Source organism: Phaseolus vulgaris, chromosome 9 (genome assembly GCF_000499845.2).
Source record: "Phaseolus vulgaris cultivar G19833 chromosome 9, P. vulgaris v2.0, whole genome shotgun sequence".
NCBI classification, from domain to species: Eukaryota; Viridiplantae; Streptophyta; class Magnoliopsida; order Fabales; family Fabaceae; genus Phaseolus; species Phaseolus vulgaris.
In genome coordinates, this window is record NC_023751.2 from 21,047,894 (window position 1) to 21,169,373 (window position 121,480).

General features: G+C 32.8%; 10 protein-coding genes and 1 long non-coding RNA gene across 14 annotated transcripts; 4 read left to right on the forward strand and 7 right to left on the reverse strand.

The window, feature by feature from the left end:
• Positions 1-1,568: 1,568 nt before the first annotated feature.
• LOC137821424 (F-box/kelch-repeat protein SKIP6) lies at positions 1,569-3,539 on the reverse strand. Its single transcript, XM_068626011.1, has one exon. It carries the CDS (start codon positions 2,989-2,991, stop codon positions 1,897-1,899), a length of 1,095 nt encoding a protein of 364 aa, XP_068482112.1. The 5' UTR covers positions 2,992-3,539; the 3' UTR covers positions 1,569-1,896.
• A 2,186-nt stretch (positions 3,540-5,725) lies between these two features.
• Positions 5,726-11,210, reverse strand: LOC137820673 (4-alpha-glucanotransferase, chloroplastic/amyloplastic). Its single transcript, XM_068624857.1, has 15 exons — positions 10,490-11,210; positions 10,316-10,404; positions 10,184-10,244; positions 9,948-10,026; positions 9,174-9,310; positions 8,904-9,062; positions 8,723-8,799; positions 8,108-8,247; positions 7,996-8,027; positions 7,844-7,918; positions 7,281-7,353; positions 7,094-7,182; positions 6,508-6,552; positions 6,265-6,417; positions 5,726-6,086 (listed from the first exon to the last, which is right to left on the reverse strand). Exons 1-15 carry the CDS (start codon positions 10,862-10,864, stop codon positions 5,982-5,984), a joined length of 1,689 nt encoding a protein of 562 aa, XP_068480958.1. The 5' UTR covers positions 10,865-11,210; the 3' UTR covers positions 5,726-5,981.
• A 2,282-nt stretch (positions 11,211-13,492) lies between these two features.
• On the reverse strand, positions 13,493-14,430 carry LOC137822996 (uncharacterized). The gene is made up of 3 exons (XR_011083042.1): positions 14,375-14,430; positions 13,619-13,643; positions 13,493-13,525 (listed from the first exon to the last, which is right to left on the reverse strand). It is a non-coding gene; the product is annotated as an uncharacterized lncRNA (long non-coding RNA).
• A 2,411-nt stretch (positions 14,431-16,841) lies between these two features.
• Positions 16,842-17,884, reverse strand: LOC137821412 (protein MIZU-KUSSEI 1). The gene has a single exon (XM_068625995.1). It carries the CDS (start codon positions 17,698-17,700, stop codon positions 16,963-16,965), a length of 738 nt encoding a protein of 245 aa, XP_068482096.1. The 5' UTR covers positions 17,701-17,884; the 3' UTR covers positions 16,842-16,962.
• Positions 17,885-27,494: 9,610 nt separating this feature from the next.
• LOC137821821 (uncharacterized) lies at positions 27,495-29,411 on the forward strand. Its single transcript, XM_068626586.1, has 2 exons — positions 27,495-27,894; positions 29,129-29,411. The coding sequence occupies exons 1-2, from the start codon at positions 27,610-27,612 to the stop codon at positions 29,342-29,344; spliced, it is 501 nt and encodes a 166-aa protein (XP_068482687.1). The 5' UTR covers positions 27,495-27,609; the 3' UTR covers positions 29,345-29,411.
• Positions 29,412-34,733: 5,322 nt separating this feature from the next.
• LOC137820064 (uncharacterized) lies at positions 34,734-36,532 on the reverse strand. Of its 2 annotated transcripts, none has more exons than XM_068623844.1 (5): positions 36,281-36,532; positions 36,145-36,195; positions 35,936-36,069; positions 35,226-35,317; positions 34,734-35,112 (listed from the first exon to the last, which is right to left on the reverse strand). In XM_068623844.1, the coding sequence occupies exons 1-5, from the start codon at positions 36,527-36,529 to the stop codon at positions 35,090-35,092; spliced, it is 549 nt and encodes a 182-aa protein (XP_068479945.1). In that variant the 5' UTR covers positions 36,530-36,532; the 3' UTR covers positions 34,734-35,089. The 2 variants fall into 2 exon arrangements, with proteins under 2 accessions (XP_068479945.1, XP_068479944.1); XM_068623843.1 differs by having other exon boundaries at positions 34,734-35,123.
• On the reverse strand, positions 36,526-48,016 carry LOC137820063 (E3 ubiquitin-protein ligase RKP). Of its 2 annotated transcripts, XR_011082536.1 has the most exons (12): positions 47,568-48,016; positions 45,493-47,077; positions 43,756-44,571; positions 42,214-42,374; positions 41,151-41,289; positions 40,742-40,825; positions 38,956-39,237; positions 38,728-38,859; positions 38,262-38,461; positions 37,868-38,072; positions 37,278-37,621; positions 36,526-36,702 (listed from the first exon to the last, which is right to left on the reverse strand). XR_011082536.1 is itself a non-coding variant. In XM_068623842.1 (11 exons), the coding sequence occupies exons 2-11, from the start codon at positions 46,996-46,998 to the stop codon at positions 37,334-37,336; spliced, it is 3,813 nt and encodes a 1,270-aa protein (XP_068479943.1). In that variant the 5' UTR covers positions 46,999-47,077; positions 47,568-48,016; the 3' UTR covers positions 36,925-37,333. The 2 variants fall into 2 exon arrangements, 1 of the variants encoding a protein (XP_068479943.1); XM_068623842.1 differs by lacking the exon at positions 36,526-36,702 and having other exon boundaries at positions 36,925-37,621.
• Positions 48,017-59,279: 11,263 nt separating this feature from the next.
• LOC137821742 (protein HEAT INTOLERANT 4-like) lies at positions 59,280-67,529 on the forward strand. Its single transcript, XM_068626480.1, has 14 exons — positions 59,280-59,610; positions 59,793-59,831; positions 59,922-59,975; positions 60,054-60,117; positions 60,218-60,276; positions 63,773-63,897; positions 63,993-64,052; positions 65,139-65,197; positions 65,347-65,426; positions 65,576-65,614; positions 66,146-66,208; positions 66,293-66,340; positions 66,413-66,541; positions 67,083-67,529. Exons 1-14 carry the CDS (start codon positions 59,491-59,493, stop codon positions 67,128-67,130), a joined length of 987 nt encoding a protein of 328 aa, XP_068482581.1. The 5' UTR covers positions 59,280-59,490; the 3' UTR covers positions 67,131-67,529.
• Positions 67,530-68,640: 1,111 nt separating this feature from the next.
• Positions 68,641-72,551, reverse strand: LOC137821520 (protein CPR-5). The gene is made up of 5 exons (XM_068626148.1): positions 72,079-72,551; positions 71,761-71,817; positions 71,096-71,131; positions 70,130-70,972; positions 68,641-69,601 (listed from the first exon to the last, which is right to left on the reverse strand). Exons 1-5 carry the CDS (start codon positions 72,322-72,324, stop codon positions 69,071-69,073), a joined length of 1,713 nt encoding a protein of 570 aa, XP_068482249.1. The 5' UTR covers positions 72,325-72,551; the 3' UTR covers positions 68,641-69,070.
• A 16,423-nt stretch (positions 72,552-88,974) lies between these two features.
• On the forward strand, positions 88,975-102,451 carry LOC137820202 (protein ACTIVITY OF BC1 COMPLEX KINASE 8, chloroplastic). 2 transcript variants are annotated; one of them, XM_068624134.1, is made up of 21 exons: positions 88,975-89,614; positions 89,692-89,827; positions 92,063-92,229; positions 93,275-93,395; positions 93,485-93,585; positions 94,364-94,462; positions 95,266-95,376; positions 95,470-95,547; positions 95,680-95,751; positions 96,026-96,099; positions 96,216-96,285; positions 96,385-96,473; positions 97,234-97,358; positions 97,895-97,975; positions 98,603-98,663; positions 98,768-98,822; positions 98,901-98,999; positions 99,113-99,202; positions 100,475-100,534; positions 100,610-100,737; positions 101,923-102,451. In XM_068624134.1, the coding sequence occupies exons 1-20, from the start codon at positions 89,147-89,149 to the stop codon at positions 100,724-100,726; spliced, it is 2,274 nt and encodes a 757-aa protein (XP_068480235.1). In that variant the 5' UTR covers positions 88,975-89,146; the 3' UTR covers positions 100,727-100,737; positions 101,923-102,451. The 2 variants fall into 2 exon arrangements, with proteins under 2 accessions (XP_068480235.1, XP_068480234.1); XM_068624133.1 differs by lacking the exon at positions 101,923-102,451 and adding an exon at positions 101,437-101,668 and having other exon boundaries at positions 88,976-89,614.
• Positions 102,452-113,288: 10,837 nt separating this feature from the next.
• LOC137820446 (probable inactive receptor kinase At5g10020) lies at positions 113,289-118,919 on the forward strand. The gene is made up of 3 exons (XM_068624547.1): positions 113,289-114,623; positions 115,572-117,176; positions 118,103-118,919. The coding sequence occupies exons 1-3, from the start codon at positions 113,675-113,677 to the stop codon at positions 118,678-118,680; spliced, it is 3,132 nt and encodes a 1,043-aa protein (XP_068480648.1). The 5' UTR covers positions 113,289-113,674; the 3' UTR covers positions 118,681-118,919.
• Positions 118,920-121,480: the final 2,561 nt, after the last annotated feature.

Sequence of the window (121,480 nt, forward strand, 5' to 3'; positions counted from 1 at the left end):
ATATACTTACGGTCAACAAATTAAGATCAGACATCTAATGATATCACCACACTTGATGTTTACCTTTTGAACTGATATAGTATATTGATGAAGCTTGATGTTTGCACTTAGTAAACTATAATATTATTCTGTTGAGGTAAACTTGGGGGGTAGGCGACAACTTCCTCGAGTACCTAGAAGTACTCGGGATCCGTGCTTTAAGGAAACCTATCTTTTTCGTTTCCCTTGGCCAAATTTGGCTCTGATGTTTCTGGCACTTCTTAGGAAGAAGCTTTTATGCTTAACGATAGATCTATTACCTTCTGGCATGGCAGACACAATCGCAACAATAGTATCAGGGAGTGGAGAACATAGTTCCTCCACTAAATTCCCTTCAACGGAGAACACAAGTCAATACAACTCAAAGATGGTTCATCTCCAATGGGAACAACCTCCTTACCTACCAGAGGGTTGCTACCATTGGAGCAAACAGAAAAGAACAAGAAGAAGCCATTATAAGCATACATAAACTAAATGAGAGAATGAAGCAAAAAAGAACAGATGAACATGCTCGCACAAGAACTTATGAAAGTGTCAATGCTAGTGGAATGAAGGATTTTTAATAGTACAAAGGGTAGGCAAAGCTTTTAAAAACGCTTAAATTTTTTTAGTGCAAAACATCGCAACTCTTAAACGTCACGTCTTAAGACAAACATGGCATGCTAAATGAACCACTCAAGTGACGTAATGTCTCAAAATAATTTAAATTCATCATTAAGTATGAAAACTCCTTATTAATGTGTATGAGGATTTGTACCATTTCAAAATAGGTCATAATGAATGAAGAAATTGGACTAACTTCAGATGCTCAGTTTTATGAATGGTCGCAAAGCTCAACCTAAAACTAGTCATAAAAAGACAACCTTAACTGATTATTCAAGTTGAACGTATATGGTTGTGAAAAGATAACCTCTGAGCTAAATGATTTTTCAACTATTAAGCTTGTTCACCTATCACATCCGATTCCAAACTCGGGAACTTGTGTTTCACCCAGTACCAAAATATTGGCAAGTAAAACCAACAACTCAGATTGAGATGAAAAATTAAATTTGTTATAACAAACAAAATGGTCTTACCTTGTAACGACTAGTCTCTAGATATTAACCTAGGTCTAAAATCCTATAAATATAGTTTTATCCTCCACAAAATACTCACTCAATCTCTTTTATTTACTCATAAACACTCCTAAATTATAGCATGGTAATGAGCTGTATCTTTTTGTTTGGAAAAAGAATGATGCATACACCATCAAGATGTACAACATATTTGGTGTTTAGGCATAATTTGTGTAAGCACATTTTGACAAGAATTATGCTAAACTCCTATTCACAAGAAGATTGAACTTCTTGAACCAAATATTGTGAATATATGAAATTAGGTTCCAACCAGGGAACAAATGTTCCTAAAGAAATGCTGCTAGACGATAAGTATTCTTGGACCTGGCAGGTTTAAATTAAACAACCTATTCTACTTACTTACACAACCTCTTGCCAAATCTGAAGTATAATTCAATTACTAAAGAAAGTGACTGTACAAAACTGAAAGGAAATATTTTATTGAGATACAATAAACAGGTATAGATATACATTTCCTGCGATTACCAAAATAAGGGGCAAATGAATGTCATGTTATGCAACAATATTGGGTTCTCAGATCCAGTATATGAAATTCAAAGTCGCGGTGATACTTGTACATCAGTAAATTTACTTGCAGCAGCACTACAACTTGAGCAAGCTCCAGTTAATTTATAGGCAACTTCACATTCAATGACACAAACACCGGAGCGATAATGCCACCAATTCAAAGTAAAGTGGCAGCAATTCAAAGTAAAGTTAAAGAATGCTTACAACAGTAAGGTCACAAGGCAACAGAAGAACAATGCACAACAGAGGAGCCTTTGGGAACAGAGAGAACCTGCCCAAACCAACCAAGTTGACCCCACAGCTCCCCATCTGGATTCTTCTTCACTCCAATCTCAGCGCACCAAATTTCCATTTCTTTCCCACTCCCTTGGCACTCCCACACCACACACAACTTCCCACCCAAATCAGCCATGGTGGCCCCGCACAGAAACCGAGGCAAACCCTTCTCCAAACCCTTCAACTCCTCCCACACCCCACGCCCCACATCGAACCCTTTGATTTTCCCCAAATAGTCGTAGCAGTACAAAATACCCTCCACCACGCACGCTCTACCTCTCCACCCGAGGTCCAATTCTCCCCCTACGCTCTCCCACGATCCGCTGTGCGGCTCATACGCGATGCCGCCACGGTCCGCCATCGCGTACACCCTGTCGCCGACGACCGCGCTGGCGTGCATCCACTTCTCCCGGACCTCGGAGGGGCTGGCCACCCTCTCCCAGCGCCCAACGTCGGGGTCCAGGACCTCCGCCCAATTGGCGGAGCGAGCCCACGTGTCGGCGACGCAGCCGCCGAGGACGTAGATCTTTCCGCCGATGACCCCGGCGGCAGCAAACTCCCGGGCTACGCGCATGGTTGGGCCCCGAAGCCAGCGGTGGAAGCGGCAGTCGAGGAGCCAGACGTGGGGGGAGGGTACGTCGTTGATGGAGCCGCCGAGGACGTAGATGGTGGAGCCAAGGACGGCGTAGGCGGAGCCCACGGCGGGGGAGGGTATAGGGGGAAGAGGCGCTAGGAGGAGGCTAGGAACTGTGCGGTGGAGCGTGAACCACTGAAGGGAGGAGGCGGGTGTGCGGAGAGTGAGGTAGAGAAGGGGTTGCGTGCAGTTGAGGAGGCAGCGCGTGGTGAAGAAGAGAGGGGTAGAGAGGAGGGTGCGGATGGGTTTGGAAACGAGGGATAGGGTTGGGTGGCGGGAGCGAGGGATGCGTGCTATGCAGTTCAGAGCGACGTCGTCTGGGAGGGACGGGATCAGGTTGTTCGGTGGTGTCGTCGTTGGTGCCTCTGCTTCCTCTTCTGAAGGACAGGGCCTCCACATGGCTTCTGTTGCTGTGGAATGCTACTTTCCCAACACAACCTCACTTCCTCTCTTTTTCTTTTTCTCTTCGCAATGGCCACCTTTCCTTACAATGACATCCTTCGTAAACAATTAATTTTTTTATTATTTTATTTATATTTATTATTATAATTATTGTATAAATATAATATTTTATTATTAAAACAAGTTATCAAATTATTGTAGAAGATAAATCCTAGAATAGGGTGAAAATTGATTTTATATATTGTGTTGTCTTCATGTGCGTCCCTCTAATCTCTCTAGATCTATAAAGCTAACCCAGCCAGCACCTCCACTTTCACTCTCTGCCTTCTCCGCATTCATTACCATCTCTGCACATCAAATTACCAACAACAAAAACAATGATTGATATTGAGAATTGAAGCAGCGAAAATAGTTTTCGGCTTGGTTTTCCGAGGACACAAGGCTCAAAAGCTATGGTTTTCTCTCCGCGAAAAACGACTCCATTTCCATCTTCTTCTCTTCCTCCCCTCCAAAACAGAGGATGCAATTGTTGCGAGCATCTCACATGTGGCTATTGGATTAGGGTTACTTTTGCACCAATTTTATCATGTTATTCAAACACAAATCACTATTTTTCACACATAATATTAATATTAATAAATATAAATATTAATAATTAATAAAAATAAATATATATAATTACTGATAATACATATTTAAATTTATATAATAATAATAATATTCATTATAAAAAATAATATAGTAATTTTATTTTATAAATATCTTTTGTATATTAAAATAAATTTAAAATATATTAACTTCTTTATAATAATTATACATAATATTATTTTATATATAATATATAAATTACTTTTATTACTATTATCATTATTAATATAATTATATATACAATATAAAATTAATATATTAAATATTACATAAATTTGTGTAATAAAAATATTTAATTATACTATTAATAATAATATATAGTTATAAATAATATAAAAAAATTATAATATAAAAAAATATATAATTATAATACAAAATTATAATATATCATTTTAATTTAATACAAAATTATTTTATATTATATTTTTAAAATTTTGAATATTTTAATTATTTATTTTTATGTAACAATTTCTATATATAACTCTAATTTTTTATTCAAAATATTGACAATTATGAATATTATACATTACAAAAAAATTAATTAACTCAAATCTTAAAAAAATATCATATTTTATTATTTAAATATTTTTTAATAACAAAATAAATTTATAAACTTACATTTCACACTTTTAAAATAGTTTCTAAATTTTTTCCCAACTACCACATCACTTACAAAATTCAATATATCATCTTCACAAATCCACTTTATCATCTCTCAATTCAAACAAACTAACATCACAGGTCCACTTTCCTCCTCCTCACAAATCCTAATATAGAATTGAAAATATATCTATTTATAATATACTTAAAAACTACTTTTAGGGGTCACTTTTGTCACATGTCACTTCCACGTTTTTAAAAATCAAAATTCAAACACTTGAAAAGATATAAAAAAAAACCATTCACCAAATGCATTATGAAGATGAGATGTGAATTCTCCCTTTCTCCTTCATTCTTCATGTCATTTTTTTTCTCTCATTCACGTTCCACTCTCGCCTATCTCCTCTCGCACTTCATGGTCTCTCTCTTCTAACCCTTTTACTAGGGTTTTACACCAAAACTTTGCCTTTTCGCTTACTCTCTTGCTTTTATCTATATTTCATTATGCATTACGTAAAATAGAAATCAATTTAAAAAAAAAATAATAATTAATTATTATAGTTACTAAATTAGAGATCATTTTAGACACTAAATTTTTTTTGTTTTTAAATTAATTTTTTTTATTATTAAATAATTTCTAAATTGGTATCTAACTAGCAACCAAAATTTTTGTTACCAAATCTATAAATATTCACTCTCCAAAAAGTACAATTTATCTTGTCTCATACTTTTAACTCTCATAGAGTTAAAAGCTTGCAATCTTTATGTTCCTACTGAATTAAGTATCGGAAATTCATTTTCAAATAGACTTTTCCCTCTCATCGAAGATAAAGTGAAAACTCCTTCTTTGAGGTGCACTATGTTTAATGTTTATGATTTGTTTAATTGATTTCTATTATGTTTAGTTTCTTTTACGTAAATATGATTTTTATTATGTTTAGGGTTTAGTTTCTTTTATGCAAATATAATTGATGTTTTTTTTTTTTCAAATTCAGACTACTTTTCCTTTTATAAAATGCTTATCTTTTTAACTATTGTTCTTCCATATAATTGATAATTCATATAATTTTGACTTCTTCTAAGTGTTTTAAATTATTAATTATTGTAGAACCCTAAACTCTAAAATCTTATTTCCTGAACAAGTGTCCCTAGTAGCAGTTGAACGACTATGATTTGAGTACTCTGATATAATTACGAGCTCACTGGCATTTGTCAAGTTCATTTGAACTTGAGCAACTTTGACAAAAAAAAAGTGAGTTTACAAGCTTTTAGGCCTCTGGTTGTCCTATGGTCTAAAGGGATTTGATCAGGATGAATGCAATTATCTATGCAACCACCACGAAACCAAGCATGCACTTCCAACACTAACGAGTGCACGAGCAAAAATATTGGTGATTGTACTCCTGCGTTACATTCACATTATGACATTCAAATCTTCTGACATTTTTTGTTAATAAACATTACTATGAAATGGTAATTGATATAATATAACATACCACTTTTTTTTTCATATTTAAACAAGCATGTTTTACATAGCATTACAATATGTAAGAGCTCGGCATTATCATTTTTACAAATTTCCATTGAAGCATAGCATCCAGCCTTCTCAAATTACTTTACCCTAAAACAAGCACCCAGTTTCATTTCTCAACTTCATCCAAACTGTAGCATTTTCCACTTAACTTATGCTTCCGTTAAAAGGAAAACTCTTCAACTTTAACACTCAAAGAAATTCATATTCAAAGCCGGCCATACATTGAAAGCATTTCTCTGAGTCTGTCTGCCTCTCTCTCCAAGCCATCAAAGCTCACCGAACTTGCAATTCTCCAACCCCAGTTTCCAAACTGCATTAATCAGGGGATCAACCAATGTCATGATTTTATTTATTTATTTTGTGAGGGGGGCTGGTGGGGTCTAAAATTGTCCAGATGTCAAGTCTTCTAACATTTTTATTTTCTTTGTTCAGGTTAAATAAACCAAAATGTTGCCAGAACAAAATGAACATCATGCATAACATTTTACCTGAGTTGCGGGAATATTCATCCTGGCAGAACTACCCAATCCAAGAACATCTTGCATAGGTATTATTGTTGTTTGAGAAACAGAACCCAATGCTCTCTGGATTAGAGCCCAAGAAATGTCATCTCCCTCATTTAATGAAAGATAACTTAGTACCTGAAATATGAAAATGAAGAGGGAGATGAACTCTCGCTCAACATGGTTCAAAAATACATTTCATAACTTCACAAACACAACCAAACCTACATTGGATTTCTCTTCTTGGCTCAAAGCCTTCCACCAGCCTCCGATCTGTAGAAGAAAGGCAATTCTTCTCAAGGTTTTTAGCATTGACAGGTAATATTTTTTAAGACATGACAGAAGTATACAAACAAAGCAACTAAGATATCTGAAGTTATACATGTCAGACGCATGCATCAATTTCAATAGGTAAAACATTCCACACAAAAAAAGTGTGGGTTCTCCATATAGAAAATCTTGTCTTATTGGCAATCTGTTAGATATTGTTGAATAATTAATGAGAGAGTTGGTCGGGGCTGAGATAATTAGAAAAATAAGGCATGTTGCATGTAAATAAGGGGTGAGAGGGAGAGACATCTCGTCAATTTGTGAGGTAATGAGCCTTTGGACATTAAAAGGTGCTGAACCTCAAAGTTCAATAGTATGTTCGTTCTATTTTGTATACTGGGAGTTCTTCCCCAGACTTTTTAATTAAGATATCAGATCCCTACCCTATCATAATCTTTGACTGATTTCTGTAGAGCATACACCCAGGTCCTTTCTATAAGACAGACATGCAACACCATAGATGTATGGCTAAAGAAATTCTTACTGTGTCATTGTCATGAGTCCCTGTATAGACAACTTGATTGCACTCATGATTATGTGGCAAATGAGGGTTATTAGCACCGCCCCCAAATCCTGGATAAAGTTAATTAGATAAGAAAATATTCAGCCACTTTGAATTACTTAGGGCAAGAAACTGAACATGGTAAACAAAATTAGAAATCCATCATTACCGAACTGGAGAACAGCCATTCCAGGTGCTCCAATGGATCGTCTTAGTTGGACTACATCCTCAGTGATAACTCCCTTTCATAAATCACAAACCCAAAACTTTACAATGGGTACCCTAAGAAAGAGTCAGGAATGAATGAATGCAATGATCTCATGGTTTAAATATGCTTTTATTCCTGCAAAGTTGGTATAAGTTTGTTTTTGGTCTCTCAAATTTAAAATTGATTTTTTTAGTCCTTGTCATTTGAAAAATGTTTGGTTTAGTCTTTTTGTCCCAAATACTGTTAAAATTTGAGCTTGTTACATAAACTAACGATTATAAATTGTTTACATGACAATCTATTCGATTTTGCGTTCTTACCATCAAATACCCTACCACATTTATTTTGACTACATTGAGATATGAACAGTTTGAACAAATGGACTAAAACAACCCTTTTTGTCAAATTACAGAGACTAAAAAGATCCATTTTAGAGTACCAAAAACAAACTTAGCTTAAATTTGAGAAACTAAAAACATATTTAACCCTAAAACAACTATTGAGTTTGTTTTAATAATGCATACCAGGTCTTCTGCTATTATATTAATCCTGCCAACAGCTCTGAAAATGGCGTCAAACAAGGACACTCCAGGTCCTACCTATCATTTAAATGATACTAAGCAGATTATAGTTTGACCAAATAAATTAAAGAAAGAACAACATGAGAGGCTCTGACCTTCCACTTTCCAAGCATAGCTACTTTTGCTTCTGCACATTTGTAGACCACACACATTTTAGAACAACGCACCAAGCAAGTGAAATAAGCTTATTGTAGAGTGTATGCTTACCAGCGGGAACAGCCCAATATCCAGCAAATCCTCTAAAGTGGTCAATCCTAAATTCATCAAATAGATTTTGTGCTCTTCGTATGCGACGTATCCACCATGAGTATCCATCTTTCTCCATGGCTTTCCAATCATATAGGGGGCTTTTTGATTAAAAGTTGACAATATAAAATATGAGAAATCAGTAATCTATACGGGACAGGAAACCTATTAAAATGTACTACAGTATAACATGATAGTAGTTATTACAATAAAGAAAAATACCAAGGAGAAAAAGGCTGAAACAGGGTCTTGAGATTGTTAAAATATCCTACATTGACTAGAAATATGGCCTAAATGTTTGATATAAGACCTAGACAATCCTCTCCCTTTGAGCTAACTTTGGGTTTGAGTCCTGTCCCTTTCTAATAGAAATATCAAGCAGGATATATTGTCTATAAGGCACAGATGGTTAAAGCTTGGAAAGTGAAAGGAACTAAATTGAGTTGGAACAAGTCAAAGAAGATGCTTTTTCACCATAATCACAGAAGAAGCAAATAAAGAATCAGGACGAGAATTAAATAAAAAAACGTGGAAAATATGTATAACAAAATATTTATCATGGGATTAACTTCAAACCTGCCCCAAAGCTGACCAGTTTCACTGAATGCATCAGGAGGAACACCACTCACTGAAAGTGGAAAGCCTTTCCGGTTCTGTCAGATAAACATAGAGATTTTATGATCAAAAGGTACAATTTGCTCCAAAAAATTAAAAAGGTCATACCAGACTTCAGAGACATTCTTTAGGTACTACTAACCAGTAAAAAATGTTTCTTATTTGCCCAAACATCTGCGCTGTGATAACCAACATATATTGGCATGTCTCCCATTATACTGATTCCCTTACTCTGTGCATAGCAGCGGACTTTCTGCCACTGCCTTTGAAACAAAAACTGTTGGGCAATAAATACATTTATCTGCATGCAAAAGTATAAATGACTCATCAAGAACCCTTCTGGCTACAAGTAGAAGAGTAGTGATAACAAGTAGACAATAATTTGAGCTATAACGATAATTTATGTCCTTACAAAATCTTGTTTCTGTTGGTAAATGTCTTCTAAAGCTACAAGATGGCGATTTCTTAAAGGTTCAGGCCAATTGTACCAGCTGAATGTGTTTAAACTGTCATCAATAGCAGCAAAATACGCTGCATCTTCAAGCCAGCCTACAGCATTGCAAAGATATTACAAGTTACAACCTTACAAAAGAAAGAAATTCCTCTAATTGATTTTGAAAGATTTTCCAAGGTAAGTCTTGCAAACTGATATGTAAGTAACATTAAGAAAGTTGCATGTATCTTCAAACCCAAAAGAAACTTCTCAGTGTTCAAATCCTCTGTCCACTCAGTATTTTACTTATTATCACCACAAATCCTAATGTTTATTTCCTTCCAACTTCTGTAACACGTAATCCTAAATTCAATAAGTTGTTTCCATGCTGCAACCATCCATAAGAAACATGCATAAGTATTCATATATTTAATTTTTTTTTCTAGCTTGAACTGATTATCTTGTTGCAATTGTTTAATTGGAATTTGCGATCACAACAAACTTCAACATTTTATTTATTTTCCCATTTCAAAAAGCTGCTTTAACAGAGGAAATAGCAACGAATAGGAGGATAAAATCCACCAAAGCTGTGGGAAGAAAAAGGGTAAAAGAACAGTCCAAATATGCACACAAACTAACTGTGCACTTACATATAATATAAAATAATCGTATGATCAAATTACTATTTCAAAGGCACTGGAACTCAAAGACATATATCCAATTACATATGAATTGTAAAAATAAGTGTCTAACTTGATACGTCGGGGTCCTTTCGGAAATTCTCGAATTGCGTTTTGAGTTCTCCTTCACTTGAAATGAGCCTCTCTGCAGCCTACATATGGAATTTCAAAAGGAGGGAAATCAATATTAAACACCTAACACACAAAGATGCCCATGAAACAAAGGAAGAGTCACAAAAAATAAAATAAACAAGGTAGATGGATGAAGTGAGGAACAATCCTAGCAATAACATGTTGTAAACACCTTACCTTGGTTATCAGAGGATCCTTAAGGTCAGCAACGAGTGAAAAATTGACGCGCTCTGCATCACTGCATTCATTTAACAAAACGTTGAAAAAAGGAAACTAGAACAAATAAAACTGAAAAACTACGCGACTCACATCGGTTGAGGAAGCTCGTGTTTCTCCAACAATCCATCGTCGACGAGGCCTTGAAGAGAGATCAAGAGCGTGTTGCCACAATTCGCATCCTGAAAATCAGAATGTGAAAGTAAGTGCATTGCACCGAAATAGTTTAGGGGAAAAAGAAACTATCTGAACCGAATCGAATCGAACCTGGCCAGAGTAAGGGGATCCTTCTTCGTTGGCTTTTCTGCCAGGCGGCACGAGAGGAAGAACCTGCCAAACGGAGCAACCGGCGCGGTGGAGCCAATCGATGAAACGGAAGGCCTCGTGACCGAGATCGCCGATGCCGTAGGGGCCTCGAAACGACGTCGGATGGAGTAGAATGCCGCATCTTCTGCGAAGGTCAGAGTTGGGAATCCAATCGCTGTAGTTGTCGGGTAAATCTTCACCTACGGAAACGGTGCGTTGAGTTAACGAAGAGAAAGCGGAAGCGACGGGGAAGGAGAGATTTGGTTTGGAGGGTTTGAAGAGAACGGGGCAACGGTGGTGTGGGAAACACACTGAGATGTTCAATGCCAGAGCCATGCCTTATCTGTCTCTATCTACGAATTTCAGTGTAATTTGGAAAAAGAAAATCAGCTGCATTCTCTTGAAGAGTAGAGTGAGCGGTGCCAGGAAACTCGTGAAGGCACAACCAGACAGAACCTGTCTGTCATCACTGTGTGATCCTAGGCAAACTCAACGGACAGAAATGTATGAAATGTGCAGACTCCTCCCTGTCATATCACTAACTATTACAGTGAATCACACTAAACTTGTGATATTTTTGTTTTCCTTTACAAGCAAATAATTGTTTACTTTCCAAGTTTTTGGAGAATTTATTATTGAAATAACTAATATTTCAAGTAAATTGGCCAAAGGAGTATGCAATAAACCCATGAACATATAACTGCTCTAATTAATCAATTCTTTTTAAAGAAAATGTTTTATTAACACCGGATACTTGATACCGCAGAGGCATTGGATAAATGTGAGAGTGAGATTTTGTTAATAATTTTGATGAAGTGGTGTGACAATAAGGTCAATTTTATAAGAGCGTAAGGATTTAGCGTTTAAATAGGGGCGAAGAAACGAGAAAATTTCAAACAAAAGAAAAAAAAAAAGCAACGATCCCATTAGAAGTGACCTCGTCAAGAAGAAAAAAGTAAAGAAAAGTACCAACCAAATACTCACAACAAAATAAAAAAAAAAATTAAGTAAGAGTGTGATATATTACAAGGTTAAATGGCTTAATCATTGTAATATACTCAACTGACAACAAAACAAATTTTTTTAAAAAAGTTTAAGTAAGAGCAGCGTTACACCGGTTAGATAACGTAGTATATTACACCATTACAAAAAGAGAGCAAAAGTGAGCAGGATTCAAATTTGACATAAAAATTTATTATTTCATAAATTCCAATCAAACTTGCCACGTCAGTCAACAAACACAATTTCATTCTGACATTTCATTGTCACGTGTGTCGCTTTAAATGTGGGTTAGTGTGCACGGTGTCGACTCTTGCTTTAGTGATACTTTCTTAAACATGGAGGTAAAAGGAAAAAACAATAGGCAAGGCAGGAGGAATGTGACAAAAGGGAAACACACCCTACGAGGAAAGAAAATCGGTGCTGACTGAAGAGAAGGACCAAGAGGTTTTTGCTTGTTTGTATAAGAGGTGAAGTGGCGTGGCTTGGTTTTTTCTCATGGTGGCAGCAGAGTTCGGAATATTCTGTATTTATCGATATGGATGAGATATATCTGAGTTCGAATCTAATTGATGTACGATGAAAATAGTTACATGGTTACAGCGTTTGTGTTCCTTTGTTTATGTGCAATGGCTAACATATGCTGAATAGGATTGATCTAACGATGTTTTGACAGCTGTTTCCTTTAGGTGAACTGATGATTTAACTAATCTAAATATTCATGTATGTATAGATTGGTTAGTATTAGTTTTATGTTTCAGCTCACATTTTTGCATCTTATAGTTCATTTTGGTAACCTGGGAGAGGACTTCTTGTAAATTAAATTGAGAGAATGCAGACATCCTTTGGTTGGTGTTTCTTTTTCGTTGAAAGGGAAAAAGAATATGGAGAAATGTATGATTATGTAACAATTCGAATAGCTGGTTGCTACTATTTTTGGTGGCTTTCAAATTCTTTAACGATGAAATCATACTACGTTGTTCCCAACCAAGTCTCACTTCCTTCCAAGAATATTCTCGATCCTCATAATACTTTTTACCCTTCTTTCGTTGTATATGACATAAATGATATGAAAAAAATAGTAAAATAATAATATTATGAGTTGTAACTTAAGTATACAAAAATTGAGTTGTTTATCCTTGTCTTCGATTTACATTATCACAATTTTTTTTATTATATTGATCATATAATATATTTACTATTGTACGAAGAGACAGTATATGCATTCATAGGTTGACAATAATATTGAATGTGTAAACACTAAATTTTGATGATACAAATGGGTTTGCTGTTCATGTTAACACCTCATTTTATGTTATCATGCAGTAAAGTGCTGCCTTCAAGATTCTCAAAACTCGCTTAAAAGCTGTGCCATCGTATTCCTTCAACGGTGGATCTCAAATCAGTGAGGATGGTGACATGGCTTTGGATCGTGGGAACTCACTCAATGGGATAATTTTTTCTGCAAGGTTACAACAGTTTCAGCAAATGCAGCACCAACATCGTGTGCATTTGAAAATACAGACGTCCAAATACTCCTCCTCCTCATCAAAGGTGGCTTACCATATTCATTCTGCATGTTACTACTCTTAGACTCTTTTCAAGTTAAAATTAACTTATGGAAGCTGTGATGTGTATACCTTATTCATTTCACTTCATTGAAGTTCTGATTATGGAAAAATTTATCTGATACCATTACATAGCTAGAACATTGCTCATTGCCCATATTGAGTCAATTACTTCGGAATGCCTACCCAGTATGGCATGTATATCATGCCTTCCTCTGCAGTGAACTCAAGAACATCACAATGAGAAACCCGTTCAGCAGCATCATTACGCGGTTCAAACAACATTGGGTAATCAATATGCAGAGATGCTGCAGATAAAAGTTGGCATTAGAATTTCACTCTTAGTATATGTTCATCTTGAAGCAAAATAAAAAACAGTTCAACAGTGACAACTAACCGACACGAACAAGGGCCGATGGAGGCATTATAACTGAGGCATGGCAAGAATTGAATTTTGACATCAGATAGGTGCGGAAAGGATACTTTAGAAAACAAAAGAACTAGTATGGACATGGAAACTTACTTTTGTCACCACTTTCAATTTGGGGCTGCCGTATTAAGAGGGAAAAAAAATAGAAATATTTGCTTTATACAATATCTTCTTATGTTCAAGGAAATATGAAGGAGGTATAATAATTTTGAACTTTAAACTAAAATGGGTTTCAATCTACATTAACAAACTTGAGTCTAATCAGAATTCCAATTTTCTACATTTAATGCAAACTTACTTTCCCTTAACAAGACAAAACCCATCATAAATTTAATTTGTTCATATGTTCCTTCTCTCTCAATCCTCTTGTCTTCCAATACAAGCACTAATAAGATAACAGAATGGAAAAGGGATGAAGTGCATAGCGGATTTGCGGGGATTAAACCTGTTCACCTCAATTTGTGTCCCGCAACTTAACCAATTGAATTCACCCAAAGGAACAACGTTTTTTTGTGTTTATGAGATAAACGACTGAACTGAATAACTGGATGAGGAGCCTAACATAAAATACCATCATATATATATATATATATATATATATATATATATATATATATATATATATATATATGTATGTATGTATGTATAGTCATATACTAGAAACAATATGTAAAAAATCATAATAATAAAGAAACTACATAAGTCATGGCTAATATTAGTATGCTGAAATCAATATTATTTAATAGTGGATTATAAATTCAAAATGGAAAGTAAAAGTCAATGAACTTTTACTCGTTCTATAATAGATACGCAGTATTACTTATGAATATGCCTGAAAAGAATGTGAACCTTTTCAATAAAAGAAGCTGAGTAGCATCGATATATATGCTCAATTGATGTCCCGTCCATATATGTCAAAAAACTGTGACAAATGTACATAAAGTAGATAAGACAACAAAATTAGGCAGATACCATCATTTGATCCCTATGTCTGCACCAGCTTTTCGTTTTAGTCCTTATACCTAACTTCTATACATTTCAGTTCCTGTACATACGAGCATCTTCTTTACGTGTTCTTAGGTCCCATGCCTCCATTTTATACTTGTTTTATATACTTCTAGAAAACTAACCATATGAACAAAAACAAAATGAATTGCTTGTCGTAGAGATTTGAGATTTTAGGTACGGGTGGTAAAACAAAAAGTTGGCACAGGTATAGGAATAAATTACTTAAACCTAACAAAAACATCATCTTCTTCTCACATTGTATTATGTTTTCAAGAGATTCGAACAGGAAAAGATAAAAACAACATCAAGAAACAGAAAATAAAAAAAAAACGAAAGCAATTTGGGAAGCAAACCAATTTCTATTGTGCTGATTGCAGCTACACCGATAATCAACCCACAAAGCTCCCTGTAAGAGTAAATAAACACATGTCTTATATTAATCGATGTACAGTGAAAATAATTATATTGTTTAGATGCAAGTGAGTATTTCATATAAAATATTCTTTTAAAGAATGTAAATGTGGATTAATGAATGAAACTGAATTTTCAAATAAATTAAGAGAAGATGGACAAAAAAAAGAGTCAAATAATTATAAAAAATAATCACAAGTGAAGCAGTTGCTAATTCCATGAAAACCTTTAAAAATTCTTAAATTCCCACAATTAGTTGTAGAATTTAGAAGTTTAATGTAGTTAACAATCTATTATTAGTTGCACAAAGTTTGATCACAATCACTACATACAAAACTAAAAAACACTATTTTTTTTTTATCTTACAAAAGCTTAATATAATAGATCCAAACATATACAAAATTAGAAGTGGTTTAAGTTCATCTCCTTCCTTGTCAATTACTTATTACAATTCATAATATTCGTTTGTTGGAGATATAAACCTTCATAATAGAAAATTGGTAAAAAAAATGTTTGGATCATATTTTTTAATTAGTCACAACAAATTTAATTAAATCTGCATACAGCAATCAGACCATGGCAGCCGCAAAAAATCCCCTTTGGTCCAAAGTTAAGGAGTATGTATGTTAACAATACTCTTACTTGTAATCTATTTCACAAGTGATAAACATGTGGTAAGATTTTATTTTATTTTACAAATTTCATTTGAGAACTGATGAGTTTGGCATGTGTCATGATTTTTTTTTACAAATGTAGGTGATGTTTTAGGAAAAAATTTGTTGATACTCATAAAAAAATAACATGCAGTTGACAAATGACTTTAATAATATAATAATTATATTAGAATTTTAAATTAAAAAATAACATAAAGATTATTAAACAATATTATTTAGGAATGTCATGCATGTCTTTTTTATTTAATGAGAATTAATGTATCATATTCCGATATTTTAATACAAATGAATGACAATTTAAAAATTTATTTTTTCGATTTCGTTCTTCTTCCTCCCGCGCATACCTCATTCCCTCTGGTGGAGGTGTTATCACTTCTTTGTTCAATTCTTCATATGTGAAATGATTGTTCGATGTGGTGCACATCACTAATGAGATTTTTGCATTTACTCTCATCTTCTCCTTCGATTCTTTCGATATGGGATTGTTTTCAAGTTCGGATTGAATCAAGAGTTAAACACTCCTTCTTCTGATAACGATTGAGTCATGAGTGAAACACTCCTTAGACTTAAATTTCACGTCTTTTATATTTCTTCAATACCTTTTTTTAATTTCAAAATCTTAATTCTTTACAAAGAAAAAAATATTCTTCCCACATAAACACCACCTCGTGTCATGTCTCACCATTATCAAGATAAAGTATTTTTTTTTGCTGTTATCAAATGGAGCAATGATATATTAATACTCCGTTTCACTCTATAATTTCTAATTAATAATATAAAAAATGATATTTTTGCTATTTCATATAAAAATTGAAAATTTAGGTTAAGAAAGAGGATTGTATATGGATGAATGTATCATTTTTCTATCAAAAGTAACATTTTTCAAAAGTTTGTACATTTATCACCCGTTACAACTCAACTTTAAGATATAATCTTAACAATATATATAAAAGAAGAAGTGAAGGTGAAATGGTTTATGGAGGAGATAAAAGGAGTTGACAGAACAGGGTGAAGAAAAAGAATGCACGAGAAAGAAATTTTGCAGGAAGAAAGTTACTTTTCAACATAAATACATTTTGCTTTGATTTATCGGAGTTGTTAAATCTTGAGTAGTATATATGTGCAAAGATGAGGTGTTGTGCGTTTGCAAGATTTAGTAATGGTGAGAAAGAAAGTTATTTGGTGAGGTGAACGTAAAAAAGAGAGAGAAAAATATAGGCATGAGTAGATAGAAGAAGCTCGATTTACGTACCCTAATCTGGATCGCAACAATCCTACAAATGAAGCCTCTGATAAAACTCACAAACAGGATCACTAACTGTACATCATTTATCCAATTGTGAATTAAACCCTCACAAAAAATATAGTAAGATCGGGCCCACTATTCCCCTGCAAGTCCGGGCTCATCATATACAGAGTCTCCGAATCCTTCGACCCCACTACGTGCTCGAACGGTGCTCGCATGTACGCCAACTCTCCTCCCTCGCCACCGCCACTGTCACCACCCTCCTCCACCTCGGATCTCGATGGAAGAACGCCCGCGCCCATCGACACCGCCTTCAGAAGCTCCATCACGTACAAGTCCTCATCCGTCGCCTCCCTCCGCACGCCGTACCCGTTCTTCTTCCCGTTGCAGTACATGCTCCACAAAGGTTCCTCCTCGATCCTCGTCTTGTCCTTCTCCGAACGCTTCTCGCACTCCAGCGCCAACCTCACCGTCCCGCTCGCCATGTTCTTCTGCAAGGTGTTCGTGTGCATCGAGAGTTCCACCACCAGGGACGGGAGGCACCGGGGGTTTTCCTGGACGGAGAGGCTGACGCGGCCCTTGCGCCGCCCGAACAGCGTGCCGGTGACTTTGATTCCATTGTTGATCGTTTTGTGGTGTTGGTGGTGGTGGTTGTTGTCGGGAGAGGGAAACTTGCAGGAGGGGGTTATTATTGGCAGGGAGCGGAAGACGGAGCGGAAGACGCGGATGACTTTGGGTTTTTGGCGCTTTTTTTGGGAGGGTCGGACGAGGGAGAGGGCCATTGGTGGTGGTGGTGGCGGAGGTGGTGTTGCTTCTGCAGATCTTGGCTCCCCCATTGGTTGGCTTTCACAAACCTAGAGGAAGAGAAGATCAGTGCCATGAAAGAGAGAGGAAGCTACGTATTTCCTTTCTTTCTTTCAACTTTGGGAAACCCCACGTTCTCTTTTCTTCTTCTTTTGCGGCTTCACATCCATCTTTCGACACTCCTCCTATTTATCTGTTCACTCGTTATTCCTTCTCCATTCTTTAAATAGCCTTTCTTATTTCCTCTTGCATAATCTTTCATACTCTAATCTCGTACAGATCAAACATACAAAACACCTAGGAATAGCACATTACCTTAATTAACACAAATCAATTAAGTTCCGAAATATGGGACTTTCGTATTTGCTTTTCACAATTTTTTTCAGTTTATTAAAGTTAAAACCTTATAATAATGGGATGGGAATTTTATTAAATAAACTGTAATTCATCAAATTTTATGATTTTTAATAAACCTAAATTAATGAGAAATTTTTGTCGGTATGACTCCAAGCTTACTGTTTCTCCTTCCTGGTACCACTCCAACGGTCAAGCAGTCAAGGTGTCGACATTCATGTGTCAGAGTAATGTAGATAATGACGTAACTGTTTTCTTGAATTTTGTGTCTATTTATATTACCTTAATGGACCTTTGTTGGTGTGCCGGATTAGAGGATTGGTTTATGTTTAGAGTTGTGTTAAACAACCCTTAATTGTGTATTAACCATGCTGACTTGGTCAACCCATAGTTTGTCTTCATGGTCGGTTAGTCACGTATCATCATATGAACTTCTCATCATGATTAAGTGGTTAGATGGTTCTGACATTATAGGATAATGTGCTGCATTTCTGAAAATTTAATATTATGAATAGTAATTAATTGGTATGATTTATCTTATCAAAATAACTTTTTGGTGAAAGATATTAAGTGATATATTCAATGCTTCAAACTATAAGTTTTCGTTCCATGAAGAAAAAAGAAGATGCTTATGATGGGAATATTAAAAAGAGCTCTTACTAAAAAACTTGTACGAAAACAAGAAGAAATTGCATTAATACTAGATAAATATAAAATATAGAAGACAAGTTTCTTTTTACAATTTGAGATGTATCAGAACTTATTTTTATATATTGTCTAAGTTATAATAGTATGATTTTTTAGGAGCTTTTGACCAGGGGTTATTTTTTTGTTTTTTTTACTAAAATAGGGACCGTTTAAAAAAAATTATAAATTTAGGCAAGTCGTGCAAATTCGGCACGACTTCATATGCACAAATCGTCCCAATTAGACACGACTCTGTCATGTCATACTGAAGTCGTGTCAACTTGGCATGACTTCTGCCACGTCATAATTTTTAATTTTTTTTAATTTTATTGTTTATGTATTGGGTAGTAAGATATGTAATGTTAAAAATTAATTTGATACATAATTTTCTAAGAGTGTTAGTTTTAAGGAACAAAAAATTGGATAATCATGTTTGAATTGAATGAATAAATACATAGAGGGTCATAGCTTGGCATGTTTGCTTTGTCAGGTTTGCTTTGTATTTTCATAACACTCTTAAAACATTCATTTTTTTATCTATGTATTTATTCATTAATTCAACCATGATCCATACACGAGTATCCAATTTTTTGTTCTTTAAAACTAATACACTTAGAAAATTATGTATCAAATTAATTTTTAACATTACATAACTTACTACCCAATATATAAACAATGAAATTAAAAATAAATAAATTATGACGTGGCAGAAGTCGTGTCAAGTTGGCACGACTTCAGTATGACGTGGCAGAGTCATGTCTAATTGGGACGATTTGTGCATATGAAGTCGTGCCGAATTTGCACGACTTGCCTCAATTTGTATTTTTTTTTAAACGAACCCCATTTTAATAAAAAACAAAAAAATAACTCCATCATGATCGAAAACCTCATTTTTAGTGTCTGACATTTTGAAAAGTATTTGTATTACGCATCTCAACTATGCACACAACAAAAACGTGTCTCTTTGCATGTTTATTTTAGATACACATTTTGTTATATTAATGTATTATTATTATTATTATTATTATTATTATTATTATTATTATTATTATTATTATTATTATTATGTTATTTCAAATTTTGTATTCAACATGAAACTTTTTTTTTATTTCTTCTACAAAATGTCGTCACGTATGATATTAAGTAGTTAAGTGGTAAGAGATTCCTCAAAAAAACTCACACAAAAGAGATAAATATAGGTACGTCATATAAAGTTGCACAAATACCTTTTAACGTTAGCTTGTAGATAAAATATGTTGTGAATTAATTCAAAAATTGAAAATAGGAAAAAAAACAATATTTTATTGCTTACTAATTAAAAAAAAATGTTATTTATATTTTACTTTATACCCTCACTCACTTACTTGAAACATGTTTATCATATCATTTCAATAAAAAAAATCCTGTAAAATTGAGATCTTACAATAATGTAATAGAGTTGGAATGTATATGGACTGTATATGGGTTTACGCGATATGATAAAAAAAGGAAAATGATTTTTTTACTTGTTCCATCCCACACTCTACTAAATATTAATATTTTAAAATTTAATTTTAAAAATTATTTTACCAATTTATATTTGGTCTATATTTTCATTAAAGATATTTTTTTATTTTTTTTATTACAAATATTAATATTTTATTGTGAGTGTAAACTGGAGCACGGTGTCAAAATACTATCACCCATAAAAAAAATAGTCTTTTGCTTCCTTCATCTTCCGTTTTTTCACTTGCACCCTTTTAATAAGGTGAAATAACTGAATTACTCTAATAGGTTTTTAATTAAAACTTACATTTTTCTCTCCTCTCCCTCCTTTTCTCCTTTCCAAATATGCTCCACCTTTGTGGTTGTTCTCTATCTTCTTCTCCTTCACTCGTGATTCTCTTTCTCCCATATCTCACCACATTTATTTTTATCATTGTAGTTGTTGCATTACCATGTTAGAGATATTGGCTTTTGTTCATATGACATTAGTTGTAACATGAAATGGATACTTTCTACTTAAGCTTATATGTTCTACCTAGTGGGTTGCATGATTTTTGCAGATAAAAGTGTGACTTTAGTCAGTTATACATTATCAAAGAAATATCTGAAAGTTTAATCATATCCATATAACATATTCATTGAATGTAGTAGTATGCTAACAACATCAAATGAAGTCATTCATAAACACAAGGAAGACCATGTGTAGATTTAAGGATACAATCACAATGGGTTTTTATCTAAGACAACATATTTAACTTGATCATTCTCTTCAACATTATGTTGTAAAGCATATTTTGACACAAAACCTGCAATTTTTTTGTACGTTATCACGTTAAAGACATGACCCACCACCACATGAAGGTTGTTCTGAAATGAAGTTTTAATTGCATTAGGTTGTAAGGTTATCATCCGTTAATATCCCAATAAAAAGTGTAAGTCTCCCATGGAGGTTTAAAACATCATCTTTAGACTCCAACGTGCAACATCAACCCTACAAGGAAAAACAATTATGAATGAACTTAACTTTCCCTTGACATGCAACAAAAATATACAGTTCAAATGGTCATACCTATTACTACTTGTGTTACCCAAGTACATAATCTTATTCGTCAATGCCTTAAAAAAGATTTATTTGTGTGGATTTAACCAAATACCATTGACATAGGCCATGGTGAACAAACAACTTTAAATGCCTCAACACAATGTTGAAATATTTCTACATCATCATAGTCCATAATAGATCCCCAAGCTTCCATGACTTGGTCACATGTCTCTCTTGGATTCACTAACATTTTACACTTTGTGTTCATATTTTTTTCAATATGAAAGTGACATAGTAGATTACAAACTTTTGGAAACACAATATTTATTACATTCATGAGAGAAATATCTTTATCACTAACTACGACCTTAAGATATGAATCAACTTTAAAAAACAATCCTTTAAATTTTTCAAGGGCCCACACAAAGTTATTTTTGTGTTCAAATGCCACTATAACAAATGCAATAGAAAAGGTCGGTACTATTCAGGTAACGCCAACAACCCCAAGTAAGGACATCCTATACATAGTAGTTTTGTAGGTATTATTCATCATCAACACAATATTAAAGGAATTCAATAGTTTCACTGAATTAGGATGTGTCCAACATATATCTATCGCCACATTCTTGCCCTCATTAAACCTACACCAATAAATATACATGTCTCTCCGAAGTAACATCATCAATTTTTGCATTTCAGTTTTATTACCAGAATACGATCTACGATATGCATACCTTGCACTATAAACTTGTTTTATGGTGGTTACATTTTTCTTACTATGCTACTTTATTATTAGAAAAACATTTATAGATTTCAGTGAACTCTTTGTCATATCAACAAACATGAACTTCTCATTATGTATTAACCTACCAACATATGGATGACCTACCAACGTATTTACGAGTCGTGATTATGAGAGACACAAAGTAAATCACTATCTTTTACCGATTTTCCTTACAATCTAAAATGACACTCACATTTCCTACTTCCATTATCATAAACTTCTAAGTCTTTTTTGTATCGTATATACTTATCTTCTCTCTCACAACCTAATAATATGTATGTCTTCCTTCCCTGTTGGTCATTCAATGTATGGATAACTATTTTACAACAAGTGTACTCCGCCAAAAGTAATAATTTGTCCCTAAAAATGAATATCAAATCCACAAGAAATAGTTGAATTATCAAGTATAAAGTTCACTAAATAGAAAACAAAATAATAAAATTTGTTGAAAGTTTAACACACATATTATTCCATATTCTTTTTTTAGAATACAAATTTTTCATTCTTTCGGGATGACATAAACACCATAACATAAATACTATGGACTTCCCATTCCAAAACCCTTGTGCATTACTTCCAGAATATGTTTTCCAGAGTGTACAAAATAAGTTTTCGAAAAAAACGAATCTAAAATAATAAGCACCACCTACACTATTCCAAAATGTGTTACCTAAAATGTTCCCCACCAATTCCAAAAACTCTTTTATAGAAGTCATAATGTTTCAAAATATTTTTTTTGACTCTGAATTTTGATAAGCTTATCTTCACCGTTTCAACCAATAATAGTAAAAAATAGCACCCTTTTGTACTTGAAACCACCTATTCTTACTTCTAAACAATATCATGAGCTCCACCACATGTTGGAATTGTCCCCTTCCTCCACCACCAGCAAACATGTCTTCCATAGAGGTCATTCCTTCCAAATAAAACTTCCAAGGATAAAATTGGTATTTTAAAACTTGTCAAGGTGTATGTAGAAATTGAGAGAGCTCATGAAGCGAAAGCCGAAAACAAAAGATAACTCTTTTGAGATGGATGAACATCCTTCTTTTGAGGTAGATGGACATCCTAACAAGGCCAATTCTTTCTGCACCTCTCTAGAGCATCCCTATAAATATTAAAAAAATCATTTTAAATTTTAAGTTACATATCCAATAATTCTCATGTTTGAAAATTTTTATAATGGGTGGATATCTATAAATACCCATTAATAATTTTTTTATTTTTTAGTCTTAAATAAAATTATTTAAAAAAAAGTTTTTAAAATATGATAACTGAAAAAAAAAATTAAAGTATAATATAAATAAAGTTACATAATAAAGTATTCGTACAAATAAATTTAATCTTTCTAAAAATAAAATAATATAAATTTTAAGAAATTAATATTTTTAAAAATAACTTCAATTTCATAAGTCTAAATAATATATATATATATATAATCTAACTCTAAAAACTATTCAATAATATTCTTTCACCAACAAAATTATTTTGATCACTTAATTTTTTTAAATATCTAAATATAATTTAATAACAATAATTACCAGATAATAGATATTTCCAAATTGCATACTATGATATACCCACTCTATTAACAAATAGGTAATTAAATATGTATACTTGTTACCCAGAAATATTCATTAAACATATTTTATCCACAAACATATTCGTTACATGTGTTTTTACCATCCCTAGATATGTCTTTTGTAAGAAAAAAAATTACAATAAAATCATAATATAATAAACATATAAAAAGAGAAAAAAATAAACTGAAAACTTTGAATAGTAGTTTTATGGTAGAAATCTCTTGGTTACAGTGTAATAAATTTCTTTTATAAATGCATACATTGTAATAAAGTAACCTGCATATGAAATATCATCTTACATATCAAGTTAATATTAAAATTATGAATTTATAAAGTAAATTCTATTTAATTAATATTTAAAATGATAAAAATGAAATAATTTATTTTTTATTTGGTTAGTTCAACTTAAATTGTCTAGCTATCTATGATGAGCTATTTTTTAAAACCTTAGGGAGTTCAAGATGTTCTATTTTGTGAAAATTATGGTTTCCTTCAATTTATTGAAATTGATGATACACAAAGGTTGGTGGAACCTTTGTTGAAAATCAATCTCGATTATTTCTCCAACCATTAAATAGTTCCTTGGCAATTAAGTTACATGTATTTTCATAAGTCTCATGTAGATAATGAGTGGAAGCAACATATAATAAACCCTAATCCAACTTCATTTGTGGTAGTACTAATTTAAACTATTATTTGTGGTGGTACTATAACATTATGGATGAGCATACCATTTCTAATATATAGACTAGTCTGTTAGTGTATTAGAAAAGTTATTGGCCTCTTTAGGTTTGTATTGTATAGTTTATAGTTTACACAAGTCATACTATTAAGGTGGATTAATCTTAATTATTATAAGTAATTCACTATAAATTAAGTTACAAATAAATTAATTTAGCTAAAGTCTATTTTTTTAGTTAGATTTTTTTTTTTAATTTAATTCTATCAATCATGTTAAGTGAGTTGGTGAGGTGGGTTAACTCATTTAAGGATATCTTAGTCTCCCAATTAAGTTTTATATTATTCAACTATAATCAATGTACTATTGATTCGACCTATAGTACAGTTATGGTGTTAGTATATTTCGCTAAACATTAACCATAATTATGACGTAATATTATAAAGATATTAAGTACAAATTAAAGTGTTAATTATGTATAATTCAAACGTAAAAAAAAAAAGTTAAAGTGTAGTTTATATTTCAGATTATACAATCCAATTTTTTTTTTTTATATTTGTAATTAGCTTCTCGATTATGTAATTTTAAAGTCTTTTTTACATAATCCAAAAGTATTTTTTTGATATGAGATTAACTTTTGGATTGTGTAATCTGAAATATATCTAGATTACATAATCCATAAGCTACTCTCAAGTCCAAAAAAGACTTATAGATTATATAATCTGGAATACCATTTTTTTTAAATATATTATGGATTACATAATCCGGGAGTTATTTCTAGATTCTATATAAGTTTCTGCATTATGTAATATGAATATATATATATATATATATTATTTTTTATTTATTTTTTTAAATTGCTTCCTGATTCTATAAATTCAGAGAACACTTTCGGATTCAAAAATATCTTATGAATTATGTAACCCAAAATATAAAGGATGTGTTATTTTAAAGTAATTTATTTTTTTACAAAATGACAAAAAATATTTTCACATTTAATTTGAAGTGCATCAAGAATGCATGGAGGTGCAGGAAGAAACAACCCTCCAATTGTTATTTTTTATGAGCAAATTCTCTCTCTACATTCATATGTTCCTCCTATACCTCCATTTTTCTTTTAATTTCAACAATACTCTTCTAAATATGATAGAGAGTGTGGTGTTTTTTCTTCATTTTCAGTGGTGGTGGTGGTTGCTTGTGGTGGCTAGTGGTTGAGGTAAGTTTTGTGATATTTTTAATGGTGATAATTCTGTTTTCTTTTGTTTTTATTTTTATTTTTTTGGAAGCCATAAAATCCAAAAATAAAAAACTAGTGATGTGCAAAAAGGGAGTACAAAACTCAAAAATTAAATATCTTCACAATGAGGAACGTTGAAAACAATTCGTCAATCCTCTCACACATGTCAAGTGATGGACTACTCTCTCAAACGTTGCAACCGGAGAAGAATGAAAATATTGCGGCTGAAAGGGAAGTATGGGGTGTGAGGGTGCAACTGAGCTTATTTAAAAATGTGACTTTATACTTCATTTAGTGTTATTTAAAATTTTTAAAAAGGTTAAAATCGATTTTTCACAATTAATGATGGTGCAGGGGAAGATATGGAGGTAGAGGGAGAATTTGTCTTTTCTATGATGTTGTTACATATACTTGTGACAAATTCTCCCTCCACCTCCATACCCCTCCCTGCACTCTCATATATTGATCGTGAAAAGTCGATTTTAATATTTTTAAAAATTTTAAATAATCCTAAATAAAGCATAATCTCACATTTTAAACTAACCTCATTTACACTCCTACACTTCATACATCCCTTCCAGTCGCAACATTTTCCTTCTTCTCTAGTCACCACAACGTTTGAGAGGACAATTTCATCATTTGAGCATGTGTAAGAGTGTTGGTGAAAAGATTTTTTGTATTCCACCTTCCCCAATGTGAGTGTAATATATATTTTTCCTTTTAAGTTTTATACTCTATTTTTTTATGAGTTTTGTGACTTCTAAAAAGATGAAAAAAATAAGCGAATGAAACATAATCACCACTAGTAAAAATACCACAAAACTTACACTATACTTAAAATGATATTGTTAAAATTAAAAAATTAATTAGGAAGATACATGGGAAAGGTATGGAAATTGGGAGAATTTTCCTTTACTTGTTAGTCTTAATTTATATCTGTTAACTTTTTAGTGAAGTTTATTTAGGAGTTAATATAGGTTTTTGTTTGGTCCAAACTTTGTTTGTCTTTCATTTAATTATATATACACACTATATTAGCAAACTAATTCAGATTATAGTCCATATATTTTATTTTTGTTAGCAGACTTTTTTTATACTCTTTAATTGTAAATTGTAAAATCATTCTTTTTTATTCCTTATTTTTAATTATAATTACGTTAAAAATAAAAATATTAGTTAAGATAAAATATGAGATTAATATTAACTTACTTTTTTAGGCCTTTTATTCAAATAAGTTATACATTTATTATTTAATATAAATAAAATAAATATTTTTTTACCTTTTTATTTAATAATTTAATTAAACATTATATTTTTATTAGAAAATTATAATTTACCGAGGCATTTATCGCTCTATATGTTACTATAGTTTTGAATCATTGTAGTATAATTCTTTTTTGTATATCACAAAGCATTATATATTTATTTTATAATTACATACTTTTCATTTTATTCATAAAAATATTATTAATAAAATATTTTGTTAGTTTTACATCACAAATACTTTTTTTATATTAACGAACACTATAGTTGTAAAATGTTTAATATAACGAAAATTAATTAAAAAAAAACCTGTTAATAAAATTTTTATCTAAATTTTTATTAACGTAATAGTTCTGTAGCATTACAAAAATAAGAATCTATTTTGATAAAACAGTGTTATATTTTTTAAATTAGAAAGCAATGTAAAGTAAAAAAACTTATTAATAGAACAAATGCATCACCTCCCCATTTCTCACCCACACGTGCATACTTTTTAAGACAAATCGTAAATTCAGTTCATTTTAAAAGCACAGCGCGTTGAAACAAAATTTCGCACTGTTTGAAGGACGCGTCGAGAAGCGCGTGATTCACGCGCCTCTCTCATCATTTATTTTATTATGTTATTTTATTTACTTTTCTTTTCCTTAGTGGAGGAGACAATGGAAGCGACAGTGCGACGTCGTTTCCTTCATTCTTAACATCTTAATTTGTTGTTTGACGTTGTTTCAGTTGCTGTTGCAACTTTTCTCTTCCGTTTCTCTCTCTCTCTCTTTCTCTCTCTCTCTCTCTCCTTATGATCATCAAAAACCCATGTTCCCAGATTTAACATGTTGGGGTTCGGTGAGGAAGAACTCACCATAGAGAGCAACGCAATTCCATGCCTGATTTTTACTCAACTAATTGTTCTTCTTCTGCTCTTTGCACTTCTCTTTTTCTTCGTCGTCTCCCCTTTGGATCCCCACGACAACCTCGTCACCGCCGACACGCCTCCTCCCTCCACCTCTTCCAATGTCTTCCTCTTCGATGCTATTCAGCAGGTTCAGTTACCTCTTCCTATTCACGATTCATCGCCCTCTCATTCAACAACCACTCGTCAACACCGTATACTGCAGGTCACCCACCTTTTCTCTCTTACCAAATTCAAGTTTTATGTTTCAATTTTCGCTATTACTCCACGGAATAATATCCATGCATTTTTGTCTTCTTTCTTTTCTTAATTTCAAACATCTTTATTGCTTAGTACAGTTCAAAACTTTACGGAATGTTTTCCAACTCTTTTTTGCTTCTTCTTTTTGTTCGTTTTCTGAGGTGGTTTTCAGAACCGTGTAACCAAGGTAAAATGTAGATCTGTGTGTTTTTCTATTTAAAAGAAAAGTTTAGATTAACTGGGTGGGTCTAGGATCCAGCAAGATCACATCTTTACTGAAAATCGAATTCGTTTATTATCAACTGGACCAATTTTGTTGACTAATTTGTGTGTGTGTTTGTGTTTGCCCCTAAATTGGACCGTGTTGCATCGTTTAACTGGGAGAGGAAAAAAAATATGAGAAAATTGCTTTGCTGCACAAACTTGTGGTCATGGTGCAGTCCAGCTTTTCTTGGATTGAATTTTAGTTATTTTATGTTTTCATTAGGTTGGTGATGTGGTGTCTGCATCAGAAAATGGATGTGGCCATAATGTCCAAGGCGTGCTGCATTTAATATTTGCTTATTTGGGCATGAGATGTTTGGTTTTTGGGGTTTATTTATTGTAAGAGATAAGAGAAGTTGTTGCCAGTCTGGAAGAAATGTTTCTAATAATAAGAAGAAACAAGGGTTGGAGAAATTGAATTTGGAAATGTTTTCTAGCAATATAATTAGTGTTCACCAATATTACACGGTATCAGAGATGAAATTCTAATTTTGGTGTCTGAAGATAAAAAGGTCATCTAAGAAATTGCACTTCAATTTTGGTGACTTCTTGTGTTTCTTATTTCAACATTGGATTTTCATGTGTGTACCTTTTGTATGTTGACCAACAACATTATATACTTTTCTTCTAGTTAAGCAAGGTTCCAATGAAGTTTATGAAATAGATAAATAGTTCACCCAACTTTCTCAACATATTAAATTTCTATATGATAAGGGATGGATATGATTTTTTATACACCTGCTGCCATGAAAATATTCATTTTTTTCTTGTTGTACTTTCTCTTATCTGTCTGTATATTTGTCTTAAAATGCAAAGTGTGAAGTGAAAATATGAACATATGGTAAAGTGTACTTGAAAAGGGTAATTTATTTATTAAAAGTTGATGCATTATAATTAAAAAAAGGTTAATTAACTTTGAGGATGTTAATTAGCAGGGTGGGGAGAATGGAGTTATAAAAGAGGAAATAAGAAGGGATGGAAGCATGAGAAGGGAAGAAGAGATTATGGAGGAAGAAGATTCATCATCACTTTATTCTCACCCATGCCATTATTTTCAATTAGCCACAGTAGCATTTCTCAAATGTTTTGGCCTGGATTCTTCATCTCATCCCCCTTCAACACCAACTCCTGGGAAAAGAAAACAGAGCTGATTCTACAAATTCTGTAATTCTCATCATTATCAACAATTTTCTTAATCAATTTTCTTCTTCTGTCGCATGCTTAATTTAACAAATTAATCCCAACAATAATTGGATAAAGAAAAAAAAACACAAGTTTTCTTAGTCACGGATAATACTATATTAACAACAGTATAGTAAAAAAAAATTTAAAAAATTTCATATCAATTCATATTTTAGTAAACAAAATATTTTAGTTTGTTTTTTTAGAATTTGTAATATAAAACAACTGGGACTCTTAATATATTTATTAAAAAAACAATACTATTACATCGTATACACATTGTGGAATATTTCAAATACTGAAATTTAGAATGATATAGCCGATCTGAATGCTTTAATGAAGAAAATAAACTTGAAAAAATTTGTCTTCCTTTTTTTTTAAATCTCATTCTTAAAAAAAAAAACAATCAAGTTTAATAATATAATAATATATTAAGATTTTAAATTAAAAATATATATAATTAAAATATTATTATTTTAACTTATTAAATAAATGTGTTTTTTCTTTTAATGACTTAAAACTATCGCCACTCTTAAATTTATTCGTAATAATGAAATTATGTTATCAAAGTGAAAGAAGCCATTGCTTAATAATTTGTAATCTAATATGGTGATTAGACAGCCTTACATTCATAAATGTCGGAATAATTAGATAGTACAAAACACGTGCTAAATCTTATTGGTGACTAAAAAGTTTTCGAATCAACCACGATTGTAGTATTCAAAATAAAATTAGTCTCTTATTCATTGAATTGAAAAATCTATGACAAAACAAAAATAGTTATTTATTTATTTTTGTTATTTCGTGTATCTTTCTTAGGCACTATAATAACTATTAAAGTGAGCAATTTAGTACTAACAGGTGATAGCCCAGCACTTAAATATGATATTATTAAGTTGGTTTGCTTGTGGATATTTTTAGAATAAATATATATTTTTTAAAAAAAATTATGAGTTTTTTTAATATGTTTATTTAAAAGAAAATCATATTTATTTTTAAAAAAAAATTGATTGTGTAGTACAGATTGTTTTATATACACTTATTTTAACTTTAAACAAATCCATTATTATTTACATTGTTCACAAAATTAAAATATAGATATTATTTACTTGTAATAAAAATAACTTTTTTTACTTCATTGAAAGTTGACGAAACTAAAATTTTAGAAAAACTTAATATTTTTTTAATCAATAACAAGTACTAAATTCACTAAGGATTTTCATGAAAAAGCTATATAACTATTTCATTAAGTCGCACTAAGTTAACAGGTACTAACCAGTACAAATAATTAGTGAAACATATATTCATATAATTGAATTCATACGAACCTAATGGAGACTTTTTGTTTCAAGATATGATATTATATTCTCGGAATTATTATAAAAAAATTAGAAAGTATGAAGTAGAGATAAATATTTATAATCATAATAAAATACAAAATTCCATTTTTTTTTAGAATGTGCAATTCTCATTTCACACTGTAAAAATTAAAAATAACAGAGAAATAAGCATTTTATATCCTTTAGAATCAATCATTTTAAAAAAAATGTTTATATGGACATTGCATTAAACGTGAAAATGTTTTCGACTCTACATTTTTAAAATATGTTTTTATAGCTCACAAAAATTACTGTAAACATTTTTGTATATTTTTGTTCTAGCAAAAAAATGTTAAGAGAGTTTAAGTAGAATCATTCAATTTATGTTATTTATATTCATAAACCTAAAACAGTTAATATTCATTCTTTTATTTAAGAGTATCAGAGTAGTGAAATTTGTTAAGCAAGATGAAACAAAATAGAATTTTTTTATGATGTCGCACCTATGGTCTCACTATATATGACTCCATTAGGGGTAGTTATTGTTTGTAGATACATTAAGATTTGAATCCTAATAAGGAATGACCAAGATCGAGTACTTGTATCCAACCAATGATCGTTCATATATTGGTAACTTGAAAATTGCATCGTATCCAATATTGAGACTCAAATATATTCAAATTTTTATACTCGACCTATGATCGAAACTCGCTATCTTGAACGGACCCCACCCTCCCAGGCATAAGCTTTCCAAGGTGAAAAGTCTAGGTATACTCAAGTTTTGGGAGAGTTAAGCCTTGAGGGTGATGGGGCTAACATTTGTTAAGTCATAAACACATCAAACAACAATTGGATTGCAACTGAGTAGTTTATTTTAAACGAGAAATAAGAAGATAAAATCATTTTAAGAGGAAAGGACGTGATGTTTCAAAACAAAGTGTTGAAAAGATCAAACATCACTTCTCTATGTAAGGAATACATTGATACATAAGCTTCTCCTAAGACATACAGGTTTATGAAGGAGTACTCTTAAACTCTAGTGCATAAATTAATGTGAGCAAAAACTCATTAATACATAGGTTAATATAGTTAAATTAAAGCATACACTCTTCAATATTTAATCTAATAACATATCGGAGACAAGATATGAGACTAATAAATTTAAATTAGAATAAAACATTAACAAAGGTAATTTATTTGGGTTGAGAACCATTAGTTATTTAGACTAATAATTAATTACAGTCAACACCTATTAAATCTTTAAGCTAATAATAAAGGAAAATTGCACCTGCATTCCCATACTTTTTTTAATTCCAACAATACCCTTCTGAGTATGTTGGATAGTATGGTATCTTCTTCTTTATTTTTAAGTAATAATGATTGCTTATGGTGGTCGGTGGTTGGATAACTTTTTGTGGTCTTTTTACTACTGGTGATTGTGTTTTAATTTGTTTATTTTTTTTATTCTTTTGGAAGTCACAAAACTCAGAAGAAAAAAAATCAGCGAAGTACAATAATGGAGTACAAAATTAAAAAATGGAGAACGTCGAATACAACAAATTTTCTTGTTAATCCTCTCACACACGTCTCAAATGATGGAATTACTCAACCAAACACATAATAGAAGTACTGTGGCGACTGGGAGGAAGGTATATGGGAGTGCGAAGGTACAACTGAGATTTTTTAAAAAGGTGGAGTTATGTTTTACTTAGAGTTATTTAAAACTTTAAAAAATATTTAAACCATTTTTCACAATTAATATGGAGGTGAAGGGAGAAAGTATGGAGATAAAGGGAGAATTTGCCATAATAAATGGAGACGATGCACATTAGCTCAAGCTAATAAGTTCGATGCCCATTAACTCTTTAGATTAATAATTAATTAGGGCCGAGGCCCATTAACTATTTAAACTAATAATAAATTAAGGTTGAGAGTCATTAGCTCTAGGATAATAATAAATCAAGGTTAAGGTTCATTAACTCTTTAGAATAACAATAAATCGGGACCAAGACCCATTAATACATAAGTTAATATCATCAAGTCGGTTATATATTACGTCCTTTAGGAGGGACATTTAAGATCCGAGTACTAACCAGAATCACCCTATTCCAAATTTATATGCTTGGTGACTTGAAAATTACATCCTGTCCTAGTACCAAAACTCTGATATATTCATCTTCCTATGCTCGGCCTATGATCCTATTTTGGACGGACCAATTTTCATATATCATGTGCCAAGCAGCTAAATGTGAAAATTTAGAATGTATAAAGCATATAAAGGTAAAGTTGAGAAGTCTCAATACCCCATTCTTGCATATACGTATTTGAGAACCTACCTCTTGGCGCACGTTCAAATCCCAATTTTTTTTGTTATAACACAAAGGTGTACTACCATTATTACACTACATGCACCTGATGCTAACCAATTAATAAATAACTTTATGTGTTTGTAACATATTTGAAAAACAAAGGGTCATGTCAAATATAAAGTTACACAATAATAAACTGGTGAAATAGTCAAAGAAAGAGCGGAGTGAGATAGGGAGTCTCACCATGGAATAGATACGTCCATGCCAATTCGTAAAACAAGGTGTGAAAACTTTCTATAAATGCCTAGATTTTGATCCAACTTTTGTCAAAGATGGAGGACTCACATCCACAATATCACAAGCAATGAGAGAGCACAAGACCACCGTTAAGCGCAAGACATGACACCAAATCAATCTACTTTCATCTTAGGAATTAAAGAAAGTGTATCGTATCGGTTTGAGAGACCAAGTACCCATCCTTAACACAAAATATTAACTTAGTCGTAGTACGAAAATCCACCTAAATCCAAAAGTTAATCCCAAAATCTACATCAATCTTGATCTAATATCAAAGACTCATCACGATCCTGTAAATTGGTCCACATACTAAAACAGAAGTATGCATTAAACCGCATTTATTACAATCAACTATCTCAAACCGAATACTAACTTAGGTGTCAGACTATTTTTGCAAACACACCACCTACACAGATAGAAGACGGCACAACATTCCCACCATAAATAAGCACTAATTCAAAGAACTTAATAAGTAATTCAAATAACTTAAGGAAGAATAAAGACATTTTCGACCTTTTTGTAATTACACAAATTGCCTTAGAGTTAATTATTATTTTGCCTGTTTTCATCTTGTTACATCATCTCAAATTTCCATGTGGAGTCGTTTTCAGCTGCATTGAATTTAAGGCATGAGAACATAGAGAAGTAACTTCACCGGGCAGGTTCACGGTTTGAGAATAGAGACAACTGAGGTTTCTTTTAAATTTATTTGTACATGGCCACTTAACTTCATAGGCATAAACAAGGTATTAGTTCTTTACTTCTCTTGACCGGGTCGCTTTGATTTTGTATATTATCTTTGTAAATCATATAATAAGATTTCTTTTGAAGTCAAATCACCTAATAAGACGATGAGATCATTTCTATAAATTATTAAAAATATTGAACTCACCCCAAAGAGATTGATGATGTATAGAGATCAACGACATTAAAGAGTGTGCTTGCCAGAAGCAATACAAGGCTTTTTTGTACGTGTCTGTTTGATTTTTCACTAGGACAAAGCCTACCAAACGCTTAGTTTTAATACAAAAACTTTTCCTTGCAAACCACCAGTTACAGCAACCACACGTCTCGTTTAGTTCAAGAATGCTGCTACCTTGACATTGTTAATGTTTATCTTTCCCATCATTTACTTTCTCGAGTTAAATACATTTCATTTTCAATTACCACATATTTTCAATGCTATCCCATCCCAGTTTGCTTCTGGTAAGTTGACTGTTTACCTTGCCTTACGACCCCAAACACTGTTTACCTTGCCTTACGACCCCAAACACGAAACAGTAATAAGCGCGATGAGCAATGATCCAGTCATATCATTTAGATTAGTTTATTTTCCGAACACACACCCCGATTTGTCGTTCGTTTATTTTAGGTGACCTCCAGTTATATCTTTTATTTAACTGATTTGGTACGAAGGTGATTTAACTATGATATGATGAAGTCAAAACTATAAATGGGTCAATACATTGTCGCATTTGGTGGTCATTTACAGTACAGGGAAACGTTTGTATTGCAATGTGTAACTAGCAAATGGCAAAAGTGCATATAACAAACTATCCATGAACAACAAGATAAAACCAAAATAGACTCAAACCAAGAGAAGTGAACAATGATGTTGGTTTCCAAGGCGAGATGCTAGTTTGACAGTTTTCTACGACCAGAGATAAAATTGAGAGCAAACCTTGAAAATCGGGTGAGGGTGAAAAACATTTGCAACATAGCACGACCCTTGACAATACCCTCTCTCACGCCCCTTGCTGCTTTGGCCACCGCAGGCTCATTACTATCCTCAGCTTTCGAATTGATCATCTCCTGCAACGAAGCTATAACAAAGTCAAAAACATGAAGTAAAATTGCTTTGTCTGCCCTACCAAAAAACTAAAATCACAGGAACCTAACTTAAACAGTCATGATTGGTACGTAACCTGAAGAAGGCATAGTAGTCAAGCCGCGAATCCTCTCCTCCGCCAAGCGAACTGCACGAGTGGAGCTTCGAACACCTTGAGTAATCCCTTGGCTATACCACCCCACACAAGTGGGAGTAATATCAACATTATAAAAAGCAACACAAAACGAGCAAAAAATTGAAAATAAATAAATAAAAGCTTAAACCATTGACTTATTTCTCACTTTTAAGTTTTAAACTACCACCAATTTAGTCCCTTAAAAATGTAAGGCGTTAAGCCTTAAAATAAATCTCTACAATGCCTAATTATTCCATTTAAATCTTGAGATTTAATTAATAATATCATGTCCAACTTTTTATTAATTTTGGCTAATGCAATTAATCAGTAATACTGTCAGAGGCTTATTTGAGAACTTTCCTAGTCTTAGAACTAACGTAACAAGCTATATATTTAAATCGGCGATTCATTTCAAGTTCCACTAACTCCTACATGAATACAGAGAAGAGGCTAACAAAAATGCTACAAAAAGTTGTTGATGTCCTCATTTGCTATCAGTTTTACATCAGTAATGAAATTTTGTAACGAATATAGGCTGTTAAAGAGTTTTTATGGCAGTGTTAATGGCAAGGAAAATTAATGACAGGGATGATTTAACTAACATCTATGAAGGGAATCAAACTAATTTTCTTAATTGCGACTAACAGTTTAATGATCAATAACAAAATTACCCTATATGACCAAGCTCGGTGGTTAAGTCACTGATTTCCATGCCGGATAATCGAATTGCGGCCATGGTGTTGGGAAGCTCTTCCCTCGTGGCATCCATCAGCTTCTCCATCGATTCCGCTGCTTTCTTGAAAGCCTTAACATAAAATCACATTCTCAGGATCAGAAACTAAGACCTCAAAAAATCAAACACAAAATCGATAACACAAACCAGGAGCGTCGGAATCGCGGAGAAAAACAGCCACGTTGTACATACCGCCGTCTGCACGAGACAACACGCAGGTTTCGTTAATTGAAGAATGATAAGAGATAATAAAAGATTTGTTTAGGGAGAGCGATGACGGTACCGCGCAGGCAAAGACGTTGAGAACGGTGACGTGGCGGCTGGTGAGGTTCCAGTGTGTGAGCTGTGGAGATCCGAGTGTGGAGGTGTAATGTGAGGGTTGTACGGTGAAGGAGCACAGAGGTAGGGGAAGGGAAGAGAGCTTCGTGAATGAGAGACTACGGTGTGAGCGAACGTTGGTGGCAAAAGTGTGCGTCGTGAGTGGAGCTAAGGTGCGTGGGTTTGAAGCTTGGAATTGCAGAGCACTCTGCATTTCTTCTGTTTGGGAGACGCACAGAGCGATACAAACACTAACATAGCATACACCACCAATGAATCGACCATAGCCAGACTGGTTCTCTCAGAAAATACTGAATTGGGCCTCCAAGAAGTAGGTGAATTGTCTGGGACAAGCCCAACTTAAAAAGTGGATTGCCAATAAAAGCCCTAAAGGAAAAAGAAAAAGACTCACGCATTACACTTTCTATTATCAGTTAACAGTTATCGAAAATTACAAAATGAAGAGTTAAATGCAGTAAACAAGGAGTGAAACCCATATAATTTTATAATTTCTAGAAAATTCAGGAAAATACTAAAGAAATATAATATTTTGCTTTCGTTCCTTAGAATTGTAATTTATTTTATAATTCCATATCATAAGCCATCACCTTTGTCAAGGAATTATTTTTCACCCACATTAACTTTACTGCTTTTTTATAAATTAATCCCCATTTTCCTTTACTAGAAAGAAACTTCGATGATCTGCCTATCATTTACATCGCATATTTACAACATAATACCCTCTAAAATAGCCTACAAAATTCTTAATTCGCCTACGGCGACTACCCTGTCCATATGAAGAAGCACTTCGCCATCTGGAACAATATTAACTCATACCCGATTACACCCTGCGCCCTCATTCTTTTTTTCTTCTTCCTTTTTCCTTTTCTGTTTTCCTTTACAGTTACGTGCCACTTTTTTATATATGTTGTTCACAAATAAACAAATAATGAGTTACTGACTGGCTGACTTCCACAAGGAACCAAGCAACCAAAAAAGAAGCTCCCTAGCCCGTCTTCTAACCAATTTTGCTAACACTTGTCACTGTTGCGTTGCAAAAGAAACATCTCTGGCAGTTCAAAAGGTGCCTGGTTATACAGCCATAACAAGACTTGTGTGAACAAGGTGCAATTTGAGCATCTGCTTCACATGCATAACATATGCAGCACAAGCTATCATCAAGATCTGTATCTCCCACACTATCCACTTTATCATGTGGTAATACGGTGCGGCAAGTAAGGAGACTAAGAAAATTCTCTAGTTGCTCATATTTTGCTACATAAGCTTCCCCTCGAAAGGATCCGTCCTGAGAAAATGAAAGAGCTTAGTAGTTTCAAAGATCAAGAGAAAACTGGAATCGTGACATGACTAGGAACTACCACTTATCATTTGAAATTGTTGAGGTTCATAGAAATGTGCCAAATGAACTTTGCCGGTTAATTTTATTAATAATTTAGCATTAGATAGCACCAAATTAGAATTTTGAAAAAATTGGATAAAAAGTGCGACAGAAACAAAAAGCCATTCTAAATACTATGGAATCACAACTAACCCAGTTATAATCCAGAAGATACTGAAACCCATACTGAACGGTATCTGGACAGTCCATGCTTGCGAAAACATCTAAAAGATCATTGTTTTCTCGATATTCTTCAGAATTTGTAGCATCCAATAAATTTAAGATGATCCCTACTAGAGGGGCCAATATCATGCCTCGGTTTATTTTTTCTGGAGATTGACTATGCCGTCTAAGGGACCTGAAAAAAAAATAAGAGGGCAGCCTCAAAAAAATCAAAATAATAAAATATATTTCAACAGAGAAGATTCCAAATTCTCAAGGAGCCTTGGACTATTGGTTTCTCACGAAACAATATCAGTGCGTGCAAGTGTGTGTGGAGGGGGTGCATTCAGTTCTTGTATATTTAAGTCATAGGATTTGAACTTACAAGTCAAAGAATTCAGCATCGGCAGCAGAAGTAATGTGATTGAGGATAAATACAACCAACTCGGTTAACCTTCTTAGGTTAGTGTCTGGTCCAGACAGGAATACTTGAGGAATCTCACGAGTGCAGAACTCCAGAATCCTTGCAAGATTACATGAAAGATCAAATATGACACAACATTTCCTTTGCTGAAACTCTATTACCTGTGTAAGTGTAGCAACAATAAATTATTGGAATGGATATATCAAACTCTGAATCAGCCAAGCAATCCATTATAATTATAGAAAGAAACCATTTCAATCTTATGCACACTATGACTTGAAATGAACCCCGAGTTAAATTAATAGAAAAATGGATCAGCTACAGAAGTACATAACAAACTGAAATCCCAGAACCTATGTAGAATATGTACTCTTACTGCTACAACAAGATTCAAATTTAGTAAAGGATGGAAAAATATAATTCATACCTGGTACTTTTCTTGCATTTCTCGAACAGAAACTGAAAATTCAGTCATGGTCCAGCTTAGTGTATTGAACAGTCGGTTTAGAAAAGATGAAAACAATCCTTCATCACTTATGCAAGCTTCCCTTAGCAACCTCTGCATTGCATCAAGAGTCAAGGGGGGGAAAACTTTATGGTAAGAAATTGATCCAAGCAAAACCTACCCCGTAACAAAAAGAGTTTGTTAACATACTTGGAAAAGAACTGATGATGAAGATGATTCTCCATTCTTTGAAAAACTAAAACCAGAACCCTTGCATAATCGTAAGAGTATGTTTGTCACTGGTATCCAAGATCTGTTATCAAATGCTGATAATAAAGCTTTCGGCATCCTTTGGGTGGCTGCCTCATTGTTCTCAAAGGTAGCCAAATATTCCCTGTACTGCACCAGGACAGATATAGACTGAAGAAGAAGGTCTCTAAGATCTGCACTTGATATTCTTGGATCATTGAAATGGGTGACTACAAAAGTGACCTAGTGAAAAAGATATGAATGATCGATTTAGAACCAATGAGAGATGCATTGATTGAAACTGATCTATTTGGGAGTAGCCGCATTAAAAACATAGGTTTGTGAATTTTTCAGATTCATGTATGCTGCTTTATCCCATCCCATGTACTTGTTCCCTTGTGTGCTTGTGTAATTTAGAATTCTCAAAACCCACCATTAGATTGAAAATTGCTTTTAGATAGATTACAAAAATAAGGATTGATCCAAAATTATTTATGTCCTGTTTATATACGTCAATTTTGACGTGATAAATAATTCTTAAGGTATATATACCAATATGAATCATTTGACCACCATCTTATTGTTAATGTTTTTTTATCAAACTTCACACACCATCAAGTATATGGTTATAATCCAATAGTTGGATTGATTAAAATTATATTTTGTAAGAAGTTATTGATAGTGTAATAGTTGGTGTAAGTTATACCGATGTCACTTGGTCCCTCTTCACACACGCATGCTTCATTGGAGCATTCAGAAATATCACATTTTCCTCCATTAGTTCTCAGGTCACTCAATACCTTACCAAATGCAAGGTTTACGGACATTGGGCATTTAAGCACATGTTTGTAAGACTCGTTATGATAGGAAGATGAATATACAAATCTTGATTATCATTCAATATCTTTTTATGTTGCTTATAACTAACTTCATTTGGTACACACAAATCTGCTAATGGCATTGTCTTGATGTTCTATGTTATTTTATATTGGCCATGTAAAAGTGCCTCCATAGGATTCTGTACTCTAAATATATTATCATATAAGGCCAAAAATTTATTCTAAAAAAATTCCATTACTCCTGTGGAATCAAATTTCATTCACTAAATATCACCTAGGGCTTGGTTTGGAAAAATTAGCAATGTTAGTTCAACAATTTGGTATGACTTGCAGTGAAGCAAATCATTCAGTTTTTTACCATCACTCAAATGTTGGGTGTATCTATCTCGTAGTATATGTTGATGACATTGTTCTTACATGTAGTGATCACCATGGCATCTCATAGGTCAAACAACACCTTGGTCAACACTTTCAAACCAAAGATATTATTAAATATTATGAGATATTATAAATATTGTTAAATATTTTTATCTATGTAATCGGCTTAGCCCGTATTTTCTGTATGTTTCTTTTTCTATATAATACACAAGGGATTTATCATATTCTTTTCTTTTATTTTAATAAAGATCTTTTTATGTTGCTTATAATTCACTTCATTTCTTACACACAAATCTGCTCATGGCATTGTCATGATGTTCTATGTTATTTTATATTGGCCACGTAAAAGTGCCTGCATAGGAGTTTGTACTTTAAATATATTATCATATAAGGCCAAAAATTTATTCTAAAAAAATTTCATTACTCCTTTAGAATCAAATTTCATTCACTAAAGATCAAGAAACAAATATCAGGTATAATTCAATTAAATATTAAATAGGAAAAACGGAGATTGAAAGGGTGAGGCATACAAATGAAGTAAGTCCTCTCTTAATGAAAATTGTGGATGGAACAAAGGGAGGATCACTTTTCCGCAACACATGAAAGCAATCAACCTGTATGGTCATGTGGGAGAAAATATTTATGTTAAGATAAGTTGATGATTATAAGAATGATAAGAGAAATTTTAACTAATAATGTTGCAAATCAACCAAGGTTAATGTGTGACTACCAACCCAAATTCGTAATTTTTTTTTTGCTTTTTCTAATAATGACCCTTCCCTCTTAGTCCCAGCACAATTTTATCCCTCTTAGACGCATAAAACAGGAAAACCCAAAAAAGGGTATTAAAGTCGATAACTAGTGAAGATGTTCTCTACTCTACAACTGAACGAATTAAAACTGCTGTTAATTCTAAATAAACGCTAAGTGCTTATTTACCAAAGCTTCCAGATAATATTCAGGGATGTATATAAACACTGAATCCATATTGCTAAGGACCAGAAGCAACTGGACAACCCACATGCACATTGCATACATTCCTCTTTGCTTCCACCGTGAAAATAAAGAGATGCGGTACCTGTAAAGAAAGAAATCACCCAAAAATAACAAGTCTGTAAGAGAAACAAAAATAATGATGTGCATGTAGGCTTTTTAATAAGGATACTAGCATTTGAGCAGCATCCAAAAAGCTAGACTGAAACAGAACACGACATATTCTAATATAAATTCCTAAATTTCAACAGTTCAACTTCATATGACACAGGGGTATCCATAAAACACTGATACCTGAAAAGTTCAATCAAAATAAAAAATATATATAATAATAACAATTAAAAACAAAATCTAAAATCTAAAACTCAACACAATTTTGAAACTAGCATATTATAATGAGTTTCTCAAAGTAAACAACAGCAAACTGACAACACAGTTTACACTGATGCAATTTATTGCAAGTCATAAAGTACAGCTTAGAACCTTAAGCGTAGCAAGAGTTTCATGAAAGATGAATGCACATATGAAACAGAATAAAGAAACACATACTTTTTGAGAGCATACTCCTGCTGTTTCCAAAATAAGAACTATATTTAAATTCTTCCAAAATTATACTCAACAACTTTCTCTTTATCAAAATTAGTTTAACTCAGTAATCTAAGTAGGGTCCAGTAACCCAAAAATGTAAATAAAGTGATAGAAAGAAAGGAAATGGATTAACAGAACCAGTGCATTTGATATCAACTTGGCAGGAATGAGTATCACCAAAATTTTAAAAAAGTAAACACTAGCACACCATTGTCATCCAATTGAAAGTTATCAAATTAGGTTAACAATTATATAATGAGAAATTGGAACATGAACTATAACCTAACCACACAACCTGAAAATTTCAACCTAATACCATTTGGAGATGTAGAATGCCAATTCAAAAGCAAAATCGATGGGAGGGAAAGAATAAACAAATGAAACAAATAAGCTTAAGTGTCATTTCTCATGGTCATCTTACCAAGCACAATGCCTAACACAATCAATAACCTCTTCTCTATATTCATTACGAGCTTCTTTCAAATGTTTCAATTGCTCACTGCAAGCTCGCTCTCTTATTTGCTTATCCGTTTCCTCCAAAAGGGAAATTGACTGTGTCTGATGGGTCATGTAGTATGATGCCTACAAAAACAGGAAGAATGAAGTTCACATCTCTTTTCATTTTTTCCCTAAAATTGAAATGATATTTAAAATCAATTAAGTGATTACAAATTTCAAAATATACCAGCTAAAATGAGGATGAACATAACAAAATTCAAGGCTGGGTACTCGAGTAAGATTACTATTGGGTTAGGATTGAATGATATCAGTGTAAAGCAAAATCAAATTCATATTACCAAAAAAACATTTTGTAGGATGCTTTCATAAAATTCATCATTAGATGAAAATTGTTTCATGCAAATCATGCTCAAAAAACTTTTCATACTTATCATAATATATGGAGGTGGTAGGTAGAAGAGGATTAAGATATTTCAGCAAGCTCATGATTTCTACTAATCTCGCCTCATGTTTCAGAAAGATCATTATAGAATGAGTTAGAAACCTAACTCAACCCTATAAAACCAACTCGTAAAATGAATATTGTTCAAGTGATATAAGCTTTATTGAGTCATATCTCTAGTCGACATGGAACTAAACCACCGCCACTGAGACTGCAATTAAGGAAACCCCAAGAGGCCACAACAAAGGCAAGCTAGAGGTGAGCAAAATCAAGGCAGCTTCCCACCCCTCCCCTATGCCCAGGGCTATAGGCCTAGAGCATGGCAAATATAGGTGACCCAACAAAACAGTGAATCTAGGATAGACTCTGATACCATATAGAGTTTGGATTTGAAGCCTAACTCAACCCCACAACCAACTTACAAGGTGAGAATTTCCAAGCTTTACATGCTCTGTTTTAGCCATATCACAAGTCAATGTGGGACTAAACCCCCATCCTTAAGGCAACAATTAAGTGGCCCCCAAAGAAGCCATAACTAAGGCAGGCTAGGAGTGACAGCAATTAAGGCAACTTTCCAACAATCATTAACTGACTTCTGGTATGAATTATCATCAAACAGGTATCCATTCAAATTCTTTCGAGATATATCATTCCATACAGGTGAAATCAAAGACAAAGAAGGTGTATGTGAGTGTAATTCAGGTAAGAAAAGGTAGGTTTAAGAATTTAAATACATATTCAGTTTTGATTAATTTGGGGAGAAAAATTGCTTCTGCTTTTGAAAAGCTCATTCAGTAGGATTTTAATTATAAGCTACTTTGTACTCAAAATAAACTAATACAAATACAAACCAAGTAATAAAATAAGGTTTAGACACATTTTGAATAGTATTGAGGGTCAGTAGTCATTGCTGATTTGGAAGCAAGTCTTATTTGCCCTCACAACTCCTTTTATATTTATCTTTCTCAATCTTTAGGAAAAGTTCAGGCATTATAGAGAAAATCAAGCTGGTCACTGTCAAATCTTAAGAGATTACAATAAAATTTGCAAACATGGTATTACCTGCTTAAAATTTGGAGCAAGACCAACATGATACAACCATAGCAAAGTATCAAGTAGCTCCTCTTCTCGTAGTGTAGTTGAAGAGATATTAATATCCTTTGGTACAGACTTCATATGGTGCACTTGGCGGTAACCATACTCAGGTTCAGATTGATCACTGGGGCTAGGTTTATCAGTTATCTCATTATTCAAACTCCCATCACTGCATTCAGCAGTGACATGAGCAGGTCTCTCTGGAATAGAGCTACAATGACCACGAGAACCTTTGGCCAGGTATTTAGCAGGAACCTTGAAGTTCCTTGTGAAATCAGAATCATAACTAGAACAACAGCATGGCTTCTGCCTGGTTGAATGAGTGACCCTGGTTTCTTCACTATCCATGCAACCTTCATCCCATTGAATCACTTCCATTTCATGATCAAATGTTGGGTGTAGCTTTGATAAATGGCTATAGGATCCCCCAAGCCTGGAAATATCAGCTCTATGGGGATCACTTTTAAGAAATAAATGAACAGGGAAACTTTGCTCACCACCTCTGTGAAGGAAACCAACATCTGTTTTGCAGCTCTTTAACCAGCCACAGATGTCACCCAAGGCAAATCCTTCAGATAGAAAATGGAGTACAACTGTGTAAATTGAAACAAGAACCGAGTTGCTAGAAACTCCAGGGGGTGGAATATTACGTTCTGCTCCTCTGTTCTTCAGTAGAAGGCTCCGTAAAAATGTCCTAAATACTGCTCCAGGTAGCTGGGGAGGATTCGTAGGTGGTATAAATTGTATCACTAGGCGACAAAGGTCCCTATGCTTCTCCTCAATCTACATTTGAACTAGGCATACTCAGAATGTAGGAAACTATGAAAGGAGTATCCAATAGCACAGTAGTTCACAGAATTTTACCCTCAAATAAGAAAGAATTATTCACAAAATTCATAGAAACAACCTTATCTTTTGCATTCTATGACAACGAAGAGTAGATAAATGAAAATTTTCTATTTTATACAAAATTCAGATAGCCTAAGCTTACCATAACCCCTTATCACCAGTCCCAATGCCATGTCCGACCGAAATATGATGGAGAAGAATATTGTTAAATGAAATTGAAAACACTTCCATAATCAATAAGAATAATTGCCATAAATAAAAAGTAAAAAATTATTTTGCTCAACCTTGTATCTTGAGAAGTAACATAAAAAACTCATAATCACCAATCACATGATAATTTATAAATTAGAGGGGAATGTTATCAGCTTGATAAGATTTGGCACCAGTAAACATAGAAAAGTTTCTCTCGTTTTCATTCAGCTTCATGCACAAATGAAAGATCACAGCATTTTTACTGTCATCTCAGAACACTGATGGACATTCCCCTACATCCATTGACCCATATAGGACTTAGGATTGAGAGAGAAAATGTTACTAAAGGAAGAAAAACCTTCATCTAGGCACAAAAAGGTGCAATAAACCATATGCAACCTTGCTATTCACTTCTAACACTCTCCTCTTACTTTTTCTTACTATCCTATACATTACAATGAAGCAATAGATAATTTTATTTAACAGGTTAAGTAATTTCAATGGCTTGTTGCAAAATAAACATAATTATTGTATACAAAAGCTTGTTAGTTTTATTGTTTGCTAGTTGCTTCTTCAAAATTCAGGAGAAACAGTGAGGTATTCATTCTCATTTCAGACATAATAACTAAAATCGAAGTTAGGTCAAAGAGAGAAAGAATTTACCTTGCTGACTGATTCAGACAAAGCTGTGGTTGTCAACATCATGTTACCTTCATAAGATGCATCTTCGCATGAACCAGGCCACCAAACAGTTGGTATCATGAAGTCAAGATCATGTTTGTTTGGACTCTTTTGTGAAAGAAAACCTTCAAACACGAATTCGAAATCTGGTGACTTCCACCAAAGCACCATAAGCTCCTCTCGTCTTAATAGATGACATGCCAATGCAAGGTGAGAATATGATCCAGAGTAAGGACATTCAGTTAAAATTAATAAGGCTATTTTACAACCACATGAAAGAGCATTTAGGATGTGTTCAAATAGCACATGGGATCCTTGAAATTGTAGCATAACCTCAACTACTTTATCCAAGCTTGAGTAATCATGGGGAGCATGCAAACCAAAAACTTCAAACATGAAAGACAACAGTGGACCCCAAACCATATACTCTGTGATCCCAACATCCGCTTCAAGTATAGAGAATAATTCCTCACATATAGCATACGAAGCTGGATGGAAAATTTCTTCCAGTGAATCAAACCTCTTCACTCTTCTCAATTTCTGAACTAGGGAATGATCAGCTCGTTCCACTGAATGCATGTCCAACAGTCTTGACCAGCATTGCAGCAATTGGGTGACAAAGTAGTTCTTAGAGGGAGGAGCCTGAAGAGGAAGGTAGCCCTCGATGGGATACTTAAAGGGTCGAGCTCCAAAGTTTAACTCACATCTTTCACCCTGGGAGAGAGAAACTGCTGGATAATAACCGAAACCAGGACCCATCTTTCGAATTCCTTGGAATGCAACCCCAAGTGAATTACCATTCCTGTAGAATAATATTTCATCTTGATCTAAATCTATACAACATCCAATAATATCACCAACAACCCATGACTGGCCATATGTCTCAGCATCCTTGTTCCACTTGCTAACTCGCCTCCCATCATAAGCATATGAATCATCAGCATCACCAACACCTTTATGGTCAGTGAAAGGGCAAGAAAGAGTGGCCCAGCCAAGTTGCTGTATGCCAGATGTTTCCAACATGACTTCATACATCCATTTTCCCTTCCAAACACAAGCACTAGCCCTGGCACTACTGAACATTGCCATGCTCTCTATAAGAAAAGGTGACTTGATTACTTTAATATCACCACAGATGCTTGATTCTTCTAGGCCTATAATATCAGGCCCGTTGCCATTTTTACCATTAATATAACAAACCCCGTCTCTTTCACTGTACGAATCCCTCAATTTCACATTATATCTTGAGAAATCATTTCTAATGACAGAGTGAATACAACCACGATCAACCGGACCAGTCAATGAATTGAGTGATCTGTTTGGGAGGCCAAACACATACTCAAGGGTTCGCTCCACCGATTGCTGACCCAAATCGTCACAGCAAGAAAGTAACCGAGTTTTTGGCAAATTTTTCTTACCGTCCTCACCGTTCAATAACACAGCCAGACCAGCTGAAAACCCACCAACTCGCGGGCTATCTTCACCCATCTGTGACACACAGAAAGCACTATCCCTCAACTAGCCCGAAGCCAGCTGAAAGCTTTTCCAAATTCAAATCCCCGTTCAACTGTCACAAAGTCAATTAAGCTCGTTAAGTATTCGTGATCCATGCCCAAAAAAAAAACTAATATTACAAACATTTTGGGGCCCGAATTCACAACACGCAATAACAGGAGAGAAATCTGCATAGTAGCTTACTGGTACAATATGCCCACAATTTAACATGAACGACCACCAATTCTAAAACAAACAAAAAAACAAATTCACTTTTTGCTCATATCCCACAATAACAACAAATCCCAACAAGTTCAGAAAATTCCAAAAAAAAAACTAACACCAGTTTTCCCGGTAAATAAACAGACACACACGCACAGAGAGAGAGAGAGAGAGAGAGTTAGAGGGAAGGTGGAAGACTTCGTTATAAATTTTAAAAATGTTGAAAAGTGTAAGGCGCCCCTCAAATTGAACCAAAAAAGCGTTACCTCCAAATAACATGAAAAGGCTTCGAAGTTGGTACTATCAATTAAAGAAATAATTAATTTAAAACGGAAACTTACAGAAAAAGTTCATGCTGTGGCGAGAGAAATGGCGGCGGAAGGTTGCTAGGGTTTTGCAGGCTCCATTGCTTCGAGATTCGGTGACAGCACTAGAAGAGTGATGCGAGAGAAAGGGAACGTGGAATTTTCCGAGGGATAAACCGTATTTGATGTTGTTATTTTATAATTGATTATGATTCTGTTTTTTGGTAATAATGATTTCGGCCAAAAAGTTTGGGGCTAAAGGCAAAGAACGAAGGAAGCAGAAGCTGAAGCGAAGCCGTGCGCGCTGAGTCGAACCGAACTGAACTGCAGCGAATGGAGTTGCGACTGACACGTGTCGAGGAAAAGAGCGGTTGGTTGGTGAGTTGGCTGGTGAGTTGACGGTAACGATACTGGCAACTGGAAGAATAGGGACCACCCGTTGTAGGAATGGGAGTGGTGGACAACATTGTTGATGAGTCAATTATACGTTTCACTACACTTCGACTCAGGGCACATATTCGGTTTCCACATTACAAGATACCCCTATACATTTCTACCAATAATTCGTTTTTTAATATTCTTAATATTTACTATAATTAACATTTCATTATTATATATTATAATTTATTATTTATGATCATATATATAATTGGTTGATGGTGTAAGTTTTATTACATTAATTCATGTTTTAGTTTTTTTTATTTAATCAATACTACAAATGTTCAGAAAATGAGTGAAGTTATTAATCATAAAACGCATTTATGGTTTTTATTAAAACAACTGCAAGAGGCAATGTCCTTAAAACTTGTTTAAAAATATTTTGTTACTATAAATTAACATTGAGAAGAAACTGTAGGAAAAATATGACATGTAATTTTTTACACTTTCGGTTGACATTAATTAATCACTGCGAAGAAATATATATCATGAAAAAAATGTATACGTATGAGTCAATTAATTACCAGAATGACCAAGAGACTCATTAAATTGACATTTTTACCTTGTCTGTTCTCATGGTCAATCTTCTCAGATTTTTTTCCACGTGTCCAGTTGTTGAAACTTTGTGCTTTTTCTTTTTCTTCTCACAAGTACCGTGTTGGCTTCAAATATTTCTTTTTATCATTTGTTTCCCTGAAATATTATAAAAAAATAAAATATTTTATTTTATTCATACAGCATTTTTAAATAAATTATAATAATTAGAATATCTTTCCACCTTAAGTTTATTCAGAAACAAGTCTTGGGTAGAAGATTAAGAAAAAGAGGATTTGTCTTTAGAAAATAAAAATCTTTCATATGATATTAAATATATTAATTTTAAATTTATTCAGATAATATTATTAAATTCAATTATTACCTCCTAAGTTATTTTTATTTTAGAGTTTAAAATTTTTATAATTTTAATTTTAGAAGTGACATAATAAAAATATATGTATTTAAATTATTGTTCTTATATTCCTTCAAGAGTGGTTTTTTTTTAGTTTTTAGGTTTTTCCCCTTCTAGATTCTTCAATCTATAGTTTTTCCGTTTTTCCGTTTTCATATTAAAGATTATTTGTGTCTCTTAAGTAACTCTTCTATTTATATTTTTTAAAAAGGAACTTAATTACGTTTAATCATATTATACAAAATAATATGACATATTAGTTACTAATAACGTTTTAGAATCTCTTATAATTTATTTAAGTTATATTAAAAAATAAATAACATTATCGACACACTATCGACTTCTCGTAAATCTCGTAATACAACTTTCACTCGTAAACGATCAATATAAAACTATTAGTATATTACAACCAAATTTGAACTATAGTAGTTTAAAAGTTGAATAAAAACATACTACTCAGAAAATAATAAAACACACTGCCAAATATAAAATATAGAATGTCTAAGATAGCGAAGAAAATAAAAGGTCACTCTCCTAATTATTTATTATAGTTTATAATATAACTTATTTAAAAATAAGATAAATAAAACTAACTTAACAAATATTATATTGTTTTACCTCAATTTGATTTACGTATGATCTTATCATCTTAGTTTTAATTACTTATATCTGGTCTTTATAATTCAACGGTTGATTAAACTATGATCCTATTTAATAATTTTAAAAAATAAACCAAGGCATACAAATAATTTTATATAGATCGAAAGAAAAATTATACAAAATATTTAAATAAAAATTCATATTATTTCTATATGATGATGTAATAAAAATCAACATGTGTCCAGCTACTCCAACAGTTACATTATGATTATTAATTATTGATATTGATATGATATAACCTTGAAAGAAGAAGAGTAATGTAAAACAACTCCGTGCATGTTAGGAAACTCTACTTTTACTTGCAACTTGACAAACTTTCCTTCAGCGCTATAAAAATGTGGTACCTACGAGTTTTTGTTTAAAAGGTTTGTTTTAGGTTTAAAATTAATTTTTAGTTTAGGGTATTTCAAATCATTTTTATGTTTTTGCACCGAGTTTTTCTATTATCTTTTAAATTAAACCATATGGGCATAATTTACTTGCTATATAATTAGTTGTAATTGAAATTAGTTTTATGAAGTTGTAGTTATAAGTAAAAAAATACACTTACGACAAAAAGGGACGCAAGTCTAAACATGTGACCCATGCTATAAAAAGTGGAAGCTAGTGGCGGCTACTTGAATTGTTGTTGAACGAGTTATATGAAGTTGACTGCGGGGCCAAAGACAACTTCAAGAAACAAACGTCAATAATTCGAAGTTTTCATAGATAAACACATAACTAAATATTAGCTACAACCTTTTTATTCCACGCTGGATTCTAATATTAAAACAGGAGTCTTATAAATTTTGTATATTATAATTCTACATATTTTTAATTACTATCGTATCAATAACCTTTCATTTATAGTAAATTTAAAATGCATAAATGAGCATACAGATTATTATTATAAAATTTATTTATATCTAATTATTTGTTATTTTTTTAATAGTTGAGTCTAATATCAGATTATAATTAATTAGGTGACATGTATTTTTTTAAGTTAGAATAGAATACTAGTTTCATTTTCAAAACAAATATCATGATATCTGTATTTTATATTTATGGATAATTCTTTGTAAACCGATTAATTTTTAAAAACGTCTATTCTATTTTAGATATATTCTTAATATTTGGATTTGTTCTAAATATTTAAATTACAGATTTTCTTTGTTTGTTTAGTTTAGAAAATAAAAAAGGGATACATTAAATTCTAAACTTTATTTTATACCGTTACTCTTAGTTATCTGGTTAAGAATCTATCATCACCTTTGTGCTTCTATTGACTTAAGCATCGGAGAGTCTTTTGCAGGTAGACTTCCTCCCTTATCAAAGAGTTCATTTTCTGAGGAACACGCAGTCTTTGCATTTCCCGAATTCATTTTCGGTAGAAACAATAATATATAACATAAAAAATAAGACTTCAAAATTTAGTTTAAATTATGGGTTAAGAAAAAATAAATAAAAAAATATTTTAAAACTATATATTTCAATAAACAACTTTAAAGAATCCAATATGTTAAGTTATTTTAAGATTTAAAAAAAAAAACATTTGAATACAAAAGATTTATAAAATGATTCTCTTAATAATATGAAAAAGAAAACTACGTTGAGATAATATTGTTATGGTCAATCATTGTATTTTATATATTGTTTGTGTTTAGAGATTGGAACTCCATTAACATTTTGTCCTTAAAGGATATCTCAGAGTTATGAAAATAATGTATATTTGATTTGTCTTTAACCTCGATTTTTAAGTAATGTAAAACTATTAAACGTATCAAAAAAAAACTCGCAGTCCAGGTTTAAGGAGAATGAAGATTAACTTTTGGAACCACTTTTTTCATTCCTCCAATTTAGAGGGTTAAGGAAACAAAGTGGACAATACATTGGATGTGATAAAAACGTTATTACCTCAATGAACTTGAGGTCTGAATATTGACACGTCAAAATGTTAAGGGAGAAATGTATATTTATATTGTCATTGTCATTGACCTTGACTCATAAGTGATAGAGTATTATGAAGGTGGGCAATACTCGAATGTGATGATTGATTTTAACAATGTTATCTAAACGGGCTTAAGGTTGGAACATTGTGGGGATGAAACAATGGTTTAAAAAACGAATACTTGTTTTCTTAGCCCTCGATTGGTGGAATAGAAAAATGATTCAAAAAATGAACTATCATTTCTTGAATGGAGGCTTGTTCCGGTACATCTAATATCTAGTATCACTTAGTTGAGTTAAAAATAATTTAAATATATTTTGCTCCCTTAATCTTCCATTATGTTTCTTAAGAACAAAATTGTGACGAAGTCTAACTTTGCAGACAATACTTCAAATAACAATATTATCTTAACTAACCTAAAGTTGAACACAATATACTCAAATATTTTAACATTTCATATTAAAAATAATATTAGTTTTTATTTCAAGCTGTACTCACATTTTTAAATTTTCATCTTAATCTTACATTTTATTAAATTGAATCCAAATTCCATTCTTATATAAATCTAACCAATACAAAATGTACTCTCAGTAAAAATTCTAAAAAATAGTTATACTATGGATTTATCAAAATTTAGCAACATTGTCTCTTATAATGTTAGTTTCAAAACAATAATCACATATTAAAATCTGTCCATAAGCATTGGCTGTTCAGAAACAATGTTTACATCATCACAGGACAATTACAAAGTAATGCAAGACAAAGGCACCAAAAAGAATGGAGGCATGTCAAAAGGATGATGCTCCATTGAAAATGACTGTAACTCTCAGTAACATTCAATTTATTTAAGAAATGAATGAGGGAAAGGTGAGCCATACAAATTCCATAACGATTATGTAATAAAAAAAAACAAAGTAATATAAATAATTATGCAATTTAGTTACATAAAAAGAATTGGTTGAATAAGTTACACAACATAAATTAATCGAAAGAAAAATATCTATTAAATTTTTCAAAGCATAGCAATATAAAAAATCAATATAATTTTACGGAGATGATACAATTTTCTTTCCGATCATAATTAAAAAAAGGTGTAGATAAAAATTAAATAGTATCTACGCTTACATTGGAAATATAGAAACTTCAGCAATGAGTTTTGAAGTCACACATGAGAAAAATGTAACCTCAAGTAATTAACTTCATTGGTTACAATCTCTACCTATGTGGTCTCTCCCTAGTAATAATAGCCACATCCATTTTAGATTTATACTTAAAGGTAACTAGACTTTTATCTCCATTATTTAGTTTTTTTTTTTCAAATATTGGATATATATATATATATATATATATATATAATAAACGAAGTTATCAACACAAACAATTTTTATAATAAAATGAAGTAATACTTGATGAAAATTATTAATAGAAAAAGGTATATTTACACATAAAAGTAACAATTACAATAGGATTAATTTTTTAAAAAAAATACACTAATATTTCAAAAAATTCCGAAGAATTTTAAAAAAAAGATAAATAATTTTTTTCTAGAATATATTATTTTCAAAACAAAATATTGCCCCTCAACATAAGAAACCTTCTAGGTTTGAATCTTATGCCTAGATCATATAAACTTCCATTGAGAAAATGTGGAGATTTAATGTCTTGAGGTACATCCCTTTTAATTGAGTTTTAGTAAATAACACATATAATACAAGTGTTCATTTTAAATTTTATTTTGTGGTTGCACGTTACGACCTTGTATATGTATCTTGTTTCATAAGTGTCACTTAGAGACTTAACTATATCTCACAATGACAACCTCACCATCACACTCACTAATTAAATCTTCAAAGGGTGGTTTGTGACTCACACCCCTACAACAATTTTCGTTGGATTTATTAAGAAGTGTATTAAAAACTATGCACAATAATACACATATCTTAACCTTATTATTTTCATAATTTATAGTATATCTCACCATAGAAATGGTACATAACATTTATTCAAATCATTTAGTGTACTTTAATCAACAACAACTTCATTATTACACATTAAACTCCATTCTATGGGATTGCCATTTATCCGGAGATGAGTGTCTATTATTGTAAATATATTATGAGTTTTAGTCTAATTTCCCTCAACGACTCAAGTACTTGTTGACATGTCAACCCTTTGGTAAACGAATTTGCAATGTTTCTTTCTAACCTCACAAAGTCAAGAGAAATAATACCACGAGTAATCAAATTTCTATAGATTTGTGTGTCACTTTCAATGTCTCTTTTTTCATTAAAAAATTAGCCAAAAACTTTAGATATAAAAACTTGACTATCAAGATGTATTAAAATACAATGTACATGTTTATTTAACAATGGTAAATCATATAGAAATTATTTAGGAAATTTTGTAGTGGTATCTAAAGCAATAATATATGCTTCAATTATATTTACCTAATGTAAAAACATAACCAGTAGTTGATTTTGTTTCATCAAAAATCAGAAATCCAATTTGTATCATTGTATCCTTCAATAACAACAAGAAAATGTGTATAATGAATGTCATAATTAATGGTTCCTTTCAAGTATTTAAACACTCTTTCTAATGCAATTCAATGAGAATGATCAAGATTATGTATATATTTTCCTAATCTACAAATTTCATATGTTGGTCTAGAGAATTTTGTTAAATGTAAGAATGAACCAATTATTGAAATTATTGACGTTGTATTATTTGATGAATCCATTCTTAAAGAAGTTTTGTCTTGAAGATTAAAGACTTGGTTTTATATAGAGTGAGTGTTATGTCTTTTTTATTTGTATGACTTTCTTCTGTATGATTAGTTTGGTTTTTTTAAGTGCTTAAGAAAGATGATTTATATATTGGTTAGAACTATATTTTGGTTATAGGATAATTTTAATGGATTGAAAGATAGTTTAATCCATTAAAATGTTCTTATTTGAAGTCCTAAAAACCTATAGTCAAATATTTTAATTGATTACATTGTCAATTTAATCGTTTGATATTACTTAAAATCATAAGTAATTATGGAAGAATGTTTAATCTATTGAAACAAGTTTTTAATAGATTGAAATTTCATGTGCTTTCGGAATGATCTTTATTAGTCTATTTATCACATTAAAGTAAAAAATTAATATATTATTTTCACTAATAAGGGAAACCAATAGATTAAAGCGTAATTTTAATCAATTAAAATTGACATAATAAAATTTATATAACTCTCATTCTCATATATTTTTCAATACATTTTTTTAAGTTTGAGATTTTAAAATACCTTCACATATGAGAGATTTATTATTTTGAGTACAAAAGTGTTTTCTTAAAGCTTTTTTGAGATTAATCTTTTCGGCTAAGAGGATTTTACTTAGTTTTTTATCCAATTTGATGTTTTTGTAATTCATGTGATATTATTCATTTGTGTACTTTTGATTTGTGGTGATTAGCCTTGATAGAATAGGGTTTCCAATTGCAATTATATAACAAGGTTTTATAGGGGTAGAAGAATGCTCTTATAGGGTTCAAAAATGATGTCCTTGTGTATTTTTTCAATTTTAAACACTTGATTTAGTGTGGACTTAGTTTGTCGAGACGAACAATTGGATGGTCTAAATTTGAGAACAAGAAAACTCAATATGACTGTATGACCAAAAGTACAATCACTATTGCTTTGAATCTTATTAAGTTTTTTTACAGTCTCCAAGTGTACTTTTTGTTAAGGAGATGTGGGACTGATAAGTGTCATCTTTCAATAATATTTCATATTAAAATACAATCACTTATGATTTTTATTTATAAAATAACTATAATTTAACCCCTAATTTATAAATTTCAACTCTTGTACATATTTTATGATTATAATATGAATAAGAATGATTTATTCCCAAATTTTGTGTTAATTTCATGATTCCAAAGGGAAAATGGAGATGAAAGGGTTAAAAAAGAATATACAAGATGAAAAGGGAAGGTTGGAACACTCAAAACTCGCCTAAGCCATAAGCACTCCAAAGGAACTCACCCAACCGAACCCAATCACACCCAAGCGAGATCACTTCAGAGAAATTGAGCTTTTTCTCGTCCAACTCGCCTAGGCGAGCCCAATCACGCCCAGACAAGAAGTCACTTAGCCCAAGCTCGACTAAGTTAAAAATGAGGCGCAAGGCACAACCGAAGACATTCATTGGGAGAATATGAGGTGATAGAAAATCCTATAAGAGGCAGATGTCAAGGACAAACATCTTAGATCTTCTTTTCTTGCTTTACATGTTTATAATGCCCAAAATTTGTGGCTAATTCTACCCTTTGGGATTATGAGTAATATGTCCAAACTCTTATGTATTGAGGTGATATTTAAATATAATATTATGTTCTTGATTGATGATTGGTATTGTCATTTTATTCATCAAAAGACTATGGGGGTGGTTGTTGTTGGTGTTGCTTTGTAGTAGGATTGGAATATGTTGTTGCCTCTATGTAGTTGCTGAAATATGATGTTGTTGTGAAGGTGAAGTTTCATAGTTCAAATCTCTACCACTCCTTAGGGTAATGACACTCATGTTTCCCTTTGGATTTACATCTTGTTGGAAATGGTGAACACTTGAGCCTTATTGTTGCACGTGTTTTTAGTGTAATGGCTAATTGACCAACCTGAGTTCGTAGGTTCTGAATTCTCGCATAAACATTTTGCTAAAACTGTTTCACCAAGTTCTTTAAGGATGGTTCAAAATCAGTCTGCACAAGTGGTTGCTACTATTGATGCGCTAATGTATATGATTGTTATTGTTGTTGTTTAAACGAAGAAGCATGATATTTCTGCTCGTTCTGCTGAGTCTGTTGTAAAAACAATTCTTTGCTTGGCTAGTCTTGGACTATATCTCAAGTTTGAATTATCTCTCATGTTAGGGTTATATACGTCAGAGTAAGGATTGTACTATTGTTGGCTAGTGACTTAAAGAAAGCCTATGATCCAAGAAACACCCTTGTTACTACCTCAAATGATGTTGCATCTGTCTCCTGAAAGTGAGGGCATGCAGCTGGGAAATGGTTAGTTGTTGCACAAATGTCACACATATTTAAAAGTATTTGTATAACATTCACCTGTTGTCCCATGACTAGCTGTCTCATGAGATATATCAACTCAAATCATGCACTGAGTTGGAACTCATATTTCTTGAGTTCAATTGTTGAGATGATTTTTTTTGTATTGGAAATTAAATGTATATAACAATTGTTGGTGTTTTATCCATTAAAATTCAACCACTATGTTTCGCTCCATAGGCATCAATCCCTTATAGAAGTACTAGATCAACAGTTGTTCATTCTGATGGTTTGAAAATGTTGAACACAACTTGTTAAATCTCTTTCATTACTGATACAATGTCTCTCCCTAAAGTTGTCTAATGCCCTTGATTTCTTTTCTAATAGAAGTAGTTTTGAATGTAGGGAAAATTTTCTCAAAATTTGTTCTCTTCTTCATATAATCGTGAAATCCAAACAAAATTTGTGTTTCTATCTTTTCTTACCTTTTACTATAATAATATGAAAACGTCCATTTACATATTGTCAAAAAAAAAAATTAAGTAAAAAAGACAATTGTCAACCTTCAATTTTGTTTGGATAATAAAAAAATATTTGAATAAAATAAAGTGAAATTGATTTAAGGAAAAAAACAATAAAATCAGTCCTTAATTAAACTTGGAAATTCGATAATGGTCAACAAATATGACTATAAACTATTATTCAACAAAGTTTAAAAAAAAAAAGTCTACAAGTAAAACCCTAAAATACACATTTTTTTAGCATTCAACTATTTTTTCTTTCTTTCTATGTTTGAATTACAGGCTCTATAGTTCAAGGGGAGTTTCTTCCTGCAACCTTACATTTTTCTTCCTGCACCCCTCTATTATTTGAAATATCGAAAATATCCTTTTACAGTTTTGGATGATTCCGGAATAGGGGTTTTGTAAGCAAAAATGTTTTCAGAATATGAGTTTTGTAAGTAAAGGATGTTTCCAAAATAAAAAATCTGAAAGACAAAAAATTATTCCAAAATATCCTTTCTGAAACATATTTTTTTTTTTATTTCCAAATTTGTAAATATGAAATTAATAAAATATATCCAGAAAATATGTTCCAAAAATATTCCAAAAAGAACAATATGGAAATCATTTTTAAAAGAAATAAAATAATTTTTTTCAAAAATGATGGGGTGGAGGAAGAAATTTGTTAGAGTACAAAAAGAAAGAGTCTAGTTCAAGTGTTAGATAACAAGCCTTTCCCCTTAAAGGCATTAATTCTAGTGCTGATTCTCTCTGCACCGAATCAATTTGAGATTGAATACAAAACTATAAGTATTTTTTAAGCCTTTTCTAAAAATCTCTTTATTTTTGCAGAGAATCTTTCAAAAACAATTATAATTTATTTACACAATAGTGATATTGTTTAGATTAATGTTCAAACTTATAGAAAAGGGATTGACTAGGGTGAAGTAGTGGTAATTTTTGAAGTGTTAAATATCTTTCTCGTTTAAAGTTGATTTTTGTTCTAGTCTAAACTTTTAGTTAATAAATTATTGGATTTAATTATTTACAATTTTTTTAAAATAATAAACTAATTTTTATAATAAATTAAAATATTAAAATATTTCATATTAACTTATAACAACATAATGTTATATAAAAAAAATTATTAACATTTTTTTTGAATGTTAACTTATTATCGATAAAATATTTTATTAGAATGGTTCAGTAATAAATATTTGAATTTGGTAAAATGTGATAAATGTTCACCCAAAATCATTTTATAAATATTATGGTAATATAACTTGTTTTTTCTTGTTTTTTTTTTATTATTTAAGTTAGTATTTTTTTTATCTAAATTGTAGACATTATTGTGATTGTGAGTTTTGTACCTCTTACCCTCAAATACCAAATTAGGTCATAGATCAAGATGTAAGAAATTAACGACTACATATTCAAAATAAATATAACTTACCCTAAAACTGGAAAACTAGTATAAATTTTTTAATACTTTTTATAAAACAGAAAAATAATATTAACATAAAAGTATTTATATTATTAATTAATTAAAAATCAAATATAATATTTAAAATAACTATATGTTATGATGGAAATTTATTTCGAGAAGTGGAGTATTCTTGTTTATCAAATAGATGGTCCTCCTTAGCGATTTCCATCAACAAATATATTTTACTTTTAGGATTTAAAATAAAAAAATAAATATTTTGGACTAGCCATATTGTTTTAATCTTAAAAGCACAAGACAAGTGAAACCCATAATTACAACGTGATCAAGACCTTAATTAATATATAAAATATTTATTTTGATTTTGAAAGATAAAATCAAATAATAATTCTCACTTAATTGTACTGTGATCTAGAACATGGCAACAAAATATTTGAAACCATCTTAATTGCATGTTCTAATTCGACCCAAATTACAAAGATTATGGAAGTCTCATAAATGTAATTTTAACAAAAAAAAAACTTAAAAAGGATATTAAATTGAAAAAGGAAATTAACTTTAAACGGAAAAACTGCGGCGTAATAGTAAAAAAAAAGAAGTAAAAATACAATGAAAAAGTGAAGTAGTGCAATAGATTTTTCACCATATAGGTAAAAAAAATATAATATATGTATATATATATATATATATTGTTATGATTTTTTATTTTATTTTATTATTATTATTATTATTTTAATTTTTTTATAGAAGCAGGTTTTGAGTTGTGTGTGGCAAATTTGAAAAGTATTTGTCACCAACCCAACCCCGCCTCTTGCAGAGTTCGCGTTTTGTCTTCATTCAAACTTGTCTCCTCTTTCAGCTATTGGTATCACTCACCACTATTTTTTTCACAAATCAATCCAAACAAAATTATCACGCACACAAATTTGCTCTTTCTCTTTCCCTTTTTCAATCCAATTCATCCACCTTTCTCTCTCTCCAAATTGACAATGAGCAAAGCAACTAAGAGGAAAGCGAAACAGAACGAAGAATCCAAGCAACGCAATAAGCGATCCACTAAAATTAAGCCTCCCAAGCAAGACGAGTATTTCGAGGACAAGCGCAATTTAGTAAAACTACAACCTAGTTTTTCAATTTTAATTTGTTTTTGTATAAATTGATTATGTCTCTTTGTCGAGGGTTTGTACTATAGCTTATGGGTATTGATCCAGTTTAATGGCGGTCATATTTATTTCAGACTGTAAAACTGTGGGACTAATGATTGTTGCATTTTGGTGATAAATATTTGTAGGAAGACTTGTGGAGGGAAACATTTCCTGTAGGAACAGAGGTTTGTTTGTTTATTTATTTCGTAGATCGTATTGGTTTACAACATTATTTCTGTCATTTTTTTTTCTGACTGCCTCTTTTGTGATGCCAGTGGGATCAATTGGATTCCGTGTATCAATACAAGTGGAATTTCTCTAACCTGGAAGTGAGTATTGTTCTGAACCTCAACTTTCGATTATCGTTTTAGATTAAATGTTTAATTTGGTCAATGAATTATGTTCAGAATGCATTTGAAGAGGGCGGTGTGCTGCATGGAAGAAAGGTTTATCTCTTTGGCTGCACTGAGCGTAAGTAGCTTGCAAACTAGGGCGCGGCTTGAGTTTGATTTGTTGTCAATTTTATTTTATTTTCTGTTTCATCTGACTGATTATGTTCTTGATTCTTCAGCTCAACTGGTGTGGTTCAAAGATGAAAGCAAAGTTGTCTGCATACCTGTTGTTGTAGCTGTAAGTTGTCAAACTTGGTTCTGTTATGTGTTGGCTAAATTGATTTGGGCTTAATTTTTTTTTTGTTTGGATGAAAAATTAGATTGTGCTAATTAGGAATAGTCATTTGTGTCAAAACCGTGTAGTTCCGTATGCAATTTAGGAAGTTTTATTTTAGTCTTGCTGTATTTTTATTCTGTATCTTGCTATTATACCAGAATTGTATATGCAGAACAATTCCATAATCACAGGGATTTGTTCCCCAGAATACTTCCCTATTTTCTTAAATTATCAGCAGGTTTTTGTCTACATGAATCTCATAAATAATATCTTACAAATTATTCCTAAACTTGAGATGGTATCAAAGCTACTGATCTTTGGGAGCCTCTTATCCCAACCCTAAGCTGCAACCTTCAGTGCTGCCTTAGAACCTAACTGTAAAGTACAGCCTACACTGTTGTCTGACTGAAATCATCACTGCAGCCTTCATTGCTGCATGGTTCCCATCTTCTCCCTTATGCTTTGATCGCACCTACTTGTGATGTTTGAAATCATGAACCCTACTCCCGATGTCGGAGACAACAAGTCCCAAAATGCTAGAGAATTGCAAAATGTTTATTCTGTTTATTGGTTAAATGGAAAGAAGTATATCAAATGGTCTCAACTCATTAAGATCATCTTGAAAGGAAAAGGAAAGGTCGGTCCCTCGAAAAGGAGAAACTCGTAGAGTCGTAGTACTTGAAGTAAAGAAAGCAAGAGCGAGCTGATGCTGAAGACTCTTTACTTGAAGTAAAGAAAGCACAAGAGTGAGCTGATGCTGAAGACTCCAACTACCGAGAGTTTAATAATGGTGGTTGAAGGAGGAACAACCATGGTTGGTAATTAGAGGAAAGGTGAATTTCCCAATATGGAAAATAAGGAATGAAGAGGTCTGCTGTACCTACTACAATAAACCATGCCACACAAGATTGAAGTGCTGGAAATTACTAGAAAACCCCGCAAGCTGAGAATGGAGGCCAAAAGGAGGAAAGAATCTGTTAGTTGAATCTTAAGGAGATAGAAAGGGTAAGATCTTTCCTTAGTAAATAGGAGATGCTCACATATACGGGCTTCTTAACATATTCTGGTAAGTTTCCAAGTTCTCGTAGATTTAATGTTTCTTATACACCTTTACTAGACTCTAGAGCCATTGACCAAGATACCATACCACTCTCTTAATACTTCTCCTCCACATATTCTTCATTTTCTAGTGAAAATAATTTTTTACAAGAAATGAATCTCTTATAACTTCAACAGGATTACGGGAGATCCAAATAACTTCATCCATAATACTAAAAATTTCCTTCATGTTCCTAAATTATCCACCAATTTAATTTTTGTACAGAAACTTAGAGGTCTCGTGTAACATTGTATTTCATAGCAACTCTTGTATATTGCAGGTCAATAATTTGGGAGGATGATTGGACATGCTAGAAAATTGAATGAATGACCTTTACAATATGGAGGATGGCAATTTTCCTACTAAGAGCCACTCCCTCAATCTTAGTCTACCATGATGAGCAAAGAGAAAATAAACTATTCCATTGTCACCTAGGATACCTTTTTGTTGTTGTTCATACTGAGGTGCTTCTAGTGTTCCGTATATCTCAAGGGCTAAGTAGTTTCTTAGCTTCATAGATGATTATACACTAGTGACTTGGATTTTCTTATTGAAACAAAATATAAGGTTAGCTCTGTTTTTTTACAATTTTTCAAATGACTAATAATCAATCTGGAATTATTATCAAGAGAATTAAGTTGGATAATGCCAAAGACTACATTAATTTTGTGATCAATCTTTTTCTCTAAAGGAAATGATAATTCATGAATCTTCATGTGTTCACATACCTCAACAAAGGAAAAATGGGCACTTGCTCAAACTGGAGGTCTTCCTTTTCAAAACAATGTTCCAAATTTTTTTTTGGAGGGAAGCTATACTTATTGCTACCTACCTAATCAATAGGTTACTCTCTAAAAAGCCTTAGCCTCAAAAGAGTCCCATGGAAATCCTGTCCTCGTTTTACCCCATATAGACCCTGACAATAAACTCCCAACATAGAATATTTGGGTGTATCCTTTGTGCATGTTTTCATAGTAATGAAATGGGGAAAACTTGATCTTAGGGAGTAAAGTGTGTTTGGGGGTACTTAATCACACAAAAAGGATATAAATGTTTTCTCCCATGAAAAAATTGTGTCCCGGGATGTCACTTTCAGTGAACAAGAAAACTACTTCAGGCAACCACATCTTTAGGGAGAGAAAGGAAGATGAGTTGTTGTTCATAGTTCCAAATTTTCAATTAGAATTGGGACAAATATTAGTTCTAGCACTGATGTCCCTAAAAATGAGAAAGAAATAGAAAAAGTAACAAGACAAGATATAGAATCAACATTGACAATAGAACTTGCACCTGATAATGGGAAGTTTGTGAGCAATCTAGTATATTCAAGAAGAGAAAAGGTCATTCTAGGACCTGTCTATGCCTAAGGATCCAACTCAACATCATTACCATTGTGTTTATTTCCAACAATGGAAACATAACGAGCAAATAAACGAGGCATACTTTTGCATTTAACTTTTTGTGAAGTAAGTTACATATAATCGATTATGTTAAATAAATATTTACGACATAATCGCTTGGTTTTTAACATGATCAATTATGTTGTAAATATTTTATTGCTAAAGATAAGGTGGAATGAACCTGCGGTTATATCGTGACAATAAATTTAAAATTAGTATAGTCCACACAGTGATATGATCTTGAGGGATCAATATAATTTTGGGTTTTCTCATCACACAGTCTGGTGCAACATGATAGATCAAAGCATATTGAGGTGAATAGACATTTTATCAAAGAAAAGCTAGACAATGACTTGATTTTTATGTATCCAATTAGAGTTAACTTGAAGATATACTTACGAAGGGACTGAAAAGTAATAGCTTTGAAAGGATTATATCTAAGTTGGAAATAGAAATTCACCAACTTGAGGGGGTGTCAAAACCGTGTTCGTTCTTGATGCATTTTAGGAAGTTTTGTATTAGCCTTGATGTAATTTTATTTTGTATCGTTACGTTATCTTGCTATTAATACTAGGATTTTATATATAGAAACAATCCCATAACCACAAGGATTTGTCCCTATAATAAGTTTTCCCTATTTCCTAAAATTTTCAGCAGACTCCTGTATATAAATCTACTGTATCACTTGAAAAAGAATAAACTGTGTCTGTAAAATAATATCTCAACTGATTATTCCTAAACTTAAGAATTTGTGTTTTCTAGTCGTGTATGTGTTGTGTGTCACTCCTTATGCCATGGCCCTGGGCATATAGATTTGGCAGGAAATTCCATTTTACGGATTGTTAGGTGTAAATGTTGTTGGAATCAGCTTTGTGAGATTTATCGATTTTGATGATTGTAGTTATTTTTACATTTTTTATTTTAAATGTAAGATATTTCACTTACTTTTTGTGTTCAGGTAGTTTCACCTTTCCCACCGTCTGATAAGATCGGGATTAACTCAGTTCAGAGAGAGTCTGAAGAAATAATACCCATGACCCAAATGAAAATGGACTGGGTTCCATATATCCCCCTGGAGGACCGGTATTTATCTAAATTTGGCTATTTTGGTGGTTTCGTTTACATATTGCTTCACGATCATGTCTGAACTTCAATATAATTTTTTTTGTCTTCAAAAGGGAAAGTCAAGTTGACAAACTAAAGTCTCTAATATTTATCTTAAGTTGCACCCAAAGAAGGTATGGCTCTCTCTTTGTCCTGTCCTTCACAGTCTTTATCAGGAACCTGTTTCAGTTGTTTTTACTTTTCAAGATTAGTAATGCACTATATTAAAGATGTTTCATTTGTTCAAAGTTCCGATTTTAATAGATTTACTTTGTGAAATTATCTTGCTTAGAAGAAACATTGCCTCTTGCAACTTTATATGTTTTCTTTGAGTGTCTGAATCTTCTGCCACCTTTGTTCCTTGTTTTTGTTTCCTCTCTACTTGTTTGTTAGTTTCCATTCCATTGCTTTTCATTTTCAAGGTAAATTTTATTAGCTAGAACTAATAATTTTATTTTTGTTTGGTTTTGCATCCGTTACATATAACTCTTTTCCTTCATATTGGATATTGCCAAAATGATTATAGTTATTTTTTTTACTTTATGTAATTCCCTGGTTTTCAAATTTATTATTATTGTTTTGATAAATAATATTGCCTTTTTCAAATAGCACACTGGATCCTGCAAGGTTCACTGCTGTGTCTAGAATGTTATACCTTCCAGCACGTGCTTTCTTAACTGATTGATGTAGAGTTAAGCCCACTCTTTAAAATCAGGATGAAGAAGTCAAGAAGAGTGCCTCCACCTCAAAGTGGAGTCTTGTGTCTCAATCTCATTTGATATTGAACTTCTACTTGTGTGTCAATCCTGCTGAGTTGGAAAGGGTCTCACTGGTGCAACTGTGCTTGTGTTGTGTGACAACGTTATTTAAATTTTGTTCTTGATATAATTAATACACGAAAACGGGTTGAACTTTTCTAGATTCAACTATACTTCCTTTGACAAGTTCCCTTGCAAGTAAATATTATAAAATAAATAAACGAGTATGCAATTTCAGTTCAATCGACACTTAAGTAAAGTGTTGTTAATTGGGAAAACTGAAAGTCCAGCGCTTTGATATTTTGTGCCATTTTCAGTGTTTTATATGTATATGCAACTTGGTCAGTTGTCCTTTATTGTAGGAGCTATTAGTAGCTGCTTGTTGAAACTTTTTGATCAATAAGTATAGTATGTTTGCTCATGACTGGCTTTTGTCTTGTGGTATGAATCTTTGCGATACAGGGCTGCACTGAAACATCTGAAGTTGGATCGCGTGAAGAAATACGAGTATTGCTTGCCTTGTGCGTTTCTAGCTCTAGAATAAAATTTATCACATATGTATACTTGTTGTGCACATGTATATAGTAGTTAGTGGAAAGAAGATATAATTATATCTTTTTACGGTTATGATTTGATTTATTATATCCTTTATTTGTTATTTTTGTAACAGATTTCTACCAGCCGTTTAAGGAAGATGAGCTTGAACAAAGCACTGAAGTTCAAATAATATTTCCAGCAGAGCCAAAGCCGGTAATTATGAGTTAGAATTTTTGCAAATACATTACCAATACTGGATTGCTTGGGATCCTTTTTTATTGACATGTTTACACGAGTAAGGCAGGTTAAAATCATATACTGAGTTTTCTACCTGTTTACTTATCTACCGCTTTTTCTCGCAGGTTTTCTGTGAATTTGATTGGGAATTAGATGAACTTGAGGTATGGAGTTATCTCTCGAGTGTTTGTTGTTTAGGATAAACTTAAATATTTTTTTAATCCTTCAAAAGCATTTCTGTGTTTGGTCAATCTAAATTTGAAAATCACTACTTTTAATCTATAATATTATGGGTCTATTTGTTAAACTTTTTTTAGAAAAACTGTTTCTTTTTTTTATATAAGAATCAATACTTAGGATTTTTAACATGTTTGGATAAACTTATTTAAAAAAAAAGCAGGAAAAAGGCAGATGGGGAGGAATCGATAGAAATCACTTCTAATTGAAAAAGTACTTTTCTTTTACCGTAAACAAGCACATTAATTGTTGCATATATAGTAATCACTTAAAATAAATCACATGCTAGAAAATGACTTACTTTTTTTTAGCACAAATAGACCCTGTATGACACTAATAAATTGTATGTGTTGAACAAAATGTTAAGTGATTGACACATACTAGTCTTGTGATGTAATGAATATAATAGATAATATTTGACAAAGTTCTCCATCCTAAATTTGTTCTATATTCTACAGGAGTTCGCTGATAAGCTTATAGAGGAGGAGGAGTTATCGGAAGATCAAAAAGATACATTTAAGGTATCGAGTAATGGGAAATCATAAAGCGATTCAAGTTTCCACCTCTTTCGAGGAGCACTTAGAATGATCATTTTATTGTTTCAGGAATTTGTCAAAGAAAAAGTACGCGAAGCAAAGAAATCTAATAGAGAGGTACTTTTGCTTTTGGTTCTGCCCATAGTGTGTTATTGTTTTATGCATTTTTACCTATTATGTCTCCTGTAGGCAAGGGAGGCTCGAAGAAAAGTCATTGCAGAAATGAGTGAGGAAACTAAATCTGCATTTGAGGCTATGAGATTTTATAAGTTCTACCCCATGCAAAGTCCAGATGCACCTGATGTATCAAATGTTAAGGTAAGCGCTCAGGCATTCGAACACGGATTTTTGGAGTTCCAATTCTTAAAATATGTTAACATCTTAGCACAACATTAAGCATCAATTACTGCCCTTGAAAATGAAATTTCTTCCGTAAAATATCTAAGACTACTTCTAATGAACATCGTGAAATATTTGCCACGCAATTTTAGTTCACACACTTGCACATGTGTCTACATACACACACACACACACATATATATATATATATATATAATGTAGTAATTGATGAGAAGGAAGGGGCCAAGCTGCCGAAGAACATTGATGGAAATAAATGTTTGATTTTTCTTTCATCTTTGGTGGAAAAAAGGCGTTCCTATGAAAGCAACTAGCTGGTCCCAATCTGATGTGCAAAATCTTAAAATTATTAAGCTACTCTGTTTCTGTCATGTACTAATTAAAACAGTATTCATTTTAGAAGGATTTACCCGCTACTATGTCTAGTCGATTAGTGGATGCATTCACAATACATTTTCATGGCCGTCTAATGTATTGTGTACACAACATTCTGTGTTTGCAGTCTCCATTCATAAACAGGTATTACGGAAAGGCTCATGAGGTTCTGTAACTGGATTCAAGACGATGACAAGTTCATATGCAGGCTTGTTGCCAATAGAGATTTAGTTTAGTCATCTTTGACGATCAACAGGCAACCACCTGGTGCCTCGTCAGCAGTGTAGCTCTATGAAGAAATATATGGGAACTTGATATTAACATAGGAGGAATATATGGGACGAGTTTCTGATTTTCAATTTGTGGAGAATTACAGAGATTCAGGTGCTTCAATTTTTGTGGCTCTCTTGTCTTGGTTTCAAATTTTGGATTCTTTGTCCATTGACGAGCGTATGGCTTTGATTAGAAGTTAAATGAAAATAAATTGTTATTTTTAACATCGAAGGATGAATTGTTGAAAGGACAAATTTTGTGGAATTCCTTGAATAATATATTTAAGACTATTATTTCTGTTGAGGTTGTGTTATATTACCATTGGAGGTTGGTAATGGTTGCAGAGAAAAATTGTTCTAATAGGACTGGACACTGCAAATTAGACACAAAGCTACAATTAAATCTCCATATTATCGTTTATAGTTTTGGGTGATTGTGAAACCGTGGTTGTTTTGTAAGAAAAAATATTTATGGAATAGTAGATCCGAAAAACAAAAAGGTTATTCTAGATTTTTTTTTTTAAATATATTTTTTGACTTTATGAAAGTTAAATTCAAAATTCATAAAAATATGTTTTGGAAAATATATTCTGAAAATATTTCTGAAAGAGAAATTCATAAATTATTTTTAAAAGGAGTAAAATAGTCTGTTTTGAAAGTGATGGGTGCGGGTGCATGGAGAAATTAGTTGTGATATAAAAAAGAAACACCTAAAAAAATTATTACTGAATTATAAATATGAGTTTTGTTACTAACCAATTGAACATATTTCTCAATTCGTATAACTTGCTTCATTTCTGGCATATATTTAATTGCTAAAATTGATAAATACTAATTTTTGATTATCAACTTTATTTACCAACCAACTAAACAGGCTCTTTCTCAATTGAAAAGGTGCATTTTTTATGTTTCCTAAAGAATTTGTAAAAACTCTTTAGATTAAAGAATCTAAAGTCAAATTAATGCATTTTTTAATAATATATTGAAACTTAAATAAAAAAGAAAGAAAAATCTTGCTTGAGCTAGAAAATGAACTCTGGCCAAGGGGGTCAAACTAAATATTGGTAGCTATTCTTTACGTTTTTATATAATTTTTTCAAAAATATTATTTAGATAATAATATATTTATATTTGTAAAGTTCTAGAATTTAGTTTTCAAAATTTAGACTACATTTATTAAAAGTTCATTTTCAATTTTTTATGGAACATTTATAAAATATTTAAAATAGATGAAAACTAACACTGAGATTTATTAGAATATTAAACTCAGAATTAACAGTAAACTAATTCAACTCAAATATGCTTAGACTCAATTCAATATCACATCTTATATTACGAGAGGGAAGAGATTAAATGATGGGATAAAAGAGAAAAACCCTTCTTGGGTGAGGATGACATCCAAATTCCTCCTACTGAAAAACAAGTCCAAAGAAATTTGAATTCAACCATGAAACTATAAAATGTAACATCCTGTTTACAACTTTAAGACAATTATTACAAAAAAAATCATAATTAACTGTCATACATTTACATCATTCTATGTAAACTTATACCCCAAAAAAATCACATCTGCCTCGGTAAGAACTCCTGAACAGTTCTAAACCATAAAAGAATCCAGCAGCAAATGCAAAGCAAGGTGGTGCTCACAATACGATACGCATTCCATTACTTTGAATATCACATCAGAGCAGAAAATAATTAGCAAATCATGAACTGAAACTGGACTTTGGCAAATACAACCAGTGATGTTTGGCTACAGGTTAATAGGCTAACCACAAGCTAAGTAGCCCAAAATCAGGCAAGGGGTATGATACACACAGGTCTTCCATGACCAAACAGTACTTTACCATTCTGATCCGTTAAAGTCTGACCCCTTCAATGTAAAATGGTCTTTCCATTGACCTAGGCTAGCAAATGGCATGAGACCACAGAACAGTGGTAGAAACACTAGCAAGATAGTATAGAACACAACTCTGCGAATCCAATACCCAAAAATTGATTTCTTTTGCGTTGTTTGCCATTCAGAGACTGGTCCATGAAGGATTCGGAACAATGCAGGTGTCCAGCAGAGGGATAAGAAATGAAGCAAGCATAGAATCTCCCAGTATAAGAGCCACACATTACCACTCCCACCTAGTGTCTCTACACACAGCTTGCCACAATAGCCACAACCAACTCCCAACATTAAAAGGACGAAAGTAACAGGCATAGTTTGTGATGATGTTGTTGATCGCTGCAAGAGCAAATATGCAACTGCAAAAATCATCAAGACGCCAAACAGCATTCGGCTCATAACTTGAACTTGACACCACAAAATATTCAATTTTGAATTGAATGAGGTCACAGACTTGGGAGTCCACCAGGAGGAAGATTCCTAAAATGGAAAAGAAAAACATCATTTAATACCTTTCACTTGATAGCAATGCTGGAATAATATGCATATTAAATCACTGAAGTACTGTGGGAACAACATCTTACTTTACATTGTGTGCATCTTAATTCTCAATTAGAGCACGAATAAAGGAAAGATGACAAGTGGAATCTTAGATCATAACAGACTTACTTTAAAAAAATAAACATGGAAATCTTAACACAGATCAATTTTTTCTCTGAATAAAACTTCAGCAGTATAGTATGCTCCCTGTTAGTTATTTTTTCACAAAACACTTTTAGAGCAGGGCTACACTGACTAAGATACAACTGAAGTAGCCACTATAAATCACATAAAAACAATTGCATTCAAGAAAAGGTTCCTGATACAAATCATAGTCATATAACCAAAAAGACAAGGCAAAAACTCTGATTAACCATTTTTGCTAAACCAAAGCATGATGCAATAGTTTCAGTATTTCATGAGCACCAAAAGGCATGGAACCAGGGGAAAACAAAAGATTATACTTGCCTGGGTTGATGGTGTACATGATTCAGTAGCTTCAGCAATCCGTTCGTAGGAATAAACATATGCACCATAGAAAAGTGAGGATGACATGATGAGCAAACCGGTAATAAGACAGTCTATGCACTTCTTTTTTAGTTCACCATGCCTCGTATCCTCTAACTCAGTCTTAAACTTTTCAGCTTTGAAAGATGCCTTTGATTCTCCCATGGCTAATTTCGATCTGCTTAGACTATTTGAATCACGGTTAAGAGCCAACTCATCCCTTTTCATGTTCAATTCTTCCATTTTAAGACCAATTTCAAGTGCCTTGAGGTCATTAGAACGGCACTGCTCTGTGACAGACTTCTCAAAAATACTAACCATAGGATTATTTACAGATCCAAAAGATATTTGAGAAAAAGAAATCATCTGGTTTGATTGCCCATACAATGCAAGATCACGACTAACTGAATCCACAATAAATTTATCCCTGCCCTCTTCAGGTGAATCATGAGTAACTGAATTCACATGAAAGTTATCCCTGCCCCTGTCCTCTTCACGAGAATCACGCCTGATTGAGTCCATATGAAAGTTATCCCTGACCTCTTCAGCGAGATCATGACTAATTGATTCATCTTGGATTTCAGTATAAGATGGTCTTGAAGGACCATCCGCTCTAACAATATCACCTGAGCATTCTCCTTTGTCAATAGTCAATTTAGAATTCAGAATTTTCATCTTCATATTATTCAATTTATTTTCTTCATTGCACTTGGATGATTCATAAACTAACTGGAGAGTACTCAATGTGCTACTAAAAGATTGCTCAAAGTTCCTAGTCAAACCATCTAGCTTATCTCCAAAAACCTGTGATCAGATGGAGAAAAGTCAAAACAAAAGCTGCTTAATGTTGACATGAAATTCTTGGGAAACAACTTAGTAAAACTGCAATTAAGGGATGAACATGAATCACCAATTGATATGGCTTACACTGGCAAGAGATTCCTTGATAGCTGACGTACACATCTGTGAGCAAGACAACACTTTGTAACTCTTACAATCATCACAACAAATATAACTATTGGAAATCTCATATCAATTAAAGATTAGAACATTTCATAATGTATAATAAGCCAATTTTATAAAGTTCAGTTTGGTTTTCTTAATAATAACAAATACCTCAATGAGTCATCTCAAAAAATGTTTTTTAAACATAATGGTACACGAGTGGCTATCAAATAGGAAAAATTACACTTACTCTTACCGAAGTTTCATCAAATCTCCCAAATACCCATTTCACTTTTACTCTTAACCTCCTTCAATTGTTTGAAATTTTTTGCAGAGGTGCTCTTATTATACATTATACTCACAAGCCCAATACCCCTTTCGTTTTACCCTTACAGCATTCTTCTTTAATTAATGGTAAGAAAAAAATGTGTTTGTACATTAAATAGATACCCCAATAAAACTCAATATATTAATCCTTTGAAAACTATGCCTCAGACAGTATCAGGCTGTATGGAGAGTTGTTGTTATCAATATAAATGAAAAGAATCATGTGCAAATTACAATCTAAAAAATTTAAAGAAGAGTTAGTGTGACATGCTTCATCAAATATCATTCAAGTTTGCTTCTAAAAGAGGGAAGAAAATTACCTTTGAAAGATGATTTGGAGATATACTCTCAGCTGCTGCATCTCTTTTATATAATACCTTCAAAATTAAAAATAAATTAATAAAGATTATCGTGCACAATATCAAGCAATAATTAACAGATCAAAACAATAATTGACTGAAAAACTTAAAACACTAACTCATTAATCATCACCTATGGTTAAATATTTCAATGTTCATAGAAGTCACATGGCATCAGTTTAGATGAAGAAATACATAACTAAAACCAATACCCACTAACCAAATACAAAATTAGAACCAAGAAAACTTCAAGAAGCCAACTTTAAGAGGAGTATTTACCTGAGCCGTAACTGCTGCAAATGATATTCCAAGAAGAAGACCAATAGTGTTCACATTATTAGTCCTATGACGTCGAACAACCACACTAGGGTTCCGACGCTTCAGTAGTACCCTCTTACTTTTACCTCTTCTTTTCGACGACCCTTCGGAAACTTCTGAACTTCGCATACCATCGTTGATTGAAATTTGACTCGGGCATTGGTTGATTGGTGTTGGTTCAGAGGAACAATCCTCAATCTCAGCCATGTGTGCCCTCGCTTTTTCTTAGCAGATCCAGTGAAGAGATCAAACATCCGTGAAATTTATATTGATAAACAACAGTAACCTCAAATTTGAAGTGTCAAATGTTGTAATGGAATGATTAGGGCGCTAAAGAATGTTTCTTTCTCACTTCTGAAAAATGATGAAATTTTGCCGCCTCTCTCCCATTATTTTCTTTCGCCCTGGAGTACACGATGATTTTTGACTGAATCAATTTTTTTAATTTTCAAAATTACATTTTGAAAATTTGAAAAAAAAAACTATATTTTGAAGAATTCTAGAAAAGGGATTTTAAAATTTGGAAAAGGTTCTGATTTGATTGTTTTAAAAACTAAAAACAAAGTACTATCCTACTATAAATAAATAAAAAACTAAAACTTAAACATAATTTAAATTTCAAGATGTAATATAAATATTATATAATATATTTTGTAGTTATATTATACATAGTCCTATAACACATTATAAATATATATATCTTGTAGATATATTGTATAGAATATAGAATGTAGAATAAATAGTTTATAATATATAATATATAAATTATATAATAAATTATAGCATATTTTATAAGTACATCATATAGAATATTATAATTGTTTAAATAATTTATAATATATTTATTAAAAATAATATTTTTATTGTATTTTATAAATAAACTATGTAAAATATTATATCATTTTATAAATATAGTATGTGGTATTTATGATGTATTGTACATTTTATAAAATATTTATAATATACTATATAAGACATTTATGATACTCTATATAAAATATTCATAATTTATTATTTATTATATATCTTATGAATGTACAAATATATTATAGTTCATTATATAATTTATTGTTTATTTATAATTTAAATATGCTGTAATTTATTTTATTACAATTTTAATATTGTATAGTTTATAATTTATTTGAAAATATTTATTATTTTTTGGAATATTCACAAAAACAAAATATATAATGATGGTTTCTTACGTTGAATATTTACTATTTATAATAACTAAAAATGTTTGAGATAAGAAAATAGGTGTCTTTGTAAAATTACTTGTGGCCTTTTCAGATTCTTTTATTTCTAACAAATCTACCTTCTTTCCATCATTTTCATTCTATTTTAAATTATTTTTTCTATTTCTCTATTAAAAGTGACAATACATCATCACCTAAGGAGAATGAGTGTGTATATTTTACATGATAAGATTTTTTTTGTAATTATTAAGATGCTAATCATGTCCAGATTTTAATGATTAAATAAAAAGAAACTATGTACCTGAAACAAACCAGACTATTTGATTTATCATATTTACACTATCATACAAAATTATTTTATTAGAAAAGTAAAATTTTATATAATTTATAAAGTTTTATAGATTTAAGAAACTGAGTTATTTATATATATATATATATATATATATAATGGTTTAAAATTATCTATTTGTCTATTTTAATTATAAAACATGTTAACTTAAAAAAAGACAAATTTATATGAATTTATTTTGGTAAATTTATCTATGAGCACTTGTATGTAAGATAAATAAGAAAAAATAAATGAAATAATATTTTGATAATTTTTTTTATGGAATGGAAATATTTTTCATCTTTATCTTAGTGTGATTATCAAATCTCTTCATCTAGTTATTTTACTTGATTATTTCTTATCGGATTAAGGTTAGAGTGAGCGGTTCCTGCAAAAGACTATTTAATACATATGACGTTAATTTATTTAAAGAGAAAACTGTATTATTAATTAGGTGAGTTTTGATTAGCACAACCCTCTCAGTGTTAATATTGGTTTAATAGTGAAATTTGACTAACATCCTTTAATCAGTGTTTTATTTGTTTGTCATTTTAAGTTTTTAACATGTGTTTGACATGTTCTTTGAAATTATATAATTTTGTTAATCTTTATATAGTTTGTCAATATGATTCAATCAAATCTGTAGGGATATCGTATGCGAAAGCGTGATAATTTCAACCAAAAATTATGAGAAATTAAAGTAACAAAGAAAAATGAGAATGATACCATAAATTTTTAGGTGGAAAACCCCTTTAAATAGAGGTAAAAAACCACCGACGAGAGAGCCAAAACTTCCACTATAATGGTATTGGGAGTACAATAAATTCCTCTCAAGCTAATAGATAAATAGCTCCAAAACAAATTCTCTCTATATGGGTTAAACACTTACACTCAAAAGCATAAATAGAGAGTATAGAAAAAGAGAGAGGAAGCACGTGTGTGTTGTTGTTTGTTGTGTGTTACATGAAGGAAGCCACTATATATAGTGGTTTTAAGAGACAACAATAATAAATACAATTAATGGTAATTAACCTCCCTTTGATGACAATTGATTGTGGCAATTAACCTCCCATTGATTGCAATTGATTGTGCCAAGTAACCTCCCAATTAATATAAGAAAACGGTTAAAGGTGAGTCATAAACCCACAAATCTCCACCTTGACTTGCCTTTGACTATAACACTCTCTCGCCATGAAGCCTTGATTAAGTATGGATAATACCAGCTATGTTCAGGCAATGATCGAACTTAGCCGATGGAAGTGGCTTGGTCAACATGTCTGCAGGATTTTCGGCCGTATGAATTTCTTCAACAATTATATCTCCTGTATCAACAATGTCTTGGATAAAATGGTGTTTAATTTCAATGTGCTTGGTCCTTGAGTGATACTTACTGTTCTTGGTTAAGTGAACAACACTCTGATTATCACAAAATATAACAAGAACATCTTGTTGAAGACCAAGTTTACTTACCAAGCCTCGAAGCCATATAACGTCTTTCATACCTTCTGTAGCAACAATATATTCTGCTTCAGTGGTGGACAAAACCGCAATGGCTTGAAGTGAAGAATACCAGCTGATAGCAGACCCACATAGGGTAAAAATGTAGGCTGAAAGTGACCTTCTCCGATCTAAATCACCACCATAGTCAGCATCAACATAGCCAACTACTCCTCCGAGATCGGCTCTATGTTGATCAAATACCAAACCAAGATCTGGAGACCCTTTCAGATAACGAAGTATCCATTTAACGGCTTCCCAGTGTGCCTTTCCTGGATTATGCATGAACCTGCTAACAATGCTAACAGCATAAGCTAAATCAGGTCTAGTACATACCATAACATACATGAGACTTCCAATTGCATTTGAATATGGGACATGTGACATGCGCCTTTTGTCCTCGTCTGATTTTGGACACTGATCTGATGACAACTTGAAGTGGGCGGCAATTGGAGTATTAACAACTTTGCAATCTCGCATTCCAAATTTGCCAAGCATCTTAAGAACATACTTCTTTTCTGATAGAAAAAGTTTTCCAGCTTGACGATCTCTGTTGATCTCCATTCCTAAAATTTTCTTGGCAGGACCTAAGTCCTTCATATCAAATTCACTACTAAGCTGAGCCTTTAACTTGTTAACTAAAAATTTATCTCTTGCAGCAATCAACTTTGTTGAGTCATCACTAGAGATAGCTTTAGAGTAATTCTTGGGTTCACCTTCTTCACCCATCTCTTGTGCAATAGTTAATGCATAAGCAATGTTGGCAGATTCTGCAATTAATCTTTGAGTCAGTTTTCTTGGTCTCTGTTGTGGAAGTTCTTGAGCCATAGACCACGGTTGTGGTAACCCTCGTCGTTTAGGTGGACATTGCTCATGTGGACTCAAATGTTCATTTGTACCGTCAATAGCAGTGACTTGATCACCTTGTGATATGATTCCAATAGCCACATAGAGAATGATTCTTGACATTCTTAGGAATCACCTTGAGCTGGACATTATAGAGGCACTTTTCTTAGAGTTGGATCATTGTTCTAAGACAAGAACTCACCAAAAACTAGTACCAAATCCCAAACTCATTTGGATGAACCAAATATTGTCAAATTGAATCAACAAAGAGATTAAAACTGGAATGACCGAACAGAATTGAACAATCAATCATATGAACCGAACAGAATTAAAAACAAAACAGAACATAGGTGCTGGAAAATAGAAGAACCGAACCAAATCAACTCAAGAACACAAGGCAACATGAACAATTGAAAAAGAAGAAAGGAAGGAGAAGAGAGTGCTCATGAAGATGGAAGAATGTTGGATGATCTCGCCACTAGAAGTGTGGAATGCTCCTAGATAAGAGTGATGCCGCCACTTGAGGACTCCATTGATCCATCAAGATAAGACTAGAGAAGAAGGCTCCAAAAGCTCTCCAAAGTTCACTCAAAATTTGAGTAGAGTTTTCTTAGATTAATTCCAATCTGAATTTTACAAAGGAAGCACCTCTATTTATAGCCTAAGGTGCTGAAAAAATAGGTGGGAAATTTCAAATAAACTCATTTGAAATTCCCACAAAAAACAAGTCACATGGGAGGTGTGACCTTTTTCTACTATGACACCTCCCAAAAACTACACCTACACCTATCTACTAATACACCCCCCTCCTAAAGCTCCTAACTAAAGCCTAAAAGATGCTAAAACAAAAGAGGTTTCTAATGTTTCCCTCTAAGCACCTTCAACTAAAGAAATTACAAAAAGAGAAAATAAATGTCCTCTAGCTCCCAAAGCTTTGAACATGCTTCTTGTAATCCTTTGAGGTGGACTTTGATCTCCATGGGCGTCCTCCATTTGTGCCTCCACCTCTTCTTGATCTTGTTGATTGGCCTCCATGTCCTCTTGAGCTTGATCTCCATCATACTCCCCGAGTTGGAGAGAATTCGACCACGAATTCTGGAGACCTACAGAAAAGGGAGTTAGATCGCTGACATTAAAAGTATGACTACCTAAGAATGTATCAGGCATATCTAACTCATAAGCATTGTCATTAATCCTCTTGAGGACTTGGAAAGGTCCATCCCCTCGAGGCATTAGTTTGGACTTCCTTTGAGTAGGAAAACGATCCTTCCTCAAGTGAAGCCAAACCCAATCGCCCTCATCAAACAACAATGCTTTTCTCCTTTTATTGGCAAGTTCAGCATACTTGCCAACCTTCTTCTCAATTCTCTTCTTGATGTCTTTATGCAAAGTTTTCACAAAAGAAGCCTTTTCATCCCCATCTTTGCACAAGACATCTCCAAGAAGGGGAATAGGAAGAAGATCAAGAGGTGTTAGGGGATTAAACCCATAGACCACCTCAAAAGGAGAATGGGAGGTGGTAGAATTTACTACTCGGTTATATGCAAACTCAACATGGAGTAGTAAATTCTCCCACACTCTAGGATTCCCCGAAATAAAGCATCTCAATAGTTGTCCCAAAGTTCTATTCACCACCTCGGTTTGACCATCAGTTTGTGGGTGGCAAGTGGTAGAAAATAAAAGCTTAGTTCCAAGCTTGCCCCACAAGGTCTTCCAAAAGTGACTCAAGAACTTAGGATCTCTATCGGACACTATAGACCTAGGAATCCCATGCAAGCGAACCACTTCTTGAAAGAAGAGGTTTGCAATGTGGCATGCATCATCCACTTTGTGGCAAGGAATAAAGTGAGCCATCTTTGAAAAACGATCCACTACCACAAAAATGGAGTCCTTTCCCTTTGATGTCTTGGGTAAGCCTAAGATGAAATCCATAGATATATCTACCCAAGGCATTGAAGGGATAGGAAGAGGAGTATAAAGACCATGGGGATGCATTTTAGACTTTGCTTTGCGGCAAGCTATGCATTTATCACACAAACTATGAACATGTTTATGCATATGTGGCCAAAAGAAATGTTCATGCAACACATCCAAAGTTTTAGCAACCCCAAAATGTCCCATTAAACCCCCCTCATGAGCTTCTCTAACAAGAGATAATCTAATAGAGCTTTGGGGAACACAAAGACGTTTTCCTTTAAAAAGAAAGTCATCTTGAATAAAAAAGTCTTTGTGTCCTCCTTTAAGACACTCTGGATAGATGGGAGAAAAATCAAGGTCATCATGATAAAGTTCCTTAATGTGATCAAAACCAAGATATTGAGAGGTTAAAAGATTTAGCAAGGTGTATCTTCTAGAAAGAGCATCCGCCACAATATTTATTTTGCCTTGCTTGTGTTTGATCACATAAGGAAATTGCTCAATGAATTCCACCCACTTAGCATGCCTCTTGTTAAGTTTGTTTTGGCTTTTCAAATATTTAAGAGATTCATGATCACTATGTATCACAAACTCTTTGGGAAAAAGATAGTGTTGCCAAGTAAACAAAGCCCTAACAAGTGCATATAATTCCTTATCATAGGTGGAATAGTTGAGATGACTTCCCTTCAATTTCTCACTAAAATAGGCTATGGGGTGGCCCTCTTGAAGGAGAACAGCCCCAATACCTATGCTTGAAGCATCACACTCAATCTCAAATGTCTTAGTGAAATTAGGAAGGGCCAAGATGGGAGCATTAGTCAATTTTTCTTTCAAAGTATCAAAAGCATTTTTTTGTGCTTCTCCCCAATGAAAGACCACATCCTTTTTCACTATGTCATTGAGTGGTGCGGCAATGGTACCAAAGTTTGGGACAAATCTTCTATAGAAAGAAGCAAGCCCATGAAAACTTCGGACCTCATTCAAAGATTTCGGTGTAGGCCAATTTTGAATGGCCACCACCTTTGTTTTGTCCACATGGACCCCTTTACAACTCACAACAAACCCTAGGAATTCTATATGATCAAGAGCAAACATACATTTAGCAAGGTTAGCATACAAATGTTCCTTCCTGAGGGTTTCCAAAACTTGCCTAACATGCAACCTATGGTCATTCAAAGATAAGCTATAAATGAGAATGTCATCAAAGTAAACCACAACAAACTTACCAATGAAAGGTCTAAGAACATGATGCATGAGGCGCATGAAGGTACTTGGTGCATTAGTTAAACCAAAAGGCATAACTAACCACTCATATAAACCAAAGTTGGTCTTAAAAGCCGTCTTCCATTCATCACCCGGTTTGATACGGATTTGATTGTAGCCGCTTTTAAGATCAATCTTTGAAAAAATTTTAGAACCATGTAATTCATCCAACAAATCATCTAGTCTAGGTATGGGATGCCTATACTTAATGGTTATGTTATTTATGGCCCTACAATCCGAACACATTCGCCATGTGCCATCCTTTTTTGGCACTAAGATGATAGGCATAGCACAAGGACTCATGCTATCTTGCACCCACCCTTTCTCAATCAAAGCCTCAACTTGTTGGCGAATTTCCTTGGTTTCACTTGGATTGGTCCTATATGCTGGACGATTTGGTAAAGAAGAGCCCGGTATCAAATCAATTTGGTGCTCAATCCCTCTCAAAGGTGGAAGTCCATTTGGAGGATCTTGAAACACATCTTGGAACTCTTCTACCAAATTTTCCAAGCAATGAGAACTATCAACAAGTGATTCTACTCTAAGAGTTTTAGGGATGGCTAAAAAAAGAGGATGATGAGCCACTATTTCCCTTTCAATTTCACGCCTAGACACAAGGAGTGTAGGCTTAGAACTCTTATTTTTTTTATCTTTTTCACACTCCCTCTTTTTCTTCATGATAACTTGGTCCTCATGGACTTCTCTTGGAGAGAGAGATTTTAAAGTAACCTTGTGACCATGGAATTCAAAAGATAGTTTGTTGGTAAAGCCATCATGTAAAACTTTTCTATCAAATTGCCAAGGCCTTCCCAAAAGAACATGAGTGGCTTCCATGGGCACAACATCACATAATACCTCATCTTTGTATTTTCCAATGGAGAAATGGATGAGGACTTGTTTATTAACAATTATTTCTCCTACTTCACTAAGCCATTGTAATTTGTAGGGCTTTGTATGAGAGATAGTAGGCAATCCAAGCTTATCTACTACTCTTGTACTAGCCACATTTGCACAACTACCCCCATCCACTATCAAGGAACAAATGTTGTTTTGAATAAGACATCTTGTATGGAAAATATTTTCCCTTTGACTTTCATCAAAAGGTTGTGAAACTTGTCCAAGAAGTCTTCTCACAACTAACAAGTCCCCTTCAAGTGGACATTCGCTCTCTTCCTCACTAGATGCATGAGAATGCAATGAATGCTTTGGAGAATCCGAATCATGCTCACTAACTACAATGCCCTCATGCATGTACATACTTCGTTTGGAAGGACAATTTGCAGCAATATGACCATAACCCATACATTTAAAGCATTTAGTATTAGATGTTCTAGTGGGAGACTTAGGTCTAGAAGTAGATGGCTTAGATTCCTTGGGTTTGAAAGAAGAATCTTTGGAAGGATGTTTAGAAAAAGAAGTTTTGTTTCTCCAAGACTTGGAGTAGTATCCATCATTGGAAGCATTTTTAAAAGAGTTTTTCTTAGCAAGTTGGGCTTCCACCTTCATTGCAAGATGAACTAAAGAGCCCAATGATGAATACTCTTGTAACTCAACAATGTCTTGGATATCCTTCCTAAGACCACTCACAAACCTAGCAACCATGGCTTCTTCACTTTCTTCTAATTCAATTTTAAGCACAAGCGTCTCAAGCTCCTTATAATATTCATCCACATTTAGCGTGCCTTGTTGAAACCGTTGGAGTCTCAACATGAGGTCTTTCCTAAAATGTGGGGGCACAAACCTAGCGCGCATATGATCCTTTAAAGAGTTCCAAGAGTCCACGGGAGGACCCTTGTGATAGATAATGTCCTTTACAATTCCATGCCACCATTTCATGGCATAATCACTAAACTCTAGGGTGGCTAGCTTGAGCTTATGCTCATCTTGGATCTCATGGATCTCAAAAATTTGTTCACACTTAGCCTCCCAATCTAAATATACATTTGGATCACTAGAACCATTAAAACAAGGTAGCTTGACCGAAGGAAGCTTGGACTTTGCATCATGATAGAAGCCATTGCCGTAGTGAATTCTTTCCCCTTGGTGATGATGTCTTTGTCCATGGACTTGGGGTGGAGGTCTCCTTCTCCTATGCTCATCTTCACGGCCAACATCATTTGAAGAAGCTCTTGAAGATGGTCTATGAGAATGATGTCCATCATGGATAGAAGGAGATGGTCTAGCTTGTTGGACCTCCATCTTTTGCATTTTCTCCTCCAACCGTCTAATTGTTCTTTGAGCTTCATGTAATTCACCAAGAATTGAAGCTTTGGAAGGAGAATTCTGCTTGTAGGATGCATCACTTGAAAATCCAGCCATTTGTAATTAAAAACAGCAAACACACAAAAACAGCAAACAAGTTAAAAATTAGCAAAAACAGTGAGCTTTTGGCAATGAAACTGCCGAAGTGAAATGAGGCTGAAAAAGAGATCACTCTCAAAGAAAATAATTTTCTTGCACCAATCTGATCTTGAGGCCTTGGAATCCTCAAATGAAATATGTCAAAGCAAGCACACCAATCTCAAGAGCAACCACCACAAAACCAATGAAACAATAAAGACAAACAAGAAAAGGTATAAGCAAGGAAAGGTAATTGCAAAAGGAAAACTATATGTGAGACAAACTCAAAGAGTAAGAATGAAAGACAATCAAGAAAATAAAGAACTCAATGAGAAAAGTAGGCACACAAAAGAATACTTAAGGAAAAGCACTAGAGTAGATGAAGAAAACAAAAATTTAGCTACTGGATTTTTTTTTTAATGCAAACTGTGCTTGATATTCACTGATTTAACTGGAATGATGTAGAGCGAACTGGATTATGAAATTTAAACCACAGAAACTTCAAGATGTTAACTCAATAATGGCACTGGAATCAATTAAAAACAGTAAGCCAATTGAGAGAAATAAATTTTTCAAACTTGCTGCCAGATTACCGTATTCTTTTCGGCAGAATTGTACACTTTTTTTATTTTATTTATCATTTTTTGTGTACTTCGAATTTTTGAATGATTCTTTTTTCTATTCTTTTATAACACTTTGAATATCTCAAATCCAGAATTTCAGAATTTTACAGTACGTAAATCAATTGCAATAAGGAAAAACAGTAAGCACTTTTTTTAGAAACAGAGGAATCCTAATAGGAATAAAAAAACAGGATGATGAACTAGCAAAGACATAATAGAAAATGATGTATTGGAACTTGTATAGGTCTAGAATACAAGTATGAACTCAATTCTAAAAAGAAAATGCACAAAGGATCAATATCAATTCAGAAAATTATAGACACTAAAGCAAGTAACAATCAAAACAAGAAAAGTACTACTAGAAGTAATGACAATTATGGAATAACATGACTAAGACAAAACTTGACATGATTACAAAATTAAAAGACACATCACAAATATTAACAACAAGTGAAAGGAAGCTTAAGGTAAACTCTAGGAAGGATAATGTCATTCCAAATGAGCAACCATACTCATAAGAATTATGAGTGCCATAAACCTTTTCACAAGCACTTGGTGTAAAAGAAAAAAAAAAACAGCAAGAATACTCAATTAAAAATCTAAAACAGAAACTTAAATTGCAAGAAAATAAAGAGCTCTTGAAATTAAAGTGCACACAACTCAACAATTAAACAAGAAGAACCTAAGACTCATGATACCACATGATGTGATTCCAATAGCCACATAGAGAATGATTCTTGACATTCTTAGGAATCACCTTGAGCTGGACATTATAGAGGCACTTTTCTTAGAGTTGGATCATTGTTCTAAGACAAGAACTCACCAAAAACTAGTACCAAATCCCAAACTCATTTGGATGAACCAAATATTGTCAAATTGAATCAACAAAGAGATTAAAACTGGAATGACCGAACAGAATTGAACAATCAATCATATGAACCGAACAGAATTAAAAACAAAACAGAACATAGGTGCTGGAAAATAGAAGAACCGAACCAAATCAACTCAAGAACACAAGGCAACATGAACAATTGAAAAAGAAGAAAGGAAGGAGAAGAGAGTGCTCATGAAGATGGAAGAATGTTGGATGATCTCGCCACTAGAAGTGTGGAATGCTCCTAGATAAGAGTGATGCCGCCACTTGAGGACTCCATTGATCCATCAAGATAAGACTAGAGAAGAAGGCTCCAAAAGCTCTCCAAAGTTCACTCAAAATTTGAGTAGAGTTTTCTTAGATTAATTCCAATCTGAATTTTACAAAGGAAGCACCTCTATTTATAGCCTAAGGTGCTGAAAAAATAGGTGGGAAATTTCAAATAAACTCATTTGAAATTCCCACCAAAAACAAGTCACATGGGAGGTGTGACCTTTTTCTACTATGACACCTCCCAAAAACTACACCTACACCTATCTACTAATACACCCCCCTCCTAAAGCTCCTAACTAAAGCCTAAAAGATGCTAAAACAAAAGAGGTTTCTAATGTTTCCCTATAAGCACCTTCAACTAAAGAAATTACAAAAAGAGAAAATAAATGTCCTCTAGCTCCCAAAGCTTTGAACATGCTTCTTGTAATCCTTTGAGGTGGACTTTGACCTCCATGGGCGTCCTCCATTTGTGCCTCCACCTCTTCTTGATCTTGTTGATTGGCCTCCATGTCCTCTTGAGCTTGATCTCCATCACCTTGAGTACTGGAGGAATTGGGAACGTCTTCCTCATGAGCGGGTGTTTTAATCTCAAACTCCACCTTCTCTCGAGCATCTTCCTATTCACCTGTATCAATTGAGGAGATGACAGTATCTTTTACAGAAGATAGCATAACATTTTCATTAAAGGTCACATTCCGACTGTGAATTACTTTATGAGATTCTGGGTCATATAAACGATAGCCTTTAACCCCCAAGCCATAACCCAAGAAAATGCACTTCTTAGCACGAGGTTCTAATTTTCCCTCGTTTACATGAGAATAAGTAGGACAACCAAATATTTTAAGATTAGAATAATCAACTGGGTTACCTGACCAAACTTCTTCTGGAATGTTGCAATCAATTGATCTATCAGGAGAGCGGTTTATCAGATAACATGTCGTTGAAGCCACTTCAGCCTAAAAAAATTTGCTCAAAACCAGAATGGGAGAACATGCAACGAACTCTCTCCAGGATAGTTCTATTCATTCTTTCTGCAACCCCGTTCTGTTGTGGAGTACTTGGGATGGTGAAGTGTCTAGAAATGCCTACCTTCTTGCAGAAATCATTGAATTCATTCGAACAGAACTCAAGGCCATTGTCTGTCCTTAACCTCTTTATCTGCTTGTCAGTCTGATTCTCAATCAATAATTTTCACTTTTTAAAAGTGGAAAATGCTTCATTCTTATGTTTGAGAAAATACACTTACAGTTTTTGTGAGAAATCATCAATAATTGTCATCAAATAACGACATTTACCTCTGGAGGGAACTTTTGACGGACCCCAAAGATCCGAATGAATATAATCCAAAGTACCTTTCTGTGTATGGCTTTAGAAAAACTAACCTTTTTCTGCTTACCAAAAATGTAATGTTCACAGAAATCAACCTTTCCAGTATAGTGGTTACCAAGGTGACCCTTCTTCTTGAGGATTAGAATTCCCTTCTCACTCATGTGGCCTAATCTCATATGCCACAACTTGGTGTTATCTTTGTTGGGTGAGGCAACAGTTGCAAAACCTGTAACTGTTGAACCCTGCAGCACATACAAACTATCACATCGAATTGCCTTTAGTAACACAAGAGCTCCTTTAGACACTTTTAAAACTCCACCTTCAGCTGAGTATCTACACCCATGAGATTCAAGGGTGCCTAAGGAAATGAGATTCTGTTTCAACTCAGGGACATATCTGACACCTGTTAAAGTTCTAACAATTCCATCATGTGTCTTGATTTTGATTGTTCCTTCACCAACGATTTTGCATTGAGCATTGTTTCCCATCAAAACAAGACCATTATAAACTGGTTCATGTGTGGTAAACCAATCTCTATTGTGAGACATGTGAAAAGTACAACCAAAATCAAGAATCCATTCATTTTTAGACCTTTGTTCAGTGTTGGAAGCTACAAAACAATCCCCATCAGATTCAGTTTCAACAATACTAGCTTCAGCAAATTTTTCTGGTTGTTTACCATTTCCCTTATCTTCTCTATCTTGCTTATTTTTCAATTTATAACATTCAAAGATCTCGTGTCCATTTTTCTTGCAATAACGACAATATTTGGAGTTCTTGCCTCTAGATTTTGACCTAAATTTATGTTTAGTGTTCCTACCTTTCTCTTGGTTTCTCCCTCTAACTACTAATCCTTCACCAAAACTTTCAGGATGAATTTGAGTATCAAATTTTTCTTTGGCTAGTAAATTAGTCTTGACATCATCAAAGCTTAAGGTAAGATAATTACCGTATAACATAATTTCTTTGAATTGTCGATACAAGGGTGATAGAGAAACAATAAGTATAACGACTTTATCCTCATCATCAATTTTAACATCCAAAATTTCCAAATCAATTATGATGGAATTAAATTCATCAAGGTGAGATTGGATGGGAGTACCTTCGGACATTCGGAGTGTAAAGAGTCGCTCCTTTAACCGGAGTTTGTTTGCAAGACTTTTGGTCATGTATAGAGACTCCAATTTACTTCATATGCCTGTTGTAGTTTTCTCGTTGATGACCTCACGCAACACCTCACGGGACAAGTATAACTGGATTGCAGACAATGCCTTTTCATCCATCTCATCCCACTGCTCCTCCGTCATAGCGGTTGGTCTCATCATTTTACCTGCCAGAACTTTCTTTAAACCATTATGGGTGAGGACAGCTAGCATCTAGACTCGTCAAATAGCAAAGCTGATTTTACCATCAAATTTCTCAATATCCAATTTTGACATTATTGAACAATAGATCCTGGTTGAATTATCGAAAAGCTCTGATACCAATTTGTAGGGATATCGTGTGCGGAAGCGTGATAATTTCAGCCAAAGATTATGAGAAATTAAAGTAACAAGGAAAAATGAGAATGATACCAGAAATTTTTAGGTGGAAAACCCCATTAAATAGAGGTAAAAAACCACCGACGAGAGAGCCAAAACTTCCACTATAATGGTACTGGGAGTACAATCAATTCCTCTCAGGCTAATAGATAAATAGTCCCAAAACAAATTCTCTCTATATGGGTTAAACACTTACACCCAAAAGCAGAAATAGAGAGTATAGGAAAAGAGAGAGGAAGCAAGTGTGTGTTATTGTCGTTTGTTGTGTGTTACATTGCTTGAAGGAAGCCACTATATATAGTGGTTTTAGGAGACAACAATAATAAATACAATTAATGGTAATTAACCTCCCTTTGATGACAATTGATTGTGGCAATTAACCTCCCATTGATTGCAATTGATTGTGCCAAGTAACCTCCCAATTAATACAAGAAAACGGTTAAAGGTGAGTCATAAACCCACAAAATCAAATTGATGATGTTAAATATTAATAATATAATAACCATAAATACTTATAAATAAGTATAGTATATATATAAAATATGATAAATTATAATTTATAAAGAAACCTAATTATAAGTCTTTATGAAACTTTATGAAAGAAAATTTTGTTAAGCGAATTTTCTATGTAAGACATACACACAAATAATACATATATATATAAATAAATAAAATGTTATCGAAAAGAAAATGTTCATTTGTTCTATCCCACTCGATTTGAGCTGGAATCTTTATGATGTATGAGTTTGAGAGATGGATGTTTGATGATTATGGTTGTGATTTGGCCACTTTTGGAAGTTGTGGTCTACTTTGTGCAGGTTCAATTTGGTTTTTTGGTTTCCTCTCGTAGGATCGGTTTGTTGGTTTAAACATTTGGATGTTTGACGTACTTTTGGCTCTGATAAAGTTCTTGTTTAGTTGTTGGTTTTTGTATCCTGATTAAAGAGTGTGTTTTCTTTGGAGCGTCGTTGTTCTGTGTTTGTTGGGATCTTGTATCTTGTTCTGGTTTGTTACTATGATTATTGTGTTGTAATGTTTGTCGGTTCCCTAGCTGATTGGGTGTTAGAAACTTGATATTGTTTTTGTATAAAGGTTGAGACACTCCTGAAGTGTCTCGTTTTATTTTATTTATTCTTTACTGATAAAAAAAACAAAACATATATTATATAATAATATAAAAAAAATTAATGATTTTATTTAAATTAATAATACAATAAATTATTAGATGTTTACTAATAAAATAAACTTAAAAGATTTGTAATTCATATATAAAATATATAAAATCGTATTGAACTTTTATAAAGACACATCTAACACCCAATACAAATAAGAATACGAGTTTTAAATCAAATATATGTCTAACCCTCCCAAAAAAGAAATAAATTCTAGTGGGTTATGACCATTCCTATAAAAATCAACTTCACAGCCAACCCAAAAAACTTAAGTTCTAGTAAGTTATAACCATTCCTATAAAAATTCAACTTTACAACTAGGATAAAATGTTAAATTAAAATAAATTTAATTTTTTAAAACCCTCAATCCAAAAATATCAACACTTATTACATTTACGAATGAAAGATGTGGGACATTGCAAACTTTAAGTAGAATAAATCTTCCTCACTATATTCCAATGAAAACTTTAGAGAAGTTAAAGCATGAATTATGGAAAGTGTGACACATGAATAATCAATCACATTCCAACCATTACAAAAAAATCACTTTCCTAACTTCAAAAATCTCACTCAATAGAATTTGAATTTTTAGATAGACAATGAAATTATTAATATATTCTACCTTATTATCCTTAAAATGACTCTAATGATATCTAACAACATCGTCAATATTAATCTTAACTCATTTTAGAAATAATATAATATGATTTTTTTTCTATAACATGTGTCATTGTATAGTTCAGAAAGATCTAGTCTTTCATGTTACTTATTTCCTTCAAATTCTTTAGTGTCGACACCTAGTGGGCCTCAAATGTTGGTTTTTGTGAGAGTGGGAGAGTAAATGCAAGAGGTCCTTCAACATTCAAGTATGTGCTCGACATTAAATGCATAGAGTTGTCTTGTCTCATAAGTGTCTTTATAGGGTCAAAAGAATCTATGTGCTGATGAGCCCAATATGACACAAATTATCTAATTAATCTTAATGATAAGTAAGAATTTTGTACACACAAATTATGTTAATGACTTAACTTAAGTGAAAATTGATTTGGTATCCCAAAATGTACTGGATTAGACACTTATAAAGATTTGTATGTGAATGTTTAGATGTTGTCGTCTGTGTACATAATAACATAAATATAATTTAAAAATAAATAAATAGATAAACAATACCATTATTAATATTTATAAAACTATTACTTATTTATACATGAATATATGATTTAATCAAATGTAAAAAATAATGAATTTTTGATTGTTTCCCTACTTTCAAATAATTTAAAGAGCAATTTATAATTTTTTGGACCCATGTGTTCTCCATTTGTAAATGTGACATAAATTATGAAGATTAATGTCAAATGTGTGTTTACATCAACATTATAATCTTATATGTTATCAATCATTTTATAGCGACAGAGCTAATTAACCATAATTGACCATCAATAAATAATAAGATGACAGAGTAAAATATGTGAAAGTAAAAAAATGTAAAAATATGAAATTCCATAAATTATTATTATTTTTATTTTCAAAGCACATAAAAATCAATTATCCATTTTTTCTCCATCCTCCACCGTACCAAACCCATACACACATCCATGATATTAATTAATAAATAAACAAAAATAAATAAAGATTTTATGGCTCATATTCCATAATGCCACGTGTTCCCTTCCTCTCCACCCCTTCTCCTCCTTTCACTGTGTTTCACTACACTCTTCCTCTGTCTCCTTCTACTTCAGTTTTCCACTGTCACATTGGTTCCTCATTCGCCATGAAAATCATGCTCAAACTATAATCCTTAGCAATTCTCTATCTATAAACTTCCCATTCATGGCTATGTCTTCTCCTCTCCATTTACCTGAACTTCATTTCCTCTCTCCACATGTCACCCTCAAACGCCGTATTTCCCTCTCCAAGCTCCCCTCCTCTGCTTATTCCTTTTCTCGCCACGCCGCCTCCAACGTCACTCTTCGCGCCGCGCGAATCCGCGCCTCCAGAGATGATTCTGCGCTGGCTGAGCGAGTGGATGACGTCAAATGGAGTGGGAACGGCGTTCCTGCCGCTAATGGAAGGGGCCGAGATGTTGCCGACGGCAATGGCGCTGTCGAGGGATTCGCTAACGGCGCCAGTAATGGGAGCTTGGTGACGTACGGTTATGAAAACGGAAACGGAGTTGCTGCGGAGGTGGTGGTGGAGGTTGAAGCGTCCAAGCTGAACGAGGATGAGAGGAAGAAAAGATTGGAGGAGATTGGAAAAGAAGACGCGTGGTTTAAGCAAACCGGGAACGAACAAGTCGAGGTTTGTTGTTTTGATTGCGTACGAGCAGGTTCTTTGTGTTGACATGAAATTAAGTATGGGCGTTTGGTTTTTCGCAGGTGGCAGTTGCGCCTGGGGGTCGTTGGAGCAGGTTCAAGACTTACTCTACTATACAAAGAACTTTGGAAATTTGGGGATTTGTTGCCACGTTCATCTTTAAGGTTTGGCTGAACAGCCAGAAGTTCTCTTACAAAGGTTAGTCCACCCAAGAGTTAAACAATTGTTTCGATCCGCTGGAATTTGTTGTTATCATCATCAATATGTTGGTTATGCCGTATTTTATGTATAACTTGATTCGACTTAACTTGTAGAAACATTGGTTCTACTCTAAACAAATTTCCGCATACAATAATGTGTTTGAAGTGCTCACAAATCTGCTGGGTCATCTCCAGGAATTTAGGTTACTTATTAGACAGATACAATCTACCATGATTTCTTACTGGCGGAGTTTCTAGTATTATGTTAATCAAGTAGCGATTGCAATCATAAACCAATTTTGTTGGGATGTTTGGAACGTTTTTTAATCACGTGGAAACTAATTCAATGACTTGAGTACAGAATATGCGAGGTGTGTGATTTGTTATGTTATTTTTCACCACTAACACCTTAGGTTTTTTAATCGTTGGAGTGGTACTATATGCCTTTGCAACTACTTGATACCTTCCTATGCAAAATTATGATATCGAAGTATAGAAATTGGAGTGCATGTCATGGTAGGTTAGTTGTGTTAGCATTGTTGACTATTGCTACATTTTCAACTCTTAACTGGCGTAAAACTTCAACATTAATCACACTAGTGTTATGAAGTTACATTACCATTTTTAGAAGGACACCAAATAAGGATATTGCACATATCTCTAGTTAATGAGATCTTAATACACCCTGTCATGTTTTGGACCAGACATGTAGACTGCTGACAAATGCGGACAACCCAATGAAAAAACCCGTTTACACCTAAGAATAAAGATCTACCTAGAGTGTAAAAATATAGGGGACCTAATAAGAAATTTTGGATAGACTCTTATATCATCTAAGAATTTGGACTTAGGGTTTAATTCAACCATATATAAAGTTCTTTTAAGGTGAGGATTGCCAAGCTTTATGAGAACTACATAAACCATATCTCTAGAAGATGCAAGACTCCCCCCCACACTGTGAAGTTGTTCCAAAGAGGTTGTAATTAATGCGACTAAGGGTGTGCATAACCAAGGAGACTTTTCGAAATATCCCTTCATGCCCAGGTTTTGTGTGTATTAATGTGTGGGTGGTCAAATAATGAGTGTAAGATATACTTTGATATATCTTTGAATTTGGATTTAAGGCTTAATTCAGCTCTACTAAACTAGTTTATAAGGTGAGGATTACCAAAGCCCTATACTAAATACATTAGTTACATCTCTAGTCAAGATGGGATCTCAACACACTCCCAACGTGGCAATGCCCAAGATTGGATATCTAGATTGAGGACAAATGTGGGTGATCTAATAACATGCCCTCAAGCCTATATCTGGACATATAGAGTGTAGGCAAATATGAGTGACCAATAATTGATCTATGATAGGCTTTGATATTATTTTAGAATTTGAGTCTAAGGCCTAACTCAATTCTACACAACTGACTTATTAGGTTATTGTTGCCCTCACTTTGCAAGGACTACTCTGGCCATATATCTTAATTGTTGAGGGACTGAATATCCCCTCCTCACCCAACACAATGAAAGTGGTTCAAAGAGGCTGTGATTAAGTTGAACTTGGGGTGATTGGCAAGGACTTTTCAAAACACCCTCATGCATTGGGTTATGAGCCTGAATCGTGGTAATATAGGTGGCCTAGTAATGGGTCAAAGATAAAACTCTTAAGCAACTTAAAATTTGGATTTAAGGCCTAAGTAACCTTAAAATCAACTTGTAAGGTGAGAATGGCCTAAACCTTATAAGGACTATGTTAACCATCATATCTCTTGTTAACGTGAGATCTCAACATCTTCATGTCTAGGATTAAACATTGAAGCATGGGTGGTCCAATAACAACATGCTCACATTTTTCAGGATTGAATATCTAGTGTGTATACAAATACATGTTATTTAGTTACAAGTTTAAAATAAGCTTTCATACCATCTTAGAATTTGGGTTTAAGACCTAATTCAACCCATAAATCGGGTTATGAGGTGAGGATTGCTCAAAATTTATAAGAAGAGGCTACAAGTAAAGTGAGGTAGAGGTTGCCATTGCCACAATTAAGGAAACCTTCGAAAACCATCTTTTCTTATTGGTATTTACAATGTTAATTTATGGTATTTACGATCGACATCTGTTTTATAGCTTACTCCTAACTACAACCGAAAGATCTGTTAGTCTATGTAGTGTTTCTGTGTTGAATTTATTGGATATCAGTTTCTGTTTTTATTTGATCTGAAGGTAATATTTGCAGGAGGAATGACTGAGGAAAAGCAAACCTTAAGGCGGAAGGCCCTTGCCAAATGGCTGAAGGAAAGCATCCTGAGATTAGGTCCTACATTCATCAAAATTGGCCAGCAGTTCTCTACAAGGGTGGACATTCTTCCTCAAGAATATGTTGACCAGTTGTCCGAACTTCAGGTAAATTGGAGTGTTGAACACAATTTATTTCCCTGCATTGAGATCTTTGAACTAATTTTTGTTACTGGTCATATTTATCATTTAATAAAAAGATGAAAGGCTAAAATTCTTGCATATAAATTTGTTTTTCATTTGTTTCTGTATGCATGGGATGTGACTTTCTAGTTATATTCGAGCATTCTGTTGACTGTTCCTTATTCTACTATGGTCCTTTTTTGTGTCTCACAAAGTATAAGATTATCAATCAAGTTGGGGTGATTACAGTGACTTCCTTTGAGGTCAACAATGCTTCTTACACTTACACCCTTTTCTGATTGAAGAATTATACCTCCTTTGCACATCCTTGCTTTTGTTATTTTTAAAGATACCATGATATTGAAATATGTGCACTTTAAAGAAAAAGTGTAAGCAAGACTTTAATATAATATAAAGGATGAGGGTGGTGTAATTTTTCAATCAAGAAAGATACTATATTATGATTTGTACATAAAATCAGGGAATCTATTTAGTTTTTTAATAAAATATGTGCATGAACAAGCAGGACTTTGATATATAATAAGGGAGGTCAGGGCAATTTTTTAATCAAGAAGGATGTAAATGTTTTACTTTTGTTAATCTTGTAATGAACTTTCAATCTAGTTAAGAGTAGTCCTAGATTGAAGTTACATCTACACTTTATTATGCTAAAATACATTTTCATTTCTCGTCTTAAGTTGTGCCTAATCAACATGTGTCCATAAACGGAATGCCAAATGACCTAGACACATTTTGATGTAGTTTATTAATTAAGAAACATATTTCTTGTTATAGGATTGAATGATTTGTTTGTAATTCCAGTATTCTTGTGGTCTAAGCTTTTCATCTTGCTCATATACTTCAGTAGCAAGTAATAAAAGGGTTGTTGAAAATGTTTCCCCTGAGTTCTGAAGCTGATGACAAGATGATCTTGACATAAATCTACATGTAAAAAAAAACATAAATTAAAATAAAAAAAACAAAGGTTGCATTTCTTCGGGGCCTTAGTTGCTTCGTATTTTGGGTTCAGGATCAAGTTCCTCCATTTCCTTCGGAGACCTCTATAGCTATTGTTGAAGAAGAGCTTGGATCTCCTTTAGGTGATATATTTGATCAGTTTGACTATGAACCAATAGCTGCTGCAAGTCTTGGTAATCGTTTACCTTTCCCATCCTGTATTGTATGTTCATATTTGATGAGAAGATGGGAATAGTCAACTCTTCTATTTTTTCTAATACAGGTCAGGTTCATCGTGCAAGATTAAAGGGAAAGGAAGTTGCTATTAAAGTGCAAAGGCCTGGTCTCAAGGGTCTTTTTGATATTGATCTTAAAAATCTGAGGGTCAGTGTCATAACTTAGGCTTTCCTGTTATTTTTTTATGGTGTTTTGCAAAGATCCGATTTAACTTTTTGATAATTCTGTTATTTTCTCTCAAGTTTATCTCCTAATAGTTTTGTTTAACATTCCAAACCTAACAAGTGCTCTTCAAAGTTCGTACTATATTATGGATATGAACCTAAATATTTCATCTGTATTCTCTTTAGGGAAAATTGCACTTATCTCTCCTGAGCTTATGCTCAATGACTCTTACATCCCCTCTAGTTTTAAAATAAACCTTCATCTCTCTTATGTTTTAATAAAATATCATTAATTCCCCCTCTAGTTTTTAAATAGACATTCACCTTGCTTATGTATTTAGTAAATGACTCTCATCTTCCTTGTATTTTTAAAAATGTCAGAGTAAAACTTAAATAAAAACTTAAGAAAATTAAAAATTAAAGAGTTTTTTATAAACATTTTTTTTATAAATAGAATAAGGGAGCTGAGTGTCACTTTTTAAAAAACGTAAGAGAGGTGAGTGTCATTAGTGAAAACATAAAGGAGGTACATGTCTAATTAAAAGTTATAAGGAGTGGGAGTGTCATTTTATTAAAAACATAAGGGAGATAAGTATCTATTTCAAAACAAGAGGGGATGTGTGTGTCATTTAGTTTAACCTTAAAAATGGTAAGTGCAATTTTCCCTTTACTTAATGAATGTTTCTTGTAGTTGCACTTCCATCCTCGGATTTTTTTTACTGCATAGAACACTGGTACCAATGTTTTTTCTTTAACCCCAGGTTATTGCTGAATATCTTCAAAAGCTTGATCCAAAATCAGATGGTGCAAAGAGGGATTGGGTTGCTATTTACGATGAGTGTGCCTCTGTCTTATATCAGGTGATGATTTCTGGAATTCTTATATTACTTGGGTTTACTGAACTGAAATAAGTAAATTGTCTTGTTCCCCATCATCTTGGTCTAATACTGTTATAAAGTGAGGTCAAATAATAAGATTGTAGAGAAACACTTCTTGTATAGAGTTTGAGATTAGGCCAAAGGTTTTAAGTTTTTATGTTCTGTGGAATTGCATGCGAGAAAGCTGAAGAGTTCCTTTGCTTCATGGGAGGCTTTCATGATAAAGATACTAGAATTGTGCTGGGTGTAGGTTCTCAAAGACAAAGGATATAACTATATTTGAGTTGTTTGGAGAGAAGGGATTAGGTGGCCTGCAAAGGTACTTTGTTATGACCTGCAGCTGTAGTCCTTCAAAAAAGAGGCATACTTTTTGGGTGTCCCAGATTTCATATTTTGTTGGATGTTTTAAGAACTGCAAACAGTAATATTAATTTGCTAGTGTTACTGTGCTACATTCTATTGATGTATGATAACGAGTTTCTTGTGTCATTGATGCCAAGATTAGGAAGACAGAGAAGTTTTAGAGAATTTAATGCTTGCATGGATTACCAGAAGCTAGATCATAGTGTTGCATTATCATAGATGGTTTACGTATGAAAAAATCTTGATGTAAGAACTAAGAAAACCATCTAAATAATACAAACTGGACTTAGATCATACATAAGAGTGATCATTCCAGTCACTTGAGTTGTGAATGTGTTCTTGTTTTGGTATGATGTATGCATGTGTTCTCAGCAAATCACATTCTCTGACTTGTTTCTGCAACATGAATTAATAATTTTCAGGAGATTGATTACACCAAGGAGGCTGCTAATGCAGAATTGTTTGCAAGTAACTTTAAGAACATGGATTATGTGAAAGTTCCTACAATATACTGGGATTATACAACACCACAGGTTTAACCTTCATTACCCTTGTAATGTAATGATACACATTTCCATTTTTATGTCTGATAACTTATTTATTTGCAATCTATGTTGCCAATGCAGATTCTGACAATGGAGTATGTTCCAGGAATTAAAATAAACAAAATACAAGCTTTAGATCAATTGGGTGTTGACCGCAAAAGTTTAGTAGAATCTTTATTTATATGCTGTCAAAATCACTATGAACCTGTTACATTGTTACCTTTTACTTTTATGCATCTCTGTTGAGGATGGAACCTAACTTGATTCAAATTATTATTTGTTATCTTCTACAGGTTAGGAAGATATGCTGTTGAGTCATACTTGGAACAAATTTTATCACATGGTTTCTTCCATGCTGACCCTGTGAGTTTGTATTTTTAGTATTGATATCAGAAATCTATATATATATTGTTATATATGGATTGACTATCTGGTAAATTGTATAGTAAAGCCAAATTGGTAACTGTCTTTGAACTTGCTCTTATGCTGCAACATTAGCATCTATTGTTGAAAGAATGAGATGCAAGCCACCTGTTTTATGATTAATATTCATAGCTATGAGATGGACCCAAAAGGACTGTATTCCTTTCAGATGATTTTTTTTTGTAATCAATACATGTTTACATTGTTCCTGCAGCATCCTGGAAATATTGCAGTTGATGATGTCAATGGTGGAAGGTTGATCTTCTATGATTTTGGAATGATGGGGAGGTATGTTCTTTGTCCTTTGTGGCAATTTTATTTATAAATTCACCAGCAGCACATACTTAAAGCTTCGTGAGATGGTTTTCCTTACAAATATGTCTGGTATTGTTTGTGCCTTACAGTATCAGTCCAAATATTCGAGAAGGTTTGCTTGAAGCATTTTATGGGGTTTATGAGAAGGATCCAGAGAAGGTAGATTCTTTTCATGATCCGTGTCTATATGAATACCATACGATATCACATTATTTAGTCAAATACTTACCAAATGAAGCTTGTGTTCTGGTCTATTAGGTTCTACAAGCAATGATTCAAATGGGAGTTCTTGTCCCTACTGGAGATATGACTGCTGTTAGAAGAACAGCACAATTCTTCCTTGACAGGTATTTATAGACCAATTTAGTGGGGGATATACCATAAATGTAAACACCTCCAGTACTTAAACAATGATATTATCTCAAGTTAATATCATCATATGGAAAAGTACCAGGACGGGCTGTACTATAACTTATAAATTGTTGATTGTAATACAGATTACAATTCAGAAAAAAACTTAAACATATCCTAAATTGTAGAATCTGAGTCAAACATTTCATCTTGAAGACTGGTTTTGCAGATTCAATATATTTTCGTTAGATAGTTCTTTGGTTTGTTTCATTTATGACAGTCATGTCAGAAGCTGAAATGCATTGCTTGTTGAATGGGGTTTGTGGAGAAACACCTGTCTGTCCTGATTTATTATGATGTTAGAAATGAGCCAATTTCTATCTGAATTTTTTTACAGCTTTCTGATCTGTTTTGGATTTATTAGGTTATCTTATTGGGGCATAGAGGAAGGAGATGTTTTTAAGGAACAGTCAGAGTAGTTAGTTGGGGACAATTTGAACAACTGAAGGGTTTTTTTTTTTAGATAAATAAGGAAGAGGATGTATTAGAAGTGAGTCTATTCTGTTTCGTTATCTTTTGGGAAACTGGGTATTGGCTCTAGTGCAGAAAATGCTTAAAAAAAATTTAATTTTCTTCTTCCCTGTTCTCTCTCCCTTAAAACTCAACCAATTTCTGGATTCCTAGCAGTTTTTATCTCAAGAACAACTTATGGTACTGATTAGTTATGTTTAACCTTGAATTTATTGTCTTCTACAGTTTTGAAGAGCGCCTGGCTGCACAAAGGCGTGAGAGAGAAGTAGCGACAACTGAACTTGGATTCAAAAAACCATTAAGCAAGGAGGAAAAAATTAAGAAGAAGAAACAACGTCTGGCTGCTATTGGTAATGCACCTGGTGTAACTGAATACATATTTTAAGTTAAGGCTATATAAATGAGCATACAAGTATTGTTTTTCATTTATCTGCCATATGTGAAGATAAAAATAGCGTTTGGTCAGAATGTATAATATGCAGGTAATCTCCTACCCAGCTACGATATTTTTATTTGCAATTAAAACTTTATGAATGTCGGATCAATAATTCTTGAGGATCATTAAATTGTATGCAGTAGCATACAAGTTGGTGAAAATTGAAAAGTCCATGCTGAATTGCATATACCTTGATTTTATTTAGGCATTTTTATCTTTTATTTGTTTTAAATTTGGTTGGGTTTTTCCTTATTGGTTATAATGATTTTGTTTCTAAAGTTTGGCTTTCACTTGCCTCAACTAAAAGAATTACACATCACAAACATCCAGTAACTCAAATTATTGAATATTATTTTCCCTTAGTTTGATAATTATGCAACCCATGGGCTTATTGCTTGCTTAGTTTGGAATAGGGATGTATTATGATACCATCTCTCTTGCTTTAAACAGGTGAAGATTTATTATCTATTGCAGGAGACCAGCCATTCCGATTTCCTGCTACATTCACATTTGTTGTTAGAGCCTTCTCAGGTAAATGTAATTAATGCATAGGGGTGTTCATTGAGTCAAGTTACCAGTGATTCAACTCGACCCAATCCAACCCATTTAGTTTGGGTTGGGTTTCATTTATGATTGGGTCAAATCTGACCCAATTCAAACTAATCCACTCTTATACGGGTTGGATGATGAGTTTAGTATGAGTGACTCAAGATCCACTCTTATATTCGTGTTATGAATAAATTGTGTTATGTTTTTCTTTTCATGTCTTGAATTGGTTTGGATAAACTTGTTATGACTTGACTTATTTGCTTACTTAAGTCTTGAATTAACTTTTGTAAAGGTTGTGCTATTTTTTAGTTAGTTTGATTTGATACTTGAAAATTACAACTATCAACAAAAAAGGGAAATTTTTTCAAATTTTGACCCAATTGACCCAACTCAATCCAACCCGATCAAAAGTGGATTTGGGTTGGATTAGGTTTAACATCAAAAGTACAAAAAGCCAACCCAACCAAACCCAATAATTTTTTAGTGGGTTGGGTAATGGATTTGCCTAAATCCTTCCAAACCCAACCTACAAACACCCCTATTAATGCATGAATTTGGATATCTGATGCGTGTGGTTGTAAGGCAATAAGTAAATTTTTGTCTGTGCAGTGTTGGATGGCATTGGAAAGGGGCTTGATCCACGTTTTGATATTACTGAGATTGCCAAACCGTAAATATTGTCTTCATAATTTTTAATTTTTGAATTATTTTCAATTGTTTATATCAAATTTATGTTTTATGTATCTGATGCAACTAACCGTCCTGACCATGTAGTTATGCCCTGGAGTTGCTAAGGTTTCGTGAAGCTGGGGTTGAAGTTGTCCTAAAGGTAGTCACAAACATGATCTATTGTGAGTTCAGTAAATATGATGATTTCTTTCTCTTATACCTATCTTATGACCTACAGGACTTCAGGAAGAGATGGGATAGACAGTCTCAAGCATTTTACAACTTGTTCAGACAGGCTGATAGGATTGACAAGCTCGCTGAAATTATCCAAAAACTGGTATTTCCCTGATTTTCAGAAATATAATTCAAATTAACATGACTCATACCTGTTGTTTGTTTTGAACTTTTACTATTCTAAATCACTGGTTATTGAAAGTAATTTTTCCACAGGAGCAAGGTGATCTAAAGCTCCGAGTTAGAACTTTGGAATCTGAGAGGGCATTCCAACGTGTTGCTGCAGTCCAGAAGACTATAGGGAATGTGAGTCAAGCTAACTTATGACTTATTTGAACCATAAAGTTTACATGTTTCATCCCTTTGCTAAAGTTTGTTTTACTGGTGTAGAACATTGTCATTCTTTCTGGTTAGGATAGGACCTCAATATCTACTGTAAGCAGCTCTAGGCTCCCCTGTTGTATGGTCACTCTTGCAAAATCTAAGTTTTATGGAAATGAGAATAGCTATTTTCATGTGGTGGCAATACAGTACTATATTAAATCAACTTGTATATGCGTTTGTAGATGAATGTAACTCTCATTTATCTGTCTTTTATACTTTTTATGCCTACATTTCGAGTGCCTAACTGCCCATGCATCCAGTTATATTTCAAATACTGCAAAGGTGTAACTGTATGATGTCTACCTTATAACATACTTGTATTCAAAATCTCAATATTTTTCTATTTCTCCGATGGCTTTTAAATGATTGATGGACGTGTGTATAAATAGTTGTTGACTCTTGGACACAATTTCATGCTTTTATACCTGAACCTATTGAAAGCAAGATGTGTGTTTCTCGAATCCTTGTTCTCATTAATGAATAATAATATTACTGGAGGAGACACTTGGAAAATCTGTTGGGATGTTATGGGTTCTGTTTGTTTCTTGGTTTGAAAACTGTTTTCTGTTTTTTTGTTTAAATAACCTGTTTTGACGAGTAGGTTTTGAAATTTGCTTTCAAATTTATTATCTCATTTTTAGTTTATGAAATTTAATACTAAAAAACAAGAACATCTCGGAGTTGCTTTGATTTTCAACTTTCAGTTTTCTATTATTCATATTCTCCATTTCACTTTTAAAAACTGTTTTAATAATAATTTTTAAATATTAAAAAAACTTTGAAACACATTCTTATATTCATGTTAAATTTGCTTTCAAATTTATTTTCTCATTTTTAGTTTATGAAATTTATTACAAAGTGGACTTTAAGCCTAACTCAACCCCATAAAACCGGTTCATAGGGTTGAGGTTTGCACCCACTTATATACAATGAAAGACTCTAATCTCTAGTCGATGTGGGATCTCCAACACACCCCCTCACGCCGAGACTGCCAACTCGTGCGTGGGACTATATATTATGGGTGGTCCGATAGCGGGTGGCACGATAGGCCCAACAAATACTAAAAAACAAGATCATCTCGAAGTTGCTTTGATTTTCAACTTTCTCCATTTCACTTTTAAAAATCAATTTTTAAATATTAAAAAACTATGAAACACATTCTCATATTCATGTTACCTTTTTGTCAATTAACAGGCAGTGGCTGCTGGTAGCCTAATCAATCTTGCAACAGTTTTGTATCTCAATTCAATTCGTGTAAGCTGTTCCCATCTTGCATCTCTTTTTTATGTGGTGTGATCTCAGTGCTCAGTCATGGATTATCTTTTTCAGGTGCCTGCCATTGTAGGATATATATTCTGTGCAATCTTTGGTTTTCAAGTGCTCTTGGGCATTGTAAAGGTCAAGAAGCTAGATGAACGGGAACGATTGATAACAGGGACTGCATAAGCAGCTACATGGTGAATCTTACTTTATTTTTTCTTCAAACATTTCTATATTTAATATGTTCTGTTTGTGATGCCATGCAATAATGTTTACAAGATGGTGAAATAGATCATTTAGCAATTTTATGGCATGAAAGTTTTTTCCCATAAATTGCTGTACAGTTTTTGATAATAAGCATGGACGTTGTAACCTTTTAGAGCTGAGAAATGTGACATGATGGCATCACCCAGGTACTATAGTATTAAGTCCGTCTTCAAACAGGGCCTAGTCTTTTGCTGATGTAATCAATTTCTTGTGTGTAATATTCTGGTATATTTTTAAATAGAACAATGAAAAAGATGTATCTAGTTATAAATAACACTTTTTACCCCGTCTTCTATACCTTTTCTTTTTTATTAAATTTTAGTGTCGTGAATTGCTGTACAGTTTTTGATAATAAGCATGGACGTTGTAACCTTTTAGAGCTGAGAAATGTGACATGATGGCATCACCCAAGTACTATAGTATTAAGTCCGTCTTCAAACAGGGCCTAGTCTTTTGCTGATGTAATCAATTTCTTGTGTGTAATATTCTGGTATATTTTTAAATAGAACAATGAAAAAGATGTATCTAGTTATAAATAACACTTTTTACCCCGTCTTCTATACCTTTTCTTTTTTATTAAATTTTAGTGTCGTGAAATTCCTTGACACTATTGTTATCATGGAGTACAGGTTCTCTATGCCGTGCTGGAGGGAAATGAAATGTTATTTAATTAAGCGAATGTAGGATATGAGACTAATGATGGATATAACAAATGCAAATTCTAATGTATATCCCTTTTAAGGTTTAGGATTGTTGTTCCATCCATTCTAGTGTCTGTATCATAGTACATTAGGAGGCTGTTGGTATGTTGGTGTATTTTTTCTCCTTGGTATCTAAGAAACCTTGTATTCGGTATGATAATTAACTTGCGTTCCTAGGCGTCATACATTTTTCATGTCCTATGATGCTAGCATCCCAGCTAGGGACCGATCTTAAATGCTAACATGAAAGTACTGATGTGTAGAGTTAGTTATATATATAACTGAGATGCGAGATAGGGTATTCAGAATACTTAAGCTATCGATAGTTTGGTATTTTAAAATGATACTATGCTGTGCCTGTAGGTCTTTGCCATGTCCTTTATTTATCGGTTTTGCTTGGGCTTATCATTGCAGATTTAGGATCGAGAAATAGCACATGTTCAGTCATGGTTACAACTCAACCAACAGAGCATGAAAAGAGTAAATGACCCGGGGAGATGATAGAAAGCAATACCCAATATTTCGGAAGGCTTTCAGTATGTACACAAATTCGAATTAGCAAGTGATGGGGTGTAACTGCACCTAAATTGATAAGGCTCTTAACCAGAAAGTACTTTAAGGAAGAAGAGCACCTCGGTGATTAACAGCGAGTGCGAGAAAGTAGAGAAATTTCACAAGTACTTAGAGCCACATTTTTGTCATTACACCCAACCTCACTCCCAAAATAAAAAATAATTTCATGTAATAGTAATAGCCGTATAGTAACTTGTATAGGCATCATATAGACTTTGCATATATTCACAATTACATTCCACTCCCGAATTGAACCGAAATTTGTCAAAGTTTAGCTATTTTCTATATAGCATGACTGTTGTAATAACTATAGTGTATGATGTAGCTTCCAACAAAAATTGAAGAGGAAGGTTTGCCCGAAATTGACTTCCATGGATTTGTTCATTGAGAAATGTCTGCATGTGTCATCGTTGCGCGTTAGATTTAAATTGAAGATAAAACGATAGGCTTTTTTCTAGGTGTTTATGCAAGTAATTTAAGAGTTTCATATCCTGAGAACCTCACTGAAGGTCATCATTGTGTGCAGAGTCTATTGAATTCACGTTGTCTGTTTCATCGCTTCCAATGTCTTATTTTCTGCTGTTGCTATTTTGGCATTCTGATTCTTGTCCTTGGGAAAAAAAATAATTATTTTCTTTTGTCTACGCTCGTGCTTTTCTTCTACGCCCTTCTCCAGGATATGCATATGACGTGAGAACCTAATATGCCAAAATTATATAACTGCATACAATAAAAGTGACAAGGATATGGCGAAATATGTCAAGGATTCCCGTATGGTAGATGGTTTGCAACCTTTCATAAAGGACGGGAATTTATTATGGCATACCACATGGGCATGTTCTGTTATCTCCGTCTCTTTCTAAACGTCGAACTTCAATGTCGTAATAAATAAACTCATTTCACTCTGCTCTCTTCTTCATTACCACAATTTTCAAATTTAGATTCTCTAAAGAGTGGTTTCACTACTGTAAACAGAACAGAACACAAGTGGTAAGGCGCATGTGGTATTATTATTAACCTATGTAGCATAGAGAGTGATATGTTACACACAGAAATACATATAATTTATATAATTTTTAGAACGTAGGATACGAGAACATAAATTTATATATTATATAAACATGAATTATATAAATTATATATTATATAAACATGAATTATATAAATTAATAATAAAGATTTATTTACATAAGTATGTTTCAGTTTTTTTCATTACTAATTCAAAATGATTTCTTTATTATTTTTATAATCATATTAAAAATTCATCTAAATTTGAATTTTTAGAAAATTAATGTGTTTATCTTTATTAAAATTATGTTAGAATCCTGTTAGAGTTGTCAGAAATTCAACAAATATTTTTTGAATTGAACATTTCACCGATACTTATCCTATAAGTGTCTTTCGATTATCGATATCTGATACATGTGTCTTTCACATACAGTCCATTTATACATAAAATAAATCTTGATCTCAACAAGTATGTCGGCAACTGATTAAGATAAATTCTGTTTCATGTTCCATTGGCTGAAAATGTTGAGTACCTTCTGTGGGTCGAGAAGACAAGCAAGACAAATTCATTCCTTTCAAGATCATTAATAGGCATGAATGAAGAAGAGGGAGAAAAAATAGTACAAACAATGGGGAAGTTAAAAGAATCCAACCACAGATTGTCAGTTTATTTTTATAGTAAACACTTACAATTATTTTTGTAGAAATTTTACTGTGACTATATTAAAATATAACACAGATAAAAAGAAAATAGGAAAAAGACAAATATATGACGGAAGAAGTGAACTGTTAGAATTAAAGACAAGTCCACATAGATGGTTTTAAATCTTTTTACAAAGAAAGGAAAAAACTACAAAAACTTATATTGGTTCAACAAGATAGTGAGATTTAGTTGTTTAATGAGACCAAACCTTTAAATTTAAACCCCTTAGTTTAAATTTAGTGTATGAATATAATTTTATACCAATTCACATAGCTATTTTAAGTTTACACTTTTTTTTACAATTTTATCTTTATTCTTACAATATTTGGATAACTATTTTTTTTTATGAAAACTGTTGTACTAAGTGTTATTTTATTTTGATAATTGTTTTCGGTATGTAAGAATAACGTGGACATATATGCGCCACAGCCACTGTTTCTACTAGTTAACATGAAGATCAATATATTATAAACTAATTAAAAACTATCACAAATATAAATTTTAAAACAATTATTAAAAAAATCTATAATTTTATTATTAATGAGAACCTTGGCTGAATGATGTTGTAAAAATCACTCATACCACCAGTGCATCTAAATTAAATAACTAATATTTTTTTCATTGTTTTTACTTAATATAGACATGTAAATTTTTATTCCTGAAAATTCTTAGTTTTATATACATTTTTGTGTGTGCATATGTTATACCGTAAAAATTAAATGCAATAAGTGAAATCTGAAAGGTGATTGGGCAACAATAAAAGAAAACAAAACGTAGATTTCAGTATTTTGTTCTCTGGCGACAATTTGCATATGTTACATGAAAAATAATAATGGAACATTGAGTATTTGTCCTCGCCATTCTGGCATGTTTCTGCATAGAGTCAACGAACAATAATTTTGAGAAAGTTTTGGACAAGCAAAAAGTTCCGTACGCTACACTGTCCATAAACTTTATATAGAAACTATGATAAGTAATCTGAAATTGACTTTTTCCTTTTCATAGTTTTTGCAATTGACGGATATTGGATAACATAATTTAACTGCACAATTTGCAGTAAACACAGTATTCAAATAAGCATATATTTCTAGCTTTAGAGAAAGCATCAATCATTACAACTTACAACTAATACACTATTCAGGGAAGAAATTAATGAGGGATGAATCACTTCACTACTCAAACAATGGAGCAATGTGTGTGATCCTTGGCAAAGAGTTGGTGTAGATGTACTCTTCATCACACTTTCTTCCATGCCACCATTTCCTTCCTTCTACCATCACTCATCAATTTTAAGTTTACTTTTATTATGAGTTTAGAAAGTGAAGTTTTATCTATTCTTCTTGTACGAGACTATATATTTATGGATAATGCGATAAATAGCAAGATCAAACAATTTCTTATCAAAATATACTTTAAAAAAAGTATTAAAAACTATGATACGTTTTAAGAAATAAACTTTAAATCTAACTTAATCTAAGAATACATTTTGTTTTCATTAATAACTCAATTTTTTATATAACCACATTATAACCTATAATACTATTATTTTAATATTTCTTTTATATTATCTAATTACAAATTTAATTCTTATTATATATTTATATTTAAACTCATCACATCAATAATTAATTAAGAGTTGTATTGTGGTTCTTATCACCTGGATTCTTTAAAACTAGCCAATCATCTCTCTTATACATACACATCAAATACCACTCTTAGAATTATATATCTTTAAATATTAGAAAAAGAGGCTTTAGTTCTACTAACATTGATTTTTAAACCTTAAACTTTAATTTTATTTTAATTAATTCTGAATTATATCCTTTTTCAAAGAAGCACTTATAAATTTATTTTTTATTCTAATTAATTTTTAAATTTATTAACCTTTTATGAATATTTTTTTTGTATCTATCATGAGTTAAATGGTTTTCCATTATACATCAATAATTCAATAGTCATTTTCTTCTATTTATTAATTTTTACCTATTAATATATAATAAAATAAGATTTTAGAAATAAAAAAAACAACTGAATCTAATTCAACACATGATTTCTCTGCATTTTTTCTTCCGAAAGTTTATTTGTCGTGACATTACTTATTGAGAATATTTTAACATGCATTCAATTCAATGAAGAGAAACACAATCTTATAATAGACTTATAAAATAAAATATCATTATTTTTTAATACAATAGTATAAAAAATAAAATTAATGTCAGTACTTTGATCTTAACTCACTCAAACATTTTCTACTACAAAAAATAATAATCTTAAGAGTTAAGGAAAATTAAGAAAATATTGTAATTCGTATACATTTAAATCCAACGTGGGCCTCCATCCGTACTTGAAGGTATTGACTATTAAAGCCCAATTTAGGGTATTGCTAAGCACTGTGTTAAAAAATAAATTTAAAATTTAGTTATCTACGAGAAAAAAATGTTTGGTCATCATTTGTTATATACCCTAATTTTCCTCATAGTTTTACTAATACTTTAAATCCTAATACAAAGAATATTTTGTATATGCTAATGTACTAAATATTGCGAATTTTTTTCTCTCGTTTTTTTTTTCACAATTTATCCTCCTTTGATAATTTTTTTTGCAAATTTTATCTTAAAGTTAGTTTATTCATTGAAGTTAGTAGACTTGAAATTGATAACATTATTTGCTCTCGTGGTGCTCCAATGATATGACACTAATATAAAGTATTAACGTTATGAGATTATTAAATTCCATTTTTTGTTGTTTTTCAAACTTTTGCATATTTTTTTACTTTCAAAATTTGACAAAAGTTATGATTTATAATTATAATAACAATATTACAATGATTTCAATTGTTAGATTGAACAATTATCAACCAAAAACTATAATTGATAATTAAAATATTTTTTTATCATGAGATAATTGATGTCATCTACCATATTAGTAATAACATTTATTTTCTCTTCTTTTCTTGTTGAAATCAATTATTATTATTTTTATCATTCTCAATAAAATATTTTTAAGGAATGCTCTTTACTTGAAAACATATTGGAGGAGGAGGATGAGGAGGAGAATGACGAGGCAATGTAGTATGTGTGGAATGTTTATCATTCTTCTAGTTGTTGTCCAAAAGGATGTTGTGGAGAGTTTTTGCATGAAACTAATATCGACGAGACAATTTGCAAAAACGTCGTAATGATACAACTTAATATTAGCAATCCCACTGTAAAATTTATCAAATTATCCATAAAATTGTAGTTATCAAAATTAGGGATGACAAAGAACTTGCCTCTATGAGTATTGTTTGAACTCATCCCGATTTTGATGGATATCCAATATTTTAAATTGGGCATGGGGATGGATAAGGATTCATTTGAAGAACCTTTTTTTTTTTCTGCTTAATTTTTCTTTTTCTCCCTTAACGGTTTAATTTGTTTCATATCTATTAAGTTCACTCAAATAATTGATGAACTTTCCCTCTCAACATTTGAAAAATAATAGCTTTTGTAATTGTCATAAAATTTAAATTATTTATGTGTAATTCTTTATTCTTTTTTATAATTACTTAAGACATTTTATGCAACTTTTATTTACATACTTTATTTTAATATTTACGCAATTATAACTTCTTCATTGAAATTTGATATTAAAGAAAATAAATTGTATTTATTTTTTTGACATTGACTTCTTCATATAGTATCATGATTCTTGTGTTGTGATTTTTATTTTTTTAAGATAATTATTTAATTCATATTTATGATAATATAGGTCTGACTGCGTATATGGGTATACCGGCTACCGAATGAGAATGAGAATATAATACAAATCTCATACTCAATGGGATGAAAATTAAAATGAGTATAATTTTTTTTTCTTCAAAGATGAGTTAAAAATATAGTCAAACTTACACTAATCTCGTATCATTACATTTGCTAATCAAGATCAACCATTGTCAACACCATTTTTAGAAATCTACTATACATCCAACTTACCTATTTTTTTTAAATTGGACTCAACATTAACAACCTCACTCTTTACATTAACAACCCCACTCTTTTAAGTTTCTTCCAACCATTTAAGAGGTTGTAGTTATCTAGACCAACATAGAAAGACATAAAAAAATTATAAATAAAAAAGCAACATTCATTCAAAGTATCTTATCAACTTTGTGTCTTAATACATGTTTTTTTCCTTTATAAAGTAAATTAATGAGTTTTTCAATCAAAATTTGTTTAGTTAATAAGAGTTGTGACCACCTAGATGTTTACAAACAAATAATAAATATTAAGATAACAAACAGAAGAATAATTTAAATATTATATGATTAAAGTGTCTTGTAAACACAAAACGACACAAGAAATGATTGAATTATATTTTCAAACAAATTTCACACTTGTTTTTTTTTTTCTTATGAAATTTTAAAAATGTTTTTCCTTTAAAGGAGTAAAAGAGATAAAAATATAATTTTATTTATTTATTTGTCTCAACCATAAAATTACATTTAAATTTTGAAAATATTTAATTTTCAATAAAATTGAGTTTTATAACGAGTATTCTTAGTAGTTACCTGTGGTAATAAAATTATAGTATTATTTTTACTTGATTCTTCAAATAATTACTCCAAATATTCTTTTCTTACGGTCTCTTTAGACACCCCAAAAAATAAAAAGAAAATATAAGAATATAAGATAGACAAATATAAAATATAAGTTCAAACTATTTAGCTAAAACGTTTAGAGAAAGAATAATATAGAATTTTTGTAAAGCTTGAGTAGTGAATATAGTACTCGGTGTCTAAATCTTTATGCTTAAATTTTTTATATGAGCAGGTATTTAAGATGATAAACAAATTAACCATTAAAAAAATATTGTAATAGCATCTATCTTGATGAGGTAAAAGAAAATCATGATTGTGAATTAAATGACATTTTAATACATTTTACCAACTTATATCATTGATAAGGCAATACAATTTGCTTATTTATCTTTAATTGATTAACTATATTTGACTCGACATAGTGAATTGACTATATTGACGTGTAGTAAAGAAAATATGTCTTTCTTTTATACCTTTATACTTAAATCACACATTTTGATGGTCATTGATCCAACATATCTTCTTAACTTTTGGGAACAAACTCTTTATCTATAAATATGGAAATAATAACATAATACCTTGAAAAATAACATTAAATACAATTTATGATCACACACACATATATAAATATTGTTTAATACCACTTTTTGTCCCTATATAAAAAGTCATAAATCAATTTTCTCTTAGTTAGTAATTTGTTGAATGTGATCCCAACTTTTTGTAAAATGACTCAAGGTGGTTTCTTTGGTTATATTGTCTTTGACGATATTAAGTAGGTCATTACTTGAGACACAAAGTGATACACATGAAATTTTATTAACCTGTACAATTTCATTTGTAAAACGTAATTTGTAGACATTTGGTGATGTGGAAATTTTGTGTGTTTCTGAACATTGAACAAGAAGGAATTTGAGGTTGTTCTTGGAGGGCTGATTGTGATATTTTGAGAGTGATCTCGTGTCTTGTAGTGATGGCGATTGGGCTCTTGCTGTTGGCGTTGTGTAGTGGATGGTTTTCTATTGAATTTATAAGGTGAGTCCCACTTGGTTAGGCTTGTGGAATTCCTTAGGTTAGGGATTTATGGTGGGATTAAAAATATTGTTGTTTGAGGTTTTGGTTGTTTGCATACAATTAATTGTGTAGTTCATTAATTTCATTGCATTTTGTCAATTAATTAGGGTTTAGGGTTCCACCACGTGAAAATTTTTGTTCTCTATGGTCCACCATTTCCTTTTCATTGTATTAATTAAATGATTTTTTGTAATTTATTTGATCTTTGTGAGCATATCCATATTTGTTAGGGATATGTTTATTTATTGTTTGTCATGTATAAAGGGTTTTTTTAACATTGTGGTCCACCATGGACGAGTTTGTAAATATTGACAAACTAAAATATGTTGGTGAGACAAGTAAATGGTCACATGACTCATATAGATAGAGTTATTTTGAGATACTAGACATTCTAAAGGAAATGGAGTATTTAACATTGAAATAGTTGTGGTATTCTCGTGGTGGGTGTTCTGTGTTAGAAGATAGGTTGCACTTGTTGTCTGATGATAATGGTGCAATTAACATAGTGAACATTGCAAGGCGATATGGTGAAGTATATTTTTTGTCGTGCACACTATGTCTGAACCTTATATTGTTTATAATCTTTTGAAATATAGGGTTGGGAGTGAGGTTGAGAGTGGTAATATGGGTGAGTGTGAGGTGGAGAGAGGGAGTAAGGGAGGTGTTTAGAGTGAGGTTGAGTTTAAGTATGGTAATCGGGCTAGGGTTGACAATGAAGTTGAGGTTGAATGTGATAATGAGGGTAAAGAGGTTGAGACCGAGTGTGATAATCAATTTGAACAGGTTGAGGATGAGCAATACAAAAGAATTTATAATTATGCCCATGAGCCTTTCAAGAACAAACTCCGAGTTCATAGTGAAAGTGAAAGTTGAACAAATTAATGGGGTCACAAACTTTATGTTTGTTTATTAAAAAGGCTAATATGGAGGTGAAATTTTAACAACAAGTGGAAGGGACCCTAATGACCAAATGCTACCACTGACATATGCTTTAGTTGAGTTTGAGAACAAGGACTCATGGCCATGGTTTTGCTACTATTAATTAAAGATCCGAAGGTGCAATAACGTGTGCCTCAAACACATTCATCTTTGACCAATAAAAGGTATGTACCACATTTGACTTGTGTATATTTTCTATATGTTTTGCATATGACTTATGTCTATATCCAATTTGGCAGGGTTTGTTGTCAAACATACAATAACTTTTACTTGAAGCTAATCAATGATTTTGTGTTAGACATCTCCATTCCAACTTAGGAGGATTTTTTTCAGGAAAAAAATGAAAACTCTAATGTGGAAGGTAGCAACAAATACATATCCCCAAGCATGAGAGAGAGAGAGAGATAAGGGGGGTTAAGGATTTTTATACTAAGTTTTTCTAGTACCTTATTGCAATTTTTCCAAGACATGACTTCCCAACTAAAAAAACTTCAGTTTATTCATCTTAACGGTTATTGATGTGTCATTGTCTTTGATTTAGGTACTAGTCACTAACATCCTTTGTTGTCATTCCTCATCTATAGTGAAGTTTTTGAATCTAAATGCAGTTGACATTGATGTTTAATAATGGATGGATAAAAGTAACAAATGTTACTAAGTACGTAAATTTAGTTGCTTCAAATTAACTTATTTATAATATGTTTGCAATATTAGACCTATATTAACACGTATATCATAATTAATTTCAATTAATTGAAAAATGACTCTCATAATCAATATGTGTCCGACGATGTTGCACTATACTAATACATATATCCTTTCACTATGTACAATGTCTAAATAAATAGTATATAGATATTCCTTTAATATTTTATATTATTTGTTCTAGTATTATATACAAATAGATTGTGGAGAATTAAATTTAAAATTATCTTACAAAATTAATGTATTTGTAATAATTATTTTAACGTTGATAAATATATCTACAAATATTTAAAGCCCTTAAAATATTACTTTTTTTTTATAATTAATAAAAAAGATGATAATATTTTATGTATTTTTTCTCATCTACCGTTGTATCTGATGTTAATTGAATAATATTTTAATAAAGTTATGAAAGTAATTTTTTACCCGAATAAAAATCGAGAAACAAACTAATTTTGATTCGATGTAATTAACGTGGAAGTTCATGACACATGGTATTAGAAAGCCAAATGATTTTATTATAAAAGAAGACATGATGTAGTTTCATGGAAAGAAAGAATGAAATCTGAAGTTAATATTTTAGTGTGAATAATATCGAAGACAATTTAAATTTTAATAATTCAATTCAAGCTCATTCAACTCATTCAAGAAGGCAAAGTTCTTTTATTTATTTATTTTTTCATTCAAAATGAACTTTATTTTTCTAAAATTTATATACTTTTTTTAAGAGACTTGAATTGAAAAGCTGTGTAAGTTCTGAATATTGTTATTGTTGTATTTGAGGTGACATGCAAAAATCCTCATTATTTAGAACTACAAAAGTTGACAACTAATTAATATTTTTATTTAACAAATAATAAATCTTAAATAGTGATACCCAAAAGATCCATCAGTGTCATTTTCTTTATTAAGGAAGTGGTAGCAATGAAAATGACTTTTAGGATCTGTTGATGGAGAATGAGATGATTGATCATTGAAATCAATGGTGGAAAATAGAAACCCCATAGCATGCGTTAATACAAGATAAGAATATCATTATTCTATTTGCACCCTCCCACTCCCTATCTGTCACTTAACGACGTCTCTTTTCATTTTCTTCCCGTCAAATCCCTCTATATTTAACTTAATTCTTTACCATTTCAACCCTTCTTTTGGCCTTTTCTGTATATTCATTATTCATTAAACCCATCATCTTAATAAATACTTTTATTTATTTATTATAAATGTAATCACGCAATTACCCAATCACTGAACTCTGTGGTGCTGTCACTAAACTTCACATTTTAAATATTTACATGAATACGTTTTAGTTTTACAGTTTTATTTTTAAATAGTAATTAAGAGGTTAATGGAGTATTGTCAACGTAAACTTTTTATGCTATTAATGAGTAAAACAATGTTTTAGTATTGCTTCGTAAGGTAAATACTACAGCGGATGATGAAATAATTAATCATTATATATTATATATTTAGGTAAGTTGAATTTGACAATTTTTTTTGTTATGTTGCAGTTAATTGGAGAAAGAGTAATTTTGTTGTTAATTAAATAAATTGAAAATTGTCCTGATAATTAATTGAATGAATTTGAGATGATTAAATTGAAACAATATTGTATTAATTGATTGAGATGTTATAATATTATTGTACAGGATAGTTTATTTAGAGGTGAGAGAAAGAAAAAAGAAAAAAAATATTTTTTAGAAGGTGTGATTAGCTGTAGAGAGTATAAGTATAAGAATTGTTGGTTTGTTAATAAATAATGAAGACATTGATTGAGGAATGAATGGGTAATGCGTTGGTATAAAAGGTTTGTGAAACTTATAAAAAAGGAAAACATTAAACAGTTATTAATTTTGTATTAGTAATTAATTAATTAATTAAATTTATGTTTTAGGTTTGGAAGAGGGATAAAAATGGAAAGGGTTTTGGTGGAGGGGGAAAAGCTGTAATGGAAGCGGTGAGGAAGAAGAAGAAGAAGAAGAAGAAGAAGCGGTGAGAAGGAGAGTGTAACCTAAGCACAACCCACGCACACAAACACAGACACGGTGACGCCGTTACTTGCAAGTGGCAGTAGCATGCATAGACGGAGAAACGGAACATAAAGGTGCCGTTGCTATCCAGAGAGAAGAAAACTGCATATAGCAATAGAGAACAGAGAGAAGAGAGGAGGAAGAGGTTGTCCTTTACAGACTGTAGTTACTTGGTCGCCCCCACCAACCAACACTCTCCACCTCATCCTTCCCCTTTCATATTTTTCTTTCTTTCTTTTATTTATAAATAAAATAAAAAATAAAAAATAAAAAATAAAAAGTAAAAAAGATCTGTTGTGTAATAATAATTAAAATAAAAACGAAACCCTACTACTGGTAGTACACTAGACTACAGTTTCTCTCTGCTCTTCTTCCTCCACCCATCATCCAATGTTAATGTTGTTGATGTTAACTTGATACCCCTAGGGTTCCTCTTTCTCTCTCTACCCCTTTCTCTTACTTCTCTTACTCTCTTCTCTGTAGATGAATAATTAAGGTGTCTCTGTCCCTTTTTCTCTTTCTCTTTCTCTTTTTCTGCTTCCATCCACATTCACTCCGATGACTTCCCCACCCAACCTCTTCATCTCGCTTCTTCTTCTTCTTCTTCTCTTCTTCACTATCTTCTCCGCTTCTTCATCCGCCTCACTCCCGGAGCTCCGATCTCTCATGGAATTCAAGAAAGGGATAACTCAAGATCCGCACAACCTTCTAGACTCCTGGTCTCCGGCGGCGGTGGCCGAGGCCGCCGCCGCCTGTCCTACTACCTGGCAGGGCGTTGTTTGCGACGAGGAGTCCGGCAACGTCACCGGAATCGTCCTCGACCGCCTCCGCCTCGGCGGTGAGCTCAAGTTCCACACTCTCCTCGACCTCAGGATGCTCAGAAACCTCTCGCTCTCCGGCAACGACTTCACCGGAAGGTTGCCTCCCTCCCTGGGGTCGCTCTCCTCGCTGCAGCATTTGGATCTTTCGCAGAACAAGTTCTACGGCCCCATTCCCGCGCGGATCAACGACCTTTGGGGTCTCAATTACCTCAATTTGTCCAACAACCAGTTCAAGGGTGGCTTCCCCAGTGGCCTCTCCAACCTTCAGCAGCTCAGAGTTCTCGATTTGCATGCCAACGCTCTCTGGGCCGAAATTGGGGACGTCCTCTCTACCCTCCGGAATGTGGAGCGTGTCGATTTGAGTCTTAACCAGTTCTTTGGCGGACTTTCCCTCACAGTGGAGAATGTTTCTGGATTGGCCAACACAGTGCATTTTCTTAACCTCAGTCACAACAACTTGAACGGTCACTTCTTTATGAACTCCACCATTGGCCTGTTTCGCAACTTGCAAGTTTTGGACTTGAGTAATAATTCCATCACCGGGGAACTTCCTTCTTTTGGCTCGTTACCCACACTTCGCGTTCTTAGGCTTCCCCGGAACCAATTGTTTGGCTCCGTGCCCGAGGAATTGTTGCAGACTTCAGTGCCGCTGGAAGAATTGGATCTTAGCGTCAACGGGTTTACCGGTAACTAAATCTCTTTCAAGTTTTTTATGGAGGCAGAACTGCCACTGTTTAAAGCTCTGGTTATGGGAATCAGATTCTTGAAAATTTGTTATTTTAATATTTTTTTTTTGTTACATTCCGCCCTCTTACTGCTTCAACCTAAAGGGGAAACCGGGAAGGTGAAAGTTGCGCGGGTGTGCATTTGATTGGGTGTTTTGTGTGCATGCACATGCAGTGTTGTAATGTTAGATGTAGGAAAGGTGCATGCCTGAGAACCGCTTAGAATTTATTTTGCCAAAGCGGTCGCTGGCTGTGAGCGGAATGGGAAAGATGTTTTAATGAAAGTTCAGGAGTTCTGTTTTGCATGTGCTTAAATGGAAACCATGATGCATGCAGCTAAATCGATGTGTTTTTGTCAATAGGGAGAGAGAAGGGAGGTCTGGTAGGAGATGGGAACAGAGAGAGAGGGAGAATATGATGGAAAAGGAATGGTGCTTAAGTCCAATACATTTCTTTTTATGAAACATTCTTAATGGATGGTCCTCCTTACCCTCCAGTAAGGAACTATTGGTTTGACATCTCTGCATCTTATGATTCCTGGTATTTAGCTCATTTGTTTATCACATTTTCTAGTGCAGTGATGATCTATGGTTGTAGAATTCGTATGCTATATTTTCTCTCTCTCTCTCTCTCTCTATGAATTTATAGTGTTTACTCTTGGCTTTTGCAAGCGGCTTTATTCTACTGACAATATCATTTAAAGCTTCTGTTTTTTCATTTTACAATTGAATTTACTTGTTTCAAGTTATATACCAATTTGGTCCCACGGTTGTCGAGCAATTTTGTTTGAGTCTCTTTTAATTAAGTATATAAATGACAATTTATCATGGTTTATGAAGAATTTGAGAGAAATAAGACAGTAAACTCAGTACTCTGTTAATTAATTTACATTTCTTTGCTTGTGTACAGGCTCAATCGCTGTAATCAACTCTACAAGTTTAAATATTTTGAATCTTTCATCCAATAGTTTATCAGGATCCTTGCCAACTTCGTTGAGAAGATGTACTGTCATTGACATCAGCAGGAATATGTTATCTGGTGACATTTCTGTTATACAGAACTGGGAAGCCCCCCTGGAGGTTATTAATCTGAGTTCAAACAAGCTGTCAGGATCCTTGCCTCCTACTTTAGGAACCTATTCAAAATTGTTTACCGTTGACTTAAGTTTAAATGAGCTCAACGGATCCATTCCACGAGGTTTAGTTACTTCATCATCAGTGACAAGACTGAATCTTTCTGGAAATCAACTTACAGGGCAACTTCTGCTTCAAGGTTCAGGAGCCAGTGAGTTACTCCTTATGCCTCCTTATCAACCAATGGAGTATCTTGATGTATCTAATAACTCCTTAGAAGGTGCCTTGCCTTCTGAGATAGATAGGATGAGTGTGCTCAAACTGCTGAATGTGGCTAGGAATGAGTTTTCTGGACCGCTGCCAAATGAGTTGAACAAACTTCTTTATTTGGAGTACCTTGATTTGTCTAACAACAAATTTTCTGGAAATATTCCTGACAAGCTTTCATCCAGCTTAACTGTATTTAACGTGTCCAATAATGATCTATCTGGTCGAGTTCCTGAAAATTTGCGGCAGTTCTCTCCTTCATCCTTTCGCCCAGGAAATGGAAAGTTAATGTTACCAAATGATTCTCCTGAGACTTCTTCTGTGCCCGATAACATTCCCGATAACCGTAGACATCATAGTTCAAAGGGTAATATCAGGATAGCCATTATTCTTGCCTCCGTGGGTGCTGCTGTTATGATTGCTTTTGTTTTATTAGCTTATCATCGAACACAACTAAAAGAATTTCATGGAAGAAGTGAGTTCACTGGGCAAAATACCAGAAGAGATGTCAAGTTAGGAGGACTTTCTAGGTCTTCCCTCTTTAAGTTCAATACAAATGTTCAACCCCCAACAACTTCATTGAGCTTTTCAAATGACCACCTTCTGACTTCCAATTCGAGGTCACTCTCTGGTGGACAGTCAGAGTTTGTCACTGAAATTTCTGAGCATGGCTTGCCTCAGGGAATGGTGGCTACCAGTTCAGCATCTGTGAATCTTAATTTGATGGATAACCCTCCCACTTCATCTGGAAGGAAGTCTTCTCCTGGTTCTCCATTGTCGTCCTCACCCCGTTTCATAGAGACCTGTGAAAAGCCAGTGATGTTGGATGTTTACTCACCAGATCGGTTGGCTGGGGAATTGTTTTTCCTGGATTCTTCCCTAGCATTCACTGCAGAGGAATTATCTCGAGCCCCAGCTGAAGTTCTTGGCAGAAGTAGCCATGGCACTTTATATAAAGCAACTTTGGACAGTGGTCATATGTTGACTGTAAAGTGGTTACGGGTGGGATTGGTGAAACATAAAAAGGAATTTGCTAGAGAAGTTAAAAGGATTGGTTCTATGAGGCATCCAAACATTGTCCCATTACTAGCATACTATTGGGGGCCTAGGGAACAAGAAAGGCTTCTTTTAGCTGACTATATACACGGGGACAACTTGGCCCTTCATCTCTATGGTAATAGTTTGCTTTTATGTCAACATATCTCACTTCCATCCCTTACATTCTCAATTGTGTGCCTTTTTCATGGATATTTTTCTTTGCTTGCGTTTGTTAGACAGAACTTGGGTGTAGTACTTTAGGTGCTTTTAGTGTTCTTTGTTTATCAAAATTGGAGTTTTACCTCAGTGTCCGTGCAATAAAGGTTGACATTTCTGATTGCCATTGATTGACTTGGTGAAGCTTAAATTTTAATTAGAGAACATCAAAACTCAATAGCACTTAAGATGTAGCACTGAAGTTTTGTTGTATCCTTATACCTAAGCATCCAATGAAGAAATATTTCCTGAACTTGTGTATAAGAATCATTACGTGGATTTTGTGGCCTTGACTTTCATTGCGTCTTCAGGCTGCTCCGGGTGTAGATATCATATAGCTTGTTCAAATTGGACCTGACTATAAAGTTTTTTTCATTGCGTCTTCAGGCTGCTCCGGGTGCAGATATCATATAGCTTGTTCAAATTGGACCTGACTATAAAGTCTTGTTTTTTTTTCATTTGAAATAAAAAAAAATGTTAAACAGCACGGTGCTGCCTTCAATCTTATCTGCCATCTGTCAATTTTCACCACCTTCTCCCAATAGCTGGCAGACAAAGGCTCATCTCGGATAGTGGTTTGAAACTCTTGCTGTTGTACAGGCTCCATGTCTACTTCTAGGTGTGTTGTAGAGTTTTCCATGGCTATTCTAGGTGTATTGTAGAGTTTCAGCCTTCAGGTCTGTCTGTCTAAATGTTGGGGGTATTTTTTTGTCATTGTATCTTTGAAGTACAGCTTGTCAAACAGTTAGCAACATTAAAGCTCTCGAATTCTCTACTAAGGATTTTTTTTATACATAAGCTTTTTGTTAGTTGAATGTAATATCAATGTATCTGTTTGCATTACAGAGAGCACACCCCGGAGGTACTCCCCATTATCATTCACCCAGAGAATAAGAGTTGCTGTTGATGTTGCACGATGTCTTCTATACCTTCATGACCGAGGACTTCCCCATGGAAATCTGAAGCCCACAAATATAGTGTTAGCAGGCCCTGATTTCAATGCTCGTCTTACTGACTATGGTCTGCACCGGCTGATGACACCGGCTGGAATTGCAGAGCAGATACTCAATCTTGGAGCACTTGGATACCGTGCCCCCGAACTTGTTACTGCATCCAAACCGGTTCCATCCTTCAAGGCAGATGTGTATGCTCTTGGTGTGATCCTAATGGAATTGTTGACAAGAAAAAGTGCAGGTGACATAATATCAGGGCAGTCAGGTGCTGTTGATCTTACAGATTGGGTTAGGCTGTGTGAGCGAGAAGGAAGGGTAATGGACTGTATTGACAGAGACATTGCAGGTGGGGAAGAATCCTCCAAAGAGATGGATGAACTGCTTGCAATATCTCTCAGGTGTATTCTCCCTGTAAATGAGAGGCCTAACATCAGACAAGTTTTTGACGATCTGTGTTCAATATCCGTTTGAAATTTTTGTACATGCGTCTGGGAATTAGTTTTTTATTTTTGGTTCCTCGACCCATTATTGTTATTTTCTCATTCTTTGTATCCATCTTGTCTCTCCTCTTAATTGGTTTCTCGCCTTATTTTGGGCTGATCATTATATTCTTTTCTCCTATTTTTCTCTTTTATTAGAAAAACAAAACAGTATTTCTTGTAAAGCGACAATCATTGATTAATCGACAGTGTTTGTGTTTTGATTTGAAACGGAGATGTTTTTCAATTCTTTTCAGTGTGAACTCCACTTTTTTTGTACCTTTTCTTTTGTGTCTTCTCGCTGAAGCCGTCGAAAAGTGAATATTCCTTGTTACACTCTTTCCGTCGATTGGATAATGGTTAATCAGCCATTTCCTGACAAATACGGTCGAACAGGTAAGTTTTGTCTTTATTTATTTGATCTCAAGAATCATCGCCATGTGCAGTTGGTTATGTAAAGTCTTGGGTGACAATTTCAGGAATTCAGTTTTCAATTGCGTATGTTTTCTTTGGACCATAATTTACGCATATTGCAGTCAATCACGCGTAATTCAAACACTTTTGAGAGAATATATATTCAAATTTTCTAACAATCATTGATAAAAAAACGGTAGTCAAAATAGATTAGTACTAGTATTTGGTCTTAACTTAGTAGACTATAATATAGGTTTAATAGACTTTTTGGTCCGTTTATTCAATGTAATATCTGAGTTTTTTTTTTCTTTTCAATTCAGTCCCTATTTTATTTAAATAGAGTCAATATGGTCCATTCATTTAAATTAGTATCGACACCATTCGTGTAAATAATGACGTGACATTGTAAATATTTAATGTAATTTTTCTTTTTCAGAAGTTATCTAATGTGGCATGTGTTTGTCATTTGCATCTTCACTCTTCCACCCATGTCAGACGTACAACCACCACCATCGACGCCTAATAATGTCTGATTGGAGTGAAACTAGATTGCAATCTTAAGATGAAATTTGGTTGCAAATGATGATTTGTTCACCTCTTTGGAAAGGGTTTTACCCCATCCAAACAAGAGGGACCCAGATCTATATAATCCAAGTTAAGAAGAATTATACTCATACTTAAATGCCCCTTTTCAATTAAGTTTCTTCATTAAACTAAATTAACGAGGAGGCATTATTTAATTACATTGGAACCAACAGTTTCATTACAACCAACAAAATGCTGCAAAAACCACCATTTCTATCCCAATAAAGTCTTGAATGTTAAGATAAACTAGTATCAAAATTCTATGTGTGATCCTTTCTTTCTTTTTCTTATTCTTATGTAACATTATTTTCATAAAATATTCTTCTCATAAAAGGACAAATTTTTTTTTTAAGTCAAAAAGACTTTTAAAAGAATAATTCAACCCCTTATTGTAATTGTATAACAATATATAACTTAATTTTAATTTATAAAAAACTTATTTTATTTTTTCAACTTCTTTTTATCTCGTACACATGTTTTATAGACATATACTTTTTATAAAACTAAATTTGAATAAAACTCAAATATACAGAAGAACTTCTCCATCTAATCTAATGGCTTGACATTGTTGAGCTGAAACTAACCTAATTAAGCTTCATGAAGAATAGTCACATCCGTAGAATTGGAGTTCAATGTGTGATGTTTCCTTCAGACTTCAGTCTCTCTTCTTGTTGGATGAAATATGCCTGCAACATTTCTGCTGTGGTACACATGTGAGGAAACTGTCATCCTCTGATACAATTTCTAAGTTCTAACAATGAAAGTGGTCCATTGGTCAAAGACAACTCACAGAATAAAACTCCAATAAATTTTGCCAAACTAGCTATCACAATTTGTCTTCAACTTAGCAGTTTGGTCCATTTTATACAAGACTGTTTTAGTATGTTCCGGCTATTTTTGGACTTCAAATTTAGGTTAAGGATAGATATTGGCCTAGAGTTTGTCTTTTTTTAATCTTTTGGACTTTGGAAGAACATAGGTTATAGAAGAAAACCTGTTTCTATTCTATCTTTTATACTTCTAATTGAAGAAACCAGGCTCCTAAACTTACAAACTCAGCAGATCACATCTAATTGATACTAAATTTTAATAGCTAAACTTATACTTTCAACACATAAATTTGAAAATAAATGAAATAAAAGTATCAATATATACAAATCACATAATATAATATTATATGGGCTTATCTTACTAATCCACATTGGGTATTTCTTTTAGTACATCCATACATTCTTAATGGGTTGAAAAAAAAAATTAAATTGCATCATTTGGAAATATAGTTTGAATTGTAGAATTCAAAACTATAAAAAATATTAATTCAGAATTATATTATGAATTATATAATTTAAAGGATATTTATGTCTAATTTAGAAAGTATTTCGGATTATATAATTTAAATGGATCAAGTAATCCGGAAAAGCATTTTAAATTGTACAATTTATAATATGTTTTTATTTTATATTATTCGAAAAGACATTTTGGATTAATCTAAAATACATTTTTGAAATTTAATATTCTAGAATACATTATGGATTATATAACTCAAAAATATGAAAATATATTATGAATTACATAATTTAAAATACATTTTTGAATTACCGAATTTGGAAATGCATTTCAAATTACATAATCTAAAAATATATTCTTATTACATAATTCAAAATTCTAAAAATGTATTACATTTTTGGATTAATCCAAAAATGTATTTCTAAATCTAAAAATATATTTTGGATTATGAATCAAAACATGTTTTTAAATCTCACAATACGAAAATCTAAAGTATGGGTATTTTA

Excerpts from the sequence above, each read along its gene's own strand:
- LOC137821424 (XM_068626011.1), bottom strand. The coding sequence starts at position 2,991 with ATGTGGAGGCCCTGTCCTTCAGAAGAGGAAGCAGAGGCACCAACGACG.
- LOC137820673 (XM_068624857.1), bottom strand. The coding sequence starts at position 10,864 with ATGGCTCTGGCATTGAACATCTCAGTGTGTTTCCCACACCACCGTTGC. Across the intron at positions 9,311-9,947 it reads AAAGGACCCCGACGTATCAA|GCTGGCTTGAAGATGCAGCG; the intron begins GTTAGACACTTA and ends GCAATGCTGTAG. Across the intron at positions 8,800-8,903 it reads ATAAGAAACATTTTTTACTG|AACCGGAAAGGCTTTCCACT; the intron begins GTTAGTAGTACC and ends TTTATCTGACAG.
- LOC137821412 (XM_068625995.1), bottom strand. The coding sequence starts at position 17,700 with ATGGGGGAGCCAAGATCTGCAGAAGCAACACCACCTCCGCCACCACCA.
- LOC137821821 (XM_068626586.1), top strand. The coding sequence starts at position 27,610 with ATGTTGGGGTTCGGTGAGGAAGAACTCACCATAGAGAGCAACGCAATT. Across the intron at positions 27,895-29,128 it reads GTCAACACCGTATACTGCAG|GGTGGGGAGAATGGAGTTAT; the intron begins GTCACCCACCTT and ends GTTAATTAGCAG.
- LOC137820064 (XM_068623843.1), bottom strand. The coding sequence starts at position 36,529 with ATGCAGAGTGCTCTGCAATTCCAAGCTTCAAACCCACGCACCTTAGCT. Across the intron at positions 36,196-36,280 it reads TCAACGTCTTTGCCTGCGCG|ACGGCGGTATGTACAACGTG; the intron begins GTACCGTCATCG and ends TGTCTCGTGCAG. Across the intron at positions 35,124-35,225 it reads GACTACTATGCCTTCTTCAG|CTTCGTTGCAGGAGATGATC; the intron begins GTTACGTACCAA and ends ACTTTGTTATAG.
- LOC137820063 (XM_068623842.1), bottom strand. The coding sequence starts at position 46,998 with ATGGGTGAAGATAGCCCGCGAGTTGGTGGGTTTTCAGCTGGTCTGGCT. Across the intron at positions 41,290-42,213 it reads TGTGTTAGGCATTGTGCTTG|GTACCGCATCTCTTTATTTT; the intron begins GTAAGATGACCA and ends CTTTCTTTACAG. Across the intron at positions 38,073-38,261 it reads GATGCTGAATTCTTTGACTT|GTCCCTTAGACGGCATAGTC; the intron begins GTAAGTTCAAAT and ends TTTTTTTTTCAG.
- LOC137821742 (XM_068626480.1), top strand. The coding sequence starts at position 59,491 with ATGAGCAAAGCAACTAAGAGGAAAGCGAAACAGAACGAAGAATCCAAG. Across the intron at positions 60,118-60,217 it reads TCTCTTTGGCTGCACTGAGC|CTCAACTGGTGTGGTTCAAA; the intron begins GTAAGTAGCTTG and ends TTGATTCTTCAG. Across the intron at positions 66,341-66,412 it reads CAAAGAAATCTAATAGAGAG|GCAAGGGAGGCTCGAAGAAA; the intron begins GTACTTTTGCTT and ends TGTCTCCTGTAG.
- LOC137821520 (XM_068626148.1), bottom strand. The coding sequence starts at position 72,324 with ATGGCTGAGATTGAGGATTGTTCCTCTGAACCAACACCAATCAACCAA. Across the intron at positions 71,132-71,760 it reads CTCCAAATCATCTTTCAAAG|ATGTGTACGTCAGCTATCAA; the intron begins GTAATTTTCTTC and ends TCTTGCTCACAG. Across the intron at positions 70,973-71,095 it reads TCAAGGAATCTCTTGCCAGT|GTTTTTGGAGATAAGCTAGA; the intron begins GTAAGCCATATC and ends ATCTGATCACAG.
- LOC137820202 (XM_068624134.1), top strand. The coding sequence starts at position 89,147 with ATGGCTATGTCTTCTCCTCTCCATTTACCTGAACTTCATTTCCTCTCT. Across the intron at positions 95,377-95,469 it reads GGGATTATACAACACCACAG|ATTCTGACAATGGAGTATGT; the intron begins GTTTAACCTTCA and ends TTGCCAATGCAG. Across the intron at positions 96,474-97,233 it reads GCACAATTCTTCCTTGACAG|TTTTGAAGAGCGCCTGGCTG; the intron begins GTATTTATAGAC and ends TGTCTTCTACAG.
- LOC137820446 (XM_068624547.1), top strand. The coding sequence starts at position 113,675 with ATGACTTCCCCACCCAACCTCTTCATCTCGCTTCTTCTTCTTCTTCTT. Across the intron at positions 114,624-115,571 it reads TAGCGTCAACGGGTTTACCG|GCTCAATCGCTGTAATCAAC; the intron begins GTAACTAAATCT and ends GCTTGTGTACAG. Across the intron at positions 117,177-118,102 it reads CTTGGCCCTTCATCTCTATG|AGAGCACACCCCGGAGGTAC; the intron begins GTAATAGTTTGC and ends TTTGCATTACAG.